The sequence below is a fragment of the Dryobates pubescens genome, chromosome 20 (assembly GCF_014839835.1).
Source record: "Dryobates pubescens isolate bDryPub1 chromosome 20, bDryPub1.pri, whole genome shotgun sequence".
In the NCBI taxonomy this organism is placed as follows: Eukaryota; Metazoa; Chordata; class Aves; order Piciformes; family Picidae; genus Dryobates; species Dryobates pubescens.
In genome coordinates this window covers 9,444,139-9,563,548 of record NC_071631.1, presented here as the reverse complement: position 1 = coordinate 9,563,548, position 119,410 = coordinate 9,444,139, and the positions used below count along the sequence as shown (strand labels likewise).

Below are 119,410 nucleotides of genomic sequence, written 5' to 3'. Positions count from 1 at the left end.
CCGGTGTTTTCATCACAGAAACGTGGTCAGAAAAGGCCCAAAGATCCCATTTAAAAAAATAAAACCAAACAACCAAGTACACATAATGTACCATTTCCCAAGACTTTTAATGTTAATTCTTAGCAAAGATAGCCCTTAGATGATTAGGAACCCATGAACGTAGTGAACATCAAAGACATCTTTGCCAGGCCTCCTGCAGAAAACTAGAGTAAGGCAAACTCAGACTCAAAAAACCTTTACACTTTAAGGGGTCCTTCCACCCACAGGCCAAGCACACCAGGATCAGACACCCCCGAGGTAACACAAGCTCCCATTGCTTGTACAGACAGAACAGGCTGGGGAACACCCACTGACCACTGCCCTGGGGCCACCACAGATTCATAGAATGGTTAGGGTAGGAAGGGATCTCAAGGATCATCTAGTCCCACCCCACCTGCCATGGGCAGGGACACCTCACACTACAGCAGGCTGCTCACAGCCACATCCAGCCTGGCCTTCAAAACTTCCAGGGATGAGGCTTCCACCACCTCCATGGGCAACCTGTGCCTCACCACCCTCATGGGGAAGAATTTCTTCTTAGCATCCAATCTAAATCTACCCATTTCCAGTTTAGCTCTATTCCCGCCCCCCCCCCCCCCCCCCCCCCCCCCCCCCAGTCCTATCACTGCCTGACACGCTAAAAAGTCCCTCCACAGCTTTCTTGTGGCCCCTTTAAGATACTGGAAGGCCACAGTAAGGTCTCCTCGAAGCCTTCTCTTCTCCAGACTGAACACCACCACCTCTCTCAGTCTGTCCCCACAGGAGAGGAGCTCCAGTCCCCTGCTTATCCTCGTGGCCCTTCTCTGGACCGGGGCTGGTGCAGCCGCTGCAGCTCCCGCACACAGCCATCAACGCACAGCAGCAGGTACATGGAGAAGCCTGGGGCTATTCTGTAGAATCTTCCCAGCAGGCACACACAGTGCTCCCCACAACCCTGTCGCCTGCCCAGCTGCTGCGGGCGGGAACGGCTGCTGTGCCAGCAGGACCTGGCCTGGCCTGCTGGACTCCTCCCGCCCGGCTCCCCGTTGGCAGTAGGGGCCAACGCCCCGACACCTGCAGAGGGATGACGGCGGCACCGTCGAAGCTGCTAACGCTTGACAAGGACCACGTCACGCCGGGCCTGACGCCTCCTCCCCGCTCGCTGCTCTGTGGGGCTGCGGAAGGCTCGGCTACGGCCACGGGGCTCGGTCGTTCCCGCACCCTGCCGGCCGCCGCCTCGGCCCCTCCCGCGCGCGGCCCCGTCACGCGGAGCGGGGCGGGAAGGGCGCGCGAGGGCCGTCACGTGAGCGCGCGGGCTGACCTACTTTGGGCCAATGGCAGGGCGCGGGGCGGCCGCGCGCTCCCCCCGTCCCGGTCCCCGCGCGCGTCCCGCTGCGGGGAGACAGCGGCGGGGGGAGGAGGGCGGGGCGGAGGTACCGGGAGGGGAGCGGCGGGTGCGGGAGTGAGAGAGGCACCGGGAGGGGAACCGTGCGAGGGGTGCGCCGTGGTAACGCTCCGGCACTAGCCCCTTCGCCGGGCCAGCGCCGCCCCCGGTGTTGTGTTTCCCCACGGTGTCACCTCCCGTGAACTCGCTGTAGACCCCCCGTGCCGGTCCGGTGCCGCCTGCCCCGCAGGCTGTGGCCGCGGCGGTGAACGGTGCGGAGTGGGGTCGGTTACGGTCGAAGCCCGTCCGCTGAAACTCTACGTCCCGGCGCTGGGGCTCCCGCACAGGGAGGGCAGGGCCCGGGCCTGTTCCTCCCCGCCCCTGCCCCGCCACCGTCAACCATGCTTTGCAAAGGATATACTGCTTGTTTTAACTAAATACGTAAAACAGGCATCGTTCCTAATAAAGGTTTGGGGCTTTTTCACTGTTTTGCTCCAGATCCCATTCTCTTCCTTATTGCATTTCCATAGTTTGTAATGGTGATTGGGAATTTTGCTTTTAAATAACCTCCTGGAAGTAAGATTCAAAGTTCTCCCCATGCGGAAAGTGTGAGTGAATGTTTTGCTTGAGGCATCCCTCTAACTGTTATCTCAGAGGGGTGCTGCTTGTGTTTTCTCCATAAATACAGGTGAAGGTTGGTTCAATGCAAGTGTGCCAGGAGGGCTGTGCAGTAGTGAAGGTTCAGCATCAATATCACTGCTGGGAGATGGAACCACCCCTGCTCCTGAGCTAGAAGGCAGGGAGATCACAATAGCTTGGCATCTACAGCCCCATGTGTAGTTAAGTATCTCACTCTGGCCATCTCCTACCCCAGGGTTCAGTAGGAGCCAGCACCGAGAGAAATCTCAAACCTGAGCAAAACCTCCTCTGATCAGGTATACATCTGGCCACAGCTGGACTGCCAGTGTTACAGAGCTCCTCTGTTGGGTTGTTTGCTTTTAAACACGGAGAACAGAATTGCAAAAGTAGCAAGACAGATAAATGGTGCAGGAAAAGATACAGAACAGATTGGAAAAGCAAGTGGTATACAGTACCTTAAACACCTCCTGGTTTATTGACAGTGATCCCCAGCCCTGTAAGAGCTAAAACAGTGGCTGAGAAGATTGAGTGAGATGCACACAAAAAAGCCAGAGGAGAGAACTTGAAGAGGCTCAAAAGTGAGCCTTTGATTTCATTCTGATTTCTCCTGACAGTGAAGCACTCCCAGGTCAGCCTCTGGTAGTGGTCCATTTCCAGCTGTGTTGCATGACAGAGAAGCCACCAGGGAGGGTTCAGCTATCCACACCCTAACTGCAGCAGCTTTTGGAGGCCAGGCTGAGGAGCAGCAAGGAGCAAAGCCTGTCCCCCACCTCTTTCCCCATGGCAGAGGCTCTGGGAGTAGCTTTGGTTTGGCTCACCCAGTGAAAGCTGCTACCAGCAGCGCTGAATTACTTAAAAATTGGTGTTTATTGTCCACGTGGTGTGCAGCCCAGCGAGCTGCTCTGGCTGCTTGCAGGAGGAAAAATGCTTGTTGAATGAACCATGATCTGCCCCCTGCCTTCTCATTATTTATTTAATTGTTTGGAGTTGTGTTTTTTTGGTGTTTTTTTTAAGGTTTAATTGAATGTGGGAGAGACAGGTTTGGAACTGCTCTGGGGTGATGACAGAGGAACACTGCTCTGAAGTAATCTGGGGTGGTTCCAAAAGGCATTCCAAGTTCTCAGAAAAATAGGTATTGCTAGCCAGTGCTTATATGCCATGAGTTGAAAGAGGAATCATTTTCTCTGCCAAGGTTTACAGGCAGCCTCGACCATGACAGCAGATCAAAATGCTTGGACTTGCCTGGGCAGCTGACCTGGTTTGAACCCAGCGAGTGCTGCTCTCAGTGCTGACTACATTTGGGGAACAAACGTTCTGCTCTGCTTTTAAAAGCAACCTCAACCTTGTCAAGCATTAGCCAGCCTCCAAAGCCCAGCTTGGTGCCTCTGCCAGTGCTTCAGAGCCAGGAGGTGACAGATGACAGCACTGGCCTGAGAGGAGCTGTCAGGGAGTAGCTGCCCCTGTGCTGCAGTCAGACCTTCCTCTGAATAAGGACAACTCCCAGCTGGTGCCAAAGGGAGAAACAACTTGATCCTTCCTTCTATTCCTCTTCCTTTCTCACTTTGGGCTCGCCTGCTGCAGACAGACAGTTGGAAATAGCTGTTCTTACATGCTCAGGCTGTTTGATTTTGGAAGCTGGCATTGGTTTTACTGGAGATAGAAGAGCACCCATGAGCACAGAATCAAACAGCCCATCCCCAGGCAGAGCTGCAGCAGAAGGAGGAGTGAAAGGTGCAGGAGCTGAGCATCCCCTCCTTGTTCAGAGTTTCTATTGAAGTCAATGACCCAGATTTCCCTGACTTCAAATGGCTGTTTTCAGAGAACTTGCCAGAGGCATGGTGCTGGCAAAGGTCAGGCAGAATTTAGCCCGAAGTGCTCTGCATGCACAGGCTTATCAGATCTGGATCTGGAGAGCTTGGTGCTGGAAACCCACATTCTTCAACCAAAGGAGAAGCTCTGAAAATCGCTGAGCTGACTAATCCTTGGCTTCAGCCTTGTGAGGCTGCCCCGAGCTTGGGGTTTCTTTCTGTCCTGTGCTTCTCTGAGCAGTTCTGTGGCATCCTCATTGCTCCCAGGTTTCCCTCTTAAATAATTTGCAGAAGACCTAAATTAATTACTAATCCCATGGGATTAGATTATTAACAACCCAGAAATGTGGTAAACCTCTCTTACCTTAGGCAAGAAAGCCTGGGCTGTGGAAAAGTGGCACAATCCTTACAGGCAATAATCAGGCTTCTAAACAAAGGTATTAAAGCCATGCTCTGTCTCTTGATGGACTAATCACTGTAGCTGCACACACTGTAAAGCAGCATCATTCACCTGTATGCACTTTGTCCCGGAGGTTAACATTCAGTAAGTCTTGCAAATGAGGCTGGTTTGGGTTTTTTTCCCCTCTCACTTTTGTAAAAGGCACTCCTACTTTCCATGCAGCAGCAGCAGAGGTTCTGACACAGCAATGCTTCCAGATGGAATTCATAGACTCACAGAAAGGGTTGGGTTGAAAGGAACCACTTCCAACCCCCTGCCATGGGCACCTCCCACCAGCCCAGGTTGGTCAAGGCCTCATCCAACCTGGCTTTGAACACTCTCCAGGCAGGAGGCATCCACAGCCTCCCTGGGCAACCTGTTCCAGTGTCTCTCCACCCTCACTACCAAGAATTTCTTGCTTATCTCCAGGCTAAATGTGCAAATCTATCTGTGCAAGGTAGAGATGCACACTGGGACACCCCACCACCCCCCTTCCTTCCCCCCAATGTTTGTTGTTTCAAACAGTGCTCAGCTCTGCAGAGTCACTTAAATGCATTAAAGTGAAAGGTTTAAGTTAATTGAGATGAGCACAATGCGAGCTGGCAGCTGGATCATAACAACCCTTCCACACACAGCACAAAGCCACCACTATTGTTTGTTGCTTGACTCTGCCTTTGCCTTTTTGTTGTTGTTTTTCAATGCTGAACTGATTCTATCTGGACTGAGGAGATTCTTGTCCCTCTCTTTTCCTACCCAGGCCGTTAGGCTCTCAGCTGTGCCCTGCAATCATCAGGCAGAAGTAGTTTAACATCAAACCAGCTTTGCATTGGTTTTTATTCACTTGTTAAAACCTTTAAAAAATATATTATCTTTTGTTAATTACTTTGTAAGGGAAACTCCTTCTGCAAGGCAATTAATTACAGAGTATTTTTTATTTCCAGGCTCACAACCAGCATTTCACAGGCAGGGTGGGGTGGGTTTTTTTTGGAGGGGGGGGAGGGGGCACTTCGGTTTGTTGGTTTTAAACTGCCACAGGGCACAAACAGATTTCCCATTTCTGTAGCCATCTGACAGCAAGGAAATGAAGATGTTCTCCTCCTGCTCCTTCCCTTAAATGGCTCTGACCTGGAGAGCACATCCTGGTGACTGGCATGAGAAAAAAAGGCTCTGAGCTTAGTTATTTATTTCTCTTTCTTTTTACGGTTTTTATAGCAGTTGTAAACTTATCAAAGGAAGAAAGAGAGGCTTCTGAGATGGCTGCTTGCCAGCATCACTAATCAGCATTTTAATGAGATTTGGAGGCCTAAATTAGGTCTAATTAACAATATATAAAGCAAATGGATAATGGCAGAAAAGGGATGCAGCCTGCTGCATATAGAAGGTGCTGCAGTCTCTTTACAAACAGACATCCTGCACAAACACTCCTAGGCTGCTGGAGATGGCTGCAGCCTCTTCCAGCCTCTTCTCTTCTTTTTTGCCTTCCCCCCACCCCCCTTTTTTTTTTTCAGATGTTACACCTTCATTAACAAATTGCCTTTAGGAAATGTAGTGCTAGACTCTTATAATAACTTTGCCCCTTTTGAAAGGGAATAATGCAGGGTCTAGAGAACAAATCTTATGAGGAGCAGCTGAGGGACCTGGCGTTGTGCAGTGTAGAGAAGAGAAAGCCGGCTAAGGACAGACCTCATTGCTCTCAACAGCTCCCTGAAAGGAGGCTGCACTGAAGTGGGGGTTTGGGCTCTTCTCCCTAGTATCAGGTGATAGAAGGAGAGGAAATGGCCTGAAATTGTGCCAGGGGAGGGTTAGGTTGCTGCAAGAGTGGTCAGGGATTGGAATGAGCTGCCTGGGGAGGTGGTGGAGTCCCCATTCCTGGGGGTGTTTCAAAAACCTGTGGCCATAGCACTTGGGGCCAAGGTTTAGTGGCCATGGTGGTGTTAGGTTGATGTGGGACTGAATGATCTCAGAGTTCTCTTCCAACCCAAACCATTCAGTGGCTCTCTGCCTCTGACTGATCCCCCCACGCTGTGCCTTCTCTTCTCTTCAACAGCCTCCTGAGCACCCCCAGCCTGAGGATCAGCTCCAGCACGAGTTGGGCTCTCTTGCTTCTCCCAAGAGCTCCATTTGCCATCACCCCCCCGTGGCTGGGCCATGTGTTCCCATTGTCTGTGGGCTGGGTGAGTGGCCTGCAGCTCCCCTTCTCCAGCTCCTCAAAGGCAGGGTTTTATTTACTCCACACACACTCCTTTTCCTCCCAGCCTTTGAGACATGCAATGATGAACAACTACAAAACCTCATCCTCAAAACACAGCCTGATTCCTCTTCCCAAAGTCTGTTTTGTGCCAGGAGGGAGAACCCAAAAGGTCTGCTCTCCTCTCCCCCTGCAAGGTTTTGTTGTTATTTACGGCACCTTAGTTCAGTTCAGGAAATATTTCAGAGCAGGAAAGCATCTTTAGGCAGAGCTGCTCAGATGCAGCCTAATGCAATTAAGCACCTGAAAGCCCTGCAGCTCCTGCCCCAGCACAACGTCTTCATCACATGGGGTGGCCATTAACCAGGAGGGCTCCTGCAAAGCCTTCTTCCATGTCTCAGGGTTAATGAGCCTCATTGCCTTTTTCCAGACAAATCAATATCTCTTATGATTCATTTAGCCCCTAGAATGAGCTGGAAGGGACCTTAAAGCTCATCCAGTTCCATCCCCCTGCCATGGGCAGGGACACCTCCCACCAGCCCAGGTTGCTCAAGGCCTCATCCAGCCTGGCCTTGACCACCTCCAGGCAGGGGACAATCATCAGGTTTCAGAAAGCTTCACACCTGCAGAGCCTTTGAAATATTGTTTGTGGTTTTAAATGTCTACTTAAATTCTGATCACTGAACAACAAAAATGCTCTGTAACAGCTGTGGCATGGAAACTGCAGATGAGCAGCAGCAGTAACAATGTGTGTGTGGGGTGTAAAAAAACCTCAACCCCAAAGCACATCAGAAGAGGATGAATAAAACCCCCAAAGCAAAAGCTGCCCCTTGCACAACCCCAGGCATCATCTCTAGGAGCGCTGTGCTGAAGTGTTCACGACCCTTGAGCAGCAGGACCTCAAGGGTTGCTCAAGACCAGGTTTATCTGGAAAGCTGAAAGCAGAGCTGAGCTAATGGGTAGCATCTGCAGCTCGTGAGACAGTCTGTCAGCTCTGAGCTAACATCAGGAGTGTTCCAAGCAAGCTTCAAGAGCCCTTTCGAGAGTGGGTTTCTTGAAGTGTGTAAATAAATACATTCACAGCAATCTCCAGGAGAGAGCCAAACCGCAGGGCAGAGCCAGCCAGGACCATTCTGCATCTGTTACAACACTCAGGCTAATGTTTGGGTTGATTTAGAGTGGAAATATTTGTTTTTCAGCTGGAATTTTGGTAACTCGGAGCAGATGTTCACGGTGGTGCTGGAACACTGTCTGCCCATGCTTCACTGGGAAAACCAAGTGCTGTGACACAGGGAATCTAGGAAAAACTCCGTGCTCTGTGCAATTAATGTCTGCTCCTGCAAAGGGTGCACGGCAGTGGGGCTCCACCCAGCCCGCTTACCTTTCCAATCTGTCACATCGAGCATGCAAAAGGCTGCCAACGCTGCACAACTGCCACTGGTTTGTGACCCTGGGTGGAGGAGAAGTGCTCATCTACCAGTATTTGTTTTCCAAGGCTTGAAGTGTTCAACCAGCTCAGCTCCCCAGCTTTGTTCCCCCTTCCCTGAGCTATAGGGAGTTGTTAAACAAGGGTGGGGAGAGGAGGGGTTTTGTCTCTGTAAGGAGTAAGTTAGTTGTAGCTCCTAAAAATCACTAGAAATTCAGTGTAGGGTTTTTTTGAAGTCCTCTCTCTATCACTTAAAGATCTCTGACTACAGAGCAGCCACCAAAACAATCCTCTCTTCCCCACTGCCCTCAGCACTTGGCCAGAAAAGGAGAGAAGTTTGTCTGCCGGGCTGAAAGCCACGGGCGGCTGCCTTCGCTTCAGCGGCACCGAGCTCCTCAGCTCGGAAACGAAGGCACTTTGGAGAGGCTGTCTTCCCCACAACATTTCCCCCCTCCTCTTCTCACCTCCACCTCCCCACTCCCCCCCCTTTTTTTTCCCCTCTTCCTCCCCCTTTTTGCACGTTCTCCCCTTTTTTCCCCCTCTTCCTTTCCTCTTCCTCCCCCCCTTTTTTTCCCCTCCTCCTTTCCCCCTACTTTCCCCTCCCCGTTTCTCTAAGGGTAGAAGTTACAGTCTCCTCCCCAAGCACAGACATCCAAAGCCATTTGCTGATGTCAACTCCAGGGCTCCAGTGGAGCTCTGCCTGATTGCTTTACCTTATGAAGGCTGTTGTTTCTTCTAGGAACTCTCAGCTACTCCTCTGCAATGTTCTTGCTTCCCAGGAAAGCTCCAAAGGAGCTGGCATGCAGCTATTTAATGGTTATCCCATTTGCAGCCACCTTTCTTTCCAGGTGGCATCACCAAAGGCTGCAAGCAGAGGAACCTGGGACTTGTTTCTGCATGGAGCAAACAGTTTGAATTGCTGTTGCTGCATTAAGCTCTTGAAGGAGAGGAGAGGTTTCCTCACCCATTTGATGCACTCAGATTAATGTCTGATCAAATGCTGAGCCTGGCAGGGCTGCTAGGCAGCCCCCCAGTGCCAGAGAATCACAGAACTGCAGACCACCAGCTGAGTCAGGCAGGGCTTTGGAACAGGGCTTCTCTGTGAGCTTCAGCTGTGTTACCCCAGCCTCTCCTTTCTGTGACCCTCACAGTGGTAGCCTCTTGTTGCTTTCTCAAGCCCTATAGTGAGCTGCTCAGAGGCTGGGAGATGGCATCTGCTTAGTGACAGGGTGGGCACTGAGCTGGCTTACTGCAGGTTTCTGTACAAACAGCCTCATCATTGCCCATGAGGAAACCTGAGCTGCCTGGAGCCCAGTTAGACCCTGGGGGTTTGGTCCTGGATGCCTGCTGGGAGCTGGGCCATGCCCACCCATCAGAGCGGGTCAAGGAACCTGCACAGGACACTGTCCTGCAAGAAAACACTTTGGTTACTCCCAGTTACTAGAAGGTGAAACTAGTTCATCTCTGAGTTACACTGAGGTCCTTTGGAAGCCACTCAGAGGCTAAGAGTAATCTCCACCAGGACAGTTCACCCTCCTTGGGCTGTTGCAGGGGCTCTCAGGTGCTGGATCTCACTGCCACCACAGGCTGGCCTTTGAGATCCAAGGGGTCCATGGGATCGTCGTGTTCCTGGCATCAGGGTCAGGAGAGGATCCCTGGTGGTCCATGCCACTGTCTCCTCAGGAAAAGGAACTGTAAAGGTGGAGCTGGCTGTCACCTAGAGGTGCCTGTGGGTTCCACCAGAGTGAAATACTCCGTGGAGCTCACCGGAGGGGATCTGCAGCTCTGACACACTGCAGTTACAGACAAAATGCTGCACTTTGGGTTCATGCAGAGGATGCAGATTGCAGCCCCCTCGTGAGAAGGCAGCAGCACAGGCAGCTCCGAGGAGACACTGCAGGCTGCCTGAGAAAATGCTAATCTTGGCAGCTGTGTAGCAGGGCAGGAGCAGGGATTTCTTTCCAATGCTTAGAACAGTTCCCCTCAACATTAAAAAATAAAATGATTTTTAAAAGCAGCCTGATTTAGCTTTTCTTTTGCAGGCTGGGGTTGCTCCAGGGCTGTAGCTGCTGCTCCTCAGTGAGGGGACATTGCACAGAGAGCCCTGAGCCCCCTGACATCGAGGGGACATTGCACAGAGAGCCCTGAGCCCACTGACATCGAGGGGACATTGCACAGAGAGTCCCGAGCTCCCTGGCAGCCTGCTCCTGGCCAGTCCTACCCACGGAGCCAGGCTGTGGCAGGATGGCAGCAGCTCTCCCGAGCTGGTGCCTCCCCAAAGCCTCTTTGCTTTCATTCAGATGTGGGTTTATTTCTGCTCCAGCAGCTGCCATTCCCTGTTGCAACACAAAGCTGCCAGCCAGGTTCCCTGCGGCAGGAATTCTGCTCTGCTCAAACCCGAGTGGGAGCAGCCCACGTCGCCCTGCCCCTTGGGTTCCAGAGACCACTCTACAGCTGCTCAGGTGGCTGCCACAAAGCCCAGCAGAACAGCCTGGCACCGAGCAGAGCCATCCCAGTACTGCCTGTGGGTTCTCCAGGACAGGGAGGATTTCACTCTGTCTCTGGATCCTACCTAAGCAGATTGGGTTCAGTGCTTTCTCCTGGTGCCCCAGCGCCTGGGCTGATGGTTGCCTTGGGGACCGCTGAGCAGCCACAGCGCTCCCAGGGCTGTCAGCCTGGATGAGCAGGGAGGCTTCCCTGCAAATGTGCTGCCACTGCAAGCGGTGGCTCCAGGGAGAAGGCTGCTAGCTGCCTTTTCATCTCCTCGGCACCCCCAGCTCATGAATAAACATCAGGAAGGAGGGAGCAAGATGAAAAGCAGCCAGGACCCATGTCGCTGTAGAGCTGGGGATTTTCCCGGGCCTTAGCTGGAGCTGGCTGCTCTTCCTGGGCTCTCCAGGACTTCAGCAGGTGTCTTGGTGTCTACCCAAGGGCAGCAGAGAAGCCCAGCACCAGTGTCCCAAAGCAGCTCTGGCTGGGCACAGCCTGGCAGGGAGAGCTCTGCTCCTTCTCAGCAGTGTGCCCAGAGGCCTCCTGTCTCCTCTTCCTCTGGATCTTAATTATCTACCAGGCTTTTGTAGCTAATTTGTAGGGTTGAGAGGAGCTGAGTGACAGGCAGGGGTCCTCTGCTCCTGCTCATCCCAGGCCATCAATTATGCAGTGCTGGCTTTGACTGCAACCAAGGAGCCCCCACGGTGACTAATTACAGTGCCCAGCAGTTAGGTCCCCAGTAGCACAGCCTGGATATGAGAAACTGCATTTCAGCCTGGGGACTGGGGGCTGCACCAGCCCTGCAGAGCTCAGTGCTCCTGGTTTGCTCAGGCCACTGGGGTTGGGAGGGATCAGGGAGGCATCAGGCTTTGGCTGGAATCAAGATACCAAGAAAGGTGCAGGGACAAGCTGGGAGAAGGGAGATCATTTTAGTGTTCCATGAAAGCATTACCCAGGGAAAGGCAAAGCTGGTTACAGAGGACAAAGGTTAGGCTCCCTCCAGCAGGGTTTGATTTTTGGTCTTGCTGTCACTGCAAGCAGTAAGGGCAGAGATTTACCAAGGTATTTAGGTACCTAACCATGCCCAGCAGCATTTATAGCAGCATCTAAGGAGGTTAGGTGCCTAATTCCCATTAACTCCATGAACATCTTTAAGCTGCTAAACATCTTGGGCAGGCTGGCAGGTGTCTGTTTGAGCTGGTGTGGCTTTGACTCCTCTGCAGCAGCTGAAGTTCAGGTTGATGCTCCCTGGAGCTGGAGGTATGGACAATCCACGAGGCCCAGGAGGACAGAAGTGAACCAAGGCTCCCCAAGTTTTGCTGCACTGCTATTCGAGGCTGGATGAGACCTTGAGGGAGGTGTCCCTGCCTATGGCAGGGAGGTGGAACTGGATGAGCTTTGAGGTCCTTTCCAACCAAACCTACTGTGTGATTCTGAGTTGGACAAAGCTGAGAGCATGCCTTGTGCTGTGAGTACTGAGACTGACACATCCCCCCTGCTGCTGGGGGACAGGGAACCCTGCTGGCCAGCTTGCACCAACACCCCCCCAGCACTTTCTCTCTCCTCTTTAAATCATCACCAATTGCCTACAAAATTATTTTGTTCTACTTAAAGACCAGCTTTGAGGAGGTGACTGATTTCTGCTGATCCTGGAGGTGGTTTCACAGGTTTCATTGTACTTGAAACTTCACAGCTTCCCCTGAAAGATTTGATGCATCTCTCTATCAGTTTAGCAGAGCACAAAAGTAGAAGAATTCTCATTCTTGCCTCAGATTGTTGACAGAGGATGGTGTCCCTCTACCAAAACTGTTTCTTTTCACTTGACAGCTTATCAAAGGCTCAGTGTTCTGCAGCTCAGCCACCAAACACCAGAAGTGTTTCTTCTAAATGTCATCAGGGCTCCAAGTCTTGTAATAAGTTGCTAAGTTTCTAATTAGCCAAACTTATTTGCAAATTTCTGCCATAAAAGTATAAAGCAAAAACCCCTCTTCAGCAGTTCAAGGCCCCTCCCTCACCCCCAGCAGCACTGGGTAAGCCCCCAGCCCCTCACCTTGCAGCTTTCAGTCTGCGATGCTGTGAACCACTACCCCCTGGAATTCCCACCCAGGGTCCCCTCTTAACTCTCACGCTGGTCAAAGCTCCACTCCAGGTCTGGGATGCTATGCCAACAGGGAAGCCATGAAAAGGCTGGAAAAGACTGATCCCTGCAGACCAAACTAGGACAGGTTCAGGACTGAAGGGAGGCTTCTGCAGCTCCTGCCTCTTTTGTAGCAGGCAGCAACAAACCCAGCCCCAAACCGGCAGAAGTTCCTCTGGCTGGAAGGGGAGAAACGCCTCCAGGTGCTGTCACATGAGACTAGGAAGTGGCTAGATGCAAAAGTGTATCCTAAGGAATGGGAACTACACAGACTACTCCCTGTCAGCACAGCCCCTCAGCTCTTGGGTCCAGGAAGCTCTCTGGCTGCATCCTCTTCCTCCTCAGAGCAGAGGAAGCTCAGGGCGCTGCTGACAGGATGAATCCAGGAGGTTGTCTGTGTCACGTGGCTGAAAAGACATAAGAAATGCTTTTAGCAACCCAAAAGAGCTTCAGCAGCCTCCAACCAAGACATTCCAGGTGTGCTCTGGGGCTGCAGCAATCAGACAACACTTCCAGGTGCAGAGCTCTCTGTTTCTTGCCAGCCAGCAGATTGTCACCAACCAAAAGGGGCCTTGTGGGTGCTGGAGGTCCCATTTCTCCAGCCACTGGGGACAGTGCTGTTGGAGGAGGCTGATGACACTTCCTGGTCATTCATAGGGCTGTAGAGAATTAACCCAGCAACAGTGAGCAGCCCAGCAAAGCCTTAGAGAACTCCAGCAAGAGTATGAACATTGCCAGCACAACAGCCAAAGCCTGAGGCATCCTGGCCAGAGGAGGCTGACCAACTGTGGCATCACCCCAGGGGAATGCACTCTGGCAGGACATGAAGTGATGCTCAAGCATCACTGGGGCATTCCTCTTCTGGCAGACAAAAGTTGAGGAGTCACAGAGCAGTAGGGGTTGGAAGGGACCTCTGAAGATCCAGTCCAAGTGCCCCATCAGAGCAGGATCACCCAGGGCAGAGCACATGGAACACATCCAGGTGGGTTTTGAACGTCTCCAGAGAAGGAGACTCCACAACCTCTCTGGGCAGCCTGCTCCAGGGCTCTGTCACACTCACACCAAAGAAGTTTCTCCTTGCGCTGAGGTGGAACCTCCTGGGTTGCAGCTTGTACCCCTTGTTCCTTGTTCAATCACTGGGCACCACCAAACAGAGCCTGGCACCTTCATCCTGACACCCACCCCTCAGATACTGATAGATATTGATCAGGTCCCCTCTCAGCCTTCTCTTGTCCAGATTAAACAGCCCCAGGGCTCTCAGCCTTTCTTGACAGAGCAAATCCAAACAAGGATGTTCTTCACATGTCCTCTGGACCCAGTCCTGCTTCCACAGCCTTCACCCATGGAATAGAGGGAGTCAGAAGGACCTTTTGGGGCTGAAACCTTGCACTTGCACACAGTCCAAGCTGCTTAAGCTTCTAGATGAATGGAAAGAAGCTGCTCAAGGCTGGTAAGGCCAGAGAAATGGAACAGCCTCCCAGTTTGGGGGTGAGAACAGCGTACACCTTCTGACTGGTAGCATGCATGGGACCATACTGTGTGTGGGCAAGACACAGCCTCTTCTGCCTTCTGGAATAATGTGTTCTTGCTACAGGAAATAGCTTCTTTTCACTTCAAAAAACCCCAACAAATCTTGCTAATAAATTCACAGTTTTTGCAGTCAAGGCAGTGTGAAGATGGATTTTGTAATCTAAGTTCATGACAAGTAGCTGAGGAATCCTGTGCATGGAAGAGGCACCCTGGGAGAGCAGCAGCTCCTCTCCCAGCCTCTCTCACACGGGCTACCTGCAGCCTGAAAGCAGGATGACAGCACCCTGGGGCTGATGGGCTGACATTGTTTAGTCACTGGTAAGAGAGGCCAGGACTGTTCTGCAGCCATTTCCAGTATATAGGAGGCCAAATTTTGCTCTTGTCTCTCAGAATGGTTTGGGTTGGAAGGGACCTTAAAGCTCATCCAGTTCCAACCCCCTGCCATGGGGAGAGGCACCTCCTACTAGACCCTGTTCCTCAAGACCCCATCCAACCTGGCTTTGAGCACATCCAGGCTTGGAACTAGCAGGCTTTAGGGGGTCCTGAACAATCTAGAGAACAGCAGAAAGGTTTTGTGAAGGTGAAATGATCATTTTCTTACTCTCTTCTTCGAAGCAGAGCTCTTAACTCATGCTGCAAACACTTCGGAGCTGAACTCGCATCTTGGTAACTTGCACCAGACTTTATCTCATGAACCCTCCTACTGGGGGAGTTTGTTTTAAACCCTCTGCCAAAATCCTTACTAGGAAAAGAGCTCTTATAAATAAACACTAAGTCCAGATAGCCCAGCTCAGGGTGCAGGCAGACACACACAATACACACAGATTATTTAGGTGCAGAATAGATGCATACCCCCCCCCCCCTTGGCTATTTATTTTTAGCTCTCCAAAAGTGCTGTGGCTAAAGAGCTTTGACATAATCAGTCCCAAGAGATAATCCTAGATTTAGTGGTTTGCAGAACATTCTTGCATTAGGACTGCATCCTCTCTGGTTTGTGTGCTGGGGCCAGCAAGAAAAGTGAGAGGGAATTCAGATCTGCCCCTGGGTTCTGCTTCATTACTGAAACTTTGGTGTGAACACCAAAGGCAGAGATGGAAATTTGAAATATAAAAGTCTTTTTTGCTGATCACAGAATTGTTTGGCTTGGAAAAGCCCTCTGAGATCCTCCAGTCCAACCACCAACCCAACACCACCATGGCCATCAAACCATGGCCCCAAGTGCCATGGCCACAGGTTTCTGGAACACCTCCAGGGATGGGGACTCCACCACCTCCCTGGGCAGCCTGTGCCAATCTCTGACCACTCTTGCAGCAAAGACATTTTCCTCATCTCCGACCTAACCCTCCCCTGGCACAATTTCAGGCCATTTCCTCTCCTTTTATCACCTGATACTAGGGAGAAGAGACCAACCCCAACCTCACTGCAGCCTGCTTTCAGGGAGCTGTAGAGGGCAATGAGATCTCCCCTCAGCCTCCTCTTCTCCAGACTGAACACCCCCAGATCCCTGCTCAAAAGATTAATTTCACATTTTCAGAGCAATTAACAAGATTGGAAGATTTTGAGGTTTCCAAACAAGTCCCTGCTCTTAGAGGGGAGCCAGATTTATTGTTAGGAAACAGAGCCATCTGATCTGGAAATATGTCAGCAGCTTCTTCTGTCTCCTTCAATAGTCTGAAACTGGAGCAGGGCAGGTTTAGGTTGGACATCAGGAGGAAGTTCTGCACAGTGAGGGTGGGGAGAGACTGGAACAGGCTGCCCAGGGAGGTGGTTGAGGCCCCATCTCTGGAGACAGTCAAGATCAAGCTGGATGTGGCTCTGGGCAGCCTGCTCTAGCTGGAGGTGTCCCTGCTGAGTGCAGCAGGTTGGACAAGATGAGCTTTGAGGTTCCTTTCCAACCTGATGCAGTCTGTGAATCTGGGAACATCTGACATCTAACAATACTCCAGGAGATGCTGGGCAGGTCCTGGAAGATGGTAGTGACCTTAAACCTTATTGGCTGCAGTGGGATCAAGAGCTTTTGTCACCTCCTGGAACAGTGCCCTAAGGACCACATGAATGTTCTAGTATTGCCCTAAGGGGTCACAGCTTTTGCTTGAGTATGAATGAAAGCTTGAGGGATAGAAAGTGACACTCCAGCAGACACCCTTGCTATATTCCTTGATGAAACTGATTCAACCCTGAGCAGTGTCAGGAGGCAGCAGTCACTGGGAGGAAGCTTTTTGTAGCCACAGTGTGCTGCATCATGAGGAACTGTGAGCAGTAAACAAATGGCCCCCTCCAAACCCAACCCAACCATAACAGCAGGAGCTGAGCCAAGGCTGAGTCAGCCCAAAGGTTTGGGTGATGCAATCTGCAAACTCCTCATAGTTTTCAAGCACTACCTGAAACCTCTCTCCCCCACTTCCCCTCACTACTCTTACTCCCAAAGTCTCTGCAGTTACTCCTACTGCTGTGACTCTAAGTGAGCATCACCCAAGTGCTGGGACAGTATACTTGCAGATGCATCAGGAGCTGCTCAAGGCTTGTGTCTGAGCTACACCTGTGCTAAAATGAACTGAGGCTGGAGGAAGGGCTCCTGCTTGGGCTGCTGCTGCAGCAGCATGCAGGGAAATCATAGGAAGGCTCAGGCTAGAAGAGACCTCAGAGATCCAGAGATGTCTCTCAACTAAACCAGGTTGCTCAAGGCCTCATCCAGCCTGGCCTTGAACACTTCCAGGGAGGGGGCATCCACAGCCTCCCTGGACAAGCTGTGCCAGAGTCTTGTCACCCTTGTAGTGAAGAGCTGCTTCCTATCGAAACCTATTCTCCTTCAATTTAAAGCCACCCTGCTGAGTTCTGCTCCGCTGCTGCTGGCTCTGCCCAGCCCCCATCCAGCCTCAGGAGGACAGGAGGTGCAGAGTGACTTACTCTACACGTGCCAAATCCTGCCCTCACAAAGGAGGATTTAGTAGGGGTCTGACCATCTCATTTCCAGCCCTACTCCTGCCTGGCAACTAGACAGGTGAGAATTAGAGCTGTGCTCACGTGGGCGCAAGAGGGAAATGCCCCAGCAGAGGTAACACAAAGCAGCTCACTGGTTTGAGAGGGATTTGGAGGTCTAGAGCAAAAAACATTCTTTCAGCTTCATGTGTTTTTCTCCCAGGAGAACCTTCACCATCAGCCTGATGTGACAGGGCAGAACCTGGGCAGAGCATGCAGGATCTGTGGAGGGTGGAAGAATGTTTCCGCAGTTTGGGTCCTGATATTAAAAACCAAACAACCTCTCAGGAAAAGATAAAACCAAAACCAAACACCCAAGTGCCCAAGCAAAAGCAGCTTAAGGTCTTAACATTCTTGTATTACAAGCTCATGTTATCATAAAACCCAATGCCAAGGTTCCCACTTCTACATCTGAGGTTGTTTTCCCTACAGTCATGCAAAATGATTTGAGTGGAAGACAGAGGAGCTGAATTCCCTACAAGCCAGAGAGCTGCAGCGAACACAAAAGATCAGCAATAAAGCCAAATCCCTGCAGTAACCCTGAACATCAGCGACAAACCCAAAGCTCTGCAGTAAACCCAAACACCAGCAATAAAGCCAAATATCAGCAATAAAGCCAAATATCATCAATGAAGCCAAATATCAGCAACAAACCCAAACACCAGCAATGAATCCAAGTATCTGCAGTAACCTCAAGTGTCAGCAATAAACCCAAATACCATCAGTAAACCCAAACATCATCAATGAATCCAAATATCAGCAATAAACCCAAATACCATCAGTAAACCCAAACATCATCAATGAATCCAAATATCAGCAATAAACCCAAATACCATCAGTAAACCCAAACATCATCAATGAATCCAAATATCAGCAATAAACCCAAACATCTGTAGTAACCTTAAGTATCAGCAATGAATCCAAATATCATCAATAAACCCCAAACATCCTCAATGAATCCAAGTATCAGCAATAACCCCAAACACCAGCAATAAACCCAAATATCAGCAATAACCCCAAATATCTGGAGGTGTTCAAGGCCAGGTGGGATGAAGCTGTCAGCAACCTGCTCTAGTGGGAGGTGTCCCTGCCCATGGCAGGGGGTTGGAACTGGATGAGCTTTGAGGTCCTTTCCAACCCAACCCATTCTGTGAATAAAGAAGGGGAAACAGCAGTCCTGGGTTTAGGGGTAGCCTCCAGCAGTATATCTAAGAAACACTTCTGGATTTGGGGTTCTCTGTTAGCAGTTTGTGTAAAAATCAGAGGTTTCACGTGGAAGTGCTCTGTGCTTCAGAGTGACAAAGCAGGCAGTGGAGCTGCCTTCACCAGGACGGACAGGATTTGGTTTGTGTTAAGTAGGAGCCTAAAGGAATGCTGGGGAAGGGCCCCCAGTGATAGGATGAGGGGCAATGGTGAGGGGCATCCATGACCTCCCTGGGCAACCTGTTCCAGTGTCTCCCCATCCTCACTCTCAAGAAGTTCTTCCTCATCTCCAGTCTCCATCTGCCCTCCTCCAGCTTCAATCCATCCCCTCCCACCCTATCACTGCATTGACCCTAAGACATCTGAGGGGATGTTTAAAATATGTGGGAACTTTTTAGTTGCCCTTCAGGCAAATGTAAGTGAAGCTAAACGTTCCTGAGGGAAAGAACAGCTAATATGGGATAGTTGGATCCTGGCAAGCAGTGCTTGGAGGGGCCAAAGCCACAGCTGGTCCTCACCAACTGCATGCATATGCAAGAGGTGGGTGGCAGTGGGAGGGAGCATAGCAAGGCCCTACCTAATTTTAGGTGCCAGCCTCATGAGACAGAGCTGCCATATGTTAAAGGTGAACTCAGTGGGAGGATGGAAGAGATTAACTAGAATGGAGGGGGGGGGGATAAAAAAATAATAAATCAGTGTCCCAACTATGGGATTGGAGCCTGTTCCTGGGGGATTCTGCAGCACCAGTGTAAAAACAGCACACAGGATGCTGCACTGGGAAGGCAGCTCTCAGAAGACTCCTTCTCCTGCTTGAAAAATCAAACCCAGAAGTTACTAATTCACCAAATCTGCTCAGTGCTAGGACAGCCTTTGTGACTGCATTGCTGCACTGCTCTGGCTTCACAGGATCACAGAACATGAGGGGTTGGAAGGGACCCTGCAGGTGCTCAGGACTTGGTTTGACAAGGCTTTGAATAACTTAGCTCTCAACAGATGGTTAAAGGAGGTGACCTCCACCCATCTCTTCCAACCAAGACCTGTCTATGATTTCACTGGAAGGTGTGGGACCTGCAATGAAGTGTGAAAAGGCAGCAGGCTACATTCCGTTATCACCTGGAGCAAATGAGGTCCAAACCTCAGCTCTTAACCAACCTGACCCACACAAAGAGTGAGAGAAGCACCAAAGCTAAGCTGGAGAGGAAGGAGGCCACCAGTGATGCATTCCCACTGCACATTAATGGCTGGGGCATGGCTCTGGTTTTGTGCATGACTGACTGATGGTATTGCTCCATGCCAAACAGAACAGTGCTTGCTCTCTGAAGCACACCAGGGCGTCTCGAATCACATCTGGGGCCAAATCCAACCTCTGCTCTCCAGCAGAGTTCTAGCAGCAGCAAAGCTCATCTCCAGCTTTCAGTCTCCTCCTGTAATTGTTGTCCTTCTGCTGTTAATTTCTATCATGAGAGTGAGAGGCTGGAACTGGCTTTTTCTCCAGGGCACACTGAGGTGCAGCTCACAGAGGCTGGAACTGGCTTTTTCTCCAGGGCACACTGAGGTGCAGCTCACAGAGGCTCTCCTTGCTGCCTGGGGGTAGACCTCTCCACATGACCTCAGCACAGCACCCCCCCTGCCCCGAGTTTGTGGCACACAGGTGGCTTTTGCTCACACTTGCCTGGACTTTGTGACTGATCTTAGCCACCTGGCTGATGAAAGACCTGTTCCTGAGAGGCTGAAATGACTTCCTGCCTCAACGAGGTGATTTCCAATCCTGCCTGAAGGTGAGGACTCCGTTTCCCCGGCAGGTACCGAGAGCTCTCCTCCAGCCCCTGTGCATCTTTGATTCCTGTCAGTTATTCACAGAAGTGGGTTTCAGTGCAGTGTGTAACACAAGCCAGCTGGTTTGCTTCTTTTAAACTCTGATTTCTCATGCACTTCAGATTGCTACACCCCCTTCAGAGATATTTATGGAAATCTCAGAGCAAGCTGTCTCAGGCTCCTGCGCTATTAAGATTCCATTCTGGGGTGTTTACTGCACTGAGATTTATAACATATAGATTTATGGACTCACCTACTTGATGGCCCAATAAAGCATGTTGGAACTGAAGGCAGCCACTAATTAAAAGCCTATTTGATTGTCCTCAGTCCTGGGGATTCAAGCAGAGCCACTGCAGCTTCTGTGCAGCCTCCCAGCCTGGCTGCAGAGTGAGGCAACAACTCAGACAGGAGCTCAGGGTAATTGTGGCCACACTTGGGAATTCTAACACTTGATTTTTATCTGTTTGCATAGGTGGGAGTGGGATGGTGCTGAAATATATCTTAAGCCCCTCAGAATGAGGAGATTTGACATTCCCAGCCAAAGAGAATAAGGAGGTGACAGCATCTGCAGCAGGGCTGTGAAGTGTCAACCATTCTGCTGACCCCCACTGAAACAATTAGACTGAACCCTGCTGAGACAATGCTCCTCCAGCTAAGTTCCTCTCAGGAAAGGCTATTTTCAATCTTGGGGAGAATTTTCATCTTGAGATCTTCAGCATTTGGTGTCGGAATGAAGGGACTCAGACACCCCTAGCTCTGTGTAGTTACCTTCCCCAGACTGACTCCACAGACATCCCCAAGTGCAGTAAGGAGCATGAGTTGTCCATGATGCAGAGAGCCTGGCTTGGGCTCTGCAGGGGCTTTGGGGAGCAGTGATGAAAGCAAAAGAAGGAAACAGTTAAAACTGATGGCCAAGATGTCTTACTGCACTCCTCAGTTTATCCCATTCCAATTTGCTTCTCACACTACCTCAGTGTGGAGGCTCTGTGAAGAAGGACAGACGTTTGCAGGCAGTGGTCACAGAGGGGAAGTTCCCACCCTCCTCTGCAATCACAATGGGGAGATCTTCCTCCCCTGCCAGGTAAAGACTGGCAGGCAGAACTTTACAGGCAGAAGGCAACAAGAATGGAAAAGCTGAGGCACTGTCACCTGGAATGCCAGGAGCAGTTTAAGAGCAGGGAAGAACACTCATGAGTCACTACCAACCAACAATCAGATATGCAAAAATTCCTGGCAAAGCCTCCTCATGGGAACTCCTCCATTCAGATGTCATGGCAGCAGCTGGAGGGAGCTTGTAAAACATCTGATGCTCCCCTCCCTGCAGGTGTTTAAGGCCAGATCTAGTTGAGAAGCATCCCTGCCCGTGGCAGGGGGGTTGAAGTAGATGATCTCTGAGGTCCCTTCCACCCTGAGCCACTCCATGATGCTATGATGCTTTCTGAAACCACACAGGCCAGCTGAGAGCCTGCTGTGGCTGCCTGCACCTTACAGCCACATCTGCAACAGCTCAGCAACAAAGGCATTTCTGGGGTGTGCTCAGCAAAGCTGGCTTTCTGCTGAGTCAGCAGGAGAGGGCCTTGGATGGGAAGCAGACAGCAGAAAGGAAAAGAGGGGAGGAATGTTCCAAGCATGTGAGGTTTCTTCTGATCTGCTGCTAGATTTTGTTTGCTCTTATGGCCAGCTAATGCCACCACCTTCAAGCTCAGTCCCCAGCTAAATGGTTCTAAACCTGGAGCACTGCAAGTGCTCCACCCAGGACAGCATCCAGGACCCACCTTAACTTTCCAGCTGTCCTTTAAAGCCTCTCTGTAGCAACAGATGGAGAGCAAGGGAGCAGTGCTCTGTTTTAATAGTTGCTCTTGGATTTATTTCCATTGCTCTGAAATTGGCCTTTAATTCACTTTCATTTCCTAAGTTATTTTCCTACAATTTTTTTTTTAGTCTAAATCCCATGGAGTAACCTACATCTGTCTGGAAGCAAAAGCTGCCCTTTGATTAGAGCTGGAATGCAGCATCATCCTCTGTGGCTTTGGAAACCTCTGCAGGAAAGCACAGGTTAGCTGGAGGCAGCATGGGGTGAACTCAGGACAACAGAGCAGTGTGACTGACAAACAAAAGAAAAGGAAAGTGCCCCTGCTTCTCCTGGCTCCCCAGTGCTCTGCAGGTCACTTTTACAAGGGGTTGCTTTGGGAGAAAAGAAACTTTCACAGATCCAGAGAATCACAGAATGGGTTGGGCTGGAGAGGACACTGAAGCTCATCCAGTCCCAACCCCCTGCCATGGGCAGGGACACCTCCCACCAGCCCAGGTTGCTCAAAGCCTCATCCAACCTGGCCTTGAACACCCCCAGGGAGGAGGCAGCCACAGCCTCCCTGGGCAACCTGTCCCAGAGTCTCACCATGCTCAAACTGAAGCACTTCTTCCTCAGCTCCAGTCTCACCCTGCTGTACCTCAGCACCAAACCATTCCCCCTTGTCCAATGTGCTTTTCTTTTATCTCTCACCCATTTCCCCCCACAGCTACTCACTTGATAAAGTACTTGATCCCATCTGCTGTGTAAGCTTCTTCCCATCCATAAGGCAGACCTAGGATGAAAGGGAGAAGTGAGATGTGTCTCCAGAGCTCAAGAGAAGATTGTGGCAGTTGGAGTGCTGCAATCTCAGACCATGCCCTACATAGACTACAACTCAAAGGCTTCATTTTTGATCAATTAATTAAAAGGACTCAAAATTAACTCTTCCTGGTTTTGTAACAGGCAATATAGAACAGGATCTAAGAACTATTTGCTGTGCTCCCAAGCTAGAAATCACAGGGGGATACTTTTCCTCCCAGCATAGGTTCTCTGGAGGCTGATGGGGCTGGGCAGGCAGAGTGCAGCAGGGAACTCACTCTCAGCTATTGATCATGATTTACACCTATGTGAAGTGACCCCAAAGTGAGCTCTGCTCTTGCAACTACTGCATACAGATGTCAGCATATACATGAGGCAGAAGCCTGGGCAGGATGAAGTCCTCTGCCTACAAAAAAGCCAAGAAGGGATTTTTGACCAAGGGCTTGTAGGGACAGGATGAGGGACAATGGATTGAAGCTTGAGGAGGGTAGATTGAGACTGGAGATTAGGAACAAATTGGCAGTGAGGGTGAGGAGACACTGGAACAGGTTGCCCAGGGAGGTTGTGGATGCTGGATGAGGTCTTGAGCAACCTGGACTGGTGGGACATGGCACTTTGGGACATGGTGGAGTGGTCATGGAAGTGATGGGTAGAAGGTTGGGCTTTATGATCTTAGAAGGCTTTTCCAACCTTGATGATTCTAAGAGCTGGAGAGAGAAGGATGGTCAAAGGGCAAAAGTGCTCCTGGTGTCCAGAATGTGACACTCTGCTGTGAGCTACACAGAGGAAGGGGCAAGGTCCTGAGCTCCTCCCTTTTTGGAGACTAGAAGTAAACCAAAGCTCCATTGTGCTGCAGTGCCTGAGGAGTTCAACTGCTTTTGTTCAGGGCACTGTGGATCTCTAGGCCCAGCTCATCAGAGCCATCTGTGAGGCTGCTTTAGATTTCAGCCCTTGCTCTGGGGCGGGTGCTGGGCTGCACACAGTGGATGGGCTCCCAGCGCTGCCTCAGCCCCAGGCATGCCCTTGGTGCACACTGCTGTTTTCCTGGAATTTCCTTCTCCAAAGGCTCCTTTCCTTTCCTCCCCTCATCACACCTTTGTCTCTAGTGTGGGCTTTACTTCTTAAAAAGCATGAAAAGGCTGCCTGCAGTTTTGAGAGGTGAAGAGAGTTCTGCATCATGGCTTGGCACAGTGAAGCACAGGGAAGTAACTGTACCTGTAGGCACCTAGTAAGGCTACCAAAACTCCAGAATTCAGGATCCTGGGAGCTGCTGATTGTAGACCTGCACCATTACAGCTTAGTGCAGCTTGCAAAGCAAAAAGCATGTTGGATTCATTTTTTCCCCCCCTTTCATTTTTACCCTCTATTAGGCACTTAGCTCAGGCTCCTTCCATTTTCTGTTGCACACAGCTCTAGACAATCTGTTCCTCAAAACATGCCACCTACAGCCTCAGAGAGAATAACCCACAGCTTAAGTGCAAGGGAGGTATCAAATACAAAGCAGCTTTTAAAGACAAGGTAGTTTTAAAATTCCAGGTGGTTTTTAAATGAAAGGTAGCTTCTCTGTAATGGTTTTCAGGCTCTGACTCCCAGGAAGGAAGGAAAGGACGTTTGAGGTAATAAAGATGCTAGGCATGCTCACAAGTTCTCCCTTCCTCTCCCAGAAAAGATGGGACCTTGATTCCATGTAGATATTTTCTAATGATGTGAATGGCAATAGGATTCACCCTCCAGCAGCTTCCATCTGCCCTGGCCTGGGTGTGACCTGCATATCCCAACCCAGTGGCCAAGGTAGTGCTCAGCTGTGAGCAAAGCCCTCAGCATCTGCTCTGTGCTCACAGGGATCCCCTGCCTCACCCATCTCATCCATCAGGGAGAGTTCCACTTTGCTCACCAGGAATTGCACTAAAATGAATACATTTTGTTCCCCTCCTGACTGGAGGAGGGCACAGAGGCAGCACTGAGAACTGATGCTCTCTTTTCTTTGCTTGCCCAGGCATGACTAAGCTTTAAAAAAATCTACTGACTACCTTTGTCACCTCCCAGTGAGCCTCTGGAGATCCCTCCACAGCTCCCTTTGCTTCTTGGCTTTGTGTGCATTGCACTGAATATCCTAGCCACTCTTTACCTGCCTCAAAGTCCCACCTACATCTGTAGGGATTCAATGCCTCTCTCTTCCACATTTTCACTCCCTCTCCACTTGTTTTTTGCTGCTGTTCCCTTTACTCCTTTCCTTCAGTGCTGGATTTGTACTTCTGTCTCTTGGCATCTCCCATGGCAGCCAGGAGGCTGTCATGTTTGGCATTGCATTTCCCTAGACATCATCTTCCCTTCCTCCAAGCTCCCTTTCTCCATGAATCATTCATAAGTTGATCTACTTCCTAGTGCTTTGCTTTCTCACACCCTCCAGGGTCACATTTGTTGCCTGTCCTAGGACTTGCTTTGAGAGGCTGCTGAGCTCTCACCTGAAGTAAAGGAGCTCAGTCAGAAAGCAGGTCTGGAAGAGACAGGATTTAGCCTATATAAACTCCAGCAGTCTTAGGATTTCTACATATTTATCATTTCTTCTGTGAACTGCTACAGCCTTTGATGAAACTCCATAAATAATAGATCTTGGCTGCAGCTGTCTGCATCTAGCCCCTTAAAAAAAATACAACAACAAAGACAGATCTACAAGATCCTAAAATCATCTCCTTTCAGCAGCAAAGACAGAGCTCCTGGCTAGCCAAACAGTTGTGATTATTTATCTTAGGCAGGGTAAAGAAACTCCTGAAAACCCACTACTGATTTGTGCTGAGTGTCTGCACTTAATTAGGGTTAATGCGAAGGGGATCTCTGTCAGGCTATGCAATCCCCCCTGACAAGTGACCCAGCAGCTGCTGTACAGGTAGCAGGGCTGCTGGAGCTGGTGTGGAGCAGCAGGGCACTGTCCCTGGTGGCTGCAAGATGCCTGCTGTGATAACCACTGCTGTGAATTAACAGCAGAGAGGAAATGGAACCCCAGGGCAGGTAGGATTGTCCTGATCCTTCATAAAGTGTGGATCACAGAATAGTAGAATGGGTTGGGTGGGAAGGGGCCACAAAGATCATCCAATTCCACCCCCCCCGCCATGGGCAGGGACAGAGGTGTGAGGGTGCAGAGCCCTGGAGCAGGCTACCCAGAGAGGTTGTGGAGTCTCCTTCTCCAGAGACTTTCCAAACCCACCTGGATGTGTCCCTGTGTGCCCTGCCCTGTGTGATCCTGCCCTGGCAGGGGGCTTGGACTGGATGATCTCTGGAGGTGCCTTCCAATCCCTAACACTCTGTGCTTCAGAACGCATCCTGCCCAGCGTGTGCACTGAAGTTCTTCAGACCTGACAGAGTGCTGCAGTCGTCCCAGCAAGGAGGCTGCTGCTCTGTGTCTCCAGGAAGGATGAAGAATCAGCTTCCTGCTTTGAGCAATGGCCCTTTTCAGAAGCTGAATATTGGCAATACAACAAACCCCCAAGTCACAGTTGTTGGTTATGTTTTTCAGGGGTTTTTTAAATGAAGATTAACATTTTTCTCTCAACTAAAGCTTTGGGTCCTGCAGGATCCAAGCAATCTGGACTGTGATTAAAACAGGAAGGAAGCAGCCTAGCTGATGCTCATTTTCATCCAGGCAGGAGGTTAGCAGTGGCAGCACAAAATGAGCACAACACACTTAACAAGGGCAATAAAAATCCTTCCTCCTGCTTAGCTGATGGCAATCAAACATGGCCCACCGGTTACAGAGATGGCAGAGGGCACAGGAGCCTGCAGCACACACCTCACAATAGCACTGCTGTGAAACATCTCAGTTTGGAAAGAGCACAGCCAAGTCAGCTCCCAGCTACCTGCCTCACCAGACAGTAGCTGTTTGAAGGTACCCTGGAGGGGACACAGACTGCTGGAAGAAAAGGCAGAGAAGGTAAAGAGTAAGGCAGGTAAATCAGCCACCAGCACCCAACACAAACCCATCAGGTTTTGGGTAAGTCTCTCCTCCTAGCCCTGAGATACTACAGAAGGTTGCCAGGAGCTCTTGTCACAGGCTAGCATCTGAGAAGCTGCAGCAGCTGCTGATGGGAGCTGGGAACATCTTCCAGCACACAGAAAGCTAAGGCTGCATTCCTTGAAACGCTGACCTGGAAGGAATTCAAATCCTACCAACAATGATTACTTTATGAGGCTTCCACCTCATACCTAGAAATCTGGCAGAGCTGAAGGTTAGACAGGAAACCTGTTCTTTATTATAAACTTCAGAGGAATGGCTGGTGGCAGGGGGGAGGGGGGTGGATTAGATGATCTCTGAGGTCTCTTCCAGCCTAGGCCATCCCAGGATACGTGAGGAATTCTGCTCAAAAGCATGTAGGCTGGGGAAAAAAAACAAAAGAAGTTCCATTCCTAGAAACAAGCACTCTCTGGAGAACATTCTAGTCCTGAACTGGTACAATCCGCTTCCAGCTGATGAAGGAGGACCTGGGATAGCAGATTCTTACTCCAGAGTTACAACCCTCTGCTCACAGGGCGTTCCCCACCGGGGCCAGGCAACTGGGACCAGCCTGGAAGCCTTCACTGTGTGTCCCAGCTCTAAACAAGATCCTTTTTCCCCTCAGTTGCCCTGCTCTCGTGCTCCCCTGATGCCTCTGCTCCGGAATCCATCCATCTCCTCCTTTCCTTAGTGGATCAACTTCTCTTGTCACCACCTATTGTGCTATCCACCCACCTCCATCACTGTCAGCCCACGCCGCTCGCTGACGCATGCCATTGTTAAATATAAGTTCAATTAGCAAGCATTCATTGGGGAGGAATTAAAATGACTCTCCAGAATTAGAACTGGGCAGAAATTGTCTGAGATGCCAAAAGCAGCAGTGTTACAGGAGAGCCCTTTCTTGCTAAGCAAGGTCCTCTCTGCACTGCTGATGAAATCAAACCGCACAGGGGGCTGGTGGTGAACCACCTCCAGCTGAGAGACACAGAGCTGCTCTCTGCTGGGCTCCCCTCACACCCAGCACAGGCCAAAGGGAAGCTTTGGTCCTTTTGAAGCAGGAATTGCCAAAACTCATTGTCACAAGAGCTCCTTTCAGCCTGTTACAAAGCCCACTGTAGCTACAGCTAAACCTAAGGAGGGGTTTGTTTACAGGAGGCTGTGACTTTAGAGCCAGCATGTTATGACAACCAAGGGGAAGGTTCTTGGAGAGCAGCACAGACACAGGTTGTTGTTTGTTAGAAGGGAGGGAAATCCACCACCTGCCTCTATTAGCAGATTTTGTTTCCACAGAACCATGGAATGGTTCTGGTTGGAAAAGACCTTTAGGATCGTAGAGTCCAACCATCAACTCGGCAGCCCCATGGCCATTAAACCATGTCCCATGTTTACCTGAGCTGCAGAGGACTCCAACAGAACCACTGCTGCAAGGCAGCATCTCCATCCTTAACTCCTAGCTCATGATCCACATCCTTTCTGGCAAGGGGTACCAGAGCTGGTGTGAGACTCACACACACTTGGCGCCTCATTCAGTCCTGCACCCAGCGATTCTGTTTTCCTCCTGCAAACTCTCCTCACAATTGGCTTTTGAAAAGCTTCCTCCATCCACCTTGGCAATCAGCTTCCTCTGTGCCTCTCCCCAGTTCAGTGATGCCACTTGTGCATCATATATGCCTGAGGAACTCGGCTAGCCCTCAGCTTCTCACTCCTACCTACTGAAAAGAAGTGAAAATGTGTGACAGCTGAAGGAGCTGACAGAGAAGCAGAACCAGCACTGTGAGACAAGATGAGCACTGATAGCTTTAGCAAGCACTGACATTCCAAACTAAGGTCTGAGCATCCCTCCTGTCCCCATCCAGCTCTCTCTCTCAAGGCTCAAAGTTGTGTAGCCACAGAAGACCAGCTCAGCATGAACTGCACAAAGGGGCACCCAGCTCCTTTGGCTCAGCTCCATACTGGGCCGGGGGCTTTATTTTGTGGTACCCAAAATGGTGAGACAGAGGCTCCCTGGCTGGTGTGCAGACAAGTACCCACAGAGGGGCTGGGGGTTGCCTACTGAGAGGCTGGGGGTTCATAGGTTAATAGAATGGTTTGGGTTGGAAGGGACCTTAAAGCTCATCCAGTTCCAACCCCCGGCTATGGGCAGGGACACCTCCCACCAGCCCAGGTTGCTCAAGGCTTCATCCAACCTGGCCTTGAACACAGCCTCCCTGGGCAACCCACTCCAGTGTCTCCCCACCTTCACTGGAAAGAATTTCTTCCTCATCTCCAGTCTCAATCTCCCCTCCTCAAGCTTCATAGAATCAATAAGTTTGGAAGAGACCTCAAAGATCATCAAGTCCAATCTGTCACCCAAGACCTCAGGATGACTTCAATCCATTGCCTCTCATCCTATCACTACAAACCCTTGTAAAGGTTGCCTACCTCTGTCCACCTGACAATGTCTGAACTGAGCTTGCAAATCCAAAGAGAGCTGACAGCCTTGAGCCTGAGACACTGCTCTGGGACTGAGACCTCAGAGTTCAATTCCTGCCTCCCCTGTGTGTTTCTGTGAGCCATCTGCATCTCCATGCTACAACATGTGGAAGGATTTTTCCTCCCCCTTTACGTCACAACATCACATTGTAATTAAGAATGAACACACCAAAACCCCTAAGCATTATCTCAACAGAAATCAGCAGAGGGACAATTTAGGAAGTATTTCCCACCCAGGGAAATTGCTGATTCTGGAGAGTTTTGCCTTCAATCTCCATGGTTACCAGGAACAAGTACAACCTGCATGGGAAGAGGCACAGAGTCAATTAATTTGTTCATCCTGGGGTCACAGCATGAACCAGAGCAGCCCAGGGACTCTGAAAGGTTCTGCCCTTTAATGAAGTCTTGGGCTGGAAATTAACCTAATGAGGCTGCACTAATCTTGGGAGCTCATCTGCATTTGGAGGTATCATCATATCACTGACTTGTTTGCCATGATTAAAATGTTTTGATTTGGAAGTCAGTACAGACAGTGCCTATTCAGAAGCTGACTCACATTTTCTCATTACAGGTAAGTGAATGGAGAGGGAAGAAATTGCTCTTCTAGCAGCAACAACAGAGCTCTGAAATCTAGGTCACGTTCAAGAGCTGTCTTCAGGCACTGAAGTGTCTTCTCCTTGCTGTGGAGCTTAGGGAACAGCATCCATGGTCACTCACCAGCACATCAGCTGGCAGCTTGGGAATAGCTGATGCTTTCAAGGTCATTTTGATTTGATTATTGCAGCCTTATTAATGTCACTTTTTTTATCTAGCTCCTCTGCTTGCACCTAATAACTGTCAGGTTCTGATTTTCAGGCATCGGATTAAACAAGTGGAGTCCCATAGCAATACCTGGTGGGTGAAAGCAAGGCCATCCCTCACCTGGCATTCAGCAGACTGTGGGTTTGGTCCAAGGGAGGGGAGTTCAGGGATCATTTGGGATCTAAACCCCATTTGTAAACAGCCAATTGCTTGAGATGCCTTTGAAAAACAGGATTAGAACTTTGTAAGGGTGTGAAGGCTCTGGAGAGACCTTCTAGGACCTGAAGGGGGCCTGCATGAAAGCTGGGAAGGGACTTTTGCCAAGGGCTTGTAGTGATAGATGAGAAGGAATGGATTGGAGCTTGAGGAGGGCAGATTTATGGATAGATTGCGTATTTCAGCTTTTATTGCCTGAGACATGAGGCTTTTCTATGTGGTTTACAAGTCAAAAGCAGCTTAAGCATTGTGAGAAGCAGCACTGCTGGGTGCTGACCACCAGCAGTTTCCACTGCCACCTTTCCACAGCAGCACAGAAAGAAAATGAATGAACCCCTGAGCAGCTCAACCTCTGCCTGCAGGATCTTCATAAGCAAATGAGCAGTGCCTGGCAAGATCTCTGTCAGTAAGGTGAGAAGAATTTTTGGAAGCTCTGTTAACATGGACATCATTTTAGTGATCTTCAGCATGACTGCCACAGGTCAGAACCCGGGCTGAGGACAGATGAAAGGAACAAGATGGGTGAAAGCAGTTCAAGAAGTGCTGCTTGGAGCTCCTGCTGAGCAGGGCAGCAGGCTGCAGAGCACTTCAATGGGTACTGATGAGTGGGATTACAGCAACTAGAGCAAGGTTGTATTTTTGGGGGCGGGGGGGAGGGTACAGAAATATCAGAGTAAGGAAATTAGCAGTCAAGATGCTTGCAAGCTGCATTATGGCAGTGCCCATTTCTGCCTTCTCTTTTCTGAAGAGCTAAGTCTGTCCCGGGGTTAATCAGATTTTGGCCATTACCAAGTGAATTTCTGTTCTAATTTTGTAATAGGAAAGGGGGGAAAATGCTTTCTCCACTCTTTGGAGCATGATTTGCACCATATGGTCAGCTAAGTGCAGCCAGCAACTACTTTTAAAGGCTGCAGTTCAACTACTCTTAAAGGCTGCAGTTCTTTCGTTGAGGCTTTATTATCCCTGGGATGATGAAAAGTGATTTTATGTCTTCAGGAGATGCTTGTGTTTAACAAAGCAGAAAGGCCTCTCAGGACTGAGCTCCTAAAAATAGCTTTCCAGAAGATAGAGGAGGGAATCTTTCAAGGGATGGGCTTGATTATTCTGTTTATTATTTCCTTATTTGCATCTCGAGGATCCTGCAGTGGTAAGCCCTGGGAAATGAGTTGCTTTATGCTGTGCTGAGAATCAGTGCTGAGACTCACTTGGAGAATCCCCAAGCTGGCTTCACACAGCTGTCACAGCCTGCAAAGCTGCAGAGTGATCTGCAGCATCACCACACAGCAACCTGTGCTCAGGGATTCTCACTCAGCTGCCTTCAACCCCTTCCCTCAGGCAGGGTCATGCTGCTGGGGAGGAACAGGACACTTTGGGTGGCTGATTCAAAAAGATGTCACTTTGACCTGACTGTCAGGGAGGATCTCTAGCAAGGCAAGAAATTCACTCTGGAAAGATGATCTCACAGAACCACAGAATCATCAAGGTTGGAAGAGACCTCAAAGATCATCGAGTCCAACCTGTCACCACAGACCTCATGAATAAACCATGGCACCAAGTGCCACATCCAATCCCCTCTTGAACACCTCCAGGGATGGTGAGTCCACCACCTCCCTGGGCAGCCCATTCCAATGGCTAACAACTCTCTCAGTGAACAACTTTCTCGTCACCTCGAGCCTGAACTTCCCCTGGCACAGCTTGAGACTTTAGTTCACTCTGGAAGGATGATCTCTAACAATTTTACTGTAGAAGACACTCCACAACTTCATCGTTGCACCTAGACTTTGATTCACAGGGATTAAGGGAATCCACGAGGTGTTTTGGTTTGGGCTCCTCTACTTCATGTTGTAGGAAACAAAGCAAATAATGAGAGGGAAGTTCTCTTCAGAGGTAAACTACACCATGATGGTTGCCCAGCTGTGCATTTTCATCCACTTGGCAATCTCAAAAATATGGTTAGCCTGGTTGGGAATGGAGCTAGAGGAGAAACAGGGAGGGTAGAGGAGGATTCACACCATGAATCCACAGCAAAGGGGAAATCATCTAGAAACTGGGCTTGAAATCCCTGTCTCTGGAAAACCTAAGTGACCAAACAAGTTCTGCACCATGAGTGAGGGTGGTAGAACACTGGAACAGGTTGCCCAGGGAGATGGCTAGGGCCCCATCCCTGGAGATATTCAAGGTGAGGCTGGACAGGGCTCTGGGCAACCTGATTGGGTTGAGGATGTCCCTGCTGACTGCAGAGGGGTCGGACTGGATGAGCTTTGGAGGCCCCTTCCAACCCAGAGAATTCTGTGATCTCCAGTTCTCTAAGAATTCACTACCAAGGGATCAAGCTGTGACAGAGCTCCAGAAGGAAGGGAAGCCTGCAGCCTGCACTGGGCTGTCTCCCAGGCTAGTGTCTCTGCTGCAGGGTATTTATGAAATGCTACACAGCCCAGAGCCCCTCTGCAAGACAGCTGAAGAGCACATGGGGAATACCTTGGTGAGAACCCAGAAGACTGCAGACCCAGTGCAATCAAATGGTTACTCTGCCTTCACTGCTGGCTTTTTTCCCCGAGAGAGAGAGAAAGCAGTGAGGTTTAAAGCTTTAATCTCACACACAAGCTCACCAGAGCCCAAATCTATCTGTAATGCTCTCCAAATCAGAATCAACTCAGAAGGATGACATTCGCTCTTTAAATCCTGCTCTGCAGACCTATTTTTAACTCTCAGGTTCATAAAATGGATCCCTGCTGGGGCTCCAGAGCTTTCTAACATGCATCTGACCTGTTCTGCCTGACTCAAGCAGAAGGCTGGACTCAGCCATGTTTAGAACTAAAAGTTTTCCTTGCATGATTTCCTGTGTGGTGTGACAGAAACACCTCAATGTGACAGAACTCGGCCATCCTTCCTGGTGGATAACCAATTTTCATCTCCCCTGGCCACTGCTAACTCTTTTCCCTTCCACCAGCAACTCCAATTCCAACATTCTAGACACTTCTGAACAAATTTTTTTTTTAATCTTCTTATTTTGCTTTCCTCTCCCCAGAGTGATGGAATAAATAACTACTGCATAAATGGAAGCATTGTTGCACAGATTGAAGCTTGAGGAGGGCAGATTAGGGAGAAATTCTTTCCAGTGAGGGTGGGGAGACACTGGAACAGGTTGCCCAGGCAGGCTGTGGATGTCCCCTCCCTGGAGGTGTTCCAGGCCAGCCTGGATGAGGCCTTGAGCAACGTGGGCTGGTGGGAGGTGTCTCTGCCCATGGCAGGGCATTGGAGATGGATGAGCTTTAAGGTCCCTTCCAACCCAGGAACAGGTTGCCCAGGGATGTGGTTCCCTGGGGACATTCACGATCAGCCTTGCTGTGTCTCTGGGCAGCCTGCTCTAGCTGGAGATGTCCCTGCTGCCTGCAAGGGGGTTGGACAAGGTGAGCTTTGGGGGTCCCTTCCAACCCAGTGCCATTTGTGAAACCCATCAAAACACACAACCACTCTGCTGGTCTGCACCAGCACTGCCCCCAAGCCACAGCTGTCTCTCCTGCTGCCACCTGCATGCAGGTTCCCACAGCCTCTGCCGCTGAGCTGGGATAATTGGCAGCAGTGGGAGCAGGTTTGTGTGAAGGACCTGAGGACATCCAAGTTCCCTCCCCAGCAAACTGCAGGCTGCATTCCTTCCCTACAGCAATGAAATCTTCCCTCAGACACTTTGATACAAGCTCATGTAAATTCAGCAGAACAACACCTTGGAGACATTCTGGGATGAACACAGAGCATCCCAGGCAGGAAATGCTGCTGGCTTTACAGGATTCTGGTTATCCTCACATCCCCCACTTTTGGTGTTCATTTTCTGCTTTAAGTTTTCCAGAAAAAAAAAATTAATAAATAAATAATGTCCACTGGAATAACTTTATCTGCTAATTATAGTGTGCTGAACTGGAGTGACACTGAACCTGCACTCTTCTCTGGGGCTATGAATGATTTATCCTGCACTTCACATCCAAGTTGAAATAAAAACATCTCTCTCCTTCGCCAACGAGCTGAGAACAGACTGCAAAGCTCAGGAGGATTTGGTTCCTCAAGGGCTTCAAAACTCACATTTAAAAATCCTAAACAATCCTGCTCTGGTTTTGTCAGAGTCTGGAGAGCTCTGCTCCTTCTGAAGCGCATCTTTCCCACCCTGGAAGAGGGATGTAGGTCGGTGTGGTTTGCAGGGGAGTGGCCAAAGCACCAGATGAAAAGAATCCTGTTGTGGGAGAAGGTTCTCACCATGGGAAGGATGAATGTGGGTAAGGGTAAGGGTTGGCCCTCAACAGCAGCAGCAGCCCTTGTCCTGGATTTGTGGGCTTTCACCATCCTGAAAGACATTGGACTCTGGACCCTTCACCAACCCAATCCAAACAGAACCTCTGCTCAGGATCCTTTAGCCACATTTGGAATAACCCTCCCAATGCCTCCCCCATGGTGACTAGCCAAACAATTAGGAAGCAAGATGCTAATTAGCTGGGATGGAAGGCAGAAGCATTGCTGTGTGTGCAGACAGGCACAGCAAGATGCAACTCACTCACAGTCTACTTCCACGACGGCACGGACGGACTTGGCAAGGTCTCTGGCTTCTGCCGCAAGAGCTGCTGTGAGAGGAGGTCCAACCCTTCCCAGCCGTGCCAGCAGGGCTTTAGCAGGCAGTGTGGTTCTCCTGTCACTGAGGAAAGGAAAAGCAGAAGAGGTTATTCCATGGAATCTCTGAATCCTTGCCCTTAGAAAAGCCCTTTAAGATCATCGAGTCCAACCATTCTCTGACTCTGCCAAGCATGGTGCTAAACCACCTCCCACATCTACAGCTGCAATCTGATTTGTAAGACTACCAAAGAAATGGTTGCTTTTAACAAACTAAACCTGTGTTTTCCAGCTCAGTTTTGGTCTCACTGTATGGCCCCAACAGTTTCACACTGTTGAGTTTCCTCAGCAGCAGTCCTGTCTGTACAGCCAAGGCCTGAAGGAAGTTCAGGTCAAACAACTTTCAGGTCTCCAATCCTAGTGTCAAGAATTCAGTGGGTGGCAGGAAGGTGACTCACTTAAAAGCCAATATGAAAATTACTTATAGGAAGGGACACTGCAAGGGACCCAATTCTCATCTTCAACACTGCTGGTGAGTCAGTTTCTCACCTCAGCTTTATGTTTTACTGATGTGGAGTCCCCAGACTTCACAGACCATGCAGCAGCCCAAGCCATGCAGCATCACACCTGTGCAGTGCCAGTGGGAACTGCATTTAAATGATGGTGATTAGCCCTTGAGAACACACACAGCTACAGAACAGCTGCTGATCTGATCCTGCAGGGTTCTGAGAGCTCAGGATCCAACTAACTTCACTGGATTTGCCCGAGAGCTTCATTGAATGTGGCAGGACACAGACCAAATGACTTCATTGTTCCATGAATCTTCATGGAATGCTATCTGGGATTGAGAGGCACAACCATGTTGATATTCTGAAGGACCAAAGGCTGCTCTAAACCTTGCTGAATGCTCCCCTGGAGCCAGCAGAGCCCTCATGCAGCCCAGCATGGGCTGCAGCCAGAGGAGTGTGGGCAGCAGGGCAAGAGAGGGGATTCCGCCCCTTGGCTCTGCTCTGCTGAGACCCCACCTCCAATCCTTCCTCCAGGGGGACCTCAGAGATGCCTTCCAGTACCTGAAGGGATCCTAAAAGAAGGCTGCAGAGGGACTTTTCCTCAGGGTGTCTGGAGACAGGACAATGGGGAATGGTTTGAAACTGAGGCAGAGCAGGGTTAGGATGGAGCTGAGAAAGAAGTTCTCCTGCAGGAGGGTGGTGAGACTCTAGAATAGGCTGACCAGGAAAGCTGGGGGTGTTCAAGGCCAGGTTGGATGAGGCCTTGAGCAGCTGAGTCTAGTTGAGAGGTGTCCCTGGGCATGGTGGGGAGGTTGGAGCAGATGAACTCTGAGGTCCCTTCCAACCTGAGTCCCCTATGAATCCTCCTGAGTATTTCAATAAGAGAAGTACTACAAGTCAACTGGGTATGTATCTCTGACCAATTCATTTATATTCCACTGGACTGATGATGATGCAAAATGCCTTGGCATAATCTGAAAAGTACCAAAAAACCCCAACCCAGTAACTTCTAACCTGCTGTTAAGGTTCCCTGCAATTTTAACTAATCTTTAGCACATTATAATTACTTAATAGAAACATCCAGACAACCATAGCTATGTAATTACTAACTGCTTTAATGTAATTCTGGAGGGGTTTAATGAAGCTGTATCCTGAAAGCCTAATTTATAATTCATGCCATTCCCTCCCTTCCAATGAAATGAAACCCAGAAGCACAAAAAAGGGGGAAGATAAAAAAAACAAACCCCAAACCAGGGGGGGAAAAAATAGCTACAAGACAGTTTCTGGAGGCTTTGAAACTACAGCAGAATTTGTAAGGAAAGAATATTGCCATTTCCAGTCTCATGGCTGTTCATTACCTTAAAAGAGTCGAGGAAGCAGAGGTATCTGCGAGCACTTCATGCACAACCTGTTGGCCAGAGTCAAGAAGTTAGCAGCTCATAAATCACCACAGTCAAAAGCCATAATGCTGGGATTTAACAGGATTTAAATGCAAGCATTTGGTTGTTCTGTCTGGGTGTGTGTGTGGGGGGGGGGGATTTGATTGGTAAATAGATTCTAGTCCCTCCCAGCTAGAGATGTGAAAGTGAAAACCACAAGGTTATAACCCTTGGCAGTTGAGTCACCGTTAATGACATCACTCACTTTTTGTTTCCTAACAGGTGGCAAATTTCCTCCTAAAATATTACTTTTTCTGCCCCCCCCCCTTTTCTTTTTTCCTCCCCCTCAGGGGAATTTCATGGAAATTGACAGGAGTTTGGGAAAAAATTAGGTGGAAAAAAAATGCTCTGCTGGGCTTCATTTTTTGTAGAGTAAGGTAAAAGGGAAAGAGCATTTCTCCATGGACCTCTGCAGATACACACCACCTCCATTTCCAGCAATGAAATGATCTTTGCAAGCTAGTCCATGGTCAGTTTACAGCTTGCATGGGGCTGGAAGGGAGCCTCAAAGCGCATCTTGTCCAACCCCCAGCACTCAGCAGGGACACCTCCAGCTGGAGCAGGCTGCCCAGGGACACAGCAAGGCTGATCTTGAATGTCCCCAGGGATGGTGTCTCGACCACTTGTTTTTCCCTTCAGAAGCAACATCATCATCAACTTCTCCAGACAAAACATATTGCTAGAAATGAAAGGCAAAGTCACCTCTACAAACTGGAGCAGCTTCTCAGTAGCCACCTCAAAGGTCTTCCTGGCAGAGTCTGACTTCCGCAGCTGGCAGTCCAGCACTGTCACTCTCTTTCTCAGGTCCTGGATGGTGTCCTGGGCAAGATGTTTTAGAGCTTTTATCAGAATCATTTGCTCACATGGCTCACAGAGGTACAGGGTGTGAACTGAAATGGATGTGCGAAGGGCAGCGTGGGGAGGACGGAGCCAGGCTCTGCTCAGGGATGTCCAAGGACAGCACAAGGGGCACTGGGGGCAAGCTGGAGCAGAGGAGGTGCCAGGGGAACAGAAGGGAAAACTTTGTCCCTGTGAAGGTGACAGAGCCCTGGAGCAGGCTGCCCAGAGACTCTCCTTCTCTGGAGACTTTCCAAACCCACTTGGATGTGTTCCTGTGTGACCTGCCCTGGCAGCGGGGTCGGAGTGGATGATCTCTGGAGGTCCCTTCCAGCCCCTCCATTCTGTAATCCTGCAAATGTTTGCAACCCTCTTTCCTACAGCTCTGGAAAGCACAGCTGCTCCTGAGGCAGGTGTGCTTCATCTGCTAGGAATTCACTCCCAGCCTGCAACAGATTTGGGCAAACAATGTCAAGGTGAAGGGAAACTGGAAGCTAACAGCAGTGAGAGGGTGGAAACTGAAGGCAGTCTGAACTGATTCATGAATGAATCAAAACCACAGCCTGGCAGTGACAGCATCTGTCAGCAGGGTGCCATAAATAATAGCCAGGATGTGAACAAACTGAGTCCAGTCCTTTGAATCTCTCCATCCTTTGGCCAACACAGTAATTATGGTGCACTGTGGAGGAAATGACCCCCTAGGGCTTCTCTCCTGTGCTTGTATTGATTGGTGGTGTGCATCCCTTTGTACTCTGCAAACAGCTACAGAGATTGTGCCCCCCACTGGAGCAAGGGCTGGAGGCTCAAGGCTAAGAGAGTTGGGGCTGTTCAGAAGAGAGAAAGACCTTAGAACAGCCTTCAGAACCTGAAGGGGGCTCCAGGAGAGCCAGGGGGGCACTTGAAGGGCTTGAGTGATAAGATGAGAGGCAACCGCTTGGAGTTGGAGGAGAAGAGATTTAGACCAGAGATTAGGGAGAAATTCTTTACAGTAGGAGTTGGAGACACTGGAACAGGTTGCCCAGGGGCACTGTGGATGCCTCCTCCCTGGAGGTGTTCAAGACCAGGCTGGATGAGGCCTTGAGCAACCTGGGCTGGTGGGAGGTGTCCCTGCCCATGGCTGTGGGGTTGGAAGTGGATGAGCTTTAAGCCCACTTCCAACCTAAACCATTCTGTGATTATTTGCCCACCAAACAAAGCTGAAGGCCATTGTGACTGAAACACAAAAGCACACACACCCTCCATACCCCCCCCAGAGTCTTTCCAGCCACTGCTCCATGCTTTAACCCTGGAGATGTTGCCCCTTTGGCTCGTGACCCACATATGCCTCCAGATCCTGTTTTTTCCAGCACCAAGCTCTCTGGATAAAGGAAGACTCACACACACTTCACCTTCCCCTCCCTCCCCCTTTCCCCACACATCATTCCAGTTACTGAATAATACAAGACAAACAGTGACCTACTTTAGAAAAGCAGATGAAAAGAAAAATGAAAGACAAGAGAGATGAGAGCAGGGAGGGAGCCATGGAAACTCCGGCAGGCGACCGCTCTGCTTACTTTATTCTGGCCACTGTGCTCAGAGAGCTGAGCCTTCAGCTCCACAATTTCAGCTTCCAGCAGCCCAATCACTTCTTCATAGTCCAGCTCCATGCCCCGAGCCTGCCTCTGAGCAGCTTCTGCAAGGTGAATCCTGCTCCTCAGGGCTCTTGTCTCCTCCACGGCTGCCTTGGCTTCCTGGAGACGACAGAATTTGAGGGGAGAGTTGCAGCTCCAGTAAGCAAAGCACAGGTTTAGCTCCAAAGCACTGCAGGTGGCATGAGGGCTGCCTTGTAGTCACAAACAAATGTAAATTCCCCCTTGTAGTGACAGGACAGGGGCAAAGGATTGAAGCTGAAAGAGAGCAGATTAAGACTGGAGATGAGGAAGAAATTCTTGGCAGTGAGGGTAGTGAGACACCAGAACAGGTTGCCCAGGGAGGCTGTGGATGCCTCCTCCTTGTTCAAGGCCAGGTTGGATGAGGCCTTGAGCAACCTGGGCTGGTGGAAGGTGCCCAGGAACTAGATGAGCTCAGGTTCCCCTCCAACCAAACCATTCTGTCACTCCATGGTCCAGCTGCTGATGGTTAAGTGCACGATGGCCAAAGGCAAAACAGAGAGAGAATTTTCCTAACAAACTACCTCACAATTCCTGTGATTTCCGTAAATCTCATGGACTGAAAGGCTCCAAGGAAGTGCACCTGGTACTGTTAAGCTGCCCCACAGTAAAAGAAAGCACTTTAATGAGATGGTTTTTTTGCTGCTGTTATTATTACTGCCTGAATTCACACTCAGCCCAGCGTTCGTTCAGCGCATGGATGGGTTCCTAATGCAAGCATCCACTCTGTTCTCAGCACAAGTGCTGGGCTTTATTTTCCTGCCTCATTCCTGCTTTTTCTGCTCTAGTACCACAGAAGGTTACATAAAACATAGATATAAATAATGTATGGAAAGCAGAAAATTGGAAACATTTTAGCTTTTAATTCAGCTAAAGTCATCCCCAAATGTTGTAAAATCTGACTTTGAGGACACTGCTTGGCTCATTTTGCTGCTATTAACTCAAGTTAACCTTCATTAGTACATTTAGGGAGTCCAAGTAAGGTCTGGACAGCAGATCTAGGGGAAACAACCAACCAACCAACTTGCCTGCTCATCAAAAGTGTAGCTACACAAGACTGCTGCCACCAAACCCAGGAACCCATCAGCATTTCCCCTTAGCTTCTGAGTAATCTGGGGAGAAAGTCACCAACTTTCTGAGTCCTTGAAGTGGGAAGCCTTCAATGTAAGAATTCACAGAGCTAGAAACCCTTTGTAAAAAGCCCTCAGCTAAGGATACTTTTGTTCAAATCCCATTCTGAGCCTTCTTATTGTAATGATATCCTGGTTGGGAATGGAGCTAGAGGAGGAGGAGGGAAGGCAGAGAATTCACACCATGAATCCGTAGCAAAGGGGAAGTCATCTAGAAACTGGGCTTGAAATCCCTGCCTCTGAAAAACCTAAGTGGCCAAACAAGTTCTACACCATGAGGGTGGTAGAACACTGGAACAGGTTGCCCAGGGAGATGGCTAGGGTCACATCCCTGGAGATATTCAAGGTGAGGCTGGACAGGGCTCTGGGCAACCTGATCTGGTTGAGGATTTCCCTGCTGACTGCAGCGGGGTTGGACTGGATGAGCTTTGGAGGTCCCTTCCAACCCAGAGCATTCTGTGATTCCTCTTTCTGTGGAGGAGATGTCATCTGACACTGAAGAGGGGCCCCAGCAGGGACATCTCCAGAGCTCAGTGAAGCTCACCAAAGACAGACTGAGTTGGTTTCTTTGCTAACTTAGGAGCATTTGTCCTGTGCAGTCGAGTCAGGTTTTCCTACAGTTCTTCATGATGTTGTTTTTTATTTCTGTAAAATGATCTCCCAGGCTCAGTTTCAGCTGACTTTTAACCTGCATGCTCACAGTCTTAACAATAAACACTCATTTCAAGCCATAAGTAAGCTAATCTCAATGACACACATATAGAGGACATCATCTTCCTCCTATTGACAATGGTTTTGCAATCCCATCCCCGCTTGGAGGAGTGCCAGGGACATTCTGGTCTCCCAGAAAATGAAGCCTTAGAAGAAGTAATCACACATGGAGCAAAGAGCAGGATCATTAGGAGGACAAGGTGCTCTATAGGTTGGAGGTTTCTGTGAGAGGAACTCAACTGCTAGGAGACACATTTAAATAACCTCTCATGTGGCAGCAAGTTTAATTATCAGGTTTATTAGGTGTTTTCTTTCTTTTTCTTTTGGAAAACAAAGCAGCAGAGGCTCCTGATCTAGGTGATGATGGTCAGCTTGACCTGGAAAGACAGACTCCTCCCAGCTGCCTGCTGCTTGGCTTTCTGTTACTGAGCAGGATCCTGTCTGGAGAAGAGGAGGCTGAGGGGAGACCTTCTTGTGCTCTACGGCTCCTTGAGAGGAGGCTGCAGTGAGGCAGGGGTTGGTCTCTTCTCCCTAGGATCAGGTGATAGAGGGAGAGGAAATGGCCTGAAATTGTGCCAGGGGAGGGCTAGGTTGGAGAGGAGGAAAAATTTCCTTGCTGCAAGAGTGGTCAGGGATTGGCACAGGCTGCCCAGGCAGGTGGTGGAGTCCCCATCCCTGGCAGTGTTGCAGAAACCTGTGGCCATGGCACCTGGGCCCATGGTGATGTTGGGTTGGTGGTTGGACTGGGTGATCTCAGAGGGCTTTTCCAACCCCAACAATTCTATGGTTTGCACAACTCTAAGAGCAGTCCAAGGGGCTGTTACTGACTGGAAGACCACCAGAACACCTCCTGCAGGCTCCTTGGAGTAGTTCTTTTGTCTGGATAGCAAATCAGACAACACAAACTTCTCAGAGGTGAGTGATCTACAGAAGGAGAGGTCAAAATTACTGTTTCTGTAGAGGGCATTTCCTTGCCTCTGTAAGAAACACCTTGCCAGCAGCAAGGAAAGCTAAGCCCTGCTGCTGCAGAGGACAATTTGGTAGCCTTCAGTAACAAAGGTATCCTTCAGGAACAGGCTGGAGGTAGGAAAAGACTCTTGGAGGCAAAAGTATGAAGCTGATGTTAAGCATGACTAATGTAAAGGAGACTTTGACAAAGAGTGGTGCCTCAAAAAGGCACACAGAGGAATTAAAGTGACAACAGCAAAGACCTGGGAAAATTGCTGTGGTGAAAAGGGAAGGCTTCAGACCTCCTTCAGATAAAGGATTAATCTCCTCTAATCCACAACTGCCTTCCCTCCCCCCTTTTGCTTTTTCATGAGCCCAATTGTTGAATATTAATTCTGCTCTCCTGGCAGCCTAAGTGCGACCAGATTTCAACAGCCAAGGACCTAAAGGAGTAATTAAGGAACAATGGGTTCCTGCCTGACAACGAACTGATTGCCCACACTGCCACTGAACCAACCAGAGCTGCTGGCTGGAGCAGGAGGCATAAAGGGAAAACACCACCACCAGGTTTCCTCATTCCACAGCTTGCATTGGGGAAGGGTCTCTCTCCATGCTGCAGGTGAGGGGCCTCCAGCAGAGAAGAACGGAAGGGCAACAGCCTGCTTCAACATTTCCTCCTATCTCATTCAACTGCTTGTATGAAAGAAGGTGCAAAGAAATGGAATCTGCAGCTGGAGGTGCTCCAGAAACCTGTGGCCATGGCACTTGGGGCCATGGTGGTGTTGGGTTGATGGTTGGAGTGGATGGTCTCAGAGGGCTTTTCCAACCAAAATGATTCTATGGTTCTATGATCTGTAGAAACACCTGATGGGAGCCTCTGTCCTCATCTGGTACAAAGCCACTACAACAAACAGGACACTGCTGTCTTCCTTACAGAAGCCCAAGGCAGAGGTTGCTTTTGAAGCCAGTTGCTGTTCCTTGGGTGAATTCAAGCATCAGGAGGGTGTTTTATCTGAGCTGCCTTCCAGTACCTGAAGGGATCCTACAGGAGGGCTGCAGAGAGACTTTTCCTGAGGGTATCCAGAGACAGGACAAGGGGAAATGAATTGGAGCTGAAGCAGAGCAGGGTTAGACTGGAGCTGAGGAAGAAGTTCTTCAATAGGAGAGTGGTGAGACTCTGGCACAGGCTGCCCAGGGAGGCTGTGGCTGCCTCTTCCCTGGGGGTGTTCAAGGCCAGGCTGGATGAGGTCTTGAGCAGCTGAGAGGTGTCCCTGGTCTTGGTGGGGAGGTTGGAGCAGATGATCTCTGAGATCCCTTCCAACTGAGCCATTCTGTGACTCAATGATAACATCAAACACTTGAAAATGCACCAAGTAGAAACAGAACTCAAATTTCCATTAAAAGCCTGCCTGTGCCTCCTAAAATAGGTCAGACAGTGCTGTAATTACACAGAATTTAGTATTTCTCTTTCATTTCACTATGTGGAGCCTTTTCAACGGCAGTTACTTCCTCAGAAATGAGAATATTTATGCCCTGGAGGTTCGTCCTGCAAAGCTGACCTTCAGCAGCACAGGACAGGGCTGGAGGGGAAAAAATAAAAGCACGAGGACCTCGTGTGGTAGGAAGAGGACATTTCCGCCCCCAGAGCAGCACCACCTCCTGCTCCAAGCCTACCTTCCCGGTAATAGCAGCCGTGAGCATTCAAACCTCCACTGCCGAGGACCTGACGCCCACCCTGTTTGCATCGTGGGGTTTGTGCTTTCAGCTTCAGTCTGTCCCCCCAGAGTCGACATCTGCTCAGCCCGAGCAGCCAGCAGGGAATGGAACATGAGGTGCACTACTGGAACACACTTAGTTCCATCTTATCCCAAACCAAGACAAATCCAGTTGATTTCCCTGCTGCCCCACAGGGCAACATCACAATAGTCATGGGGAAAGCTTTCAGGCAGTTCACAGATTCACAGAAAGGGATGGGGGGGACCCTAAAGCTCCTTCGGTTCCAATCCCCCTGCCATGGGCAGGGACACCTCCCACCAGCCCAGGTTGCTCAAGGTCTCATCCTCCTTGGGCAACCTGTTCCAGTGTTTCCCCACCCTCACTGTCAGGAATTTCTTCCAGTCTCAATCTGGCCTTTTCCAGCTTCAATCCCTTCCCTTTCACCCTATCACAGCAAGCTCTCCCAAAAAAGTCTCTTCCCTGCTTTCATGTAGGCCCCTTTGAGGTTCTCTTATGTCCAAGGCATGGAAGGTGATAATGAAGGTGCTGCACCACTGCAGGTATCTGAGCAAGCCCATAAAACCTCATCTTAACATGGAAAGAATTCTGAAGTGTAGCTTGCACTGTGCCATCTGATGGAACAGCCAGCCAAGAGAAACCTACAAGGAACATGTGCAGGAGAGGAGGAAGGTGGCCAGCTCCTGAGAAGAAAAGAGCTGAGGGGATGGTGTTGAGCAGAAACAGGCAAGCCTGAGGGGTTGAGGTGGGGCTATAAAAGGCATGAGACTGAAAGGAAATTTCCCACCTATGTAAGGGACACAAGAAGGTCAAATGCCCTAAGGAACCCCGATTTCTTCTGTCACAATTATAGGTAGGAAAGAAGACAGAAAGAGAGGACATCCCTCTCAGAACACTCAGTACCTTTATTTTGCTGGTAACTAGCAAGCAGGGTTGTCAAGGGCATCTCATTCTAGGAGTCTATTCTTTCCTACTTCACACTCAAGCAGCTAACCCTGGGGACTTGCAGATGAGGACCACCCTGCTGCCTAAGAATAGCAGAATCATTTCAAGAACATTTCAGGGCCAGAAAGATGCTACTGGATTAGTATCCAACTTACCTGCTGCAGGTTCTCTTATGGTTCTCAGCTCAATTCAACAGCAGAGAAGTATTGCTCCTCCAGGAAGTTTACAGAGCAGTGTCCTCCAATTCTAATCAAAAGCTTTTCAGCAACAAATGAACCCCAAACAAAAGAATCCCAACACAACCACCTTGTGCTGAAAGGTTGTCTAAGTGAGCACCAAGAGAGACAGACGTGCTCCTTCTCCCACCAAAAAAACAGTCAAAAAAGAGGATGATTCTATTTTTAAGCCCCTTCAACATACTTGCTTGACCATTTGCAGCTCCTCTGTTAACTGTTTCTGTAAATGCACAGATTCAGACAATTTTTCCTGTGGGAAAAAAAGTAAATAACCAAACAAAAAGAAGTAATTAACAAATGGGTCTGGAAAGAGGGCTTCTCCCCCCCCCACACCTAACCCCCAAACACAGTAAGGGCTGTTTGCTCTGCCTTTTGATTTATTCACCCAAAACTGCACACAAAATTCAATTAAAACCAACCACCCAACCAATAAATCACTTTCCACGCTCAGGAAAGAAATTAAGTCTCTTAGAGAATTTAAAGCTAACAATAATAATAAATATTACCTTTAATTTGCTGATCTCTTTTAAGGTTTCACTTCTTTCTTTCTTAAGCTTTTCCATTTCTTCCTCCAAAGACTCACAGGTTGCAGACTGTGGGGACTGAGATGTGGAAGGTTAGAACCCTTGGCTCACTGTCCCTCCCCCTCATCTTTAACAGCTTATTCTGAAAGGTCTTGGCAATAAAAACTAAAAAGAGAGGATAACCTGTATTGGGAAACAACTGGAAGCTCTGAAAATAGCAGAAATATTTAAGGCAATTCTGACCATGGAAGCAATACAGAATCATAAAATTGCCAGGGTTGGAAGAGACCTCAAGGATCATTCAGTTCCAACCCCCCTGCCGTGGGCAGGGACCCCTCACACTTGGTCAGGTTGCTCAGAGCCACATCCAGCCTGGCCTTAAAAACAGTTAAGGCAATTCTGACCACAGCAGAAGTACTGAAGGCAATTCTGAGCAACTTCTCTTTAATGGAATGATTCTTTTTCATGGCATTATTGACTGGAAAAGACCTCCAAGATCATCACAAGGATTTATAGTTTAATTCCTATTTTAATTAGCACTTAATAGATATATTTATCTTTCAGTATACTGAGAACACACCACTAACAGCCCCTGTTTTCTTCAGTACATGAATCCATTCTCTTATTTTGCTATCCTTCACTATTTCTTAGAGCCAGCTGCAGAACAAAGTCGTTTTGAGCCCAGCAGCAGCTCATTCACTGCTCACTCCTCACGCAGGCAGCAGCAAGCTGTTTGCCGTGAAGAAAGCTCAGTGCTCACTGCTGGCCACAGCTACAGACAGAGCCCAGCACCACTGCAGGAACTGCTCTCTGCAAAGCAGGCTGCTTTAAAAAGCTTCCCAGAAAATAGGTTGCCACAATATGGAGCTGCTCTGAGCATCTGCCCAAGACCTGGAGCAATCTTATGTACACCAAGCTCTGCAACAACCTCCTCCCAGAGGCTGCAGGCTGTCCCACTCACACATTTCACCTGGGAGTCCAGCAAGCTGCCAGTTTCATTGGCCCCAAATGACTTTTGGTGGTCTTCTGCTGCATTCAGTTGCATAGAGAACAGATTCCTTGAAACTTCACCAAAATCTAGAGAATCACAGAATAGTAGAGGTTGGAAGGGACCAAGAGTCTTATTACTGAGTATCATAGAGCTATAGAGTGGGAGGGGTTGGACGGGACCTCAGGGGATCATCAAGGTCAGCTCCCCTGCCAGAGCAGCATCACCCAGGGCAGGTCACACAGGAACACATCCAGATGGATCTGGAAAGTCTCCAGAGGAGATTCCACAGCCTCCCTGTGGAGCCTGCTCCAGGGCTCCAGAACCTTCATAACAAAGAGCTTCTTCCTAAGATCCAGCCTATCCCTGGTCTCCCTCAGCTTCAAACCATTCCCAGAAGGAAACCTGCACATCCTTATCCACCTGCCCTCCACAAAGCCTTGGCCTTACTTGGGGACACACAGCCTGCAGAAAAACAGAGAGAAAATCCCAACCTCCTCACAGCTCCTTTTTGTATTAAACCCGTGACAGAAACCTGGAAAAACTGATTCTGTGGGAAGGTTTAAATACAAACCTCACAGCATTCTGAACCCCTATGGCTTGAGTTCTGCATGTGCTAAAAAAAAAATTAATCTGCTACACTAAGACACAAAAATAGGTGGAAATACAAAGGTCAGTTTGTTTCCACATCCAATCTGCTGGAAGATCCAGCATCTCTCTTGCTAAGGTCCCTGAAAAGCCACTGGGATTTGAAGGTGAAGTACAAGAAATTCTTCCTCATATGCTTGCCTTTGATGCTGGTTTTCATAAGCTTTAGGAAAAGTGAAGTTTCCCTTAGTTTGAGCAGCAGAACTGTCCTGTGTCTCTCAGCTCCTGAGAAATACTCCTAAATGGTTAGGTGTCACCTACGAGGCTTGTCAAAGCCAAGAGGAACAACTCATTGCCAGCAGGATTAGGTTTAGCAGGGAGAATCACCACGATGGGCTCCATGCAAATCTTGTTCCACATAGAATCACAGAATTGTCAGGATTGGAAGGGACCCCAAGCATCATCAAGTTCCAACCCCCCTGCCATGGGCAGGGACACCTCACACTAGATCAGGCTGCCCAGAGCCACATCCAGCCTGGTCCGGGGATGAGGCTTCCACCACCTCCCTGGGCAACCTCTGCCAGTGTCTCACCACCCTCACGGTGAAGAACTTCTGTCTAACATCCAATCTAAATCTCTCCTCCTCTACCTTGGACCCATCCCCCCTAGTCCTATCACTACCTGACACCCTAAAAGCTCCCTCACCAGCTACTGGAAGGCCACAACAAGGTGCCCTCAGTGGGTGATTCTGGAAGCCTTAAGAAGATCTTATTGAAATCTCTTATTTTAACAAAGAGGAGAAGTAATTCTGTTTGGGATGTTCTTGCTTGGCCCAAACCAAACGAGTCAAAGAGCTGCTTCAAGCAGTGTCTCTAACTCTCCCAAGTCATTTTGGGAACAAAACAGGATCCTACTGTCAAGGCCAAAAAAAAAATGCAGGAATTTTGTGAGCACAAAAAGGCTCTTAATGAGGTTAAGTTTGTGATTTCCTTTCCAAGTTCTTCATTTCAAAACTCCAAGCCTCTTTTTATACAGTGGAATAAAGGTTCTTGCCTCAAAGCATCCTTTTATTTGCAGCAGCAACCCAGGACTGACAGCAAAACACATTAATGGTTATTATCTATCATTTCCATATCCCTACAACTCATTCTTTTCCCTGGTAATTAACAAATTATTACCTCCAAAAGACACTGCTCCTTTAGACTCGTTCTGAAGTCGCTGCCTTAGGGCTTGCTGCTGTTCATTTGTGGGCTGAATCCCAAGATAATTCAATGCCTGGAAGGAGAAAACTGATTTTGGAGGGGGGGGGAAAAAAAAATAAAATCAAGAGAAAGGACTAAGGATAATGAGTGCAGGGACACGGGGGAGTAATTAAAGAGCTCTACTTCAAAGAGCCTTTGTATCACAGTACCCTCTCACTGACAACGCTTTTATTCCAGAGACACTCTGTGACTTCTCCTTCTAATTGAGAGCTGTTCAGATATTATTTAACCTTGAATACAGATGAGTGTAATAAGCAAAACCCTTTGTCCTTAATAACTGCCTGAAAACTCCTGAGGGATGCTCAGATCCCCAGAAGAGTCAATCAGTAATTAGAGGAACAAAACCCAGCAATTTGCCCAATCTATACAATGCACTATTGGGTCTGTAACCTGAAAGAGCTACCCAGAGAGAAAATTGGGGGCTATCATTTACACCTTAAAGTTTCTCAGCCTAGCAATATTCTCCAGATGTTTTACATGCACCAAGGAGGAGGAGGAGGAGGAGAAAGGAAAACTCAGATGATTAGAAGCATTTACCCTCTCCAGCTTTTCTGCCTTGAGATGAAGAGTGGAGTTCCTCCCTTGCAGCTCATAATCATCATTCTGGCTGGGGGCAATAACTAAGAAGCAGAGGGGGGAAAAAAACAAAGATCCCATTTAAGTCACATTTTAACTACTGCTTTGAAAAGCTCTGCTCTGAAGCTCTGCTCCTCAAATGGATGCCAGCTAAATCCCCACTTGCATCTTCATGTTGAGATTGACTTCTTTTCGGTTTTTCTCCCCCTTTTAAAGGACATAATTGTACCAAACAAAAATTATGGCTATCAATCACTTCAACTCTTGGGTTTTTGGTTGTTTTCTCTCTTTTTTCCCCCCCTCCACATCAAAAAGTGACAAGCAGCAAATTAGCAGAAGAGAACCCAGGAATAACTTTGAGCAATCCATCAAGCATATGGCTTAGCCTGGTGGTATTTTCTCCTCTCTGAGAGGCACAGTTACTCTGGAAACAGAAGGGGAAACTCTTGTGCATTCAGAGAAAGGCCTTCAACACACACCCTCATCAAACAGCTCCCCAAAGCCTGGCTGGTGATCTAGGAAACACTGTGGGGAGAGAGGGGATGACCTGCTGCCAGCTAAGGGCTGAGCAGAGCTGGTTTAGCCTGCAATCCAGCAGGCTTCCTCAGTACACTGGAGGGGGAACTGTCTTCCAACAACTATGAGAAAGAAATTCCTTACAGTGGGGGTGAGGAGACTCTGGCACAGATTGCCCAGGGAGGCTGTTTCAGTGGTTTAGTGTCTGTGGGGTGAGCGGGGCACAAACTTCTTTTACACCCTTGTTCTTCCTTTAAAATCCTCAGCTCCTGGAGCCTTGTGATTGTATGAGACTCAAATGTTCCTTGAAAAAAGCAGAGGGACTTTTTGCAAGGGCTTGTGGTGACAGGATGGGAGGGAATGGATTGAAGCTGGAAGAGGACAGATGGAGACTGGAGATTACAAAGAAATTCTTGACAGTGAGGTGGGGAGACACTGGCACAAGTTGCCCAGAAAGGCTGTGGATGCCCCCTTCCTGGAGGTGTCAAAGCCAGGCTGGATGAGGCCTTGAGCAACCTGGGCTGGTGAGAGGTGTTCCTGCCCAGGGCAGGATGCTCTTCAAGATCCCTTCCAACGCAAACCATTCTAGGATTCTATGAAACTCAGGAAATTCAATCCCAGCTTTGTCATGTTTCAGACACTTGTGGCTACAAGACAAGAAGCAGCATCCTCTGAAAGCCTTTGATCCCAGGCTGGAGACAAAAGGAGCAGTTAACTACCAATTCCTCTGCATTTGTGATGTATGCAAACAGAAGAGGCTCCTCAGTGACTCGTCTTTTGCAGAAGAAAACGGATGAGTTGTCTGCATTCATCATTTATAAACCTATAGCTTCATTCAGTCTTTCATTAATGGGCTAGAGAGGTACTGGAACCAAACCCAGCACTTGGAAAGTGGAGGCTCTTGCAGTTTGAGATTGTCCCTGAAGGAACAGAAGGGATCACACCGAATTCTTTCACAGCATATCCGTTTCCAAGCTCCAAGTCATTTACATTCTCTGTATATGCCAAAAGCATAAACCAAAACATCTTGAAAATCTCTGACACTAACACCTCTCACATGCTATATTAGATTCTGCAGGCAGCTCAGCTGAATTGGCACACTGCCCCTTCAGCTTAGAAGGAAGCAGCCTTGTGGATGAGTTTGTGCAAGAAGTTCTCCAAATTATGCTGATTTTTTCCTACAGCATTGGGAGGGGGGGAAGGAAAAAGAAAAATTAACAATCTAAGATCTACTTTAACTTTCCAAGGTTATCTTTGAAAGGTTACCCTTGAAAACAGGCAACACATGAGAAGTGGCAGCTTTGGCTCAGGACCTGTGATTAAAGAAGGCTAAAATGAAAACATGACAAAACCCAGCACCAACTGGAGCTGCAAGTGCTCCTGCTTTGCACTCCGGCAGCTCTGCTATCAGGTATGTTAATCAGCTGGGGCCTTCTTCATCTCTTCAGGCAGAAATGAAACTCTTGTTTGTGGCACTCTATTAACCAAGAGTCTTATTTCTGAGTATCCTAGAACTATAGAATGGGAGGGGTTGGACAGGACCTCTGGGGATCATCAAGTTCAACTCCCCTGCCAGAGCAGCATCAACCAGGGCAGGTCCACACAGGAACACATCCAGATGGATCTGGAAAGTCTCCAGAGAAGGAAGCTCCACAACCTCTCTGGGCAGTCTGCTCCAGGGCTCCAGCACCCTCAAAGTTTTTCCTCATGTTAAGGTGGAACTTCTTGTGTTCTAGTTTGTGTCCACTGCCCTCTGTCCTATCACAGTGAAAAGAGCCTGGCCCCTTCTTCTTGACAGCCACCCTTCAGATACTTATAGATGTTAATGAGGTCCTCGCTTTTTCAGACTAAACAGCCCCAGGGCTCTTAGCCTTATAACATAGAAGATGTATTAGAAACATAATATGAAGAAATCCTTCCCAGTGAGGGTGTGGAGACACTGGAACAGGTTGCCCAGGGAGGCTGTGGATGCCTCCTTCCTGGAGGTGTTTAAGGCCAGGTTGGATGAGACCTTAATCAGCCTGGGCTGGTGGGAGGTGTCCCTGCCCATGGCAGCAGGGCTGGACCTGGAAGATCTTTAAGGTCCCTTCCAACCCAAACCATTCTCTGAATGAATGTCTGCAGCTCCACAAGCTCTGTTTTTCCCTAGTGCTGTTTGCAAGATACCCATTTAAAGCTATGATCAAGGGGACTGCTGGCATTGACCCTCAGCTATAAATGCACACTAAGCATTCTGCTTGTTAAGAGCTGTGCAAGAGCTCTGCATGGTTATTGCTACCCTGCCAATATGCAAGCACTATAGATCCAGAGAATTTCATCCAGTCCAGAAAGCACAGTTCCCATGGCAACCTAATCTTGATCTATATGTGAGTCTCCATTATCTGGCTGCTCCTGAGCCTCTTATCATTGCTGCTGCACAGCAAGTATTGTGATCACTCTTTTTATTTGCTTTCAGCTGTTGGTTCAAGGCATTGTAAGTTATATTTGACAGAAGGTACTAAACAACTCATTGATCTCAGCCCTTTATTGAGTAGTGCAATACTACTCTTTTTTTTGAGAGAGTCTTGAGCTCCCTGTGCACTAATTTCTGTGTGACAGCTACTGAATAAAGGGTGGAAAGGGAATTACATCAACATTTACCAGTGGCAGACACATCAGCGGGGCTGCTGTCTTGAGAAGGAAGTGGAGATTGCTCTCCCATCTTGACTCCAGTTTCCATCTGTGAAAGGTAACCAAAAGTGAGGGAATTCCATTTCCAAAGCACAGCACAAACTAACTAGAAATTAATTTAAAAGAGAGGGAGGAAGACCAAGGGGAGAAATAGGGCTGGGCAGATCAAAAGAACCCTAGGAAGAGATACAAGGCATGGGGGGAGGTGGTGGTGAGAAGGAAATCCATCTGGAAAACCTAGATCAGGGCCTTAGGCTTTGAATATCTGCACAGATTGAGACAGCAGAGTCTCTCTAGGCAACCTGTTTCCATGTTCCTATCTCTGATAGGAAAGCAAAATGAGCAAGGATTTTAAGGACAAACCTAAGAACAACTGAGAACAATCTGCTTTGACTTGGTGTTTGCCATGGAACGTTTTAATCTTCCTTGTTCAACACCCAGAGTTTATTTGGTTTTAAAAAGGTGATAAAACTGGAAATGTCTTTTTAAAAATGAAATATTAGAGGAGGTTCAGAATCTTCCTTCTCACAGGCAACATTACCTCTTAACACCAACAGTGAGCTGTATGAATTGCATCAGTTGCTGCTTAGCTGAATGAATTCTTCCAGAACTCTAATTTTCAAGCAAAAATCTCACCATAGAATCACAGAATGACTCAGGTTGGAAGGGACCTCAGAGACCTTCTGCTCCAACCTCCCCACCATGGGCAGGGACACCTCTCAACTAGACTGAACACCGCCAGGGAGTGGGTACTGTTCCAGAGTCTCACCACCCTCCTACTGAAGAACTTCCTCCTCAGCTCCAGTCTAACCCTGCTCCCCCTCAGCTTCAAACCATTCTCCCTTGGCCTGTCTCTGGACACCCTAATGAAAAGTCCCTCTGCAGCCTTCCTGCAGGATCCCTTCAGGTACTGGAGGCTACTCTAAGGTCCCCCTGGAGCCTTCTCTTCTCCAGACTGAACACCCCCAGCTCCCTCAGCCTGTCCTCACAGCAGAGCTGCTCCAGCCCCTAAGTGCAGTACAACCTCATACAGAGTCATCAGAGAGGACTTTATCTCTGAGATCTAGGGCTAGAGATGTCTAGTTCTGAAATGCTACTCCTTGGGGAACCAGCAAGGAGAGCTTGGTACCTGAGACCCCAGCTCCTGCTGATTTGATTTGCTTTCTTACCACAAGTCAGTCATTATTCTTATTTTCCACATCAGTGTGGTTTATTCTACTGCTAGACAAACTAAGGGGTATAAAATACTCACAGCATTTGGAGTGAAGGTTGAAACAAGCTTGCCATGAGGAGATGCAAGAGAACCAAGTGCTGTAGCCTGCTGCTCTCCCAGTGCTACAGGAGATGTTAAGAGGCTGGAAGGACTCTGCAAGTTCTCTGGAAAACTGGGAATGACTTTTTGCCTGATAAAAGCTATCTCCCAGAAACTTTCCAACCTGTAATTAGAGAAGGAAGGACTTTGAGCACACTGCACACTGTGGTGTTCATGACATCCTACATCCCCCTTGCAAACACGCCACTTTTCCAAACACTGCCTGTGACCTCGTTGAATGATTTGTGAATGAGAATTGTGAAGGCTCTGAGGTCTCCCTGGAGCCTTCTCTTCTCCAGGCTGAACAGCCCCAACTCTCCCAGCCTGTCCCCATAGCAGAGCTGCTCCAACCCTCTGCTCATCTCTGTAGCCAACTAATTTCCCCCAAGTGCAGGACAGGACATTTCACACTAATCTGATCATAACTATCCCACAATAAAGCATCTGGGAGGGTTTGCTGTTTGCCAGTAGCAGATACCTCATCTTTGTCCTGTTGAGGATACTTTTTGCCTCTTCATAGGAGACCCCAATCAGTGACTCTTTGTTTATGGATACAAGTTGATCTCCGGGCTTCAGTCTTCCATCCTAACACAACAAATGAAGAAAAGCCAAGGCCATACAGATCAGATGAATTGCCAGCACTACAGAAAAAGCTGCATCATCACAGCACTTCCATGTGTTCCTCTGGATCTCTTTGGAGAGGGAATATCAAGAACACCTCTACATTTTGCCTGACAGCCTTCCAGAAATAAAGAGCAGATCATTTCATCACCATGACAGCAGGCAGCCTAAAAGCCCTGTCAGACAAAACAGGTCTCCGATGTTGTGTAAAGAAGAAATAGGACCCAGATACAGAACTCTGTTAAAAACCCCAAAGCACAGAGATTAAATAGAATCACAGAATGGCTCAGATTGGAAGGGACCTCAGGGATCACCTGCTACAAGCTCCCCACCACGGGCAGGGACACCTCTCAAGGAGACTCAACTGATCAGGACCTCATCCAACCTGACCTTGGACTCCCCCAGGGAGAAGGCAGCCACAGCCTCCCTGGGCAGCCTGTGCCAGAGTCTCACCACCCTCCTACTGAAGAACTTCTTCCTCAGCTCCAGTCTAACCCTGCTCTGCCTCAGCTTCAAACCTTTCCCCCTTGTCCTGTCTCTAGACACCCTCAGGAAAAGTCTCTCTGCAGCCTTCCTGTAGGCTCCCTGGACGACAGAAAAAGGTTTTGGACTGCAGTTTTTTGGATTAAAGTTTCCCAAGTTTTTTTTCCTGCTCAAAGAATGAAGTTGCAGATCTTTTCCCTCCCTTGCAGCCAGCCTATTGAAAGATAACGATTCCAATGCTGCCCTCAGCTGGCTGAGGTTTCAAATATGCTTGGAACTGAGGTTTCTCCAGCAGGATCAATCACTGAGACTGGGGAATCCCCTTTGACTACTGCCAATATCAAAACCTACCTCAAATTGATGTCTCAGTCTGTTGATTACATGTGATAGGCTTTAAATTATAGTACATTACATTTGTAGCCAGGTGGGTGTTGGTCTCTTCTCCCAGGTGGCCAGCACCAGAACAAGAGGACACAGTCTCAAGCTGCACCAGGGGAGGTTTGGGCTGGATGTTAGGAAGAACTTCTTCATAGAAAGAGTGATTGGCCATTGGAATGTGCTGCCCAGGGAGGTGGTGGAGTCACCACCACTGGAGGTGTTTAGGAAGAGACTGGATGGGGTGCTTGGTGCCATGGTTTAGTTGATTAGATGGTGTTGGATGATAGGTTGGACTTGATCTCAAAGGTCTCTTCCAACCTGGTTAATTCTATTCTACATCAAATTCTATTATATTAAATTATGTTATCTTAAATTATATCAAATTATCTTTATACTGAGAAAAATGTTTTAGAGGCCACAACAGAATAGGAGGGGGGGAAAAAAACCCCAAGACTTATTACAGTTTATCAACCAAAGCAGCCCTGGGAAACCCTGCAGGTTTGCCTCCCATCTTGGCATTTTAGGACTAACCTTCACCTACCAAGAATCAGTCACAAGTGGTTACAGACTGCTTTGGGGCAAACCTCATTGCTTGTGAAATTGATTTGTAGCTTCTTGCTTAGCAAGAGGCACAACCTGGGGGTCTACACATCAGACTAACCCTTGGATCCCAGAGCTAAGCAGCTCTGTGCACTGGGAGCAGACGGCTCTGCTCTTTATTTACTTCTTACAATTGACAAAGCCTCCTGAGTTACACACTGCAGTTGTCAGACATGAAAACTGCAGCCAGCACTGATCCAGGCATTTAGCAGTCTGCACTCTCCAAATGCATTTCTCCTGCTTTGCCTACAAATGATCTCTAAGGGAAAAATGAATACTTTTAATGCCCAAGGGAAAAAAAATCATCCCCCAAGAGATGCAATCTGTAGCTGATTCCCCTTGCATCAAGCAGCCTCCTAGAGAAGTTGATTCCTTACTTTCTCTGTAAATGGGGAAATAAGATCCTCATTTACCTCACATGAGCTCATGGATAACTTTCCTTACCAGGTAACCCTGCCATGGTGCAATGAGATCACGCTGTGTGAAGAGACAGCAAGGAGAGACACAAGTTCCATACTCAAAATGCAGCTACATCCCAAATGCTGAAGCAGGGACTAAATGGAGGCAAAAATAGCAAAGGGGGAGGAAGGGAATAAAGGTCTTTACCTTGTGACAATCCCCACCAGGGATCACTTCTTGGATATACACCAAGGGCCCTTCATTTCTGTTAATCCCTCCTACAATGCTCAAACCCAGGCTTGTTCCCTTGCAGACAGAGATGATCTGAAAGGCACTGTCCCTGCAAAGGGAAAGCAAAGCAAGGCAGAATCACTTCACAGCTGGACAGTCAGTAAGGACTCAAGTCACAGAATACCTTTATCTGATTGATTTCACCATTCTGTATGACCACAGCACACAAACCCAGTGGGCATTTAGTCTCAGTGTTCAACAATTCCCTGCTTAGTTCCTACAAAATCAGACATTTAGGTGCTCCTTATCGCCACCTCAGAGAGAATGGGTAAATTGGTTTATTATTTTACAGGGCTCAAAGCTCCTCTCTGGTCCATGCATCCAGTGCTTCTCTGAGTCCCTAGGTGCTCATAAACCAGAAGTATTAATTCATTAGGGAGACACCAAGACCAAAAAATCAACCTGATTCCAGAACTCATCTACTTCTACCACCTAAGCAATCAATAAAGGAGAAGAGTAACTTACTGAGGCTGAAAGTTTCCAATATCGAAGGCATGAAAAGCCACAGGATTTAAACACTGAATTAAAATGATGACTATTTAGTGCTCAACCCCAGATTTACCTGCCCAGCATTTTCTAGAGCTCACAGGAGAGAGTTACAGTCAGCTTTGGAAATTACCTTGCAAGCTTTGGGGACGGTGCTGGGATGGAATTATTTCTGCTGCTGCTGATGGTGACATTGTCCTTTGGATGCAACTGAGGGCTCTGTGACCTCGAGGATGAGCCAGAAGAAGGGCTGTCTAGAGATTTTGCTGAAAGAAACAACAAACCCAAGAAATAAAACACACATGTGGGAGAAAGCACCAACTTCCAGCTTGTGCAAGTACATTCAGGAAGACTATTTTCCTGTTAGACAACAACCAGGCAAGCAAAAGACAACTGAAGTCTAAAGAGCCAAGAGCTGGGAGCCACCCAGGGGTCCAGGAATTTGAAACAAAGCCAGTGATGATATTTTTGTTTCAAAGCAGGTTAAAAAAAAACACAGAGAGACCCTCACTGATTTGCCAGCAGCATAACCACCACACTACACAATGCATCCAAATGCAGGCAATAATTCACAGCTGCACAGGTTGCATCTGGTTGGAAGGGACCCCCAAACCTGATCTTGTCCAAGCCTTCTGCAGTCAGCAGGTTTGGAACTGGAGCAGGGCAGATGTAGGCTGGACATCAGGAGAAAGGTCTGCACAGTGAGGGTGGGGAGACACTGGAACAGGCTGCCCAGGGATGTGGTGGAGATAGACTTGATGTGGTCCTGGGCAGCCTGCTCTGGCTGGAGGTGTCCCTGCTGAGTGCAGGGGGTTTGGACAAGATGAGCTTTGAGGCTCCCTCCCAGCCTGATGCAATCAATCTGGGAATCTGAGAGCAGGGACATCTGCAGCTGGCTGAAGCTGCCCAGAGATTCCACAAGGATCAGGATCTGTAGTATTCCAGCTCAAACTTTTACTAGCACTGTGAAGTTTTGTGGTACAATTTTATCAGCAGGGAGCAAAGACTTTGCCCATTATCCATGAATTAAAATTGCTAGAAATGATTTAAGAGTTGGGGAAACTGACACAAATCCACCTCAAATGACAGAGTTAACCACAACTGAAATGGTAAAGCCTAAGTAAACCTGGGGTTTGCCTGACTCCCAGTCCCTTAATCCAATATATTCCCCCCAAAAAGAAAGGAGTTAAGTGAATCTCCTTCTCCTCCAGACTGCTGTCCCATGGGATAATATCAGCCTAGGAAGCAACCTCTCACCAGCTGGTGTTGGAGAACTCCTTGCAGAGTTGGTGTCACTGTGAGAGCCATACTTATCCATCAGGTCATGGAATTCTTTCCTGTGGCAATAAAAAGATTCCCTTTTGTCAGGATTTGGCGTCAGTTTAAGCACACCCTTTGAAACCTGCTGCTGCTCCCACTGAAGAGTTGCCCTCTCTCAGAGAAGGAAGTTCAGCTGAAAGAGGAAAGCCCTGTCAAATGCTGGGGAGAGGCAAGAAAAAGATCAGAAGTCCCTCCCCAGCTCTCCTGTAGCCCTCTTCAAATACTGGAAGGCTGCTTTAAGGTCTCCATGGAGCCTTTCCTTCTCCAGGCTGAAGACCCCCAACTCTCCATTAGTTCTCCAATACTGAGCAAGAACCCAGAAGAGACTGAGAAACAAAGATGTGGCACCTCAAAAACAAAGCAATAATGAGGGGAGAAGAAACATTCATTAATTATTCAAGAATGAGGCAAATGGATGCAAATCCTTAACTTCTCCTTAGCCTGCTCCACCTGAGGTAGGGATCATTGTGCATTAAATGTTCTGTCTGCTTGGGCTGTACTTACTGGTTCCACTAGGGAACCTTCTTTCAAAAGCCCCACCTGATGGAATCCAGGGCAGGTCTTGGTGAGAATTAACAAGAATAAATAATTAATAATGGGAAAGTAAATAATTAATACTACACAAAGGCAAAAGGTCTCTGCAGAAGCCAAACATCCTGTAACAAGCAGGCTGAAAAGGGGCAGAGGTTTACATCCTGTCTGCATGCAGCAAGGAGAATCCAAGCCCTCTTGATTAATCTAATACTGAATGCAGCTTCATTAAAGAAAAATAAATTAAAATGAGAGCTCTGATTTACTTCAGTGCCACAGATTAAAAGAGATAATCTAGAATGAGGTAAGCCACCAACATCTGCAAATTAACATTGTAGAATTAGAGAGAGAAGAGAAATTAGTTGATTGGAGGTGAGGTAATTCCTAAGTAACTCCAGAGACTGCAGAAGGTGGTTGGGATCTGTTGGGTGCATTATATTTACAAAAGACATTTATGGAGCTAATGGCAGACCCAGGAACCAGACTGAACCCCAGCTGAGTGCAAATCAAGGCAGGAAGGTACAGGGCCCAAGATATTAACTGCAGGTAGTGGCAAATCCTGCCCAGGCCACCCTGATGGATTTTAATTGTTGTGGGAGGTTAGAGGAACTGGGTCAGTATGCTTTAGATAAAAGCAGATTAAGAGTGGACCTCACAGATATCTGGGCAGCCTGAAAAAACAAAAGGAGAGCTCAGAGGCCACAGAGAGATTTAAATGTCTGGGAGACAGAGGAAAATACAGCAGCAGAAAGAGGAAGCTTAAATTGGACAAAAGGCTAAAGAAATTGAGAGAAAATTCCTTTATGCAGAGATTACTCTGGCAGTGGAACATCCCAGGAAAGGCAAATCCCAGCAGCTACTCCTGCAATGATTATTAAATATGGTTACATCACAGCCACTTCCTCATGAGATTTGAAGTCAGGAAGGGCTCCAGCCCTGGATCCCAGCAGCTCTGATGATTCCCTGCCCATGTTAGTTTATATGCTTAAGCAGCTTACCTTGGAAAACAATATTGAACAGAGCACTCCTTATAATGGTCCTGGTTTGGACCTCCTGCTGCAGTGAACAGTTCAACCTGCTTAGCCAAACTCATTCAGAGCTCATTAAAGACTGAAAAGCAAAACTTCTGAGGGGAAACCATCTCCAGAGCTGCCTGTTTGCAGAAGTCAAGACCCAGCTTAAAGGAGACAGCTCTGGGGTGCTCATAGTTCTGATGAATTCCTTGGGGTTTTGCTTCAATCATTTCAAAAATGATCACAGCAAACAGTTTTTAATGCAACAGAACATTTCAGTGCTCTCCATGAAACTTCCAACTTTCACTGATGCAAATCCTCTCAGGAGGAATTGATGTCAAACACCACTCAGGTGCAGTACAACGCTGTGATGGAAACTGACCTGCAAGCCCACCCACCCCACCTGAAAGACAGCCCTGCCCTTAGCACCTTTGAGCTTAACCCAGTGGTTTCCTTTTCTCTTACTTTGCTTCTTCATCTCTAGCAACCAGCAGAGACATGTGGTTGGATGCCGACGCCGTGCGCAGGATGTCGACGGCCCTGGGAGGGGGGAAAAGCAGCCAGAGAAATATTCCAGGGTGCTGGCAAGAAGCACAGTGTGAGCAGTGCTGGAAGAGCAGGGAAGTGGACACTTGCTTCACATAACTAATCATTTTGCTTGCCAGACAGAGAAACTGCCAGCAGCATAACCCCAATAAAGCTCTGGAGAGCTGAGTGCAAGACTGGCAGTGGTGTGTCTGTGCCTGCTGATGGGAATAAACTGGGACTGCACTTCACCCCTCTGCTTTCCTTCCCCCCCTCCCCTACCATCCCCCTCCTCTGCTTTCCTTCCCCCCCTCCTCTACCATCCCCCTCCTCTGCTTTCCTTCCCCTTCTCCCCTTCCCTACTGCTATTTGCCCTTAACATTCTCTGATCTACCTCATGACGAGCTGAGCTGGCTCTGTCATTACAAACCCACATCAAATCCTGCCACTTCTTCAGGGTACTTTATAGGAGAAATTAATCAAGGATATCTCAGTGGAGCTGTGTTCTTTCAGTCAGTGATCAATAATGTCCACAAAATGTCCCTATAATATCCTCCCTGGGCAAGCTGTTCCAGAGTCTCACCACCCTTGTACTGAAGAACTTCTTCCTCAGCTCCAGTCTAACCCTGTTCTGCCTCAGCTTCAAACCATTCCCCCTTGGCCTGTCTCCAGACACCCTCTAATGAACTCTCATCAGTCAGTACAAACATACCTCTCGTTGGTGACTCCAACCAAGTTTTCTCCATTGACATCCAAAATCAGGTCCCCAGCCAGCAAACGGCCTTGTAATAAAATCACCAGGAAGGAAGAAAGCCAGAGGGAAATGGTGAGCACCTCACAGCAACAGAGCAGGGCTTTCCCTTCCTGTTTTACACAGCTGAGTGCAACAACTTCAGGGCATTTAGCAGCTGATCCTAATTAAGGCATGTTATTGTGATAAGGCCAATAACTATCAATCAGCTACAGAACAGCCACTGACCAGAGCTGATTTTTCCTCTTCACACACAGCTAAGATGCCAGGTACTGCTGTGTTCAGGTCTGATACATCACTCACCCTACGATCACAGAATGCCAATCATCCAGAGCTGAGAGCGTTAACATCTTTCCCCATGAAGGGTTCCAAGTTTGATGCCTCGCTCCAAGTCAGCCACAACATCCTGATGAAACCATCCCACTTTAAATAGCCTCATCCACAAAGTCCAACAAAAGCTTCTTTTGGCAGAGTTTTTTCACAGGCAGTGTGTTTGTGAGCAGAAATACAACACAACTTACTGTCTACAGCAGCAACCCCTCCAGGCAGGATTCTCTTGATGAAAATCCCATAGTCTTCTGCTGTCTGTGCCCGGTAGCCTCCAATGATTTTAACTCCTGCAGAACCAGCAAAAGAAAGAAGCAAGGAATTAGTCATCCCACCTCCTGTGCTTGATGACCTACAGAGAACTCCACACAACCAGAAAAACTTAGCTGCTACTGATGCCACTGAGACCTGGGGGAGCCAAACAGGTGCTGTGAGATTTGGATTGCTCTGAATCATCACAGAATGGCTCAGGTTGGAAGGGACGTCAGAGATCATTTACTCCAGCCTCCTGCCACAGGCAGGGACACCTCTCAGCTAGACTCAGCTGCTCAAGGCCTTATTCAACCTGGCATTGAACACCCCCAGGGAGGAGGCAGCCACAAACCTCCCTGGGCAGCCTGTGCCAGAGTCTCACCACCCTCCTACTGAAGAATTTCTTCCTTAGATCCAGTCTAACCCTGCTCTGCCTCAGCTTCAAACCATTCCCCCTTGTCCTGTCTCTAGACACCCTCAGGAAAAGTCCTCTGCAGCCTTCCTGTAGGATCCCTTCGGGCACTGGAAGGCAGCTCTGAGGTCCCCCTGGAGTCTTCTCTTCTCCAGGCTGAACACCCCCCAGCTCCCTCAGCCTGTCCTTATAGCAAAGGGCTGGAGAACCTCTGCTATCAAGAAAATGCTATCTGCTATCAAGAGAAACAAGAGCATCATGAAGAGCACCACCAGAAGCCACCTCCTTACCTAATCCATTCTGACAATCAGAAAAAGAAATGCGGTGGACAGCTCGATTGATCCCATGAGGGCCCATGATAGTCCTAAGGAATAAAACAAAAGTCATTAAATCCCTAATCACAAGAATTACAGAACTAGAGCTATGTAAGCAGAGCAGAAATTACAGCCACCATCTTTGGAACCCTCATACAAATCAGCTCCAGTTTTCTCCACTGACAACTCAATATCTTGCTCCCGCTTCACCACCCCTTCCCCAGTGGAATAATCAATGTCCTCATAATAAGCATAAGGCAGTAAGGTAGAATAAAGGATGTATGGTTCCCTTCCTTTCCCCCCAGAGCATTTCAGGCTGAATCCCACTTTGTTTCCAGTCCAGGGATTATGATGAAATAGAAACAAAATCCTACAACCTGGTCCAGCTCAGCATTTAGGCAAGGAAAAAAACCACATCAGAACATCTCAGATCAGGTCATGAATATTAAAACCAAACCACTGCTGAGACAGGCCACACAAAAATAGTTTGTAAGGTATCTGACAGAGAATTTTCCGGTTATTGATGAGCATCTTTCCCCCTCCCCAGTCTCCCATTTCTTCACTCAACATTGTTTGCTTCCTCTGGTTTCAAAGAAGCTCCTTTCCAAACTCTCCTGCTGCTCCCCTGGGTTCCCTCCCACCATGGCCCCAGGAATTGTCTGCAGCCAGGTTAATATTTTTGAGGCAGTTGATGATGCTAAAAAGAATTAAGGCAGAACACAGAGCAAAACGAAGAGTTCTGAAGCCTCAGTTTACAGCTCCATCAGACACATGGCAGCACACAACTCTGAAAAGGCAAAAGGGTAGGAATCCCTCTCAATCCAGATTCCCCTTGATCATTTCCAGCAGTTCTGGAGCAGACTCCTCAGGTCCCTTCTAGAGAGAAAAAAAACCCAAAGCAGCAAAATCACCACTTAGGTTTTCCTGCCTTGACCTACATCCTGTTCTATATTAGAGTTGCATTATCTGGAGCATGATGTAAAAGTGAAATGGAACAAGTAGAAATCATTAGCAGTGGGGAAAAGCAGATCAAAGTGGAGGACACAGTGACCCAAATCCTCCCACGTGTCCAAATCCAGCATACAGCCTGAACTCCATGTCTGAAATGGGCACTTCTGCCAAAGCCAGGGGACAGGTCATCCAAGCTGTAGTGCCAGAGGGAAGAGACACATCCAGAAATGCTCCTCAGTTCCAGCACCAGACAAGAGATTCAGCTGCTAGAGAGAATCAGCAATTCCTTTGCTTTGGTGTAAGAAAATTGGATGAGTTTTTAAGGAAGGGATAAGGACTTGCTTTGAAAAGCAACAGTTGGTTCCACAGCCTCCAGCTCCCAAATATTTACATTGTGAGCCTTTGCTTTGGGAAGTCTTGGCCATGAGAGCAGACCCAGGAGCTCGTCTCTTGAAACAAGCAGGCAGCCTAACACTGTGCTGTCTGTTGCAGCATTTGTTTCCCAGGCTCCAAAGAGATGTTGAAGCCTGGCTTAGAGCATTTGGCCACCACCATGACCTTGCCATTGTGTGGCTGAGCAGAGGGCATGCTCTGTTCAGCCTAAATGAAGCAAACTGCTTTTACTTCATCCCAGCCTGAAAGGAAGAACAAATCCTTCACTCTGCTATTTATCAGCTGCTGCTGTCCCACAGAGCAGAGCATTCTGCGCTGCCAGCTGGTACCTGCTAGCTGGTGCTTGCATGAATGCAAAGTGCTTTGAGGCTGAAGGACAACACTTCAGTCATGTTCTGTGCAGGTCTGTCCTGATCCCTGCCAGTCTCTGAGCACCCTAACCAGTACACCAAGCTTTCAAATAAGGAGACGACGACTCTGTTGTTTTCTGTCTCGCCTTTTGCTGCTGCTCTGCTCCTGGCTCAGCACTTTCCACAGAGCAGGGTGTCATCAAAACCAAAAAGCAAGAACCAGTGTCAGCTCCACCTTGCACAGAAGGTTGCTTTTGCCAAGTCTTAAAAAAAAAAATCAAAGCTCAGGACTTTACAAAGTCCAGACCTCTCCAGAAGTTAGAGAACCTGTTTAGGCAGCACCATATAAGCTGAGGGCGAAGTATGATCAAATCCAGGCATGAGGCACTGGGCAGGGAAGGATCTATAGGCAGCACTTTCAAAAGGATCCTGGCTAACAAAAAATGGATACTGGCAGAGGGGGTAGAGGGAATACACAAACCAATAATTCACAGTGGAGAGAAATAAGAGACCTCTGAAGAAGAGAAATGATCATGGTGTTGCCACCTACAAGGAGAAAGAGCAGGCACTTGGAGCACACACTGGGGTTTGTTTATGCTCTGAAGACTAAATCCCTCCAGTACATGTCATCTGAAATTACTTCATCACATAAAAGCAAAGAGAAGGATCTTCAAATGCCCTGAATCTGTTCAGCATTTTACATCTTGCTGGCATCTGGTGTTAGTTACTCTCCCATATAACTCAGAGATGCATCTTCTAACCAAGCCACTTCTCATAGTTGCAATAAAACAAGCTGAGCTTTAACACTGTCACTATAAAACCCTCCCTGGATTTAGCACCTAGCTAACATTTATTTCATGTTATCATTATTTAATATTCATGAAGTGTTAGGGATACTTCCCCCCAGACATTAGAAATCTGCTCAAGAGGGTAAATAAGGGAACAGGCTTCTAAACCCAGCAGTAGTGGCAACAGAAAATAATGGCAATGGTCTTTGCAGGCAGAGATGGAAATTACAGCACCAGACTGGAAAGTTCATTCCTGGAGAAGCCATGCAGGAAAAAACCACCAAAACACCTTGTGAGCAAGCTGTCAGCACACAGAGGAGAGCAACAGATTAAACAAGCAAGCAAGACTCCCCCAAATGCACAACTGAGCTTTGTTAGAACAAAACTCAACCCAATAGTCCAGCTGAAGTCTGGAATGCTGAAGAATCAAGGGTCTGTCACTTGGTGTAGATGCTCCAGTGAAAGCAATCAAAGTGAGGTATTTGATGCTGCTTTTATGTTAGCTTTTTAGGGGCAGAGACTAAAAGTTCGACAACTTTCTGGTTTACATCTTTATATCCAGACTGGAACACCCAGCCCCAGATATCCTGATCTGCACTGCTGAGAAAGTCAAATGAAATATTTCAGACTTTTTTTTTCTTTCCCTTTTCCTATTCCTTTTTTAGGAGCAGAGACAAAGAAGTTCAGCAGACTTCTGATTTGCATCTTTAAATGTAGGCTTATCAGAACACCCAGCTCCAGAGACTCTTCTGATCTGCACTGCTGAGAAACTCATATGCAGTATTTCATCCTTTTTTTTTTTTCCTATTACTTTTTAGGAGCAGAGAGAAAGAAGTTTAGCAGCTTTCTGCTTTATACCTTCTAGACTTATCAGAATAGGACAGCCAGCTCCAGAGACTCTTCTGATCTGCACTGCTGAGCAATTAAAATTAAACGTTTTATACTTCTGGGGTTTTTTTTCCCCTATTACTTTCTCAAGTTCCTCAGCTTTCTGGTTTACATCTTTGTATCTAGGCTTATCAAACACCCAGCTGCAGACACTCTTCTGCTCTGCACTGCTGAGAGTGGAATGCAAGTGTCTGTGCACCAACCAAGTGCCTATGCAGGTTTATCAAGACAAGAACAATACCTTCCCCTCTTTAAAACAGACATCACTTTAAAAATCCCCATCAGAAACTCCCGACTCCTCACGAGCAGGAGCTGGAAACACCCACAGGATCTTTGTTTTCCCCAAGCACAGCCTAAAAGCCACCCCCAGGAGCTGGGGCTGAGCATTACCAGTACAGGAGAGAAAGCCCATCGAAGCGCTCGGGTTCAGCCTCATCCCCCGGTGACAGCAAGGACATTCCTCAGGGCAGCAGCACGGACAGTGGCAAGGCAACCAAAACAGGCTGGAGCTCTCCAGTGCAGCTGGCTGAAGGTTGTGCTTCTGCTACTAACTAATAACAAAAGCTGGCAGGCAGAGCTGGAAAGGAGAGCCTCTGCCTGCTTAATCTGCTTGGAAAGCTGCTGCGTCACACCGGCTAAGTCACCTGGAGAGGTAATGTTGACTTCTGCTCTTTCAAATGGCAATTTAGAGCAACCTTAAAGCCTGATCGAGGCAAGGGAGAGGAAATTTACTTGCATTTACTACAGGTATGATTATGCAAGCTCCACCTGGCAGCTGAGGGCAAACAAAATAATTACAAGCAAGTTGCTTTCTCCTGTTCTGCCAATAATTCCCTCACCTGCTCCCTCCAAACAAGGTGGAAAGCAGCAGCCCATGACCTGCTTAAAGCACTCTTCCCAGCAGCCTGGCTGCTGAGTATCCACACAGAAAAGGGAAAGGCAGCAAAGCAGGCAGCCTCCAAGCACTTAATGGAGCAAATGCCATTATGCTATTACTTTGCACTCTCAATGGTGGGGCTGTCTTGTGGTAGGCTTTAACTTGGGTTTTACTTTCAACAGGTGACAGTCAGAGGATAACACAGGACTCAGAGATTGGAAATGGAAGCTGACACATGTAGGGGGGGTGTGAAAGCAAGGGCAAATGATGCATTGGGATCATTACACTGAGAATAAGCTGTTTGTGTTATCTAGTTGGAAAAGAACTCTCCTGGTGCAAGGTCTGGCAGAGAGAAGTGGATTTTCAGAAGCTCTAAGCACCTGACCTCAGCCTATTTTCCTCCAGGCTGGCATCAGAAGATGCACTCCTCTTCCTCCCCCTCTTTCTAAAAGACCTCACAAAGCCTGCAGTTTAAAAGGAGCCCTGAATATTCAAGTGCTCACCCAGGGCTTTGTTTAATTAGAAAGGTGAATCCTCTCCAGCAGGGAGTAACCCTGTGGTGAGACAGCATCTGTCAGTGTCTAGAGCTGCATAGCAGAACACCCTCCCATGGCATGCCAGCAGCCAGGGGCTTAGCCACCCTTTGGCTTCTTCAGGCTGCAGTGGCTGTGGTTTCATTAGCTCATAGGAAAGGAACTTTCTGCTCAGTCCCCAGAGCCTGCAGTCTGCAGACATGAGAGGGGCAGAAGGGGCAAAGTGATGCCCCCACAGATTAAGGAGCAGATCAGTGATGCAAGTGGGGACATAAAGCAGGCTTCCCAGTTCTTGAAATGTGAAGAGCTGCACTGGCATCATCTAGATTGCTTACAGCCTTTCCATAACGAAAATCTGTCCCTTTGCAGTCTTCTCTCAGCCAGTTTAACATTGAAATGTGAAGCACCACATTCATGTGTGCTGGGCAAGGCTACAGAAGATAAAATACCAGCAGCCTTTCTGCAGCAAAGCTGTCCCTGATCCTCACAGTGGTGGAGCTCCATTTGTGCCATCAGCCTCAGCAAGATTTGCCAGACCAAAGCACTCTGTTTCCAGTGCCTTGTTTCCTGCAATACAACCACCACCTCCAGTTAAAACCATGGCTCAAGGCTACTCATTGCCATATTAAACAGCCACAATTATTCCTTATTAAGCCACACCTGCCAAACTTCTGAACAATTTAAGCAGATATAAAGTAGCATTAAGCTCACTGATCCAAGCTCTTTTTACAAGAGCAATTATTAGTAACACGTCACTTGTTCACATGAGTGTTCCTCCATCCCTTCCTCCAAGGGAACTGTGCAGTGTTCAGTGTCCTGAACTCATCCCAAGGCTTCCTGCACCTCCTCACCTCCCAGCCCTGCCGCTGTGCTGCTTCCAAAGGCTTTTCTAAAGGATTCATAGAGAAAAATGGCATCACTGCTTGCCTTGCAAGTACTCTGCCTTTTGAGAAGCTACTCAGGAGACCACAAATGACAGTTTACTCCAGGAAGAGCCAGGAATCCTCAAACAAGGCTCTGTAAAATCCTTAAGCCAGGCTAAAATTTCAAGGCACATCATTTGCCACTTAATGCAGCAAACCAAGATTCCTCTTCAAGGTAAACTGCTCTGTGCTGGCAACACTATTCATTATGACTCGCTCTCCCCAAAGAAATTGTTGCAATGCTTTAGCAACTGAGCAGGACCACAGGAGACTTGAGCAGGTGACAAAGGGATCTGCAGACTCTGGAAGCACAATCCACAAGATCTTTGTGTTGTTAATTAAACAAAGGCGAACTTCTACCAAAATCCTAACCAAATCCACTGCCAGATGGAGCCTTTCAGGTTCGTTCACCCTAAAAGGTAAAGAATTCCTGATGATACCAAGGACCACAGCCAAGAGAAGGCTTTGTCATGTACTCCATTCTCAACCTCCCCAAGCCACTAATTATTCAAACTACCTTTTGTTGATGAGCCCATCAAGATTAAAAGCCAACATACGGCAGTAGATGGCAGTTGTTAAACATGGGGAAAAGGTGGAGCAATGCTGTCACTGGGGAGAAGCCCCCAGGGTTGGAGGCTAAGCCCTTGTGCAGAAAGGCATGGTTTAAAATTTAGGTAAACCCTAGTTAAAGTCTAACCAAGGCATTCTTGTCTCCCAGGAGTAAAAATAAACAACATGAATAAGTATGGGAAATGAGAGTCTTCCATCATGCCATGGCTGAGGTGCAGCTGGATGAACCTTTCATACATGAAGAACTGCCTCTGGAGCACAGTGATTCACAGAATGGATTGGGTTGGAAGGGAGCTTCAAGGTCACCCAGTTCCAACTCCCTGCCATGGGCAGGGACACCTCCCACCAGCCCAGGGTGCTTAAGGCCTCATTTAGCCTGCCCTTGAACACCTCCAGGGAGGGGACATCCACAGCCTCCCTGGGCAACCTGTTCCAGCCTCTTCCCACTGCTGCCGCTGTTCAATCCCATGCTGCTGTCACACCAGCTCCACAATGAGCTGCTGGAGCAAAGTACCATGGGGCTTGAAGTTCAGCTTGGAACTTGAGAGGCTTCCTGTGCCAGTTGCTGCTTCATTTCCAGTTTTGGGGTGCTGAGGTGTGGGTCAGGAGGCACTTTGCTTCACCTTCCTGTAAACAGGCTGAGGTCACTCTGCATTGGATCACTGCCAGCACAACTCCTTATTTCAACTCTTTATCTCAACCCAGAGGGTTTTTTTTCGGTGTGTTACTTTCTCTCCCACCTCTGTGGGGGGAGAGGGGCTTGGGAGAGCAGGCTGTGTTAGCCCAGGGCATCTATAAACTCCATCCAGGCTCTCGTTACTGTGTGCAAGGAAATAGTTTCCTAGGTACCTTGCCAATCCCTTTTCAAAGCTGCAGATGCATTAAGGAATTTCCACGTGGGGTTTTCTCTCTGCAAACCCAGTCCAAACCAAGTGCTGATCAACTTCATGACAAGCTCAAGAGCTGTTTCTGCCCCTTCTGTGTAAATCCACTGCTGCTGCAATAGCTTTTCTAAGATGTTACTTCAGGCTGTTTCACTATCTAAGGTTTTTTGCTTTTCTCTTTAAGACTTCATCAAACCAGGATCCTATCAATGAAACTGCCAGAATTTTCACATTACAATCCAGGAGATGTTGTGTTCCTGGGGGGGGGGTGGGGAAAAAATACTTACTTTTGATCTGTATTTGTCAGGGAATCTCTAGTGGCCATCTTCTCAGGTGCACAATTTTAATAAAGCTCAAAATGAAGAACTCTGACAGGTGAAGCACTGGCTGGCAATGCTGTAAGCAGGGTAATAATTGCTGTAAAAAAGGAGAAACCACGTTGGGAAATGGGCATGCTGTTTATTTTTGAGCACTGACAACAAGTCATCTACCTCTGCCATCCAGGGACGTGCAGCAGCTTGTGATGGAGCTGTTAAATGCAAGACTGGGGGCTGCAGCTGTCTGTGGGGCTCTGCTGGCATTCCAGTGTTGATAACCTACTGCTGAACACCATCTGTTTCTGGGGCTGGCCAAAGCAGAGTGATATGGGGAGCGAGTTTTGGGACTCACCTGATGAGTCCCAGTTCAAGGACAGGGAACTGCTGGAGGGGGCATAGCAAAGGACTATGAAAATGATGAAGGGAAAGGAACATCTCTCTTTTGAAGAAAGGCTGAGAGCCCTGGGGCTTTTTAGTCTGGAGAAGACTGATGGGAGGAATCGTATCAATGCTTATAAATACTTCAAGTGTGGGGGTCAGGAGCATGGGACCAGGCTTTGTACAGTGGTGCTCGGGACTGGACAAGGGCAATGGGCACAAACTTGAACACGAGAAGCTCCATCTAAACCTGAGAAAGAACTTCTTTAAGAGTGATGGAGCACTGGCACAGGCTGCCTGAAGAGCTGCACCGCTGCAACCAAGCCTGTGCCCAGCCCTGGGCAGCAGCTTGGTCAAGTTCCCTGGCCTGGCTGTCGCGGAGCTCGGGCTGTCGCTCATTCCCCTTGCCACGTTTGTGCCTAAACAACAACAAAGAACCAGCGCAGAGGGAAGAAACTGACCTGAAACAGACCACGCCGGCAGCAAACAGCAGCGGCAGCGTGCCCGCGGGGAACCCGAGGGCAGACAAAGGACGGCGCCCGTCCCGCAGCGGGCAGCGTGGCCCCGAGCGCTGCCTACGGCGGAGCGGGGGCACAAAGACGACTTCACCCTCGGCTCCGCCACCCGCCGCTGCTCTCCAGCCCCGCATTAATCCCGCGGCGGTGTTAGGGCGGCTCACGGCTAGTTAACTGCTCAGTTAAGCCGCCGCTGCTGCGCTCCTCGCTGTCCCCCTGTCGCCGTACAGCGCCGGCCGGCCCGGCTCGGCCAGAGCCCGCTCGGTGTGGGACGCTGCGGGATCCAGCGGGGAAGGGGGGGTGCGAAACCGCGCCGGGCACACGGGCTGCAAGTTACCTCGGCACGCAAACCACCGCCCGAGCGGCCTCGCTGGGCAGGGACAAGCGGCGGGGTCCGGCGAGAACAACCCCCCCGAGCACTCAGAGCCGCTCCGGGGGTGAGCGACGGAGAGGAACCCCCTCGGCGGCTGCGCTGCCTCCCCTCCGCGGCGCTCCCCCGGCTCCGCGCACGGCGCTGCCCCCACCCGCAGCGGGGCCCCGGCGAGGCGGCACAGCGCCGCGCCCCCCGGCGGCAAGAGGCGGGACTCGGTTCGCCGCCACTCTCGCGAGAGGAGCCGCGGCCGGGCCGGCGCGGGGGGCCGTGCGGGGCATGGGGCTGTGCGGCAGGGGCTGGGCGTGCGGCAGGGCGCTGCGGCTCCCCGCGGGGCTGGGGCCGCTCTGGGCGCTGGTGCCGGGCAGGGCTCTGCCTCGACAGGAGGGAAAAGCTCGGTACGGCCTCTGGGCGGGCAGGCGGGCGGCGGTCCCGCGGGGGGCCCGCGGGCAGCGGAGCTCCAACCCCTTCACCCGCGGGCAGGAGGAGGAATGGCGGCGGCGGAACCGCTCGACCCTGGCGTACATCGCCGCCGCCGCCGTGGGCATGGTGGGCATGTCCTACGCGGCCGTGCCGCTCTACCGCCTCTACTGCCAGGTACCGGGGAGCCCCGCGGGGCGGCGGCGGGACGGCGGCGGCGCCGGCGCGGGGCGCTCACAGCCTCTCCCTCCCGGCAGGCCACCGGCATGGGCGGCACCGCCGGCGCGGGCCACAGCTCGGAGCAGATCGAGAGGATGGAGCCCGTGCGGGACCGGCTGATCAAGGTCACGTTCAACGCCGACGTGCACGCCAGCATCCAGTGGAACTTCAGGCCCCAGCAGAGTGAGATCTACGTGAGTGAGGCTGGGGGTGCCCTGCACGGCTCCCCAAACCCTGCAGCTTGTGCCCCCTGCGCTTTGGTCATCCTGAGTCCCGATCCTGCAGAGCCATCGAGTAGCCCTTGGTCTGAAGAGCGCACAACAGGGCCACGTTAGGCAGAGAGTCATGGAATTGTTTGGGTTGGAAATGCCCTCAGAGATCATCCAGTCTAACCATCGACCCAGCACTGCCATGTCCCCAAGTGCCATGGCCACAGGTTTCTGAACACCTCCAGGGATGGGGACTCCACCACCTCCCTGGCCAGCCTGTGCCAATCCCTGACCCATCTTGCAGCAAAGACATTTTCCTCATCTCCAACCCAACCCTCCCGACACAATTTCAGGCCATTTCCTCTCCTATCACCTGAGGCTAGGGAGGAGAGACCAACCCCTTCCTTTTCTCCGGACTGAATGACCCCAGGTCCCTCACTCCTCCAGCACTTCCATCCCAGGGTTCTCTTTTTGCTGCTGGTGGGGCAGGGAGGGCTGAGGGCTCCTCAGGGCTCCTCATAGAGGACAGAACTTCCCTTGTAAGGTGCAAGTCAAGTGTAGCTCAGTGACAAACTGGATAAGGTCAAAAATGCAGACACCACCACACATTGGTGATGGTTTAATGTTGAATGGGGGTCAGTTGTGTGTAAGCAAAATGTTTGTGAAGTAGTGAAGGAAGCAACTGGGAATAGCAGAAGGGAAAATGAACCGAGGGCAGCTGAAATCTTAGAGAGCTGCAGTGGGTTAAAACTCCCCCTGCATTGACTTTACACAGGTGGTGCCAGGAGAGACTGCCCTGGCATTTTACAAAGCAAAGAACCCTACTGACAAACCAATAATTGGAATCTCCACCTACAACGTGATACCCTTTGAGGCAGGACAGTACTTCAATAAAATCCAGGTAAGTGAAGAGAGCACAGATTACTTCCTCCTTCACCTGAATTTGCCTTGTCCTCTTTTCCATCCAGATGCCATTGTTTATGTGCCAGTTAAGAGACCAGCTTGATCTTCCTAGTGGCACTGCACCAGGGCATCCCTCATGAGCTGGCTGCCAAACACACCATGCTCAGTGCCACAGACACTGAGGGCAGGTGCTGACAGCTTCACAGGTAGCACTGGGTTGGAAGGGAGCCTCAAAGCTCATCCTGTCCTTCCCTCTGCACTCAGCAAGGACACCTCCAGCTAGAGCAGGCTGCCCAGGGACACATCAAGTCTCATCTTGACTGTCTGCAGGGACAGGCCCTCAACCACATCCCTGGGCAGCCTGAGACCCAGCCTTGCCACTTCATTAAGAGCTGATTTCTTTTCCTGTAACACAAGAGGAACAGAATTGCAGCCATGGTTGATCCCTTCCGCCGTTTAGGAATGTGCAGGCAGGGGGAGCCGATGCTGAGCTGCAGCTCGCTCTCCTGTAGGCAGAGTCTACCACAGCCTCTGCTCATTGCTTTGTTCTTTTTCCTCTCCCCCTGCAGTGTTTCTGTTTTGAGGAGCAGAGGCTAAATCCTCAGGAGGAGGTGGACATGCCTGTCTTCTTCTACATTGATCCAGAATTTGCAGAGGACCCTAAAATGGCCAAAGTCAACTTGATCACCCTCTCCTACACCTTTTTTGAAGCCAAGGAAGGACAGAAGTTACCACTTCCTGGGTACCAGTGAGGGGTGATCTCTGCACCATTTGCTTTCTGCTCCCTGACTACCAGCTGTGAAAGTATTTTTCAGCAGGAAGACAGACTGGAAGAGTGCTGTGCAATAGGAAATGGCATTAAGGCACTGTGGTCCCATGCTGCTGTTAGGACACAACAGATTTCTATTTTTTTAACAATAATAATAATAAAAAGGGAGAACCCCCCTCATTTAGTTGGAATCTTATTTGCTAGGGCTACTCTTTCATCATCAGACAGAATGGGACATGCTCTTCATGGAAGAGAGAGTTTTTTCAAGCTAGCTTTTACTGAGGTGAAGCTGCATTAGCTGAACACTTGAGGCATGGTTTGAAAGCCAGGCATACACTCAGAGCTTCATTTAAATGAAGGGAAAACCAAATCAGTTTGTTGAGCATCTAAAATGGCATTGCTGGCTCTGAGGAGTGACACCCAGCTAGGTGACTTTATCAATAATCAGGAGGTGCAACCTCCAAACAAAGTGAAGAGTGTTCTGCTGTGCAGCCCACCTGTGGCACTGGAGGTGGTGACTCAGAGGGGGATGCAGCTCTGCGCTCACCACTGAAGCAGCAGCTGCTGGGAGCAGAGTGCTGCAGGACTGCTCCCATGGGAGTGAGGAGCAGCCAGTTCAGTGTGAGCACAGCAGGTCTGTGCTCTGCTTTCCACTCAGAAATGCCACCCTCAAATGGAGAGCACCCACACTGCTAGGGACTGCTCTGGCCCTCTGCCCAGGGCTCTGCACAGACACCAGCTTGGCTTTGGGGTGAAATGCTTGGAAGGGCAAAGCAGCACAAACCCGACTGCTCTGAGCTGCAGGCTGATGAACAGCCTGGGAGTCTCCTCAAAAACCAGAGGAACTCAGCCCTGTGCAGGGCTTCATCCTGACCAAGCCTGCCCAGCAGTTGTTCAGTGACTGTTTGTCATCAGTGCCAGCTGCAGGGATCCCCACTGAAGTGCTTCCAGCACTCTGCAGTTGGTGTTTTGTGGGACAAAGGTAAAAACTCAGGGAGGGAGTGAAGTGCTGCTTTTATTGGGAAGTTTGTGCAACAAGAATTGCAACCCCAGCTGAGAACTTCTCCTTTGAACAGCTAACAGGATGTAGAGAGTTCCCTCACACACAGCATCAGCTGCTCAGCTGTGAACAGGACTGAAGCTCTCGAGGTTTCTCTCAGCTCTCAATTCGGAGAGCTGTTCCTGTTGAACTGCAGGGCTGACATCCAGCATGAAGACAGATAAGGCATTTTAATTATTAGAAGATAAAACTCTTATTCACAGGGTTAAACCCCTCAGCTAAAATACTTAGGCAACTATTGCTCATCTGCATTGTAGATGATGATTTCCTTCACCAGAATAACAACCTCTGCAGGGCAGGAAGATGGAGAGAAATGATTGATCCCCATCCAGTGTTTACTGAGTAAATAGAAGCAACAACAGCAGCACCACAGGACCAAGCAGCTGCTTCTGCACTGCTAACCATGGGTGACAGCACCTCGTGTCCCAGCTCAGGTTCTCACCAAGACCTAAAATCCAGCTCTGCTGTGGGCTTTTAGGAGGAAAACCAAACCTGTAATCCAAGCATGAGTGCAGAAGGTAACAGTGCCCGTCTGCAGACATCAAGAAGCTCAGTTTTGGAGGAGCCCTAACATCAAACCCCTCTCCATTTCTGGAGGAGGGTGAGCCACAGCAAGGAGGCCAAACTACAAACTGGATTCTGCAGCTTCTGTAAACACAACATTCTGACTGCTTTGCTGCACAAAGGGCTCAGGAACACAAAGGAAGAGCCAACTGGAAAGGAAAATTTTGTTCTGCTAACTGCAAGAGGCCTTTTGGTGTACTTGGGGCCAAGCACTGCTCCACAGGCAGCTGAATCTGGAAATCAGATTCTAAAGGCCCTCAAAATACCTTGGAAAGAGTCATTCAAGAGTGCAGAGCTGAACAGTTAGGACAAACTATCAAGGTGTAGATCCAAGGAGCTTCAACCTCCACCCAGCTCAGGATTCCAATGCTTGGAGTGTTGTGTCCAGATAAGCACTGCTCTGGTGTCCACTCCTAGGGCACAGAAGTGCTGCATGGCACCAGCATCACAGAGGCCTCATCTCCACCCTCAGCATTCTGTGCTCTTCTTAACCTCTGTCTTCAGCACAGCATCAATGTCCTCATAAATGGCTCTGAAAGAGAAGGGAATGGGCAACTGCTCCATCACAGCTGTTCCATGTGGACAAAATGCACCCAGGGAATCCTGCCCAAGCTAGGGCCCTAGTGGTGCCCTAGAACAGGGCAAGGGGCACAAACTGGGACTCAGGAGGTTCCATCTGAACAGGAGGAGAAAACTCTCTGCTGTGAGGGTGACAGAACCCTGGAGCAGGCTGCCCAGAGAGGTTGTGGAGTGTCCTCTGGAGAGCTTCCAGCAACCCCTAGCCATTGTGATTCTGGGCAAGCTGCTGTGGGTGCCCTGCTGGAGCAGAGGGGTTGGACTGGGTGATCTCCAGAGGTCCCGTCCAACCCCACCATGCTGGGATGCTATGAACCACCCAGTCCTTAATGTTTGCCTGGTGGGGAAGCACCAAGGGCAGGGTGCCCAGGCTTATCTGGGGCTGGGAAGCAACTGTCAGGCACAGGATGTGGCTGCAGCCACTGCCCCAGTTTGAAAACAAACAGATCCAGCCTGGCTGAGGTTTTTCTAGCTCACAATTTGATGGTTCCTTGGAAATAACTTTTGTGTAGCTGGTCCAATTTTGTTGCAATTTCCTGGCAGAAAGGAGACTTCTGCCAGCTGCTTAGGCTCCTCTTAGTGTCCTATCTGACTGCTTGGTCCTCTGCAGAGCCCCAGCATCCATTCTCTTTCGTATCTGATACTTGAAATTGATTTTCTTGATTGCAGCAGAAAAATATTTTTCAAGCTAATGATTGCTGTGAACAGGAATTGGTTTTGTTCCCTTGCTGTGCAACTGGCAGTGCTGAAGTGTCAGCCAGCCTCCTCCCCCTGGAGCCTTACTATGTTCTATTCACCTTCTAGCCCTGGAGAGGATGTTAGTAGATCATTTCTAGCACAGCAGCACTCCACCATGGTTACAGAGCCCATTCAGTGAACACTCCACAGGAGTTTATTCTTTAATTGGTTATGCCAGAAATATTGGAAGAAAATGTACAGACTGCAGCCACCCATTCACAGGAGCAGCCCCACTGCTCAGCTAACTCAGCCTGAAGAGTGTGGAGGCTGTTTTCTCTCTCAGAAAGAACAAAACATTGGATCACAGAATAGTTTGGGTTGGAAAGGACCTCCAGACATCACCCAGTCCAACCCCTCTGCATATAGCAGGAACATCCTCCACTAGAGCAGGTTGCTCAGAGCCTTCTGCAGCCTCACCTTAAATATCTCCAGGGACGGAGCCACAACCACCTCCTTGGGCAACCAGTTGCAGTGTTTCAGCACCCTCATGGAGCAGAACTTATTCCTAACATCTCAGAAACCTTCTTACCTTAGTAGGGAGGGAGCTTAGAGATCATCCAGTTGGAACCAGATGGTGTTTTGCACCTAAGGAAATTGTGATCTAGTTTCAGCGTTACTTACTCAGTGGGAGCCAAGGGATCAAATTCCATGATCTCGTAGTAATGAGAGGCTTGTGACTTGTTCTTGGACACAGCTGAAGAATAAAGCCAGGCAGATAAATCCAGATGTGAACATCAGTGAAAAGCAAGGCTGCTGCATGTTACTTAAACCTCCCAGATTCTCCCCCACGCTTCTTGTTGCTTTAAATGCTAAAATGTCAGGTCCAGGAGAACCCAGGAGCAGTATGAAGTTTAGTCACTGTTGCTGCTGGTCTTCAGCAGCCATGGTGTAAAGCCCTGTGGCAGTTTTAGGCTGATGCCTAACTTTATTTACATCCTGGTAATTTATCTGCATCCTATCACTTTCTACTCAAGATCTGTGGAAGATTTCCTGGGCATCAGCCTCAAACTGCCACAAGCCCTGAAGGTCTACCAGGAAAACTCCACCTCTGTGGCTCAGGTGCTGTGCAGCATTCATTACCTGCTGGTGGTGCTCCGTTGCTTGATGCACTTTGTCCACTCTGCAGGCTGACTGGATTCAGAGGCACTGGGCTTAAGAGAGTGGCCAGCTAGAGACACCAACAAAAGCAGTGTAAGCAGATTGCTCTGTCCCCACTGCCCTGCCTCCTCTTACAGAGCTGCTACCTGACCTTCAGACTCTCAGACTACAGCAAGTAGCTTTTGAGGGCCACAGTTCTCAGTCTAATTTATCTCCATTCTCCACACAAGGTTCAGAAAATCTTTCAGTGTTGCCTACAGCACACCTGGGTAATTCTGTCCACACTGCACAGACTCCAAGACAGCAGCAGCCACCAGGGCTGCTCTGACTGGTGGCTTGAAAAGGAGAATGTGTGTGGGGGCTGCTGCTTGGCTTTCCTATCTCATGCTGCCTGCCACAGAACAGCATTCACATTCCAAACATCACCTCAAAGCTCCTTCCTGTTCTTTGCACTCCTTATGCAGGAGAAGCCACTGCTACTACACTGGACTCAAGTCCTAAGTGCTTGGATTTTTGGTGGGTTTGCCTTTTTTGTTATGTTATTTGAGATTGGAAACACAGCAGAGCAAGGAAATGGCAGCAGGAGATGATCTCAGCCTGCTTCACACAGCACCAGATCAAACAGAAATCACACAGCAGATACTTTCTGCACACTCCCCTGAGGCTGTGCTGGCCCCCAGGAAAATCTGCTGGCACAGCAGCACCTGTGGTACCAAAGAGTCAAGCTGGCCCAGCAAACAGGGAATGTCCCCTGATGTATGGACAAGGGCCACAGAAGAGATCTTTGTATCTCATTTGGACAGGAGCCAGGGTAAATCCAAACAGTTCTTATTTTGACAGCTGCCAGCAAAGGAGGATTGTTGTGGCCAGGAGGGTTACTCACATTGCTGTAGGTGTGCCCAGCTGGGGTGCTGACACTGCTGTTCTGTGCCTCAGCTGCAAACCTAGGAGAGAGCAAAGCATGGCAGGGAAATGAGAAGCTGCCCAAACTCCACATGAGTTTTTGCTGCTCTGTCTCTACCTCATGTCACAAGTGAGAGCAGGAGGGCCAGGGAACAACCAGAACACTTCTCCTCTCTTAACCTCTTCTTCCTGAGCTCTGCAGCTCCTCTGTTTCTCCCTTTCACAGCAGCACTGGCACCACTCAAGCAGAAAGTGATTTCAGAAACCCAGGCTACGTTCTGAGTTAAATTTGTGCCCAAGGCTAAGCTGGGCTGCACTGTTTGGAAGCAGTTAGGCTCTGCCTAGTACACAGCTCACCCTTCACTTGTGGGTTGATGTGTAAGAAATGGGAAAGCTGTGTTGTTAGAGCCTTCTAGGAACTCATTAAATGAATCTCAGAGCCCTAACCCCTCTGGAGATCTGTTACCACTCCTTGATCAGAGAGCACTCACGGGAATGGATGAGCTTTGGCAGCAGTTGCTGAATCTAGCTGGGGATACATTGATGGATGGTGCCTGGCTTGATCTTCAGGCTGTGCAGATGTGCCATCTGAAATGCAAAGAGATAATTAATGGCCACTTAAACACGATCAAGCAAATGTTAGTTACTTGTACCAGGAACACTGGAAGGGGAAAGTTGTGTTTGGAAGGCACATCAAGAGTCTGAAACAAACTGGTGTTTAGCACAGGGAAGGCAACAGTTTAATAACTCTGAGAAGGTTTTAGATGCAAAAGATTTCTCTCCTGCAAATGTCAGGGCAGCAGCAGCAGTGCTGGACGTGGCAGAAACCTCTCAAACCTCCTCTCAGTGGTTCTAAAAGGTTAACGTGGACTGGCAGCCCTCTGTTGCTGGGGAGACAACCAGACCTTCAGCCTCAGCACACAGACTGCCCTACAGTGGGTCAAGGAAGGGCAGGCAGCAGCTCAGGGCACCGAAATCAGGAGCATTACTCACTGCTCAATCTAGAATAGCTTGGGTTGGAAAAGGGCAGTGGTTTGAAACTGGAGCAGGGCAGGTTTAGGTTGGACATCAGGAGGAAGCTCTGCACAATGAGAGTGAAATACTGGAACAGGCTGCCCAGGGATGTGGTTGAGGCCTCATCCCTGGAGACATGCAAGATCAGACTTGATGTGGCCCTGGGCAGCCTGTTCCAGTTGGAGGTGTCCCTGCTGAGTGCAGAGGACTGGACAAGATGAGCTCTGAGGGTCTCTTCCAACCCAACTGCCATCTGTGAATAAAGAGCATCCTGGTTTTCTTTCTTAGAAGGGACTTGGTGGCTCCACTAAGCTCTTTTTGGCTTGCTTTAGGAAACTGCAAAGGAAATGTGTGTCCATCACTTACTGAGGCCTGAAGGAGCCACTGCAGAGTCTGTTGGCACCAGTGCTGATGCAGGAGATGGAGGCTCCATGGAGAGGTCAAGCAGATCACTTGAGGGAGCAGATGGCTGCTTCCTGTACAGCTTAAATGCGAAAAGGAATGAAGATGTTTGGGGGGTTCTTTGGTGTTGCTTTGTCTGTGTTTCAGCAGGAACTTGTGCAGCTCTAAACAAATTGCTCTTTTCACAGAGGATAAACTCTAAAAATAACAATATTTAAAAGTGGCAGGGATGAGAGGAGGCTTTTTCCTGTGTGAAAGACAACCAATGAAACACAAAATGCCTCCCAGGAAAGATCAGCTTCAGCAAGCTGCCATTTCAAAATGTTAAGGAAAGCAACAGTGAAGTAGATTCAGTTCTCCAGAGCAGCCCTGGGCTTGTTCAGATACAGGTTTGACATAGATCCTGTGCAATTAATTAGCCTCATGATACTCATTTGTGTTGCTAAGATCTGAGACTGTTTTGGTGGTGGTGGGTTTTTTCAGTTCCCATTTTGGCTAGGAAAAGTTGAAAATCAGAACCAAGTTTCCAGGCCACAGTAAAGGGATCCCTTTGTTCCTCCTGTGGATGTGCCAGAATGGAGAATGCAGCCAGCCCAAGGCTGGAACAAAACCACATGCTTGAGTCAGATGGGCTGGGTAGGCAGATGAAAAACAAAGAAATTATGATGGATTTTGAATCTGGAGACTGCTGCCTAATATAAAAGCAACAGAGACTGCACTCTTTGGGCCACAACTAACCCAGCAGTGCATCCATCAAGCAGAACCATCCACCTCCAGGAGCAGAATGTGGCTCTGCAAGGCAAAGCAGCTCATCCTCCACCTTTTTCTACTCCTTGTCAGCTGTATTTCAGCATTCCCAAGGCAGCCATTTCCATCCTGAGTCCTAGATGACTATAACAGTTATGGCTTAGCAGAAGTTGGAACATGTGCAGAGCCACTCTGGGCAATATAATTAACAACCATAATGATCAATCAATAAAAGGGAGTCGTTAAAGTTTTGCCACAAGCCATCATTCAGGGAAAGCTTTGACTCAGGCAAAGGCATCAGGAAGGGAGCTCTGATAGGGTGCTGGTATTGAGTGCTTAGCAGAGAACAACAGGGAAGAGAGTTGTGGTTCCTCATTTTGTGGGTGGCAAACAGCTGCAGAGGTACTAAAGCAGCATTTGAATAGGTTGATCTCTCCTCCTCTCTCCTTGTTCCTGGTCAAGCTTCCACCAGGTTTGACTCCATTTGCTACTTCAGTTACAGGAAATTTTGCAAGGTGAGGAGGTAGGAAAATCGCTCAGAGCAGCACCAGTTGGCTGTGTCCTGTGCCTCTCAGCTGGAGGACTGACTTCTGAGCAGTGAGCCCTGGAGCTGCCCTCTGCAGCCCTCCCCACTCACCTGGGAGCGCTCCCGCTGGATCCTCTGGTTCTCCAGGAAGCGAACTCTGTTCCGAGAGAACCTGGGGAGGTCAGGCAGAGGGTCACTGTCACACTGCTGGGAGCTCACTTCTGGCAACAGGCAACTAGCTGGCACCAAAAGGTGCCACCGAGTGACTCCAGAGCTGCCAAACAATCCCCACAGGCGCTGCTCTCCAGGGCAGTGTCCTCTGGTCACCAGTGCCACCAGTGTGCTGCTCTTGGGCTCCCTTCTGGACACAGCACATCTCCCTCTTCCAAACCAAACCCAAGGCACAGCTGATTAAATCTGCCTCTGTTCATGCCTGACAGGTCACTATGAACAAGCACTGTGCCAGACCTAGCTCCTTCTCACCAGAACACTCTCCCAGCTGACTCCCTGTCCCCAGAGGTCCCCCCTGCCTGCCACCAGCCTGTTCTGGTGCAGCCCTCTCCTTAACTTCAGGCAGTTCCAATAATTTTCTGAAAATAAGGAAACAAACAAAAACACAAACAACCCCCACCCACCCCCCAACAATCATTAGCTGCTAAGAGTCTCAAAAGTGCTACAGGGGGTCCAAAGGGGTTCAACATCCCTGAAGTCAAAGCATTTCAGAAGAGCCCAAAGTGGCAGGGTCGTGAGCCTGTCTGCACAGCTGCACTGAGGTCCCCCTGGAGTTCAGGGGCACCATAGTGGTGAGGCAGGAAGAGCAGAGCCTCTCCAGCTGCAGAACACGAAGCATTTCCCTGCAGGACAGCAGAGCCCAAAGCTGCTGGAGCCACTAGAGGGAGGTCCTGCTGCGTGCCTGGGGCCAGCGCAGGGCACAAAGGGACCGCTCCGGATCGTGCTGGCGCTCCGCAGGAGCCAGCAGAGCAGAGGATGCAGCAGGGCTAGAAGCAGATGCAGCCAGCTAGAAGCAGTTTATGCTTTACACATCTCAGTGCTCAGAGGCACTTTCAAAGCACTGCAGGAAGCATCAACCAAGCACATTTTATCTATTCTGCTCAGACCACACCTCCAATACTGCCTCCAGTTCTGGTGTCCCCAGCAGGAGGAGGACACAGAGCTGCTGGAGACAGTCCAGAGGAGGCCACAAAAGTGATCCAAGGGCTGGAGCAGCTCTGCTGTGAGAACAGGCTGAGGGAACTGGGGGTGTTCAGCTTGGAGAAGAGAAGGCTCCAGGGGGACCTTAGAGCTGACTTCCAGTAGCTGAAGGGGTCCTAAAGGAAGGCTGCAGAGGGACTTTTCCTGAGGGCGTCTAGAGACGGGACAAGGGGGAATGGTTGGAAGCTGAGGAGAGAGCAGGGTAAGACCGGATCTGAGGAAGTTCTTCAGTAGGAGGGTGGTGAGACTCTGGAACAGGCTGCCCAGGGAGGCTTTGGCTGCCTCCTCTCTGGAGGTGCTCCAGGCTAGGCTGGATGAGGCCTTGAGCAGCAGAGCCCAGTTGACCTCCCACGGCAGGGAGGTTGGAGCAGATGGTCTCTAAAGGTCCCTTCCAAGCTAAGCCATCCTATGAAGCTATGGGGTACCAAGTGTGAACAGAGAGGCCTTGTACTCACCTTTCATGTCCCAGGAGAACATTGTTCAGATCTTCATTGACCTGAATTAACTCCACTATCACATCTTCATTTTCCACTGACACCAGTAGCTCCATGATCCTCTCCTGCATCATCCGACAGGTTTTATACAGTTTCTGACCAAGGCAAGGGAAAGGAAAAAAAGCAAACCCAACCTTAGCTGGGATGTCTCAGTTTGTCATTCTGGAGAGAGATAAGACACTGGAGCACTGCAGGCTTACAGGGACCATTCCTCCACTTCCACAAAGCACACACAGAGCAAACATTACAAATGGCATCATTTTCATGGCTTTGATCTCAGGAGAGGCAGGCTTACAGTTCCTGTCCTCACAGCCTGCACTCCTGCCCAGTCCCCCCTCAGCCACCTCCACTGCTAAAAAACATCTCTGCCTCCAGAGTCTAAATTACAGCTTGCAAAGTAAAGAAGCCCCCTCTGGGGTGATGCAGAGCTTGATTTGATTTGATCCTGTTTGAGGATGATTAAACCCAGCAGGAGCTCTCAGACGGATGTGGTGCTGCTCAGGGTCTGCCTGCAGAAAGGACAACAGCAGACTCCAGGACACAAGTGCACTGTGACATCTCCAACTCCAACCATTCCTCCCTGTGGGGAAGTTTAGATGCCCTCAAAGTGTGCCCTGAGTGACACAAGCCCTGCAGGATGAGCTGACAGGAGAACTGAGCAGCACTTTGCATCCTTACCAGCTGGAATGGAAGGGAGTTGATTTATATTCCTCTCCACTGCAGATTTTGCATGTTCAAAGAAACAAATTCTTTAGCAACAGGAACTTCAACTCAGCCAACATTTTTTCTCCCCCCCCCCCACAGTGCATTTGCAAAGGCTGGCTGGCTTGGCTTAAGGGAAGGGAAAGAAAGGAGGGGATGACTCTGTTTGCACATAGCTATTCAGAAACTGGTCTGGTATTGTTTCCAGAGTGATTTGCTTTGTCCTCACAAAGCTTCCATTTCAGGTAAATAAACAAGGAAGAAGGAATTCTGCACCCCTTTGCAAGATATGCATAAGGGTTAGAGAGTGCTGCACCTTTCAGGGCTGTATCATCCCAGTCCAGGGCAGAACAGGCACAAATCTGCTCAGTTTCATGTCTGTCATGGCATTTAAATTCCCTCCAGCCCCACACTTCACTACCTGATGTGCATTTAAAACTGTGCATTCCCTCTGACTCCTTCACCCAGCCACCTCAGCTCCCCTGTGAGGATCCAGAGCCAGCAGAGAAGGAGATGCAGACCCTCAGCTGGAGCAGGGCTCAAGCAGAATTTGCTCCTGCATACACAACCAGCCACATGCTCTCTGAAGCTGGAGGATTCCCTGCTGCTGCAGCAGCTGCTGCGACAACCTGCAGTGATTGCAGAGAATTTGGGCTCCTTTTTATCAACTGATTATCTGGACCCAAATTCCTGCTGCTGCCCAGGGAGGTGGTGGAGTTCCCATCCCTGGAGGTGTTCAAGAAACGTGTGGCCACTTGGGGCCATGGTATTGTTGGGTTCCTGGTCAGACTGGATGATCTCAGAGGGCTTTTCCAGCCCAACAATCTGTGGTTCTGTGAAATCAAGGATGCCTGTTCACTCTCCAGTACAAAGCTGGTTCCTTTTCTTGGCTGATGTTAAGCTTGGGCTGTTCCCTAAGTACTGTTGCTGGTCAGCAGAGTATTTCAAGTGAGATCTGCTGGCTCAAGCCTTGGCCAAAGCAGGGTGGAGAAAGGGAGGAGCTTGGCCACTAATGAAGCTACACAACTGAAACCATCTTGCACTGATAAAATTCACCCTGTTACTGCTCTTATGGAGAGACTCCAGATAATCAGGACTGAAATTGATGTCTCAAAGCCTGGGCAAGCAGCTCTTTTTAAAGGACTTCCTTTTCTGCCAACAAAAGCCTCTTCCAAGGGTTCCAGGAGGAAGAGGCACAAACAAAAGGAAGCATTAAGCTCTGTTAAAGGAACAGGCAGCTCCATGCTTTGCACCCCTGCAAGGGAGAACAGAAAGAGCAGCACTAAAGGGAGTGTGGAAAGAAGGAGTTTTCAGCCACTCTCCCACAAATGGGAGCTCCACACCCTGTCCTCAAACTCCTGCCAACAGTTTTATTACTGGGAGTGTCAGGGGCAGTCCACCGGAGTACTGTGGGCACCGAGGTGCAGCAGGAGATAGGGAGTGAGGGCCACACTTCTGGTTTGCAGCCAGCAACACTGCCCTTGTCGTGGGCTGGACAGAGGTGGCCAAGCATTCTCCTGCCTGGGCTGTCTTTCACTGGCTTATGAAATCAAGGACAGATTACACCATGGCCACCTCCCTGATGGCAGCAGCACCACAGAAGTGCTGTGCACAGAACAGTCACTGATGAGCTCTTAGACGTCCACTGCTGAAACAAGCTTTGAGACATGTCCACTGAAACCCCAAACCCTGCATTTCTCATTTCTAGACCAGAAAATGCAGCAGGGGCAAGTGGAAGAAGGGACATCAGAGAAAGGAAGCCAGCTGCATGCTCTCTGTCACACTCAGCTGGCCCAGTGCAAGCCAGTCCCTGCAGGCTGTGCTTTAAGGGCACGTGTTCATCTCCAGCACTGCGAGCTCCCACTCTCTGAGGTCACTCACATAAAAGCAACGCTTCACGTTCTTCACTGGCCTTCAGCCTGCCTTGGAGGTACTGGCAGCAATCAAGAGAGCAGTGGGAAGTGCAGGAGGGATGTGAGGGAGGGGCTGTGTGATCAGCTGTGCTCCCACAAGGCAGCTGTGCTCAACTGGAATGTTCTCGGGGCTGTCTGACACAACGTGCTCCACAGACAACGCTCCATTAGTGAATTCCTGTGCCCTTGGAATTCCCTGGAGCGCCCATTTGCATGGTAAGCTGTTGCATCCCTTCCTGACTCTTGAGATGTCAGGGCAAGGTGAAGGAAGCAAGCAAAAGCTGAGCAAAGCCAGCAATGGGAGCCTGTTGTTGGGCTCCCTTTGGCAGTTTGAAGCCAGATGTTCAAAGGAGAGGCTGCAACCTGTGTTCAGATCAGCTGCGAGCAGAGCCACGCAGCCTGCCAAGCAGTTCTCACATACCTGTAGCAGATTCATGTCATCTGGGTTCTCAGAGCCAGGAGTATTGTCTCTCAGGATGGAGGACATGACTCTCACGTTCATTCTGGCCATGTCCAGCTCGCTGTTCAGCTTCCCAATCTGTGAGGTCAACAGGACACAGCTCTGGGTAGGTGAATGCAGCAAGCGGAGTCATTCCCACCTCTCACAGAGATTTCCTTCCTTAGGAGGTACACCCAGGGCCTAAAGAGCATTCTTTGGCTCTGGTGACATGCCATGAAAATGAAGGAATTAGCTCAGCTTGCACATGAGCAGCCAAACCAAGATGCAAGGCTGATGGCTCCACTCATCCTCCTCACAGTTCACTCCTCTCTTCCTGTCACTCTCTTTAGTCCCCCACAGGCCCAGCACCAATGGATGTGAACTGTCCTTTCCCTCCTGTTTCAGGATCATCTCCTCACACCTTTGGCTTTCTAACTTATCTCTGAAGTACCTTTTATCCATTTTCACAACCAGGTAAGACACCTTCAGACAGCCTCATGCTTGAGGAAGTGACTTCACTCTCTGCTCAGGGTACAGCCTGGCATTCACGGAGCTCACTCCCGCCTGCTTTGCTGTGGCACACCACCACAGAACACATCTCCAGGAGAAGAAATCCAAAAGCCATGAATGCAGAGCTCTGCCACTTGACCTGATGGTCCCTTCCAGGGGTTGGTGCTGAAATCCCACATTAAGAGCACATTCCAGCAGGACCCACCCTCCCCTAACCCTGTGGTACTGCACCTGCTCAGGAGTCAACAGTAAGGTTGGGCCTGCAGGGAGAGGCAGGAAAGAACGTTTGGCAGGACTGGCAGAAGGTGCTGATGGCTTTATAGAAGGCTGAGCTGGAGTCTGTGGAAAGAAAAAGAGCAGAGCTTGGGTTGAACAGAAGAACTGAGGCAGGCAGCAAAACATCTCTGCCAGACTGGAGAGCTGAGCATCAGTGCTTCCAGGGAAGGTGATGAGCGAGGTTTATTCATAGGAATAAATCCAGTGGCTGCTCTGTAATGAAACAAGGCTTGGAATTCAGGCATCTTTTAAATGAGTTTGCAGGTTAATTAAGTGGGAATAGCTAAGAACAAGGCTGAGCTCTTCAGCCAGCTGACAGCCCAGAGGCCTTTCCAAAGTGCCACTGCAATTCCACAGTGAGGAATAGCTCAGAATGTGAAAGCGGTGGAAAGGTTGGAGGGTCTCTGCCAAAGAGGAATGACCAAAGCCTTCTGGACTGAGAAGCTGAAGCACTTCTGCAGACAGCTTCACTTACACTGCATTTGAACTGGCTGCCACAAAAGACAATCCCAAACCTAGCCTACAACTTCAAGTCCTTCACTTCCTAGAGACTGAGGTACAAATTGTCTTCAGGACTGCTGCTGCGGAGGTTTGCCACTGATTTGAGTTGGCAGATACTTGTGGTAGAGAGAATAATCTCTGCTGTACTTGCTTAAGGAAAAAGATTGCCTGTTGAGAGCGTTCTTCACAGCTTGCTCAATCAACCTTTAAACACACAAAGCTCTTGTGCACTCCACTATCCAATCATCAAATCAAAACACAGGATAAATCTGAATCATTCCCTGTCTGCAGTGATTATAGGCATCTAATTCCATAATTGCAAGGTTCCACCCAGGGAAGGATGGCTTTCACACTTCTAGAAGTCTAACAGAAGAAAATAATCTGGAAAGAATGGGTTTCAAACACAGCTGCTGTCCATGCTCAAGCCAGATGTGTGTTTCATGTCCTGGTGCTGCACATTGCCACCTGTGGCACATGCTGAAAGAGCATCCACTGTGTGCAGGCTCTGCAAGCAGCTGCAGAGATGGAGAGACAATCATCTTCTCTTAGAGATTTTTCCCTCTCTTGGTTTCATTTGAAAGCTGGATACTGCCCCTCTTCTGGACAGTGTGAGCTTTCAGGAGAACCTTACCCTGGGAGCTGGGGCCTGCAGAGGCTGACAGGTTTGGAGCACTCAGCTCTCAGTCATCCTGAGGCAAGCAGCATGCCCAAACTCTTTACACACTTGGAGTCTCAAGAGAGAGGTTTCCTTTTTGAGACCATACCCAACTGACCTGTGAGTTAAATCAACTCTGAGACAGGCCAGGTTTCTTTGTTGTTATCTCAGGTGTTATAATTGGAACTGATTGCTGCTCGCCTGCTTGCTCACACTCTGCCCTGGAGCACTCACATCAAAACACTCAACCCAAACACACAGAGCTCAGACAATTCACACATCCTGTCCTCATGTATCCCCACCTTAGGTGCCCTCCTGCTGGGGTCAGAGGATGGGAACTCCACTCCTTTCTTCAGCAGCTCCAGATAAACCTCTTTGACTTCGCTGACATCCACCATTCCTTGGAAACCATGGGCCCACGTCTAGTTTGGAGACAGCAGGGACAGCAACAGTCAGACATGGACAGTTGGTGACTCAAACAAGTGCTTCTGAAACACATGGGCCTCAAGGCAGCTCGTTCCCTCCATCCACTCCAGCTCACTCCGTCTGAAGCAGCAAGGACCACAAAATCTCCAAGGTTACCTCTCACCCTGCTGGCTAAGTACAGCCACCAGGGAGCAGATACAGACTGGGGAGGGAATACAAAAGGTGGGAGGTTGACACTGTCCCAGTTCCCTCCCTTTGCCTCCAGCCAAGAAGAAAGCCTGCTTCAGGGAGGGGCTCCCTTGAGTGCAGCTGTGCAGAAGGGGCTGCAGCGGTAGCTTAGGTTATCCAGGGAGGTGGTGAGGCCACTGCCTCTGGAGGGGTGCAAGGAATCTGTGGCCATGGCACTTAGGGACACAGTTCAATGGCCATGGTGGGGTTGGGCTGATCTTTGGAGTGGATGATCTCAGAGGGTTTTTCCAACCCAAACCATTCTCTGGTTACATGCTTGCCATGCAGCAGTCACACAGACACAGTTTCCTCTAAACTTACCATGATGAAGGTCAAGATCTTCTCCTGCAGGTCAATGGGCAGATTATATCTTGGATTCAGGAGCTTCACCAGCTTGTCTTTGCAGAAATCTTTCTTCACAACCAAAGACTGGAATCTTGGGCCACAGTTCTCCATGCACATCTCAAGCAGCTGCACACACAAAATGCTTTTGTTACACAGATAGCAGGGGGGGGAAAAACAACGACCCTCAAGCTGACTGCTTTGGTTTAATTCATTCCAAGGGGTTATGGGGCCCAAGTGGATGTGAGGAGAACATTGCCAGCTACCTCACTGCAGTCTGAGCAGCTTGGCACAGGGAAACAACAGCTCAGGCAACACAAAACCAGCTCTCAGCCAGAGCTGGGCTGTTTCAGACAGAAGTATGATCACTTGTCTCCATGGCATAGCAGTCACTGGACACAGAGTACCTTAGCACCATGAAATCTGTCCACAGCTTAAAACCCAACCTGCAGAGACTCAGCAATGAATGAATTCACTGCCTGGCACCTAAGCTCCCTGGTCTGCCAGAGCCTGAGGAGCTCCACAAGAAAATCAGATTACTGAATGCATCCCTTCTCATCTATCCTGGGAGAGACTAATGGACAAGCAGGGAAGGTAACAGCTCTAAGGACAACTGCTCCAAGTGTTTTAAAGGTCACATCGATTGTAACAGGAGAACTGAGTGATGCCAATTGTCAGATTCCTCCTCATGAAAGAAGTCTGCTTCCAAAGGTCTTCTTGGAGTGCTCTGAGCAGGCTCCCTGTGAGCACCACCTCTGCCCTGTCACACACAGCAGGAAGTGATAATGAGGTAAGACTTCTCCCTTGTATGCAATCAGCCACCTCCATGCAGTCCCCCTTTGACAGGACAGAGGCCAAAAGCTGTCATTAGAATCATAAAATCAATAAGGTTGGAAAAGACCTCAAAGATCATCAAGTCCAACTCCCCAGGTAGCTGAAAGCAGACCAGTGCAAGCCTTGGGAGGAAACTGTTGTCAGTCAGAATATGAGCAGAGTCAGGAATGGAACTTATCTTGCCAGGCTCAGGTGTGGAAATCAGCCACAGCACTATGGGTGGTGGAACAGTGGAACAGGTTGCCCAGGGAGGTGGTTGAGGCCCCATCCCTAGAGATATTCAAGGACAGGTTGGACAGTGCAACGTGATCTAGCTGAGGATGTCACTGCTGACTGCAGGGGGGTTGGACTGGATGAGCTTTGGAGGTCCCTTCCAACCCAGACCATTCTGTGAGTCAATGATTCCCCACGTAGAGGCAATCACTCACTCTAGTGCTTTTTGCTCTTCATCCATTTCTTTGCTTTCCCTCCCAGCTTAAGAGGGCAGACAGGAAGGTGAAAAGCAAGAGGAGAAATTGACAAGAGCTTGCAAGATTTGGTGGGTTTCAAGTCACAGCTTGCCCTGACTCCTGCAACAGGATACTCGGTCAGAGGAATGCACATATTTGAAGGGATGCTACGGGCATCTTGCTGAAGTAGGTTACATTTCCTATTCAGAGCAGACTCTATTTGACTAGGCTGAAATTATTTCTGAAACTTCTTTTCTACCCTCAGGACCTGGGGATTTTTCAGCAGGATCAAGAACTTTATGGCAGAACAGGTTTCAGACCAGAAGAAAAATCTATTGCTGAAGCAAACCCAGGGTAGAACAAAGAGCCACTGGCAGAGTGCTGTGCAAAAAGAAACCCAACTAAGATAATTACCAAAACTCCTGGCTGGAATCATCACTTTTCATTTGGAAGTGTAGATGAAACACATGCTAATGGGCCAAGCCATTTGCCTCTGCAGGACTTCAAAGATGGTCCCTGAGAAGCATTTGCAGCCCAGTGCATGGGAAATTTGGGGTGCTGCTCCCTCATACGAATTCCCTGCTTAAGGGGCTGAGCATTTCCCCTCTGAATGAAAGTCCTGGACTCATGGGCTGGGTCCTCCACTCCATCACGCCAGGGCAGCCCACTCAGAGTGAAACTAAGTTGGATCATTCATGAGTGAGCTCCTTTTCTGAGAGCTGATATATGATGGGTTAACACCCATCCTGGAGGCAGTGGGGGAGGGCTTGTGAGAGCATTGCCCTCCCTGCAGGGGGGTTTCCCCCTGGGAAACTAAATTAGTCTGTTCCACTCCCCCTCCCTGCCCAGCAAGGCTATAAAAAGCAGGATACTGCAGCCATTAGGGCTCTTGGCCCCTGCCTTTGCTTGGATGAGGACTGCTGGTGGCTCCTTGCTTCACTGCCATGTGGTCAGGCCTGATCCTTTTCCCTGCTACCTCCACACCTCTTCAAAAAGACTGGTTCTGAATTCTTACTTTTTTCTCCCATCCATCCTTGTTCCTTACCCTTGTGAACCCTACCTGTTATTGTTACCTATATATATATATACACACTGTTGAAAGAAAATTCTTTACTTCTCTACTTCCAAGCCGACTCCAAATTATTTCTTGGTGGATCTGCTCCTTCCCTTTCTTTTTTCCTCTCTATTGGGAAAGAGGAGAGGGGAGCAGGGAAGGGATTCTCAGCCTTGCCCCCATCTCACCTCTTAAGTCCCAGATAAGGCTCAAACCAACACATGATGGCTTCCAACTGATAGAAGCTGGACTGAGACTAGACATCAAGAAGAAATTCTTCCCATGAGGGTGGTGAGACACTGGAGCAGGTTGCCCAGAGAAGCTGTAGAGGCTCCAGGCCTGGAAGTGTTCAAAGCCAGGTTGGATGGGGTCCTGATGAACCTGGTCTAGTAGGAGGTGCCCCTACCCATGGCAAGGGGGTGGAACTGGATGATCTTTAAGGTCCCTTCCAATCCAAACCACTTTCTGGTTCTTTGGTCTTAAATTCTGCCTACTGCTTTGTATGTAACAGCCTGTGAGTGGTACAGGGGGGACACACTCCATAAACTGCTTCTCCATGTGCTGTTTGCTTCCTAAGATCTTTGAAGCATCTGACCTGGGCCACTGTAGTAGATGCTTGGGAGATCCAGAGAGAGGAGAGCCAACTGCGCAGACGTCTCAGAGTTCACGTCTCCAAAGTCAAACAACACAGCCCCACTTGGCAGGATTCCTGCCTGGAAGCCCTAACCATCTTCCTCCTGGTGGCACAAGCAGCACTGCCAGCCTGATCTCTTGGCTTTCCCAAGGAGCCCTGCTGCGAGCCCTTGGCCTGACACAGAACTGGCTCTGTGAGCCTGTGGCAGCAGCAGGGAGCTGCGGCGGCTCCGAGTGCACCCAGCCAAGCACAGCTGGCACAGCACCCAGCTGGCACTCACCTGCCTCCAACAAGGAAATCAACAAACATCTGGGAGGTGGCAGGAGAAAGACTGTTGAGACAGAGACAGAAGCAGGGCTAACATGTGCAGCCCTGCCATTTCCACACGTTGCTCTGCGCGCACTCGCTGGGAGCAAGCTCCCTAAGCACTTTCATTCCATTAAATTCCTGAGTTTCAAGGCTGAATAAACAGAAGTGGATCAAAGGCTGTTTCAAATCAGAATCAGAGAATGGCAGGGGTAGGAAAGGACCTCAGGAGATCACTGAGACCAACCCCCCTGCCAAGGCAGGGTCACCTAGGGAAGGTCACACATGAACACATCCAGGAGGGTTTGGAATATCTCCAGAGATGGAGACTCCACCACCTCTCTGGGCAGCCTGCTCCAGGGCTCTGGCACCCTTCAATTAAAGAAACCTGCTGCACACTGCCTCAGTGAGCAAACCCAGCCAGCTTCAAGGGCTCTTCCTTGGGCACAGCTGAGGCAAGAGCCCTCTCCTGCTTGTATGTGTCGAGAACTAAGCTGCAATGTCACCTTGGGTCTGTCTGCAGAGTGACTACCCAGAGAAAGGCTGCTGAAGGGAGCAGAGCCTTATCAGAACTACCCCTGGCTGTGCCAGGCACTCAGACAAAGACCCAGGTGCAGCAGGGCTGCAGGAGGAAGCCAGCAGGGCTGCTAGAGGGCCTGAATTCCTGTGGAAACCCAGCGATTCTGTTATGCAAACACTGAGAGCACACAGAAAGGTGACTCACGAGACAGGGCAGGAGGAAGCCAGGGGAGAAGTGCGGAAATGGGACGAGCTGAAGGTATGTTGAACACATTTATCTGCACCTCCAGCTTGTCAGGAGACACTTGGGCAACTGCTAAGTGACCTACAATTTGACACTATCAAGCACCTACCTTCCTTAATCACTCCTCAGCACATATTGATAGAGAGAATGATTTTACACAACAAATACCAAGCCCATGAGTAACAACAGTCAGTGCAATGCAGCCAAGCCTCTACCACCCCAGGAAAGGAAATGATGAAGAAAACACTCAGGAGACAGCTTGCTGGAGAGGATACAGCAAGGGGCTACAGAGATGCTGAGGGGACTGGAAAATCTCTGTGAGGAGTAAAGACTGAGAGCATTGGGGATGTTTAGTCTGAAGAGGAGCAGCCTGAGGGGGATTTCATCAATGCTGATCAATACTTCGAGGGTGGGTGTCAGGAGGATGGGACCAGGCTTTGTTCAGTGGTGCCCAGGGACAAGACAAGGGGTAATGGCACAAACTGGAACATCAGAAGTTCCATCTCAACACGAGGAAGAACTTCTTTAACTGAAGGGTGGCAGAGCCCTAGAGCAGAGAGGTGATGGAGTCTCCTTCTCTGGAGACATTCCAAACCCACCTGGAGTGACCTGCCCTAGGTGACCCTACCTTGGCAGGGGGGTTGGACTGGGTGATTTCCAGAGGCTCCTTCCAAACCCTACCATTCTGTAACAGAATGGTCAAATGCATCTTTTATGGGTCCTATCCCAACCCCCACATCTTTCCCACACAGGTGGGACCCTCACAGTGGGCCAGTCACTGGTGTCAGTAAAAACAACTTTCAAAGAGCACAAGTCTAAAAACACCCCAAAATCCCAACAGCAAGTGCAAGAATGTGCATCAGCCAGGACCCTGGAACACCAGCAGATCATCTGCCCTGCACTGTGGTAGCACTGTGCAGACAAACAAGATGCAGAAAACACCCCGGGAGTTGTGTCAGTGCTAATTTGCATGCCAGCTTATCATTCCAGGTGTTTGCCTTCCCAGGGCCTAATTAATATCAGCAGAGCTGTACTTACAGACAGGGTGAGCCTGATCTCCTTATGGTTACAGTTTTTGGAGAGCTTTTTCTTCAATGCCTTCACTGCATCTTTGGGCCTGTGACAAGAAACCAAGGAGAAAAAGTTGGCAGTGAGCTCAGGATGGTTTTCTGGTTCAGAACTTCACCCAACAGCTTGAGATAGGGGAGGAAATCCATCTCTCCAATTACACCCACAGAAAACCAGAGCAACTGCCCCACTGATTTCAGCAGAGCCACTTCAGCACTGAGCCAGAGCCAACAGAGCAGTGAACCAGGGTGGGCACTGCAGACCCTGTGCATGAAGAGCAAGCTGCTCTCCTCTGCACAGCCTCCTCCAAAAGGGTATCACTCCACAATCAATTCACTGATCCAGCTTTTATTGCTCTGAAAGGGAGCACACCAATTGCCACTTGCACTGAGAGTTGACTGCTGCCTATTTTTCATCCATGATGCAATTAAAAATAATTAAAAACCACCACCACCAAAAATCTTCTCCTGGGAGTGCTGTCAGGAGTAGGGGTGCCTTGGCTGCCTGCCAATCTTCTAATTGCAGGATGCTTTCAACTCATCTGAGTAATTACCATGTAGGGATGGACAGCCCATTCCACCCCAGAGATAGTGGCACTTCTAGCCCAGTCATTTCGGTGTCTATATATACACCCCTTATCTTTTAACTATCTCTGTAGGAGGAAGAGGGTGGAAGATGGCATCACATGTATCACATGTGGGAAACAGCCTTGCCCAATTAATATCTACAATTAATATCTACAATTACTAAGGCCAGCTCAGTGCTCATGGATCAACACAAACAAGTGGTTCCAAAGTCTCTTTAGCATCTAAGCTGGAGCAAAAGGCACAAACCCAGTCTTTTAAAAGGAGGGGAGGGAGGGAATCCTCATTGAAAATATTTCAAAGCTAAGGAAATGAAATGAGGTTTTACCATTACTGTTTGAAAGCTTGTAGTATTTTATCAGGGGAAAAGAAAAAGAGATTTCTCTGTTTTTCCTAATTCTGTCCCACCCAGCCATACCAGTGGAGAATTAAGTGATGGACTGGGAGCATGAGAACAGAGAAGAAACCTTTCCTTTGCAGCAAGCTGTACTGCTGCCATTCCCCTCCTGCTTCTTGCTTCTCCCACTGGAGCATCTGGAAATGCTATGGTCAGGAGCTGGATATTACATTAAAATAGCCATTTGCCTAATGAGGTACAGCAGTGCTGCTGCTCCCAGTATCCTGTTACAGGCTGTGAGCAGCAGCAGTTGCCTAGGAGGAAGTTAGGAGGAGTTCCTCTGCAAGCACAAGCTGTGCACAAGAGGAAATAGTTTACTGAAAAAGCTCTGTTGCGTAGAAGCACCACGTAAAAACTAACACCAAGGGTCAAAGTGTGCTCCTGCTCACAGCAGCAGCCAGCAGGGAGCTGTGAGTGACCTTCTGAGCTCCAAGAGCCACAGGTGAGAGCATGGGATCTGGAAAAAACAAAAGGAAGGAAAAGCTGATCTGGAAAAAGAAAGATACTTGTGCAGAAAGCTCTCTGGGTGGTGGTAGAACATTCACTGCTAGCAGTGAGGCCTCACAGCGTCACACTGAAGGAGTTCTCATGAGAACAAATTTCCTTCTCCTCCTTTTGCAGGTGGGAAGCTCAAAGCAACAAGTGGCCAAACAAAGCTGGATGTGGTCCTTCAGTGCAAGGAGCCAGCTCTGTCCTGGGGACCCTGAGTACAGACCTTGATAGGATCCCCCCACAATGGAGCAGAACCTCCTGCTGTAGGCTAGCTGAGCAACTGCAGAGTGGGGAGCTCTGACTCAGTTAAAAGAGTTTTAAACAATGCTGGAGACAAACAAATGCTCAGGGTCTATTTCCAGGCTGGGTTTTGCAGAACACAAAGCTACTCATTTAGCCTGACAGACAGCACAGGTTATAGGGAGACTCAATGGGAACCCCAAGTTATCACCTTTCTCTAGCCTGGGAAGACCTATGAGACTACAAGAAGAGCTTACAAGGTTGTAGTGAGGCACGGGTTAGTCTCTTCTCACTAGGATCAGGTGACAGAAGGAGAGGAAATGCCTGAAATTGTGCCAGGGGAGGGTTAGGCTGGAAATGAGGGAAAATGTCTTTGCTGCAAGAGTGGTCAGGGGCTGGAACAGGCTGCCCAGGGAGGTGGTGGAGTCCACATCCCTGGAGGTATTCCAGAAACATGTGGCCATGGCACCTGGGGACACAGTTTGATGGCCATGGTGGGGTTGGGTTGCTGCTTGCGCTCAATGATCTTAGAAGACTTTTCCAACCCAAACAATTCTACGATAAGACTAATGCCTAAAGTCCTGATGGCCACGGAAGAGGCTCCGAGACAGGACAAACGTCCTGCCCAGGAACCTAAGAGACCTGCTCCCTGCTGCTGCCTGCTTATGGCAACCTCACGCACGCATCCTACACCCCCTGCTCGATCGTGCCCTGCCCTCCAGCAACGCCGGTGCTGCCGCCCAGGCGGAATCCCGGCCGTGCCCGTTTCCCACGGGAGAAAAGGAGCACCTTCCCCGGACACCAGGACACTTCTCCCCCGCGCCCGGCTCGCAGCGCCCGGCCCCGCTCACCCCTCCTCGGTGGCGTTGATCACGTCGCAGATGTGCATGAACTGTCCCCACTCCTCCGTCTGCAGCGCTCCGAACGTCGCCCGCTCTGAAAGGCGAAGGGGAGCGCCCGCTACAGCCGGGCTGGGAGCGCCCGAACTCTGCCGAGCCGCACCGGGCCGGGGGGAGCGCAGGCACCGGGGCAGGTCCGGCAGCGGGGCAGGAACCGGCGCCCCCGCGGCTCCCCTGGGGCCGGGCAGGGCAGACGGGACGCGGCGTCCCCTCGTTACTCACCCACCAGGCTGCCCACGGCGGTGGCGAAAGGATCCTTCGGAGCCTTCCCGAAAGCCATGGCCGCTGCCGGCAGAGCCCTGCGGCCTCTGCGGGGCCGTCCCGCCGGCTCCGGCCGCTCCTCTCCCGCCCCGCCGGTCGCTCCCTTCCTGGGCCGGGGCGGCGCCGCCTCCAGGTGCCGTGGGGCTCGGCGCTGCCGGAGCCGGGCCGGGCGGCACCGCCCCCGCGGGCTGGGGCTCCCCGCGGCACCCGCCGGGCCGCAGCGGTTCCGTGCCCGCAGAGCGAGAGGCTAAGGTGGGGCCGGGGTCGGGCCCGGAGTGCTGCCCAGCCCGGGGGGTTCTGGCAGCTCCGCACCCCCAGCCCTGACCCCCAGCACCCTGCCGACTCCCACACCGGAGCCCCTAACCTGCTCCCAGGCCGGTGTTTAACAAGTGACGGGGCCACCCCAGCTCACGGCAGGCAGAAGTCTCTCAGCCTTGAATCATAGAAGGGGTTGGGAGGGAAGGGACCTTAAACCTCATCCAGTTCCAACCCCCTGCCATGGGCAGGGACACCTCCCACCAGCCCAGATTGCTCAAGGCCTCATCCAGCCTTGAACATTTCCAGGGTCATCCACAGCCTCCCTGGGCAACCTGTTCCAGCATCTCCCCCACCCTCACTGGAAAGAATTTCTCCCTAATCTACAATCTCAGTCTCCCCTCTTCCAGCTCCAAGCCACTGCCCCGTGTCCCATCACTACAAGCCCTTCTCCTCAATCAAGCTTAGCAGCCAAAACTAGGAGAGCAGAATTCACAGCACCCGGGTAAAGCCAACTGCTGGGCTCCAGCCTGCCTGCTGCCATCTGCGACTTGGAAACCTACCCTGAAATTTAGCAGAAAAGGGGAAAAAAGTACATGCCCTGCAGCACAAACCCTGCAGATCTGTTCAGTGGCAGAGAAGGCTGATGGTAATTTTGGCTTTCCAGGTGTTTTGAAGAGGGTTTTTTACAGCAGGACTGACTTTAAAGTCAGCTTTACAAGTATTAAGATCTTCAGGTGCAAGCCTACAGAATCAAGCTTTTTGGGTGCAGCAAAGCAGAACACGCCCTCTTAAACTGACACCTGATGGTGTTTGCTGGTTAAATTGAAAACACACCATTAATTCCTTTTAAAAGAAGACTGCAAAGGCAAGGAGGAGGATGAGTTCTCTTACACCACACCACACTTCAGCATCCCCTGCTCCTGCAACATCCACCCATGTTTTCTCAAACCTATGTGCCCTTTTCTGGCCCAGATTCAACAGGGACAGATGCACAGATCTCAGAGCAGCAAAAATCCCCCAATCCCAACCAGCAAGCAGTGCATGAGAGTTTACCTTCATCCTAGAGTCCTCCTCTGCATGATGAGGGAACCACTAACGTGCTCCTCTCCCCTCAGATGGGGCTTTCTTCCTATCATTACCATCAGTGACTTGCCTCCTGTCACTTCATCACAAGCCTGACTGTCTCCCAGACCTGAGCAATCCTTGGGAATGTGGTATGGATGAAAATTAACCTCCCAGCTGTCATTTCTCTTGACTGAGACTTGTAATTATTTCAGAATTTCATTAACCAGCATTTGGGTGCAGCTCAATGAGTCTATGCAGTCAGAATACCTCAGCTCCCAGTCAATGCTTTGCCCACCTTTAGACTGTCAGGAGTTAGCAAAGCTCTGTTTTCACTGCTGATGAAGTTTCTCCCAGGAGCTGTTCCTTTCCCTTCCTCTGGCATTTGGCCCCATCTGCTGGATGGAGAGGAGGTTCATTGGTACCTGCAAGCGTCACAGATTGCATGGGGTTGGAAGGGAGCCTCAAAGCTCATCTTGTCCAACTCCCTTGCACTCAGCAGGGACACCTCCAGCTAGAGCAAGCTGCCCAGGGACACAGCCAGGGTGACCTCGAGTGTCTCCAGGGATGGATCCTCAACCACATCCCTGGGCAGTCTGTTCCAGTCTCTCACCACCCTCGTGGTGCAGAACTTTTCCTGATGTCCAACCTAAATCCACCCTGCTCCAAACCAAATGCTTCAAACGGTTGCCCCCTGTCCTATCGCTACATTGCTCATGTGCAACGAGTGCAGGAGCTGAGGCTTTGCCTTACTCTTTCTGTAGTAAATGGGTGGAAGTTATCACACAGCTTGGTGGGGCTGCAGCTGAGACTGTTTCTGATGCACACATCCCTGTTTTCCACTTGTGTCCTTTGGTTATCAGCCAGCCATCATCTGTCAGAACAGGAGCTTGCTTATTTAGTCCTGGTTGCAGGTTTTGGACTTATATCCTCTAAACTTTGCTGTTTATTTCATTTGCTCTTAACCACCCAAACTGAACCGAGGGCCTCTTTGCCTTAGCCCTTGTTAAACCTGCAAGGTGAGTCAGGTCTGGTTTCAGAGAGCATGGTTTATTGAGCCACTCTGGGAGGGGGGGAGGGAGAAATGTCTGCTGAAGCCTTTTTGTCATTGGAATTTACTGATTAAAGTTAATGATGAAAATCAGCTGCTGGTCTAGGGCTAATGGGCTTCAAGTTCTGCTTGAAACAAGTCTGCCTGAGTCCCCTCTGCTTCAGAGTCCCTGCTATTTATGAGTCAGTGGTCAAAGAGCCCAGGAGAGTCCTGCTGCACTCCTTGCAATTCTGCTGTTATTGCAGATATGACACTTAATTATTCCTGTGACATTTTCTGTCCTTTGCAAGCACACAAAGTATGTTATAAAAAGAAAAGAGGAAGGGGCTAAATAATTTCTCTTTGCAAAGCAGAAGTGTTTTGTGGCATGGCTTAAGGCTGTCTCCTGAGCTGACATGAGCTACACCCAGCTCAACAGCCTTGCCAGTGGGGGTTTTATTTGTACCAGAGGTGTTGAGGCTGCTGCTGTGCCCGTTACCAACGTACAAACACATCCCTCATTGCTTGAACTATGGCTTGGTTATTTATTTTTTTTTCAGCCTAGTTTTGCTGGGTTTAAAGTTCTTGAGAAGGGGAGATTGAGGTTGGAGATGAGAAAGAAATTCTTGGCAGTGAGGGTGGGGAGACGCTGGAACAGGTTGCCCAGGGAGGCTGTGGATATCCCTTCCCTGGAGGTGTTCAAGGCCAGGCTGGATGAGGCCCTGAGCAACCTGGGCTGGTGGGAGGTGTCCCTGCTCATGGCAGGAGATTGGAACTGGATGATCTTTGAGGTCCCTTCCAACCCAACCCATTCTATGACTCTATGAATCATTAATTTAGGATTATTTTCTTTTTTTAATCACACCTTTACCTTCTGTAGCCTTCAGTCCTGTTTCTAAGGAATCACACATTGAGTGAAGGAGTCAAAGAGCTGTCACAGTCAGGAACTGATTCATGATGCTTACTTGTCCCTGCTGTTGTTACATGAAGATCAGGAGCCACAGTGATGATTTTAGGTTTGGTTTAAAAACAAGGGAGTTTCCTAACAGATCATTCTTCAGCAGAGATTAGGTGAGGAGCTGCAGAGTATTCCCTCCTCCATCTGCCAAGAGCTGCATCTCTTCTCTGGCTTCACCAGGAGCCTGTTTCACTGTTGGCTCTTCCTTGTTATCCAGTACAACAAAGATGCAACCAGCAGGATTCTCACTGTAGCTCATCAGACCAGATGCTGGTTCTGGCGTGTGCTGGTAGCTTCACTTGAGCAAACAGCTGAGGGCTAAATCCAATCCCTTCTGCAGCCTCTCCATTAGCTCACCGCCTGCAGACAGCAGCAAATCTCATCAGGAGCTGTTTGGGCAAATTAAATGACTGTTTGGAACTCGGTCTCACTAAGAATGCAGAGCTGCCCCCAGACACCTATTTAAGTAATCATTACTTTATTTTAGAGGAAAAGTTAAGCCCTGGTGTGTCAGCAGCATGTTTGGGTGGGAAGGGGAACAAAGTGGGAGCAGGGAGGGAGAGTCTGCGGACTGCAGAGGGCAACCTTGGCCAAGGAACGGCCTCGGCTCGCCTGTTGTGGCTACTCCAAGTGAAGGCAGGCTTAGGGACAGGGCAGCGCCCTGGCAGCCAGTGTGGGGGTCTGGCATACGCGGGGCTGCTCTCATGCCGCTCTTTAGCACTGCAAAGCTTCCCTGCCGCCTGGAGTTCAACCTAAATCTCTCCATGCAATGCAAAAGCTCTCAGACGGTGGGAGAGGGATTTGTCAAGACTGACACAGCAGGGCAGTCAGATTTGCTCACTCTCAGCTCTGTGCTGCATTTCCTGGACCCCACAGCCTCAGCACTGTCACTGCCCTGCGACTGCCATGTGAAGGTGAACAAATCAGGAGTTCTCCTTCCTCTAAACCTCTGAGCATTCAAAGGAACAAACAAATGAAGAAATCCACAAGACAAAACCAAAACAAACCACAAGACAAAACCATGAACCAAACCAAACCAAACCCATGAAATGAACCAAACCAAACCAAACCCATGAAATGAACCAAACCAAACCAAAACCATGAAGTGAAACAATCCAAACCAAAACCATGAAGTGAAACAATCCAAACAAAAACCATGAAATGAACCAAACCAAAACTATGAAACAAACCAAACCCATGCAACAAAACAAAAAGATGTTTTTCAAGTAACACTTCCTGGGCATTGCAGGTAATTGGAAAGCAGCCCCATGTGTGCCTTGTTTAACCCAGGGCTGAGGGCAAATGCTGTCAGAAATAAGGCTTTGACAGCTATTCACACTTCATCTCTTTTTACAGATGCCATGGCAGCCAGGTTGGAGTAGATGATCTCTAAGGTCCCTTCCAACCTGAGCCATTCTGTGATTAACTGCCTCTGGGATTCTGCCCTCATGATGTGGTGACAATCCAGAAGCTTTCCTGCCTCTCTTCCCTTTCCTTTCAGGACACAATCCTCCCTTTTTCCCCTGGATGAAGGCTGGAGATAAATAGTGTGGTCTATTTAGGAAGCTTAGCAAAGCTTTTTTTCTCAAGTTCACCTTCTCAGAGACAAAGATTCATCATCCAGTTTGCCCAGCTCCTCTCCAGAGGCACATTTTCCTGCAGTGGCTTCTGGATTTATAAAGAAATGATGAAACTATGATTATGCTGCAGACTATTGTGAGTCTTGTCTCGATTTCCCTGGATGAGATTAATTATTAAATACACCTTCTCCACTGGAAAGTAGAATCCTCTGCCTGAACCTCACAGGAGAGCTTACAAAGAAATAAAAAAAACCTCCATGAATCTTAAATTACAAGAATTGTAGAGAGCTTCTCCAGGACTGGGGTGTGGGTGCTGTGTGTATCCTGCTGCCTAGAGAGCAAGCTCAGAAGGGAAAGCGAGGCATGGAGGCAGGAATTCAGCACTTGAAATTTGGGAACTTGTCTCTCATCTTTGTCTGCAAAAGCAAATGGCAAAGAGCTGGTTTGCATTTAAACTGCCAGCGAAGAATACAGGACCTGGCCAAACATCTCTTTGCTTTAGAGGCTATTTGAAAGAGTTCCTTTTGTAGGGGATCCTTTGGGTAGTAAAACCCCAATTGTCCAATTAAAATAGGAATGCTTTGAGCTGTGCCAGGTTCTCCTCTGTGGCACACAGCAGGGCATTTGGATTGCATGTGGACCTTTACCCAAGCAGAGGACATCACACTGCATGCTCTGTGTGCTGCAGGGTAACTTTAGTTTAGTGTTGAAGCTATTGGAGTTCATGATAAAAATTGCAGAGTCGTTGCATGGATCAGAAACTGGTTTGAGCTGGAAGGCACCTTTAAAGGTCAGCTAGCCCAACCTCCTTGCAGGGAGCATCTTCAACTGTGGCTGCCTCCTCCCTGCAGGTGTTCAGGACCAGGTTGGATGAGCCTTTGAGCAACCTGGGTTGGTGGGAGGTGTTCCAGGGGCTTGGAACTGGGTGATCTTGAAGGTCCCTTCCAACCCAACCCATTCTGTGAATAAACCAGAGCAGGTTGCTCCGAGCCCTAAACAACCTGACCTGGAATGCTTCCAGGGATATGTGTCCTTCTGCTGCTGGGAACACCAGACCTGGAGGCAGTATTGGAGATGGGGTCTCAGCAGAGCAGAGTCAAGGGGCACAATCCCCTCTCTTGCCCTGCTGGCCACACTCCTCTGGCTGCAGCTCAAGATGGGATCTGCCTTTTGGGCTTGATGACTTGGACACTGTTGCAATTATCAGTGTAGAAAAAGTCCTGGAAAAAAACTAAAATCCTCAAGCTTTGCACATTAATGACAGGCATGGCCTTTACCAAGAAGGTAATTATTCACTTCATGACACTCCCACTGCCAGACAGCTCCAGCCACAAGCTTAGCTCAGCACTCTTCTCATTTTCTTAGAGGCTGGAGAGCAGCAACAGCTAAAGCCAGCTCCTCCACAAACACCCAGCTCAAGAGAATTGTTTTCAGGCACTGTGTCTGATGAAATTATTTCAGCAACATTTGAGTGCCCACAAATGGACCTGCTGGCTGCTGGGACAGATAGCCAAAAGCTTCACAGTGAACTCATGGAAGATCCATGTCCCCCACCAAGCCCTGATTCAAATCCAAGCCCTTTCCAGCTCCAACACGCAGCTCACATGGCCATCTCCTGTCCTAATTAACCAGGAGTCTCAGCTGAGCTCTCTGCTGGATTTTAATTACAGAGTTATTAATTCATGGGGGAAAAATGGACATGTTTCAGGTTGGCTGTAGCAAATTAGCAGGCAGGTGCTTGGCATAAAAACTCAGAAAAGGATTAAACTAAGGACTCGTGGACGTGGAGCTGTTTTACAGGGAGCGGTGTGCACGGCACCACTCAGGGTATTGCAGCATGGGGAGGCTTCTGGGGATAAAAAGCAACCAGAGCAACAGATTTTGTCCTGACTTTGCACATGGCTCTGACCCAGGGTTCTTCTGCAGGGCTGGTAGCACACAGGCCCTGACTGGTTAAGCTGCACTGTAGGGCAGACCTTTAGAGCCTGGCCCATCTGCATGCAATGGCCCCCAGGCAGCTCTGCCTGTATGGATCAGAGATCAGAATATTAACTGAGGAGCTCCAAACTGCCCACCACACACAGCTGCAGTGCTCCAACTCCCAGCCATTAGCAATGACAGCATCTATTAATTACAGCTCGTTACGTGGTCCTCCTTGCTCCAGCCACTGTAGGCTTTGTGCTCTTCAGGGCACTTACCTTCCAATGCCATGCTGAGGTCATGAAGCAACAAAAGAAAGATGAAATGTTAGAGCCATTAATTTCTCCAGAGTCCCTCTTCTGATGCCTGCTTGCAGACATTTGATGGCTGTAATATTCTCTCAGCTGTGGCTTGACCAGAGACTGGAAAATTGTGCTTTCATGCCTGGCCACAATGGCTTTTGTCACAACTGAACTGAGCATTTGGCTCCTAATTCACATCCCTCCCCAGGAGGCGCTTTGCTGTGGTGGGCAGTCCCAGAGGATTCTCACTGGAAAAGGTTTGGATGATGACTTGTCCAGAGAACTGGCTTGCTAAGATGGCATGAGGGTGCTGAGGGTGCCTCCTTGGTGTCCATCTGCTCTGGGTTTTATTTTGCATTCCATTTAATGAGCCTTGCTCTCCTTAGCATCATGGAATCATAGAATCCCACAATGGCTCAGGTTGGAAGTGACCTCAGAGATCATCTCCTCCAAACTCCCTGCCATGGACACCTCTCAACTAAACTCAGCTGCTCAAGGCCTCATCCAGCTTGGTCTTGAACACCCCCAAGAAGGAGGCATCCACAACCTCCCTGGGCAGCCTGTTCCAGAGTCTCAACACCGTCCTACTGAAGAACTTCTTCCTCAGATCCAGTCTAACCCTGCTCTGCTTCAGCATCAAACCATTCCCCCTTGTTCTGTCTCCAGACACCCTCAGGAAAAGTCCCTCTGCAGCCTTCCTGTAGGATCCCTTCAGGTACTGGAAGGCAGCTCTGAGGTCCTCCTGGAGTCTTCTCCAGGCTGAACACCCCCAGCTCCCTCAGCCTGTGCTCACAGCAGAGCTGCTCCAACCCTTGGATCATCTTTGTGACCTCCTCTGGACTCTCTCCAACAGCTCTGTGTCCTCCTTCTGATCGTGGAGGAAGTCTGAACATCAGCAGGATTGGAACTTTTGATGCCTGTAAACCCTTTTTTTTTATCACCTAGATATAAGGACTTTGCCCAAGGTTACAGAAGAGATCTGTAGTAAATTAGGGAATTGAGTCTAAGCCTCTTACATCTTGGAGCAGCAGCCTGAGTGTTGCTTTCAGAAGAGCCTCACTCCATTACCCCAGCTAAGTGCCTGGCTCAGGCACTGCTCCCTGGATTACCACAGGGCAGATTAACTGCAGGCTATTGAATTTTTAAAACATAAAATAAATACCTGCTGTAAGCTCCTAACAGCCTTCTCCTAGCAGGCTTTTGAGGAATTTCCAGCACTGCCTCCATCCTGTACCTCTGCACAAACAGAGAAGCTGGCAGCACTGCACCTGGGCAGCAGCAGAGCAAAGCCTCCTGAGGTTAGTTTGAGGTCCACGAAAAGCCAGGTGGCTCCTGGCAGCCCAGGTGAGTTATCCTCCCATTGCTACACACAGATGCCCTGGAATGCACTCAGTGTTTCATCTACCACAATAGCTTGCTCAAGGCCTCACCCAGTGTCCCTTTCAATATTTGCAGGCTTGGAGCCTCCACAACTTCTCTGGGCAGCCTGCTCCAGTTCCTCCCCACCCTCAGTGGGGAGAATTGCTTCCTCATGTCTAACCCAAAGCCAGCTTCTTCCAGTTTGAAACCATTGACTCTCATCCTGTCACTCCCAGCCCTTGTCATAAGTCTTTCCCCATCTCTCCTGCAGCCCTTTCAGCTACTGGAAGGCTGCTCTAAGCTCTCCCTGGAGCCTCCCCTTCTTCAGGCTGAACATCCCCAACTCTCCCAGCCTGTCCCCATAGCAGAGGTGCTCCAGCCCTCTGACCATCTTTGCAGCCTCCCCTGGGCCTGCTTTAACAGTCCCTTGTCCTCTGACATGTCCTTCCACGACAGTTCCATATCCTTCCTCTTCTTCCAGCCCTTTTATTTCTGATGCCTCAAGGCAAGCCCAGTGCAGGGGAGTTGGACTTGATGACCTCCAGAGGTGCCTTCCAACCCCTAATGTTCTATGAAACATGGCTCCTGAAGCTCTGATCCTTCTCCAGTGGTGTAGCCTTCATCTGCAGCATCACACAGCTACGAGGAACATCCCAACCACCTGCTGGAACACATCAGCAGCTGCTGGGGGCGGGGGGGTGGGGGGGTTGGTCTCAAAGCCTCTCTCTTTGACACAGACCAAGACCTTTACATCTGCATACTGAAACTACCCTGCAAAACCCCAGCTCAGCTGCAGAGGGGAACAGCTAAACCCTGTGAGGAATCAGCAATGACCTTTGCTGCTCCACACTTTGCCTGGCCCAGGGATGTTTGACTTCTTGATTTGCTGGGTGATGCTGGACTGACAGCTTGGGCAAGCCCTGTGTAGTTTCCCTCAGCCTTAGGAGTGCTGTTAATATTTAATGCTTAGCTATCAGTGGAGTCAATCCTTGCTCCCCTGTAATTTCTTGCAGCTCTTTCTGTGTTTCTAATGACAGATGGTAAATAGACATCGCTCCGAGATTTTTAACCAGGAAATCTTTAGTGCCCAGCCCTTTGCTTTCCAAAAGGGACCTTATCAGGGCTTTCTTTTTCATTAGGACAATGATGTTGTCAATCAAACCCTCTGCAAGCAGTCATTCAGTGCTCTCTCTGCGTTCCCAACTCAGAATGTTTCACTCGGTGCGTGTGATTTCGTGCTTTACTCGGGGGCTGTGTGAGCTCCTGCCAAGTCAGCAGACATTTCTGCAGCTCTGCTCTAGCACCTCACAGGAGCTGCAGCTCAGATGCTCACAGTCAGAGAGCTGTTTGGCCCTCTCAGACCATCAGCCCAGCCCCACCATGGCCACCAAAACATGGCCCCAAGTGCCATGGCCACAGGTTTGTGGAATACCTCCAGGGCTGGGGACTCCACCACCACCCTGGGCAGCCTGTGCCAATCCCTGACCACTCTTGCAGCAAAGACATTTGTCCTCATCTCCAACCTAACCCTCCCCTGGCACCTGACCCTAGGGAGAAGAGACCAACCCTCACCTCAGTGCACCCTCCTTTCAGGGAGCTGTAGAGAGCAATGAGATCTGCCCTCAGCCTGCTCCCCTCCAGACCGAGCAAGCCCTGCCGTGTGCATGGAAATGTCTTTGGGCTGTCTCTGCCATGAGAAATCACAGCTTGCCCCCAGCAGGAGGCACCATCTGAGATCATTGGACATCCAGGAGCTTGGGATTATGGAAAGCTCTGCAACCTTTTGCTGTTACTGATGACTTCCCAAATATTTCTCTGTGCTGCTGGCATCAAGAGCAACAGGCACTGACTGCTAGGGAACCTTTTCTGCTGAGGGGCAGGACATCAGCACCTCCCTCTGCTCTTCTGATGCACAGGGACTAGCCCCAAGTGCAGAGACATCTGACTCATAATCAGAAATTATATTTAATGCACAAAAATGACTTACCAGGGCTCTGGTAAATCAGAGAGAGTGCAGTGAGCAACCCAGGATGAAGGAGGCAGGACACTTGGGATCCCACTTCTGGCTTTAAAGCCTGGCTTGCTGCGGGCTGAGGGAGGAAAAGAAAAAGAAATGCTCATAAAAAAAATCCCTGCCCTCTCTCTGCTGTAATTTTCTCATCTGAGGAGATGAGATAACTGCCCTGATCCAGCTCACAGGCACTGTGTGGGGCTTCAGTAGTGTTTGTGAACCTCTGTCTCTTGGTGAGCAGCCTTCTAGCACAGCACGAAAGCCAAGGATTGCTTTCAAATCAGGCAGGTTTGGGAGCCAGCAAGCAGCCTGGACCAGACTGATGGGGATGGTGCTGGAGTTACTTCCAGCCTGATGCCTCTCTTATTGTTTCATCTCTTTTATGGCCTATTTCATGGCCCATTTTGATGAGTTAGCACCACCCAACACCATTTTTTCCTCCCCTACCCAAAATTTCATGTGTCCTCCTCAGCCCTGCTCACATTTTTCCCCTCACAAACAAATCCTGAATTGCCTTGGCAGTGAGACAGTGAAGTGGGAAGCACTCTCAGAACATGGCTTATGGTTCAGTGGCCATCAGCAAACACTGTCAGAGCTGATAACTTTCAGTTGGGAAGGTGGCAGTGGCTTCCCTCACACAATTGTTAACCTCTTGTATTTGAGTTTGGCAGAGCAGGGCTGGGCCAGGCCAGCAGCATCCTCAGCCTGGCAAGGGCAGCCCAGGCTACTGCTGAGACAGTCAAGAAGAGGACCTGGTGTCCCCATCCTGAGGAGGACACCCTTGGTGTGCCCCTGGTCTGCCTGCTCTGAGGGGATGTCCCTGCTGACTGCAGGGGGGTTGCACAAGATGAGCTTTGAGGGTCCCTTCCAAGCCAATCTGTGACTCTGAATCCTTCTATGCTCTGGGGCTCTGTGGCAGTCACACTGGGGGCTGCAGACAGGGCAGGAGCTTCCCTTCTGACCTCTGCTTCAGCTTGAGGTAGGAAGGTGGAGGTAGGTGGTTTCTTCTCCCTGGTACGGTGATAGAACGATAGGAAAAGACCTTAAATTGTGCCAGGGGAGGTTTAGATTGGACATGAGGAAAAAGTGGAGGGAGGAAGCGGATCGCTATTAGCCACTCAACATCCACATATCCCTCATTAACTCTTTTTCTAATTGTGCTAAATCCTCCTTAAATTAGCTCTGCAATGCCAGTCCCTTAAACATCCCTTGCCCCTGTTTTGTCTCACGGGATGCTGCTGCTGCTGCTTTTTCCAGCAGCAGGAATCACTGTTTAATAACTTGGCTGTTTAACCAAGCTGAAAGGGATCATGTGTCATATCAACAGATCCCTGCCCAGAAATACCATGGAATTTGCAGAGGACCACTGTGTCAACAGCAGCAGCAGAGGCAGAGAGGGCAATCTTTTGTGGTGCTGCACATAGGGAAGATGTCTTGGCTGGAGCACTCTTTGTAATTAAAAAAAAAAGGGGGGGGATTAGAAGTCCAAGCAGCAGCAGCAGTCCTGGGCAATTAATGAAATTACTCTTTGGGGAGGGCTCAGTGTACACTCTTAAACATGTTGAAAATTAGCCACAACTCCTTAAGGAGCCTGCCTGGAACAGAAGCCAAATTTAAATCCTGAAGTGAGTACAATAATGTGGAAGAAATCTCCGGGCTGCCGGTGCAGAAGTTCCCTCAACTCCTTTGGCTTGGGGTTTGGTTTTTGTTTTAGCAGCTAGCAGGTTGCCTCGTGCACGTTTCTTTAGCTCTTTGTTGCATTCGGCTCGAGGTTTTCTCCCTCCTGATATTGTTTCAGACACAATGCACTGAACTATCATCTCCCTGGGTGCCTGCAGATAGCACAAGTGGGCTGCATACAACGCAAAGCGGCCGGGCACCGCCTTGCCTTGCTGCAGGCAGCGGCAGCAGCCCCTGCCACCAGCGCGGAAACCTTCTCAGGGAAAGGCAAGGAAGGGTTGGGGGTCTCCCTGCACAAAGCTGTTGTGCGGCCTCACTCGAAACTGCCTGAGCAGCACTTCCAGGGGGGCGGCAGAGAGAAATGCAACCACTTTCGCTGAGCCAAGTTCACCAACTGCCTCTGGGAGTCTGTGCTGCTTACTGACCTTTGGAAAGTGCTCCCCAGGTAGCTACAGGAGGATTGCACAAGCAGACCTGGGTGGAGCTGTGCTTAAGACCTGTACTGTCGTCACAGGTCTGCTACCTCTCAGGAGCTCTTCTGCCTCTCTGCTTCTGCATGCATGAAGATGCTCTGTGGCAACCACACGAAGCTCTCCCAAACATCCTTAAGGAGGAGGAGAGATGGAATTCTTTGTGCCTTTCCCTTTTTCTCCGTGGCTCATGATGTCCTGACTACAACAGACTGGCCCCTTTCCAGTGCCTCATTAGCTGAGTCTCTGTGTTCCATTAGCAGCTGACAGACCTTTTGCTTTCCTCCTGCCTCTGGAGTGCTCTGGGTTGTTTTCACGGTGTGCATGTGGGTTTGGGCTTGGTGTTGGGGTTTTTTTTTGACCCACTGCTCCATATTCAGTGTGGACATGAGTAATTCAGAGCTGCCTGGGGGCTTTGCTAGGGACAGGGGAAAGGCCTGTGGACATCAGTTTGTACTTTGCTTTGCAGCTTCAGAGCAGGAGCCAAAGCCACTCTGCTGTGTGTTGGAGAAGGATTTGTGTCAGGAGGAGAAATCCATTCAAGTGAAAACCTCAGGGCCAGGAGCTCAGATGTGTTGGGCAAGGAAGGGCAGCTCTGCCTGGACTTCAAGGTGTGTGCTTTCTCTGAGGAAGGTCACAGAATCAGAGAGCTGCTGAGGTTGGAAGAGATCTTTGAGCTCAGCAAGTCCAACCACTCGCCTGGAGCTCACAATCCAACCACTGCTGCTGAGCCAAAGTCACTGCAGAGCAAAAGAAGAAATGAAAAGCCAAAGCATTCTCATTTTCTACCTTTCCTTGATTCATGTAGGTCTGTGACAGGTCTAAGTAGTCTTTCTTTTTCCACATTAGCATCTCAAATCCCAGGAAGGGTAGAGAACAACTGCTGTAGGGGGTGGGTTTTGTGCTGGAGACTGCTTCACTGTATGAACCAGGATGAAATTATCTTGCAGTATTTCAGACCATGACCTTTCAAGTAGACAGAGCCAATGATTTCCAGTCAGTGCTCCCTCTGCTTGATTTAGAAGCCCATTCAGAAGGTAAAAAGGCCACTTCATTGTGGCAACTCATTACTGCACTCTGCTGCTGCATCTTGATAGATAACAAAGCTGACCTTTGCTACAGAAATAGGTTGTAGTGGGCAGTAAAAGTTCACTTTGAGTGACACCACCAATGCTAACCCTCCTACAGACAAAGGCAGCACGGGGCAGAATATGCAATGAATGTTCTGCTCTGTCTTGAGGAGCTCAAAGAAAAGCTGAGTGGGCAAAGCTGAGTGAGCAAAGCTGAGTCTTCTTCCTACCTGTTAGCCAGGACTGAGCCTGTGAGTGCCTCTTCCAACCCTTACTATTCAGAGCCAGGACATCCCTCAGCTAGACTCAGCTGCTCAAGGTCTCATCCAGCCTGGTCTTGAACAGCTCCAGGCAGGAGGCAGCTGCAACCTCCCTGGGCAACCTGTGCCAGAGTCTCACCACCCTCCTACTGAAGAACTTCTTCCTCAGCTCCAGCCTAACCCTGCTCTGCCTCAGCTTCAAACCATTCCCCCTTGTCCTGTCTCCAGACACCGGCAGGAAAAGTTCCTCTGCAGCCTTCCTGCAGGATCCCTTCAGGTACTGGAAGGCAGCTCTAAAGTCCCCATGGATCCTTCTCTTCTCCAGGCTGCAATACCCCATGCACCAGCTCAGGCTGGGCTGTATCTCACCATCCTGAGCAAGGAATCTTTCAGACCTCCTTTATTAACTTCACAGAGCTCATCACATCTTAGAACTTCTGCTGTGCAGAGCATTTCTAAGCACAGACCCATCTATGTTGGAACCAAACCAGAAGCAAAGCCTCAGCATGGCCTGGAAATGAAAGAAGTTGGGCATGGGAATCTGCTCTTGGCTTTCTCATTTGGTTCTTTTGTCCTCTTGAATAATTTTAAGGTGTTTTATGCCAGGCTGGTAGCAGTGATGCATTGTATGAAATTGGAACATTATAGATTCAAGAGGGAAGCATTTGTCTCAGTGACAGGAAAGGATCCTTTAGGTCACTGAGGCACCTCCCTGCAGCTGCAGGGAATCCCACTAAAGACACCTAAGCCACAAACATCCCCAGGAGCTCAGCTCCACTCAGCTGTGGACCTTGGGATTTACAAAGCCCTGACTATCCCACAATAAAATGAGAGGCAGCAGAGGCAAAGAAAAGCCACCCCTCCTAACCCCAGGCTAATCTCTGCTGTAAATCTCTGCCTTAAAACAGAGCCCAGGAGCACTGACACCACACAGGGTCCTGGCACAGTCTTCATGAGGTTCATAAAACAAATATTCAACTCACAAATGTCTGGTGAGCAGAAAATCCTGAACCTGCAGACAAGGCACTGATGTCTTCTCTGCAGCCTTTCTCATCCAAGCTCCAGGGAGCTCAGTGCCCTCCCCACTGTTGAAGAATGCACTGTGAACTTGGAAGTGTTGCTCCATGCCACCCTGAGTGTCACCTGGGGCTGTGTGTGTGCCACCTGACACACATGGGAGCCAAAGGAGCTCCCTAGCAGATGGCAGCAGCAGCTCCCAGTCTCACCCCTGGCCAAGCCACAGGAAGAATGGTGCTGAGTTAGTTCTCAACCTCACACAGCTGCCAGCCCTTCCTGGTGACCACAGAGCTGAGGCTGTAAGGGGCCAGGGGGCACAAAACTGTCTCACATTGCACTGAAAGCAGAGGGTGACACAGCACAGAAGTCACCACTTCAGGTAGTTAAGGCACACACACTGCCTGATACAAGGAAAACATAGAATCAGAGAATGGTTTGGCTTGGAAAAAGCCTCTGAGACCATCCAGTCCAATCTCCAACCCAAGCCCACCATGGCCACAGGTTTCTGGAACACCTCCAGGGATGGGGACTCCACCACCTCCCTGGACAGTGTGTTCCAATCCCTGACCACTCCTGCAGTGAAGAAATTGCTCCTCATCTTCAACCTAACCCTCCCCTGGTGCAACTCAAGGCCATTTCCCCTTGCCCTCTCACTAGTTACCTGGGAGAAGAGGCTGGTCCCCACCTCACTCCAACCTCCTGTCAGGAGCTGTAGTGGGCAATGAGGTCTCAGCCTCCTCTTCTCCAGGCTGGGCATCCCCAGTTACCTCAGCTGCTCCTCCCCAGCCCTGTTCTCTGCAGCTATGAGTTTAGAAAAGCCTCAAGAACTGCAAAAGTGAAAGCCAGGAGCTGCAAACTGGAAGATTTTTCTTAATGAAGGAATGAAACAGCAGAAAGTGATGGAAGTTTTGATGCTTCCTCTCCAATTCCATGTTAGCATTAGCACTAACCAGCTGTCCCCATCCCAAGGAAATGGCAGCTCTGGCACCTCTTCACGGTTAGCAAATTTAATTATGGCTTCAGATGCAATAATGGAGCAACCTTGCTTGGCTATAATTGGATCTGCAGTTGGCAGCAGCTTCCCTTCCCTCACTCTGCCATATGGGCATCTTCAGAACAAGGTGCTGTGCATGCTCCTGCTGGCTTGTGCTGGGTCAAATCAGGGGCAGATCAAAATCTTACAGAGAGGAGGGGAAGGACAATCAAAACCGAGGAGAACCACAGAATTCTTTGGGTTGGAAAAGGCCTCTGAGACCATCCAGGCCAACCAGCAACCCAACACCGCCATGGTCACAGGTTTCTGGAACCCCTGCAGGGATGGGGACTCCAGCCTCACTCTGTGTCAGGTCTGGTCAGTGCTTCAGCCCTGGCTGCTCCTACTCACACTCACTCAAAGCAAAGGAAAAGAGAAGACCCCAGCAGTGTCATCAGCTGCTGTGGCCACCACTCCCCCTGTGTCTCCATCCCAGGAGCACCAGAGCCCTGGAGGTGATGCCCAGCTCCTGCAGTCAGTCTGTGGCACGGGTCTCTGCCCTGCAGAGGGGCTGAGCTCTGCCACACTCCACTGAGCAAGCTGAGGGAGCAGCTGGTGTCAGGTTTGCCTCCAAGTGCTCACTGAGGAAGATAGGACCTGACACAGGAGTAATTAAAAATACAACTGACCCTTGGCAGCTTCAAAGGAAGATCCCCAGGGGCTTTACCAAAGCAGCAAGGGCCCTCACCCCTGGAAGGAGGCAGAGGGCTGCAGTGGCTTCTCAGGGAGGCAGAGAGGTCAAAGGAGTGTGAGGGAGAAGGGTCAGATGCCAGAAGTCTCAGTTGCAGTGACTTTGACCTCTGAGAGGGAGAGCCCAGCAGCCCCTGCCAGGTTCCTGCCATGCCAAGGAGTCTCCACTCTTGCTCTTGCTGCCAGGACACTTCGTGTAGCACATTGATGCCAACATCACTGAGCCACCTCTGGGCAGCTACCTCCAGAGAGCAGACAGCAAAGTCCTGGTTCTGCCCTGCCTTCCCTGGTGCCCAGAGTGTCTGGGATGGCTTCCCACCAACAGCCACCCTGCACTGAGCAGCAGAACCAGCAGCCAGCTCTCCTCACCTCTTTTAAAGACACTTCCCTGAGCATTTTTGGGCAGCAGCTGGCTGGAAGATAACTGGAGGGAGGAGGGAGGTTTTATACCATGAGGCAGCAGCCTGGGATTCATGCCCCCTGCTCTCCTCAATTTATATCTTCAAGGAAAAAGAACGGGAGACATTCAAATATGAAATATTCTCACTTCACCTCCAGGGGGAAAAAACACCAACCCAGCCCAAATAATGAGAGCTGGAAAGCAGAGTTTGGGGCTGGAGCTCCTGGTAGCTGTGCACAGCTGTAAACACCTGCAGGCAGCTCTGCAGGGAAATAAGCTGCACCTGGAGATCATCCTTGATGCAGCATCCACAGAAAGCTTATAGCTCAGGAGCGAGCACAAAGGTCAGGAAGATTGCTTTCTGCATTACCCTATCTGTGTGTGTGATGCTATGAAGGAACTCAGAGCTTTCAGAGAGAGAGAAGACAGTCACAGGGGTGTCCTGGATGCTAATCTCGAGTGTCCTGGTTGCCATTCTGGATCCCCCTTGGCACTTTCTGAGCTGCTGAGGGCAGACTCCCTGGCTTCAGGCGGCGTCATGCCTGCATCTCGGCAGCAGCCCAGTGCCAGCTCCCTGCCTGGCTGGTGGCAGACACTGCTGAGCAACTGTCCCCAGAGCACACGGGGTGCTAAAGAGGGAGACAGACCAAAACACCCTGTCCACAGCTCTACTGTCTGCAAGCACCAGCTGGAGGCCAGGAGCACCGAGCCCCATGCTCACAGACTTCACAGGTCCCTACCACCCACTTTGTAGGACACAGCTGACACGTGGCTGCATGGAAAAATATTTTACAGCACATTGCTTGCTTTGAAGGAGAATTCCCTACCTGAGAGCTAGCACAGATGCCAGGGTTGCCATGGTGAGGAGTTTTCATTTCTTTGATTGAGCAGAAAACTCCTTTGGCATGGCTGTTCCCCAGGCAGAGTGGCTTCGGGGCGGCTCTGACTCCGGGGCAGCTCTGACTCCGTGCTTTGGCCTTTCTGGTGCACATTCCCAGATCCAAAGGCTTTATTTCCCTGCTCTGTACAGCAACATTAAAGGCAATTCCTGCCCTACCTAAAACCCCAGGGATGCAGGTTCCCATGGGAGCCTCCCTGACAAGGAGTCACGTTCTCAATGGTCCAACCCTGTGGACCACTAGAGGGTGGAGGGCAGAAGCTCTTGCACTGAGCTCCAGTCTGTAACCACAAGGCTGTGTGACCTCAAACGGTCACACTGGCTTTGGCAAGCCTGGCCCTTGACTGCTCATTGCATCAGCAGCCATCAGAGTCCTGCCATGCAGGGAGGAGATGACTTTGCTCTGTCTGGCACACTGAGCTCAGCCCGAGAAAGCACCTGGAGAGCAGGCTCAGGCTGCAGCTTCCAGAGGCAATTTGGAGCTGGTGACTGAAGCAGCCACATGAAGCTATTTTTCTTTGCATTGTAGCAGGGTCCCATTTGTATGAACAGCTTCTACAGAGTGAAAAATGGTGATTTGGTCTCATTTTAGTAGGAAAATTCCCTCTTCTCATCAGTCTTTATAAGGCTGTGAAAGGACCTTCTGGAGATAAAGCTAGGCTAACAGCACCTGCCTGGAGTCCTTCAGAGCAAAGAAATAAGTTCCAGTGGCTTTTTTTGATTAAATTCTTATAGACAGACATGAAAAATAATCCAGCTGCCTGAGGCCTCTCTGTGGCAGCTCTGGCTGGCCTGGGTATTAAAAGACTCAGAGAGTGGCTTGGGTTGGAAGGGACCTTAAAAATCTCATCCAGTTCCCACCCCCTGCCATGGGCAGGGACACCTCCCACCAGCCCAGGCTGCTCAAGGCCTCATCTAACTTGGGCTTGAACACCCCCAGGGAGGAGGTATCCACAGCCTCCCTGGGCAGCCTGTTCCAGTGTCTCACCACCCTCCTTGTGCAGAACTCCCTCCTGATGTCCAGCCTAAACTGCCCTGCCCCAGTTCTAATCCACTGCCTCTCATCCTATCACCCCAAGCCCTTCTGAACAGTCCCTCCCCAGCCTTCCTGTGGGTTCCCTGCAGGTATTCAAATGCAGCTCTAAGGTCTCCCTTAGGGGCCATGGCACCTGGGGCCATGGTGGGGTTGGGTTGAGGGTTGGACTGGATGTTCTCAGAGGGCTTTCCCAACCCAAACAGTTCCCTGTTTGTATGTAAGAGGCCTGAGAGGCTCAGGATGGCACAGGGATAGGTCCTGAGTTCCCCTGCTCACTGCTGAGTCTCTGCTGGAGATCCTCCATGCTCAGGCTTCTGTGGCTACCAGCAGAACCTGACTCAATGCATGAACCAGTGACACTTAACACCTGTGAGGGGAAATTCACTTACCTACAGCAGCTAAACTACCACTCTGCAGCTCCTCATGGCCAGCCCAATTTGTACCATGGGTGTTCAGAGGCAGTAGGGAGGTGCTCCCTTCTCCAGCACAGTGAGCTCCATCTCCAGCAGATATTGATTTCCAAAGAGCTGCTGCAGTGCTGAAAGAAAAGAAAGAAGATCAGAGGCTTGAAACCAGAGGCTTTCCACCATCTTCTGTCACTGAATGGAAATCCAAAGCCATTTCCTCCCTGAGACAGTTGCCAGTCTCTTCTGTTCTCCGGAGCTGCTGGAGTTGGGCACTGATTCCTGCTTGCCTTTGACTTTTCTTGGTTAGGTGCAAGTGGTAGGGGGAAAAGGGCCTCTAAATTTCACTGCTTAGAACATTTCTTGGATGCACAGGTAACAGAGGCAGCCTGGCACTCTGAGCTATTGGCATCTCTGTTTCCCTCCTTCCCCCCCACCCCAGATCACAGCAGTTGAAACCATTCTGTTGTGGTTTGGTTGTTTGTTGTTGTTTCCCCTCCATGCACAAACAGAATCCACATCCTTTCAAGTTAAATTATTTTTAGCTGGTGAGATGCAGGAGGAAGCAGAGTGACAAAGCACAGTGGGTTTCTCTCAGTGTGTTTGGAGCCAAACCAGGATGGAGCTGTCTGCAGCACGCAGCAGACTCCCAGAAAATTGCCCTCCCAGTGCACAGCAGATGCAATAAATTTCCATGCCTCCAGCCAGAACATCCAAGCTCTGCTTGCTCTGCCCCAAACCAGCAGAGGAAGAGGGAGCTCAGAGAAAAGAGGCTTTCTGAGCCTGTTCTGCTTCACTTCATCGCCACTGACAAAGAATTCCTCCTGATTTTGCCAGAACTCCCTGTGGGAAGTTTGCTTAGCAGCTGCTGGCACAGGGAGGAGCTGGGGTGAGGATCCTGCTCCCCCAAAACACCCTCAGGGCTCTGGTGAGCAGCACCAGGAGGTTCTGCAGGTACTGGTGGAGGTAACAGAGAGCTTTGAGTAGAGATTGCAGCAGCAGGAGTGAGCTGGCTGAGCAGTGGGGGAGCAAAGGAACCAACTCAGGTTTCTGTGGGGTGTTTGGTTTGATAAATCCTCAGCCAAGACAACAACTTTTGGAAATCAAAGCTCAACTTGATTCTCTTTGCCAATACCCAAACAAAAGATGCTGGATCTGGCTGCCCACAGAGCCCATTTCATGCCTCCCCCTCAATGACACCAACTCTTCTTGCTGCTGATACTGAAGAAGGGAAAAGTGGAGCACAGAAGAAATGCTTCTGATGATGTGCAAGCCCCAGGAGAAGCCAGACCGCAGGAAATGAAGCTCTGCGAGTGCTAACCAAGAGCCGCTATTACTGGGGGTGCTTGGACATGAGAAGAAAGGGTTCCTTCAGTGCAAGAACTCTACAACTCCTTCCCTGGAGGGTCTTAACTGCTTTAAATCATGGTAAGGAAAAGGAGGACTCAATAAATCATAGAATTGTAGAAATGGGTTGGGTTGGAAGGGACCTCAAAGATCATCCAGTTCCAACACCCTGCCATGGGCAGGGACACCTCCCACCAGCCCAGGTTGCTCAAGGGCTCCTCCAGCCTGGCCTTGAATGCCTCCAGGGAGGGGACATCCACAACCTCCCTGGGCAACCTGTTCCAATCCCTGACCACTCCTGCAGCAAAGACATTTTTCCTCATCTCCAACCTAAAGCTCTTCTGGTGCAACTTGAGGCCATTTCCTCTTGTCCTATCACTTGTCACCTGGAAGAAGCAGCCTGTCCTCATCTGGGACAGGGACCTGTAGAGAGCAATGAGGTCTCCCCTCAGCCTCCTCTTCTCCACATTAAGCACCCCCAGGACCCTCAGCTGCTTCTCTCCAGACCCTTCACCATCTCTGTTGCCCTTCTCTGGACCTGGTCCAGCCACTCAATGTCCTTCTTGGAGTGAGGGGCCCCAAACTGACTTGAGGTGCAAAGGAAGTAGCAGCTCCACCCTGGTATGGACCCCACTACTGGGTGCCCTATTTGGAGAACCTAGCCTGCTTCTGAGGAGCTCCATGATGCATCTGCAGGCACCACAGGTCTGTTGGGGCAGGGAGTTTGAAGTACAGACTCTATAGTGATGCTAATCAAAGCTATCCCAACGTCTGGCATCCTGAACTGCAGCTTCTTAAAGTGATGCTTGAGAGGGCAGCAAAGGAATAAATAAAGCTCTTAGTAATGGCTCCAGCCAAGCATGCAGTGCTTGAGTTGGAGAAAAACAGCCTCCCTGAGCCCAGCAGAGATCATCTTGTGCCCTGAAGCAGGAGATCTGTTTACCCTTAACTTAACATGCACTATGCTAGTTTTGTCTTTCTGAGATCAAATTACCCATTCCCTTTATGAGCTGAGCTCTCCAGATGCCCCTGAAGCAACTCCTGGCACGGCTGGCAGAAAGAAACCTCTGGTGTGAAAGCAGGAGGGAAATCGCTGTGATTGCTCCTGCAGCGCCCCAGCTCCCGGGCAGGCTGGACAGGAGCTCTCACACACATCCAGGCAAACACTTTCCTTGAGCAGCCTGGGCTGCTGGGAGGTGTCCCTGCCCACGGCAGAGGGTTAGAACTGAGTGATCTCCATGGTCCCTTCCAGCCCAACCCATTCTGTCATTCTTTAGCGTGTGGAGATCACACCGCTGAGGATTGTCCTACCATGGGGTGGGTCAGACCCCCAACAGTGCCATTCATAGATACATAGAATGGGTTGGGTTGGAAAGGACCTTGAAGATCATCCAGTCCCAGCCCCCTGCCATAGGCAGGGACACCTCCCACCAGTCCAGGTTGCTCAAGGCTTCATCCAGCCTGGCCTTGAACACCTCCAGGGAGGAGGCATCCACAGCTTCCCTCTGCAACCTGTTCCAGTGCTTCATCCACCCTAATCTTCTAGGTGAGACACAGCTTCTGCAGGCCAGTTGAGGACTCCCATGGCAGGATTCTGCTGAGAGGCCTTCTCCAGGCTGTGGCTTTACACCAAGGATCCATCTGCCCCCACCAGCCGTGTGCTGCTGTGGCTGCTGAGTTTCACAGGCAGAGATGTAATCACATCTCACATGCTCTCTTTATTTTTCTCTTACAGGAGGCAAAAGGGTAGAGAAAGCTGCTTGCAAAGGTTAAAGATCTTTCTGAAGGCTCTTCAGTGAGAAGGGAAAACAGCATTCCAGAGAGAATGGAGGCTGCTAATCCATAGCTGAGACTCCCATAAATATTGGCAGGAACAATGTTTGCTGAAGGGCACAGGAAAAACCTTTCATATTCACACCCAGGCACCAATGCAAGAGAGCAAACAGCAGGGTCATAGTGCATGGCCAGGCTCTTGCCCTGCCTCTGTGCTGTTCCTCTGCTGTGGCTGTGCCTCTCCACTGCACCCCTGGAGGTAAGGCTGGTA

The 119,410-nt window shown here is 49.7% G+C and overlaps 3 protein-coding genes across 3 annotated transcripts; 1 reads left to right on the top strand and 2 right to left on the bottom strand.

Annotated features, from left to right (window-relative positions):
• Nucleotides 1-12,462: 12,462 nt before the first annotated feature.
• STXBP4 (syntaxin binding protein 4) lies at nt 12,463-66,047 on the bottom strand. Its single transcript, XM_054170892.1, has 22 exons — nt 65,778-66,047; nt 61,994-62,067; nt 61,234-61,329; nt 60,674-60,743; nt 59,902-59,976; nt 57,830-57,909; nt 56,706-56,838; nt 56,003-56,135; nt 53,793-53,899; nt 53,255-53,438; nt 51,973-52,051; nt 48,778-48,860; nt 48,157-48,253; nt 46,373-46,479; nt 45,385-45,480; nt 45,063-45,128; nt 39,079-39,255; nt 37,391-37,507; nt 36,608-36,657; nt 34,692-34,825; nt 22,584-22,641; nt 12,463-12,936 (listed from the first exon to the last, which is right to left on the bottom strand). The coding sequence occupies exons 1-22, from the start codon at nt 65,843-65,845 to the stop codon at nt 12,825-12,827; spliced, it is 2,196 nt and encodes a 731-aa protein (XP_054026867.1). The 5' UTR covers nt 65,846-66,047; the 3' UTR covers nt 12,463-12,824.
• Nucleotides 66,048-71,015: 4,968 nt separating this feature from the next.
• LOC104310122 (cytochrome c oxidase assembly protein COX11, mitochondrial) lies at nt 71,016-73,454 on the top strand. Its single transcript, XM_054170684.1, has 4 exons — nt 71,016-71,351; nt 71,432-71,587; nt 72,378-72,503; nt 73,075-73,454. Exons 1-4 carry the CDS (start codon nt 71,034-71,036, stop codon nt 73,255-73,257), a joined length of 783 nt encoding a protein of 260 aa, XP_054026659.1. The 5' UTR covers nt 71,016-71,033; the 3' UTR covers nt 73,258-73,454.
• Nucleotides 73,455-74,948: 1,494 nt separating this feature from the next.
• On the bottom strand, nt 74,949-96,801 carry TOM1L1 (target of myb1 like 1 membrane trafficking protein). Its single transcript, XM_054170966.1, has 15 exons — nt 96,543-96,801; nt 96,273-96,357; nt 93,679-93,757; nt 88,580-88,729; nt 87,907-88,026; nt 86,404-86,511; nt 85,645-85,761; nt 82,570-82,703; nt 81,014-81,074; nt 79,594-79,711; nt 78,705-78,801; nt 78,194-78,254; nt 77,293-77,380; nt 76,834-76,906; nt 74,949-75,430 (listed from the first exon to the last, which is right to left on the bottom strand). Exons 1-15 carry the CDS (start codon nt 96,598-96,600, stop codon nt 75,367-75,369), a joined length of 1,413 nt encoding a protein of 470 aa, XP_054026941.1. The 5' UTR covers nt 96,601-96,801; the 3' UTR covers nt 74,949-75,366.
• Between the last annotated feature and the right edge of the window lie 22,609 nt (nt 96,802-119,410).

Excerpts from the sequence above, each read along its gene's own strand:
- LOC104310122 (XM_054170684.1), top strand. The coding sequence starts at position 71,034 with ATGGGGCTGTGCGGCAGGGGCTGGGCGTGCGGCAGGGCGCTGCGGCTC. Across the intron at positions 71,352-71,431 it reads TCTACCGCCTCTACTGCCAG|GCCACCGGCATGGGCGGCAC; the intron begins GTACCGGGGAGC and ends CCCTCCCGGCAG. Across the intron at positions 72,504-73,074 it reads AGTACTTCAATAAAATCCAG|TGTTTCTGTTTTGAGGAGCA; the intron begins GTAAGTGAAGAG and ends CTCCCCCTGCAG.
- STXBP4 (XM_054170892.1), bottom strand. The coding sequence starts at position 65,845 with ATGTCCTTGCTGTCACCGGGGGATGAGGCTGAACCCGAGCGCTTCGAT. Across the intron at positions 59,977-60,673 it reads GTTGGAGTCACCAACGAGAG|GGCCGTCGACATCCTGCGCA; the intron begins GTATGTTTGTAC and ends CCCCCCTCCCAG. Across the intron at positions 57,910-59,901 it reads GCTAGAGATGAAGAAGCAAA|GAAAGAATTCCATGACCTGA; the intron begins GTAAGAGAAAAG and ends TTATTGCCACAG.
- TOM1L1 (XM_054170966.1), bottom strand. The coding sequence starts at position 96,600 with ATGGCTTTCGGGAAGGCTCCGAAGGATCCTTTCGCCACCGCCGTGGGC. Across the intron at positions 81,075-82,569 it reads GTTCTCCTGGGACATGAAAG|GTTCTCTCGGAACAGAGTTC; the intron begins GTGAGTACAAGG and ends TGACCTCCCCAG. Across the intron at positions 79,712-81,013 it reads TCCAGCGGGAGCGCTCCCAG|CTGTACAGGAAGCAGCCATC; the intron begins GTGAGTGGGGAG and ends TTCGCATTTAAG.